Source organism: Platalea leucorodia (assembly GCF_965183815.1).
Source record: "Platalea leucorodia genome assembly, chromosome: 3".
NCBI lineage: Eukaryota > Metazoa > Chordata > Aves > Pelecaniformes > Threskiornithidae > Platalea > Platalea leucorodia.
The window spans coordinates 21,351,798-21,482,702 of NC_138825.1; the positions used below are offsets into that span (position 1 = coordinate 21,351,798).

Below are 130,905 nucleotides of genomic sequence, written 5' to 3' on the forward strand. Positions count from 1 at the left end.
CAAGCAAATGATTTAAGTTTCTAACCTCAACTGAGGCTGGAAAATTCCCCTGTGATAGAAATAATATAGTCAGAAACCTTTTTTTTGGATTTTTTTTTACAAGTTCTGGCAAAGGTGACCTGCTGGAGCAGAACAGGAATATCTGGAGCATGTCTACAGATCCTGGAATTTTAGGGTCCCCAAAAGCACAGCAGGCTTTGGGGAGGTTGATAATGAAATTATTAGGGGCCATAATTAAAATAAGCTCTCAAGTCTGACCAAGTAATACTGAGATCCAGCAAGAAAACAAAAAGAACCCTGACAGCCAAACTTAGCACTCTTTTCCTCAGAAAGCAGAAACATTTCTACATGCATTTTGTGGAAAGAAGCTGTTCAGATGTCTAGATACTTGCAATGTCTGCATCTATGCCTAGAAATGTACAACGTGACATGTATCTGAAGCATCTTTCTAAAGATGAAATACTGATTCCATTCTAATAAATAATAAAAATGCATTGATCTTAGGTGACACAATAGGTTAATTTATTAGATTAACTTTTTATTTGGAAAAGCAACTTCCAAAATTGTCTCATATCATAGTTGAAAATAGATTTAAATTGATCAAGCTAGTAAAATTTCTATAGCTAATCCGGTTTACAAGTCAACATTAAGTTACGCAGGACTCAAACATAATTCTTAGGAAAATAGCAGCTGATTTCTGTTTGTTTTATCTTAACTTCCACATCTTGCTCAAAATCACCAACAAATGTAGCAGGAGTGCCTTCTAGGACTGAAATAGCTCTCTTTTAAGGTTAAGGTGTGTGGACAAGAAGAACAATTTTGATGCCGTAGCTGAGTCTTCTGATGCTATAGCTGAGTGCATTATCAAGTGCATTAATATGCCAAGTCTTTGAGAACAAAACGTCCCTGGACATTTTAAAAATCAAGGACAAAAACCGATTGGTAATCTCAAAGCAACTGCAGTTCAAGATGTGTAATCTACAAGATTTTAGGAAATGTCTGTACTAACAATGACACGTAGAATCACATCCACCTCGAGCTCCAGGAGCAGTGCTGGAAAAACAGTCCCCGCAGAAGACCTCACTTAGGAAATTGTGCCCTTTCCTTTACCAGAGTATCTCATGCAGAATCTCTGCATGACAACACGTTATGCCATATATATATATATATATATATATATAAACACCCACCCCCCTTCTGATTCAGTTTTGGCAAGTGCTTCCAGATTCCCCACTAGATCATTATCACTTTCATCTTCCAGGATCTCCTAAAGATGTCACACGCTGCTCATTCTTTTTCCATTCAGTGTTGTATCTAACCTACCTTCCTAATCACAACCATCATAGAGAATGGAATGGATTTATATTTATATGCGCCAATGCTTGCATGGGAAACCTAACCATAAAGAGATGCCAATGTGCTATTTCTAGCATTATTTTTTAGTGAAATACTCAAATAAATACATGTTACTTTATTTACTTTTAAAAGTTTGTTTCATAATTCTGCTTAAAAACTATGCAATATTTTTTTCTGCAAAGTCATCCTCTTAAAACTAAACTATAAGCAGCAACTACCCCAAAAACCTTGTGTGCAAAGCAAGCTCAGCATCTGATTTTTTTTCAAAATCTCTAGTATGTAAAAGTACCAAAGATTTTCCTAAAATCTTTCAATTTGTAGTCTTCCCTCCACCTGTAGGGCCAAAGTAGTATTATACCAACACAAGTCTGAAAACAGATTGCCAATATTAATTAAAGTGGCATTGAAAGAACAGCCATCACGAGTTTTTTTTCCCTCTTTTATTGAAATCAGTGTCTTGAAACAATTCTGAAATGAATCAGGTAAGATCATCTAGCAGTCCCTTCCAATTCTGTTTTGGAAAAAACCACCAACCAACCAACCAACCAACCAACAGAAAATATTTCAAAAAAACTTCTGATGCGCTACATCTTACTAACTCAAATCATGGATATGACAAGCTCATACTTGCATTCAAAACACCAGGTAGACGTACCCAAGAAATATTGCTAATTAAAAACAGAAATTGCTTCATTTTAAAATGCAACGGATCAGGCAAAAGAATGATTTCAACACATGTCTCAAATAACACATAAATGCCCTAAGCTATCAGACCTACTGTCTAGTCTGAAGTCTTCTCTATACTTTGTTAGGAAAAAAATCCTGATATTTTGTCTGGATTAAAAAAAACAACCCAACCCCCCCAAAAACCACCCAAACTTTTATTTTAAGGAAAAAAGACTGAACAAAAAAGGCATCAGAGAAAAAATTTCAGTTTTCAATTATATCTTTTCTGATCTCACGCCTCTAATGCATGATATTTTATATGTTAATAAATGTTAATATACCTTAAATTATTGGCAGAAATTTAAATAGAAAATATTGATGCTGGCAGTAAGCTGTGTTTATGTAAATTAATAAAGCAATGTTAAACCCAATTTGGTTGTTAAGGTACACTGGATTCTACTGAAAAGATACCAAAATCTGAAATTTTTAACAGCTGTTCACTAACCCCACTATGTGTTTTCAAGGAAGCACAGCTAAGAATATAATGAGTTATTGATTTCATGTGGACACACTTACCAAAATTTGATTGCAAAACTCTATGAACTTCTCTACCTGAGTTGGCCAGTTACTGGCAACAATAATTGCTGTCCTTGCTGTCTGCATATGCCGATTTCTAAGATTAAAGAAAATGTATGCAGTTAATCCCATAGTGATATTTCAAAAATACCTAAAACTGCAAAGCAACAAATTATGTTTTACTCACATTTCATTAAAAAGTCTTTATAAAGAGGCAGCAATTTCAAACAGTAGATTATATTTGAAAAGGAGTGCTAATATTCTTGAAGAACTCAGTCTTTCTACAATGTAGTAAGCTGTTTTATTATCCTCTTGAATCATTTTTTTGTAAATTTGAAGTTTGCAATGAGGAGAAGAATAACAGCTAATTTACTATTCAGTTGTATGATTGCTTGTCACTAAACGTTTTATAAGTTTTAATGCATTTAAAATCAGAAATTTATATTATCTAGCTATACATACGTTTTCATTTACCTATCAATACTGAAAGCTATTGTGGAAACATTCCTTAATTTTTTTATACGAAAAGAAAATCCAAAAATCAATGACATGCAATAGAGGAAAACATACCTTCAGTTTCCAAGCTTCCAATTTCTCCTCTGCTTTTATATACATGTAATTTCTTTGCTCAAATTGAACTACTCTTTATTTATATTGTGTGAGATTTTAGGCTTACAGAGATTCGTATTTCAGTGTAACTGAGGTCAGTGGGATACCACACATGCTTCAAGCCTGTATCTGTGTAAGCACTGCTCAAGTCCTAAGCGCAGGAAAATATTTTCACAAGAGCTCTCAGTAAGATCACTTAATCTTAATTTAAAAGGGCTGGACAAATGTTTCTGTCTATACACACAACTCTCATCCCTCAGAATATTATCCAGGACAGAAAAAAAGATTCTATAGTGTTTAAATTTTTATGTATTTTTGCTATGAAATGAGCAAAAGAATGCAATATAAAACCCCAAAAGAACAAGATAACAAGAACAAGCTGGAAAACTCAACATTACCAGACAGTTTTTACTATTGTGTGTCTAAAGAGTGAAAGAGGTACGATACGTTGAAATAAAATGTCTTACATTCTATAAATATTGCACAAAAGAACACATATGTCAGCAAGAGGGTAAGATTACATGGAGGCACTGCTGAAAAAAGCAAACAAACAGAAATCCCCAGCAAAGACAGGCAATGTGAGGCATTCTGAAAGATAGATTTATGGAACACTAGGGGAATTTGGCATGACAAAGAAGGGGGAAAATGGAATGCAGTGTTTTTATTATGTGCAATTCCTGACTTTATTCCTGAGATTCCTCCTTGAAGTGTTGTAGAACAGACATCCATATGTCATCCTCTTTTGTGGAATGCAGAGGGATACAGGGTAGAGCACGTGCAACGCCATCTCGGCCTTAGCACATGCAGAACCGCAAATATATCAGAGATATGCTGAGATTACATGAGGAGGAGAAGAGCAGGAAATGTAGACTATGGAATTCAAACAATAAAGTTACTGGGCATAATTCCCTTGAGCAATGTGCATTTGCATGATGGATGATTGCAAAAGTAAGCCTCTAGACAATTGTGCTAGGCAGCTGGTTCTGAAATCCTTCACAGAAATAATTGTGGGACCACTCTGTTGAATACTGTATCTGGGCTGGATGGCTCAGAAATGGTTAAAGAAGGCACGGGAGGAATCACAGGCGGCTGAATCATTTGAAAAAGGTAGACATGAAATGGTCTGTCACTACTTGGTAACTGAAAGGAACCAGAATGACTCTATCATCTTATTTCTCATGTATTCAGGAGAAAGGGAAGTGAAGCATCGGTGCACCCCCCACAGACCTTCCTAAGAAGTCTTGACAGAGTAGATACATCCAGGCTATTGTACATGTTGCTTTGAGGCAGAACCATGACTTCTACAGAATACAGTTCAGAGTGCCAAGCAGACATTATAAATGTCCAGTGACATCATTGTCAAGAAGCAGCATTTGATTTCAAAATATCTCTGAATTTTAGATATGGAATACAATCACATAACATATTCTCATTTATCTCCATCAGTGTTTACGTCTCACCAGCTATAAATCCACTTAATTGAAAGAGATGTGAATGAATTTCTTCAGTGTTATTATTCATAGACAAATGTGTTATATCAACCAAATGGAAGGCTGTCAAAATATGGAAGGCAGTCTTTCTGATAGTTAAAGCTTTTGACTTTGATCATATGGATATGCTTTTCAGTAGTCATTCCTACAACTTATTTCATAGCATTTGTATACTTAACTAGAATGTTCTTGAAATCTTCTGAAGATACTTCCTTTTGTAGTGTTGATTTTGATGTTTGCAATGTTAGCATTATTCGCCATGCTAAGATAATAATATAAACTGTCTGCTGCGGGATTCTACTTGTGCCATTGAACTACTAAGAGGCAGAAGAGTTTCCATCTGCGGATTTAACATTGCAAGAGAAAAAACTGTAAGTTTTATTCTGCACATTAAAAATGTCTAACTCTTAACTGCAACCAATTGTCTACTAAGAACTGTTAGGATTTTGTTAGGGTAAGGACTACTTTAACACATTCTACTTGAAATTGCAATGTTCTTGAAGTGTGCGTAGTCATATGTAAGATGAGATAGAATAAGAAACTCAATTTCAAGCAATTACTTAAACACACTCTGAACTACTGCAACTCTGAGAAACAGCATTATCAAAAAGGCAAACTGTTGTAAAAAGCATAAAATTGTATTTTCTTACATTTATTCAACTTGTTATTCTGCACAATCATTTTAAACTATTTCAAAGCCTGCCTAAAATTCTTGCTTTATGATATCAACATTTTCAGTATTACTTCCCTCTCAGGTTCTCCCTCAATGTTTTGTTATTATAATGTTAACTTTTCAAGACCGATATTGCTTCGTTTTATATAGCAGTGCACACACTTGTGGGGCTTAAATATAGATTTTCTGAAACTACTCTTCTACAGTTCAAGTACCATTGCCACTTAAGCGGCATTTCTTAATCTTGTGACATGCATTGTTTTGGTAGCATAGGTCTATTCCTACAAGTAGTTCCCAATCAGGTCATGGCTTTAGACGCTGTTTTCACCCTTCTTTATTGCAGCCTTCATAGTAAAGAATCGCGACACAGGTTCCTGTAGAGTTACTCAAACCAGATGGAGAAGGTTGACACAGCAAAAACTTCAGCCTTGCCTGTTGGGGAATTTTCTCAAGGAATTAGTTACTGTACAGTAAGTATCTTTTCTCTTACATACTCTTCTATTCTATTTTTGTGCATCTTCTGTATATAAAATTAACATTTTGGTCTGAAGCATCCTTCAGGATAGTGGTTGTACTGTAAATGTCCCTGAACCTTCAGCAAACAATGTAAAAAGCAGGTCTTCTTCCTTCACTGATCATTTCCCTCACCATAAAATAAGGATGGTTGAAATGGGTTGCACACAGGTCCTTTGCTGAAGCTATATCACACGACCAGTGTGTTTACAGAAAGGATTCCAAGTAATTTAAATACTTTGCTGTAGGGGGAAATGAGTCAAAAAAAGCTCTCCAGAATATCATAGTAAGCAGTATACCAGGGGTAGCACATATCTAATTCACACATCTAAAAAAACCACCCTACAAAGCAAACTGAAATTTCAAAATTCAAAATAACCAAGACCCTTATGCTTGAGACAGAGAAAGTCCTAAATAAGAACAAAGAATGAAGAGGAAAGTGGAGGAGGCAGAGCAACTGAATGACTGTCTGTTTAATAACTCTGTTGATGTTCCTGAAATGTTATACCCAAAAAAGAAGTGACACAGAAAAATCCATAGCATTTGTCAATTGGAATGACCAAAATAACTGTCCTGAAGTTTTTAGGAGACTAGTGATACAATGCAGCAGCAAACAGAGAGAGAAAAAACCTTGTAAAAAACTTGTATTTCTTCCTTGATCTGCTTCTTGTTAGAGATATTGCCTCCAGTAAGACTACAGCTTGTGTTATTTTTATTGTAGACTAAGTAGAAATACTCAGAGGTCTTAACCTCTATTTAAAAGTATGCAATACTCTTCTGATTTCAAAATGGAGGAACTTCGGTTATTTTCATCTTTGCTGACATTCCAGAAAAATGGTGTCAGAAAGGTCTGAACAACTTCCTTGATTGAAATGCCGGAAGATTTTGTTTTTCGCATTCAGGGTTTCCTCCAGTACTATTTTTGCCTAAGGTTAACCTTCTCTGTGATAACAAACCTCAATTTCACCTTAAATTATTACGGAAATTTTTAAAGTGAAAACTTAGAGGAATCCCAATTGATAAAATCATATCTTGTCTGGAAGACAATAATATTTCCATTTGTACTGTTTTTTCTTATTAGCAGCTATTCTTACTAAAGAACTCCTTTTTTTTTTTTTTTATTTCAGTTTTTATTTTTACTTGTAGGACTTTGCTCTCTTTGGCAAGCACTTTCTGAAATCTGAAAGTAGCTGTCTTCTCTTTCTGAAGAAAGGGGTTTGTCATAGTAACATGGCTATGACTGGTTAAATTCCTATTAACAGATGATCTACCTAACCTTAATAAGAAGTGAGAGTAATATCCATTGGTTAAAGATTTTATCCACAACCTGTACCTCCAGAGCAGACGTTATAGTAGCCTTGCAAGTATGCAGACAGCTATCAAACACTGTGAAGAGAGCTTTCTTGTGTTTATTCATCTGATTTATATTCCTTCTAGAGCAGTTCCGCTCAGTTGGTAAGGAAGGAAAACATGGTCAGGATCTAGTTTTTGTTACTGGTATAGTTCTTGCAAGGCAGGGAGTTTCTCTCATGCCCTAAAAGGATTAACACCAACACGGGGTACCAGGCTACAAATAATTTTAGATACAAGCAAAGGAGAGCTTAGTACTGATACCATAAAGAAGAAAAAAATGCTGACACTCACTAGTAAGTCCTCAGATCAAGCAGAACATGGTTGCTTGTGGTACTACAGGGGAACAGTAACAAATTATGGACTGCCATAGGAAAGTACTGGAGCAGTTACTAGGAATAACAGCGCTCTAGTAATCAACAGTGGAATTAGCAAGACTTAGACCACTCTCACCACATTTGCAAGAACAGCAGTCAGTAGCAAGTGAGCACTGAGACATCAAATGATGTCCTGGTGGCTTTTATCATCAGCTGCTGAATGGGTCCTTGTTGAGCTACCTGCAGATCAGTCAGGCTATAGAAGATTTATGGACCTTGATTCTAAAAGGCATTAAGGGAGACGGCTAGGAGACCACTGTTGCTTTGCTTTTGACATTCCTGATTTCCTTTGTTGTCTGAAGACTTTATTTTTTTTTAAAAAGGTGAAGGACTGGTTTTTAATACTGGTGAAAATCCTTGAAAAGGAAAAATCCTTTTCCCATGAGGCATAATCTTAAGTTCTACCCTAGCAACTCCAGAGAGCTAGCTAAGTGCTAGTTCTTTTCAAGAATATTTGCTTTCTTTTTATTTTACATAAGATTCCTTTAAACTCTCTCTACTCTTCGAAAATAATTTATATAAATCTTAGACAGTTTTGTCTGGATTAACATAACCAATTGTTCAATGGCTTAAATAACTGAAACCATGAGTAATCCAAAATCTGAGGATTTAGGACAACTAAAATGATACTAGATATACCTTTATTTATCAGATAACTCCTTTATAATAACACCATTAAAATATGTCACACTACGTACTAGGAAGGACTTGTAAGGTGATGAGAAGCAGCACTGAGTTTTATGCCTTTGGCTAATAGCACTGGAATATTCAAAGGGAGGGTGTCTCTTCAGCAGAGGTTCCTGGTAACAAAATCTTAAGCTCAAGTTCTGTGGGGAAATACACACCAAAAAGAAGCGCTAGAATGGGCAGAATAAATATATAAGTGGGCCAAGATCACAACCTCTTATTTCTGATAACAAAGCCATTATATGGTCTCCAAATCAAAACCTAGCCACTCTGAGGTTTCTTTTGTTTTTGTGATTTGTGTGAAGCAATGTGTTCACCTTTGTGTAGAAGACAGAAAAGACAGCAATTTGTCAATATGCAGTTCAAATGCGTTCCACTATCCATGTTTGGAACATTCTTTTTAATTACTTTAAAATAAGGAATAGCATAACCAAACTTATTTATTGCATGAATAAATTTCAAAGAGCTTCACCTCAACATGACATTTAAGAAATATAAAGAATTTGAACAAATCCAATAAAATAACTTTTAAATTGCTTTTCTTAACACACAGGGATCTAAATAATTTTAGGAACAATCAGTTGCGTAAATAGGCTGTGTAGTCAACACAGCATTAGAAGTCCTCCTGTGATTTCCTTTTCAAAAAGTGTCCTCTACCAACCCACCTATATGAAGGTCCAATAACTTTATGTGAGCAGCAAGATACTGAGGAATAAAACCGAAACCTTAAGAAACCAAATTTATGGACTCTAGAGGGACTACACTCTCTTTCACCATCTTTGTTTACAGGAACAGCTCACCCACAAATTTATTCAAATGCTGAAGTGTGGAGAGCATCAGGACTACTTTCTAGTTTATAAATGGGTGACAGTTTAAGGTCGTATGATTTCAGGACATAAAAACATTTCAAAAGACAAATCTGATTTTGACAAAACATACTAAAAATATTCTATAGTCAGGTCATTTAACGTGCCCCAACTGAATTTTGATGAACTTGCCACCTACAAAAAATCTGCTTTTAGGGAAAGCGCTATGTATCAGTTAAGTTAATGTATGAATTAACGAATTCAGTCAGTGTCTCTGACTAAAGCCAAGCAAAGATAAAACATGATTTCTTTTTCAGAAGCTGAATCATCATATATTATTTTTAATGATACATTCTACAAACGACAGTTTTCAGATTTTATGCAGTTAAAAACTCCATTTACTCTAATATCTTTCCTATTTCAGTAACTTTAAAATTAGACAGACAAAGGATTACCTGACAGTTTATGCCTTTTCCACTTGACTGTTCAAATGGAAGAAAAAGGCCATCAAACTTTCCCAGTTCCTTACCCCCTAGGTACAAGTGAAAGATCTAATCCATATGCTTTCAGCACAAAGCTACTCATTTTGATATAAACCCCAGCAAGAAGTCCTTCCTAACACAAGGGCTAATTAAAAACCTGTAAGAATAATCTTAACTACAAGAAACGTTTCCATAAAAGGAGAAAAAAAAAAAAACCTCTATTAACAATGTCTGTCTCTGTTAACAATGTCTTTTTCATCATCAAACTTACATAATACAAATACTATTTACATACCAATAATGGACGCCCTTAAGGAGAATAGATGAAGTGTGATGGGATTTTGTTTACTCACCTCAACATACAGACTGAATTCCATCTTCTCATTCAGCCCATATTCAGCCTGGATTTGGTGCAACCACTCTCATTTTACAATATAACACTGTATTAATTATTATTTTCATCCTATTTATAGAGAAAATCCCTACTCATAAAGCAGAATCCCACTGTGTTTGGCACTAGACAAACATCAAATTAAAGCTCAGGTTTCTCCAGGTAAAAATTCCAGGCTCCTTCACAGCAAGATAAAAGTACCATAAAAATTTTATTAGAGTAAGTCTTCCATGCTGCTATCAACAGGTAACCTGGCGTTTGTATAGTGGTCTTTGTTGATTTATAAAGCATTTAAGGAAAATAAGATACAAATTGGTAAAGCGTACAGCAGGAGATGAAGTATTCTTTAATTCTTTTTGCATGAAAAACCTACATTCAAACTGACATGGTCTTGTTCATCTTGCTTCTTCTAACATTGATTTTCCAGACTAGAAAGTATTTCTTCATTCTAGAAGCAACAGAAATAATTATTTTTGCATGTAAATTTTACAGACTGACACACTTGCTGTCGCAACAGCTCATTAACAGCACTTATGCTGTTGGGAGACAGATGCAGATCTATTTAGCCAATTTCCACTTTCTAAATCTGCTCCCAAACATGGCCTCCACACTTCTTCATCTATCTTGACAAATGTATGAAAAGTATGGCTAAAGCAGAGGCCTGTTGTACCCACAAAAGACAAAGTACACTAAGCAAACATGAATATCAGCTTGTTTTAAACCTAAACATAAGCATACTTAATAGACCATAACTGCATAAGCATTTTTGTGCCAAGTAAAAATAGTACTGCCTCTGCCAGTAATAAACCAGAAGCTTTAAGCTAACTGTGCCTTATGTTAACTGCACTAAGCCCCAGTCCTGGCCAGTTAGGCTTGTTACCAACTTGTTCCAAGAACTTCCTGTGTAAACTGGACCTTGGTACCAGACGTTTCTTGCTGGGTTGTAGGTTAAGCGTGGGATAACAGTAAAGGCCTTGAAAATATGGCCACAGGTTGAAAGCAAAGGGTCCCAGAACCCACAAGTCACTGATGGTAAGTTACTGGGCAGCGATAAAAGACAACCCCCAAACCTGGGTAAACATTACTTTTGCTTTACGAAAAGAAAGAGCAGCTAACTAAGGAAAAAATCAGTAAAGAAACAAAACAAAACAAAAAACCCAGCCAAGCTACAGGATAACGCACCTGCTGCAGCCTGGGAAAGCACTCATTAAGCTTTTGCAAAATCTAGCTCAGAGGCAGAGGCCAATTGTCTAGAAACAATTTAAACACTGTACATTTATAAATGGGTAGGATCCCCAGTGTGGCTGGGCAGGGAGAAGAGATGCAACATGTTCATTATCATTTCAGCTTCCCTCGGTAGACAGGTTTTGTGTCTTATCTCCTCAACCCCTGTGACCAAGGCGATCAAGAACTGTGCTAATCACATCAGCTCAGTGGTACTTCATACTCACAGAGATTGTGCAGGATTAACTGACTATGGAGTGATGATGACTGATAATGGATATGAACTAAGCATTAACATAAAGTGCACAGTTAAAGAATGTCAGTTTAGTAAAATTTTGTTTAAAAGTTTAAAATTCACTTATCTGTCTTCTAAACATTCCCATCACAGCAATCTTTAATTCTCTAATTGACACATATACACACATATTCAGTAACAACAAATGTTATCAAAATTTTGTGGAGCAATGTCATGAAATAAAATCATGATTACTTTGGTTAATTTTTATATGTGCAATGTGGCACTGGCAAACGTAAAATGAAATTTCAAAAACGTGAAATTTGTGATGCCATCATTGTGATGACTGATGAACGCAGAAAAAACTTGCACGCATAAATCCAACATGAGACACGGGGTCAAGTATCAAAACTGAATCACTTCCAGCAATATTCTCTGGATGAAAGTAAAAAATAAACCAGAAACAACTACTTCCCACTAAAAAGTAACAGAAGTAAAATATTGAGACAAATGTGTAGGAGGTGGATGTTTAATATTAGCCTAAGCAACAGGTTAAAATTCAGCTATCATGTTTTTACTAATGTTTCCAAAACAGCCAGCCACTAAATATTTTCTTCTATTTTACACCACATAATTTGCTTGAATGCGTTCTGTATAAGGTGAACAGAATTAGCTATTTTGATACATTCTATGTAATGTGGAAGAGAACAAATGGAAGAATTAATTTGCCTCCTCAAATTTAGTGCACAGGAAGATATTACTAGAGATATTCTTACTTTTTCTAAGGTTAAATAAATAAACAAGAAGAACCAAAAAACAGCAAAAGAGAAAAGAGAATGTTTGGTTTTGTTAATGATTTAGACGTAAGAACTGCAAAGATTTTGAGTAGCCTTTAGACATTGTAATTCCTGAATATGCCTATGCAGAAATTAACACAATATTAAGCTGGCATTTTATCATACAAAGATATTGAAAAGTATTACTGTAATTGGTTAACTTAAATTAATTTTTTTTTTCATTTCCTTACCTGAAATTGGAAAATAAGTTCAAATTGAGTAACCTATAATACAGCTGTCTTTCATGCAGCCATTGTGGTACTGGTGTTATTTCCGTTTCTCCAAATTTATGGCCTGCAGAAAACTAGCGAAAAAAATAAGAAAAAAGATACAACTCCTTTTCAAAAAGAATTTGACAAGCGTTACTGAATCTTCATCATCAAAGATAAAAAGCATGAATACTGATGACCTCAGCAGTGGCAAAATTCACCACATTTTATTTTGTCTACCAATGTAGTTTTTGTTTAATTTTGAACAAGCTTACAGTTACTACATGTCTTTATAATTTAAATATTAAGATGTTTCTATCATTCAGATATGTCACTATGGCACATACATGCTATTCAGGAAAGTATTCAGGCAGATGTCCAAGTCTGTCCCTAGTTAGGAAAGCCCCTCAGTACATTTTAAAATTCATTTATTCAGACTTACTGAATACTTTTCTTATACAAAAATGCTTTATCTCACAGAAAATATGTAAGAAGGAGGAATCTGAATGTACTTATTTACTGTTAGCAAGTAAAACTATGGAATATCAATGTCTTCCCATCATTACATGATGCAACACTGAATAAGAGGAAAAGAGAATTAGACTTGTGGAAAGATTTCCAATACAATGTGGCAGATATATCCCCACAGAGGGTGGTCACCATAACACCTTCTGGCAGCAAACTCCAAAAACCCTTTTCTTGAACCTCTGCCATAGCTTTCAGGTAGGCAAAGAGCATCTTAGAACCATATCAACAACAAGGTAAGCAAATAGATTTTCATTCTCCAAAGAGAATGTTCACACCTGTGTGAAAGGATATAAAAATTAGGAACTGTAAATTAGCATAATTCCTTTTCAAATACGGACTGGAGACTGGCAAGGATACAGTCACAGTAAAGTGACAATGGGCAGATGTACTTTTGTAGAAATCTTCATTATCTTTCATAGACGTATAAGAGGTAGAAGACTGGCTACTAAGCACTAATTAATAGTTTTGAATGAATCATTCTCTGATTTAGCCAAAGCAAGTAGCAGATCTTTTATTACAGACGTTTTTGGAACAAATCACTTTGTATTTAAATCAAGATTGTACTTCAAATTTCTGTACTACAGCAAGCATTCTGAAGACAAAGGAACAAGGTTGCAGCCTTTTTTTCCCAAGCACATTCCCAACATTTATTCTTTTCTTCCAATCTGGTTTTATAAAAGCTTAGTACCTCCACTGGTAGCAAATATATCTTCCCCATTTTAACAACGGTAATTGCATCAGTTCCTAAGCCACGTCTGTAATTTTCTGACATTCAAATCATGTATCTCATACATACAACAAATAGCTTAACTTCAGCATCCAGCAACAATCCAATTATGTAAATTATGCAATTATCACTTCTTCCATGCAAAGTTAGTGTCATACTAGTTTTAAACTTCACTGATGCTAAAGAGAAAAAGGGCTTCAAAGTTGAGTTGTCTTCAAAGACATTTAAGAACTGATGAAACATCATGCAATGTGGTGCTCATATTCTTAAAAGGTATTATTTTTAGTGCTTCTTTTAGGCATATCAGTAGTCTGTGCTCTTGGTGAGACGGATTAGGTCTCTAATCTGACTGAAAACCTGGCAAGCAGATAAATACACATATAAAGTATTTTCATTCATTTTCAGCTAAATTAGTGAGATGATTCAACATCCTGACCATGAAATCACCAATGCCAACACAATGGAGAGGGTGGCTTAGAGCCAGTCTCTCAGCAGCCTTACATAGGCTTAAATCAGTCATGAGATCTCATTCTGAGATAGAGAATAAACTTTGGTCTTTTGTTTTTTTAAAAAGATCATGCTGTCAAGACTAAACAAAGACTAATCTATGAGTCATTAAGAAGTCAAGATAAGTCATGAACATTACCAGATTCCATGCACAACTATCAGCAGAGGGTATGCCCTTGTCTGAGATCAGAACACACAGGATGTGAGTGTATTCCCTGTTGTGCATTACTATGACCAGAAATGCAGATAGTTAGTGGATTACTGGGTGCTAAGTTTTAAGTTACCCATCTTCTGATATACCTAGTCTTGAACTATACCATAGTTCAAGATCTGAACACATGCCTGAGCAAAAGGATGAGCTATGTTCACCTCAGAGCTAACAGAGGACTTGGCTTTAGGAGGGCCCAATAAGCTCTTAGGCAAAGGCGGCAACATAATTGCAATGGGAATATAATGTGATAATAAATGAAAAGCAAAATGTACTTTCTGTGGAAATCTCTGGGTTCATGTTGTTCTGTGTGCTGTACAATATGTTCTGTGTGCTGTACCTTAGACACAAATGAAGCTGTAACGGTCCAATATTCTTTGTTTTGCATAGCCGTATTCGTAGAGACAGCCTGTAAATCATATGGGTTGTAGGGAGCTTTAAAGTTGTTCCTGTTTCGTTGAAGACAATATATATATTCCCCACTATCTTTTAGCAGTAAAGGTTTCTGTCAAAAGAGGAAATTATTTAGATGTAGATATATAATTCATTTTTCATAATTACAAGTTATATATCTATATATTTTACTATGAGAAAATAAAGTATCCAAACATTCTTACAAAAAGCTTAGTAATAACACTGAGTTGACTAGAAAGTTATTCTATTATCATCACATTTTTCTATTCTGTTATTTCTACTCTAAATAATTGTTTTTCAGTTCCACCAGCAGCTACTTCAATATTACTATTTCTTGTTGAGAAAAGTCTCATACAACCCTGTTAGTGTTCCAAATTTTTTATCCAAACTTGAAGAAACCTTTTAGTAATTAAGTTTCTCCATCTATAAAAAGTGGTAAGCATTGTTAAGCTTAAAAAACACATAAAGCTCTTAAGTAGCAAACACCTAACAGTTAAAGACAGTCGGTATTAGTGGTATCTAGTGGTTTTGAAAATGCATCATTATAGCTGGAAGAAATTTTAGTTTTGTGGACAACTGTAATGTTTCTTAAACATTTTGCAGCCATATCTGAAATCAAAAGTCCCAAGGGATAAAATATAACAGATATTTTATTTTTATTGTGTGTCCCAAATATTTCACAACATTGTGCACACTGAAAGAAACCTGATATCTTTTTTGCTGTATTGCCTGGTTTTTTTGTTCATGAAAAAGCGTGTATGCAAAATTATAATTAAACCAGATATGTGTCTGTCTTTGAATGCACCAAACTAGGAAGAGAACACAGGCGGCATCCCATTTGCCTACATCAAGAGCAGACTGCCCAGTACCACTCACAACAAATAGTGGCCTCATACTTGGCATGTCTGATCAGGACAGACATCATCACAATTCGACTTAGTGCTAGAATAGCTGAACTATGGGGAGCACTGGCTAAGTACTAAGTTTAAGCGATTGCTATGGCCCCAGAGATGGAATAAATAATTTTAGGTACCACTACTCTGACCATCTTCTCCCAGAACTCTGCTAAGGCTCTGACAATTGCAAAGTGTAATTTTGCTTCCACTTCTTATTTTTAAGAATTAGAATTCAATCTTGCTAATTAGAATTCTAATAGTTTATTATCTTCAAACATTTTGTTGATTCTAAGAACAGATCTATCTTTTTTCAGAGGCAAAAACTTTCAGGAAATAAGTATTTCTGGATTTATAACCAACACCATTTCTAGAACGTGTAATTGCACAGGATGTGGACAAGGGAAAGTAAAAATCACCGTAAGTGTAAACTTCTCAAGTCTGGCCACATCAGCTTCTCTAGCTAACCGTTCACATGGTGGTAACTTTGTCTGCCAGCCAAGTTTGCCTCGAAGCCTCAAAATATGCATTATAACATCATCATCAATTGGTTCTGGTACATAAAGAAAAGAAAAAAAAAGTTATTTTTTTTTCCCTTGAACATAAAATCTTTAGATTCATTGCACAAGCCAACCAGCCATTTGTTCTTTAGTTTCATTGCATAAGCCTTAACAAGCATGGAGGATTGGTCTAACGTTATTCAGACCGAGTTGGAAGGCACTGAAAACATGTGTTAGAAAGTTTTTCTCAAAAAAAAAAAAAAAAAAAAAAAAAAAAAAAAAAATCCATCAGATATTCCAAATGTATTTTCCTGCAATTGAAGAACAGTCGTTCAATTTACTTCAAAGTAATTTCAATTTCCAGTGATTCTACACTGATCTTTGGTGTAATTTACACAGCAAAATTCAAAGTGCTCAGTAGAAAAAATATGATTTACAGGCCAAAAACCTTCTCAAATGCTAAAAAGACTGAAAGAATGAGAAAAGGCTTCTGGAGGCAGAGCAAAATCTCAGCTAAACAAAAAGAATGTTGAAAACAAAAGAATTAGAATAATACTTTTCTTTCTAATAGTTAAAAGAAATTCCTTTTTACATGGAAACATACTACTTCATTAGAAATCAGACCAATCTCGTCCTGTACAGGAGAATACCCCAGTTGAACAAAAAATTCTATAACATTATGGAAAACAATTTGAGAAGTCCTGGAAAGCATTAAAAATATCTTTTCCCATGTTTTTTAATCCCCATTAAAATGTGCATAGAAAAAAAGTTTGGAAAAAAAAGAAAAAAAAACCAGAATCTAGTTGTGGTATCACTCCCTCACAATTTTCAGACTTAATGGAGAAAAAATGATCAAAATCTATTTTTCCCAACACTAATCCTGGAGGATAAGTAGGAAAACATGACTACTCTTTATGAATCCTCTAATTAAAAGAAAACTTACTGTAGCTAACTATAAAATATAAACAACATTAAGAATTCAAATGCGTCTGCAAGTAAATTCTACTCTGAGATCGGGTATAAAAAAATAAACCATCAGAACGTGAATAGAGAGGATAAAGTTGTTAGCCTCTGAAATAAAGTTTCAAATGACAGCACGCGCTCATTTGCAGCTGTATCAGCTCTCCCCTACACATGTACTCTTACTCTAAAGGCAGGAGAGGGATGAGGAAAGACAGTAGCAGTTGAGTATATTCTCCACTATATCAATGTAAATCTGATGTAAATATACAGGCATAACTAAGAGCAGTCTTCCCCCTCAATGCTACATACCTGTTCTATCATAAGAATAAACTTTTGCTCTCAAAGGCTTTTTAGAAGATCTTTCAACTTTTGGTTTCTCACAAGTCTTTTTATGGCAACTTGGTTCCAAAACAGCTGTTTGCATTTCAGTCCTTCTAATATTATCTGCAACCGACCCATTAAAAAGAAAAATGTTAGCCATTTAAAGCAGATCACTATGCACAATCATTTTCTAATTTAAGTTAATCTTCCTACAAGGTTACATTTCTGCAATGTCTACTTCCCAAAATGGGGGAAAAAAAGCATATTCAAGACCCATTATACAGCCTTCTCACTTAAAGTTTGAATAGGTAAATCAGCACAGAAAAGAAGTATGGATACCTGTAACTTTATAAAACCACAATAAACACATACTCTTATGCACTTTAGAGTTGTTATACTGAATTAAAGTCAGCGTTACACCTCCACTATTCCATGTCTTTTTTTTTTTAAAGATGTTTTTAAAGTTTTGCAGGAGTCTTTTTATGTATTCACCATCCACAAAGAAAGTGTCGTTCGCATCCCCTGTAATGCCCAAAGAAGAGCATTCCCTTCTAAAGGTTTCAGAGAGAAGGACAGAATGTATGTTCATGCTACAACTGCCCACTGCGATATTAAATCTCACCAAATATTAGAAGCCCAGTAAGTCTGCTATTTCCAGCAGAAAAACACAAAATGAACTATCAGTCCATGCTTGAAGTAAAAACTGGAATGCTTGTGACTTACGTAGTCTTTGTTAGAAATGCACTGGAGGACACTGTGTATTTACAACTGTTTCAAAAAGGATTGTTACAATGATGAGGAGAGAAAGTCATATCTTTTATTACCCCACTTTCTGTCATTTTAGGTACTCTACCATGTACAGAAAATGAAAGTGGTGTGCCAAAACCATGATGAACACCTTTGCAAGCAGAAGCTGTGGGAAGTGTCTTTTTCAAATTCTCATTCTTTGACATTAAGGACACCGTTTTTGTTATGCTCCTTTTTAACTCCATTGTCTCATGCTCTGACATGCTGGTGGGCTGACAAACAGATTCTTCTCTTCCCTCCTTATGTATTCTTGAGCATCTAAAATTGAACAACATACTCTTTTATGAAAAAGCCTCAAGATTCAGTCATACAGGCAAAATAGAACAATCAACAAAAATGCAACTTGTATAATGGTTTGCATTTATGATTAAGATACAGCTGTGCTGTGGCACAGAATATAGAGCTTTATTCATGACAAATAAAATATACAGTGAGGGTGGGGAAAGGAATCAAAATAAAATTACAGCCCTACCTCTTGTGCTCTGGCACTATAGGCATCAGAAGCAGTATTACATAAAACCTGATCATTGTTTTAATTAGACTCAAAGGTAAGAGAGCTTTAAGATTAAACTAAATTTAAGCTCTGGAAAACACAACTATCAATGCTATAATTTGTTCTCATTCTTAGTAATTCCAACAGCATGGTATCTACTATGAAAGCAGAAATAAAGTAATAAATTGTATTTTGTAAATTAAATTCTTTCCTAGAGAAAACATAAAAATAAGAATCCTGTAATACAGGATTTGTATTATATTGGGGTTTTTTTCAAGTTCATTCTTAGATTTGTAATCCAATCTGAAAATCTCTTAAATAAGTTCAATATGCATGAAGAAGTAATTCAAGGTTAAGCTAGAAAGCTCTGAAAAGTATATGCACTACATTAGCTTGCCTGTATGAAAACATGAGAAAAATAACTATCAGCAGTTAAAATGCAAAAAGAAAAGGACGCAGGAGAGTCAGCTACACCAGCTTCTTACACATCTCATGGGTGACAGCCTCTGCATTCACTAAAGCATACACAGTTTAGATATATTTTTAATCTGTGAAGTTCCAACTAAGTTCACTTGTCAGGACAAAATGAAAAATAAATAAAAACCATGAAGGAAGTAATGATTTCATGCACAGTTTCCTCTCATTTAATCAATTACATCCTCAGTAACAACCAAAAATAAACCACAGGAACAGTGGTGGGAAAATTAATTAAGATAACTGCTTCAACTAACCGTCGGTCCGACTCCGCTGTGGATATGCTGTAAAAAATTCAGGCTATAAAATTCAGACTGAAAAGGCTAATTCATAATCTAGATTATATTGAAGTGGCAATGGCATCAAAGAAGAATCACTTAGGGCAGTTGAAATTGTCTAAAACTCATGTGCCAGAACTTTTTGCTTTAGCAGCAGCCCCACACTATAGATGCACTTCCCACAAGAGCATGAAAGATCAATGCACAAGTCTTGAAGTTTCTCTTCCAGGACAGAATTCCATAACACAAACTACTAAAAGGAATGACAGGGCGAGCACTGTTCATACCAAAAATACATCTCAAAGAAGTTACTCTATTCCGTATCTTGTTTCTTCTCCTAGTACTTGTTCACCATAACTTCTTTCTTGTGGTACATGCACACTTAGCTGTGGGTAGCACTTCAGCAGCAGCCTGCTCTTTTGAAGACTGATTTCAGGTCTTCGACAAAAAGAGCAGCTTTGCCCGATATGCCAGCAGTCTTAGCTACCTTAGCATTCTCAGTATGGTTCTTCTAGACATCTTGAACCTCGAAGCTGTCCATGAATATACAATGATTATCTAGATATCAATAAATTTACTGATTATCTGGCAAAGACCACAGTCACTCCCTTGCACATATCTGAGACACATTTGTCACACAGCAGTACATAGATGCAGAAGACAATATGGTGCAGAATAAACAAGTAAATCCTCATCTCCCTCATGAGACTGTCATGTTGGGAGACATCAATGTCCACTCAGATCTGGAGTTCTTGGAAGAAGTGTAAATTGGCCAAACTCTGACATGGTCCTATAAATTGCATTGTTTGTACTAGAATAAAGTTTGATTTTTGCATGTTTACCATTCCCTGGGTCACGATTATGCAGCTGTCCTCTGCTAACTGTTAGGGAAAACCACTTCTTTTCTTTTTTTTAAACTAATCTCTTCTCCAGCTAGGACACAGTTCTGCACTGTGCTGGTCTGCTGTCATCTTACCTAGACTGGTAGATCAGTAGAATCTTCCTCAGTAATGGCCCTTGTTCACTATGAATTACATTTTCCATGTGATAACATGCGATCAAATATGAAAACTTATTCCAAAAGTTAAGAGGTGCAAACTGGTTCCCTGGCTGCAAAGAAGGATTATGGTGGTTAGCAATTATCTTGTACTTGAGTCTATGAATGGAGACTTGATTTTCCTTAATTCAAAGATGTAGGGACATCCTTTATTTTGGGGGCTAGGAGTTAACTGTTACAGATTCCTTTCTTCACAGTCTCACAGTTAGAGCAGAGATTTCTTAAAGAAGGACTAGTCTAAAAGAGGACTAGACAGTACTGAACTAGATGGTACTGCCAGTGCAGACAGTTCTGTGCTAAGAGGCGTTTTGCCTTCTGAAAAGAGAAGTGCAAGAGCAAAAAAGTGAAGCCTCAGGTAGAAAATGGCAACCCCGAATAAGATTCCTCTCTTGACTGAAGAATGATAAAGTGCTGGCAAAGTCAAATCCAGTATGTGAAAGATGAGAAATCTGTATTAGCAGCCCCTGATACACTAGTAGTAGCACTTATGTGCTTTTCAGAAGACAAGTGTACAAAGCCAAAAATTTTATCTGGGCAAAATATACAAATGCAAAATAAGTTGTACTGTGAGCACTGAAACTAATGAAGATGGGCAGTTTCCTAATCTGTGCTTTAATACTCCTTAATCACTCCTCAGAAATACTTCCATCTTCAATTTCCATGCTTGGATTGCTCCTCTCAGCTTTCTCTCACATCACCTACTAATTAAACTAGACAATTAGCAGCATGTATTGTGGCTGGTGTTATAAGCCAGAATGCAGATCCTTATTGGTCAGATACTTTCCTATATCTGGGATGGAGACCATTCTGCCTGGCTCAGGACTGATGAAAACTGAGGTTCCATCACACAAAAACTCATTTTTCACAAACTGAGAAGAAGTTCACATCCTCCAGATGTCTACATCTCTCATATAAGTTTAGATACAAGAGATCAATTAGTTTGAAATCCATGGAAGAAGAAATTGATAGACAAACTTCATTTTTTTAAAAAAGGAATTTAGCTCAAAATACCCCAAGCGTGATTTTAATCAAATCTACAAATTTCAGGAATGGAGGTTTGCCTGTAAGAAGGCATTCTTGTCTCTTCAGCCTCAGAAAAATATTTTCCTTCCTCATCACCTGTACAAAAGGGAAGGGAAACCAAAAGATGAACTGTGCCAGAAGACTGGGGATTACGAACTTCTAGAGCTTCCTGCCACAGGTATCTGTAAAGGATGACAGTATGAGGAGGTTCAAAACAGGAGAAGACAAGTTCATGGTCAACAGGTTCATAAACAGCTATATGGCAAAGCTGCAGTCCCAAACAATCATAATCCAATAATTATGGATGCTAGGGGAACACAAGGGAAATGGACTGCACAAGGCAGTCAGGCAGGCTTGCATGGTCTCCCTAAATAGCCTCTACTGCTAACATTAGAGACAGAATCCTGGACTTCACTGATCCCACTACAGCAATTTTTCTGAACCTTCAGTTCTTGGCAAATATACATCATCTCTTCACCTTGTCATCCTATTTCAAAGGTTTTTGATACAGTATTTGAGAGCAATATGAACACTCCTCTAGTTTCACTTCAAGACAATAAACATTTAAATCAACTCGGTCATCGTACTCCATCATTAAATCTGAAAAACACTAATACTTGGCTTCTTTTATACAGATGAAAGCAACAGTACATAGGAGTACATTTACGCAGGTTAATATAGCATATAATTCCCCATTGACTGACTGTATTCTGTTTGCAATGACTTCACTAGCACTTCTCTAGATTTTCAGTGACATAAATGAGATCAGACTCTATTGCAGTGGGTGAAAATTATGAAGTTTATGCTGGAGCATCAATCCAGGCTTCATAGAATTTGCAGGGAAGCAGTCAAATAATTCAGGAGAAGACATCCATTGCAGTTTCAAATTTTAAATAGCAGAGAACAAAAAGTTATCATAAAGAAATATAATTACACATACACGTTTCCAAAACACACGCCTTCCTCTTTTATTGCTGCTTTGTGTTTCCTTTCTGCGCTTGCTCTGTAAACTGCTGTGCGAAGAATAGGGTATTTCTTCTCTACTGAGGATGACTACAAACAAAGGGCAGAGAAACACATTAATTTCAATAACTATTGAGTGAGTGGTCATATATTATAATCTAAAAAAAATCAAAGAAGGCATTTATTTAACAGCTATGGAAAACATTTTCAAACCAACTGATGGCTTAACTCAGCTCTCATTACATAATTTTTATGAGTTAAGATATACAGCATTTTATGTGTATGAAAATTTACTTATAAAAAGAATCTTGATAAATGACTTAAAAATAACAGTGCTCAGAGCACTAAAAATAATGTCTAGTGTTTTCATATGGAATATAAAATTGCTTTCTCCTGTTTCCATCATCCTAAGCCTGAAACAGTTACAAACCTTCAGAAAAAAAAAATTCTAAATTTAGAACAAGTCATTGTTTTTCAGGACATTTAAGCCAAACACTAACTAAATGAAAATACTTCTATTCATCATGTAAATTAGATTAATTTACATGGTTTTATAGAGAGAATAAGGGATTCACATATATATAAAATGTAGAGGTCTGATTTTGGTTATTCAAATTAGCACCATAAAATAGAATTTTGGTACTTTATATGAATGACAAGATCCAACAGTTTACACTGGAAAAGAAAAAGCTAAGATAATGTAAAATAGAATAGAATGCCTCTGTTTCATTTTGAGAGCTACAGTTTACTGCTGTGAGATGATATTTTAAATGATGAAGGCTCACTCATAGTGTAGCATGTTTGGCAAGAGCAATTAAGTAATGTGAGGCCCTGCATTGTACTCTGCTTTGGAGAGACAGAGGGTAGAGGGCTAGGAATAAATTAAGAAGATTTCACCAACAATGTCAGGACTGTAGTGGGGTTTTAAGCAAAAACATTTTTCTTCCAAATTCCCATATTTTGTTACTCAGTATCAAATACTTCCTCCAGGAAAATGCTTCAAGATAAATGGCAGCCTCTGAAGCTTTCCTTGCAACGTTCCTAGGAGAAAGACTCACTCCCATGACTGCACAGGCATTAAACACATAATCAACACGTATTCTTACAACATTTTCCCAGACAAAAGCTAGATTTAAAAGAGGGAGGAAAAAAAGCTGTATGTAAAAATACTGTAAATATAGGATTATCCTATGTATATCAAGGTTATCCATACAAAGGATGCCTGCCTACTCATTAGGTTAACGTCACTTTTTTCAATCTTACAAAAGATCCCAATATCCCCAAAGCTGCACTGGCAAACAAAATCAGTTAAGCAAAAATTAATTCAATATTAACACTGTTGCAAACTCCCAGTGAGTCTCTACAAGCCCCTATATTCTATTACAAGTCTGTTCATATTTAGTTTTTGGACCCCTCTTAAGACACCTCTAACAGCTTAGCAACACTACGCTTGGAAGAGCCACAGCTGCCGAGGCCCAGAGTTCAGTCCAGAAGCACACGTGCAACAGTGCTAGCTTCAAGTTATGAGTGCACAAGCTAACCCTGACTCCAGGATTAGCAGCAACTGACCAGAATTTTTAAAGATCTAATCTTGGGCTTTTGGGCACCCAGATTTAGAAAGGACTCAGGAACATACATGCTTTTGTATTTAACTCTAGCTTAAGACTATGTAATTGTAATAGTTAACTCTAAGTCAGACTTTTAGTTTAATGGCACTATAGCTAGAAGGATATTAACTGCAATTAAAATATTAATGCATAGTCTAGTTTAAAAACATGTACATTCTCACCAGTTCACTGTTGTCTTTTTCACTGCTGTCAGCCGGTTCACACGCAGTATACCTGCCTTTTACCATAAGCAGTACCTCTGCCCTCTCTGGTTCAAACCGTAGACGAGATACTAATTTTTCTTTCAGCATTTTGTTTCGCTCATCCATCTGGGGTAGGTATTCTTCATCCTAACAGTAAAAAAACATTTATTGAATTAAATTTGCAGCAATGACTGTCTCCCCACTATGCCCTCAGCGTGAACTTTATACTCGACAAGATCTGCATGCCTTATTAGAAATCAAGTGGTGCTTGGATATTTGCTTCTGCAGCGTTGGAACTGAAAGTTCTCACAGTTGACAAATTAAAACCAGTTAATTGTACACTAAGTGGCAAATTAAACATTTATTTGCTTTGAAAAATGAATAATGTAGAACTATAAAGGCAAACACATTTACTGCATTAATGATAATTTGGATAAAAGAAGAATGTACATTTTTACAAGGACCTCTACAAGAAAAAAAAAGAATTCCTGAATTTTTTAAGAGTCACATACTATATACAGTATATATGGAAAGTCTAAAAGAGTCTGAAAAGATATTTTGAGGATTTTTTAAAATCCTGAATCCAGCCAAAAATAGTAATCTAAAAAATCCAGTTCAAAAAGACTGTTGCACTTTCTAACCAGGAAGCTATTAATGCAAAGTTGAAAAAGCATTCAAAACCAGGACAAAGCAGAAGTCTTCATTCCTGACCTGTAAGTCTCTCTCAGATATCGTATTAGCTTAGTTTCCCAGTTAGGTCCCCCTTCTCCATTCCCTCACATGCTTCAGAATCACAGCATCATTAAAGCCCAGACATGATAATACGTAACATGGTAAAACTATTAAGTATTATAAACTCTAACTGGTGGCTCTATATACAGAAGCTGATTTGCAACAGTTAATTATGAACTGCAAATATGTATGTATAAAATCTAATTTAGATCCAAATAGATTACTGCAGATCAACATCTGCAAAACTAGGGGTAAGATCTGGCTCAACATATGCTAGCTCACTGTACAAAACCAGCTTGTGCTGTATTCACCACTTGCAAAGCTGCTCTGTGCTGACGTTTGCTTAAAAGGGTCAAGGAAAAGCTGTTTCCTCCTTCCACTGATTTGGTCTTCATGGTGGACCAGAGACAGATACATAATAGGAGAAAGTAGTCTGACAGGACACGCAGTTCCTTCATTGCCTTTATTTCATATGTTATTAGCTTACAACCCATACGTCACAGAATTAAACACTCATTTCCCAACAAAAAGGTGACTGATGTCCCAATAGCTGATATCTAGAAACAGATGTTTTATTTGCATTTGCATTGATATAAATATTATGAAACATTTAGGCCAAATACTTAAATTCAAGAAACACCACTGAAATTATGTTCCATATTGCATTTTCAGTGATATAAACAGAGTACACAGAAGAATAAAAGCTGCTTGAGGTGTTAGTTGCTGTTGTACGTTGCAGAAGAGATACTGTATGATGTAGATAAAATAGAAAGAGGTAAAGATCTTGCCTTGCTTCACATTTGAATAGCAAGAGGCTTAATCATTGGCTCCAGTGTCTTTTGTCTGGGGTTTTGAAACTCAGTGTAACAAGTCAAGGCAGCAGGCTTGCTCATTCCAGTGGGAGTTCAGGCAACTCAACAGCAGAACACAGTTTTATGAAGCTGTGAGCTTAGCTGATCCCTCGAGCTCAGTTTTCTTCTGTTTCTCTGGGACCCACGATTAGCCCTGTGCATCAGGGCTCAGGTCACTCAGTAGATCTTAAAATTAGGAAATGGAAGGAAAGACTTGTCTTACCCCAGTGGCTGAGATCTCTTCTGAAACTGCACAATCTTCTTTAGATCTAGCTGTATCTAGCTGTATCCACAGTTGCAGCAGGTCACTGTGTTCATTAGATTAAAGATGAAGTGTGAGATGGTAAAGCAGACCTTAAATTTCATCATGTGCTGAAGAAGTTTGCTGAATCCTGATCTAATATTAATGTGCAAGTTTAGTCTATTTCTGAACATTTGGTAACATTACTTTTTTGACAACATAAAAGCCTTCTGTGGTGAGAAGTGGCACTTTCTTGTAGTATTACTTTATAAACTAAGTTTCTAACAGTCTAAAAAAGTTTCAGCAGGGAAGTGCTGTGAGAATTAGTTGTTGAGGCAGCTGCAAACAAATGGTGACAGTAATTCCTTCAAACCACTCCTACTAGATCTGGGACATCCCTTCATACCCCAAGAATACGAAATGATGCTGTTTCCTTACCATTTCTTACCAGTCAAGTAGTAGTGTTTTTTCCACAATTTCCACAATCAATACACTTTCAGACATCACTTGCATGTTCCTCAATCTATTTAGTGCAGAACCGATGGTTCAAACCAATGCAACAACTAACTGCACCAGAACAGATCAGGGCAGTTCACAGGCAAACTTACCTCAACTGTGGAAGAGGTAAGCTCCAACTGGGTAGTAATAAACTCTTTACCCATAACAGCTAGGTCCAAAAAGACTGCATTCATGCCTCGAGGTGGCATATATACTAATAATGCTATATAGGCAAAACATTTTTTGATACAGAAGCAGCTATACTAGCGATAGCCATGCAGAAGTAATTAATACCTATAACAGAAATATCTCACATCTTTTCTAAGAATCTACTGTTACAGGTCTGGACAGACCTCCTTCCAGCTACACTCCTAAGCTCCTCCTGTAAAAGCTTGAGGTGTAACATCATTGGGGAGGGGATGACTATGGCCCACTCATTTCATTAACTTCTAGAGCATAGCAAGATGGTAGACCTAAAAAGGAAGGAAAACTGAAGAAGACTGAAGACACCACTCTTTTTTCTTGAACAGAAACAAAATTTAAGACTGCCTTTTGTTTTGGCACAAGGATCAAAAATTATTAGTCAAAGTATAAAAATTAATCGATAATTTATTAAGGACTCAGCTGATCAGGTAATATAAGGACTTGAAACCCAGCTGATGGTCAGTCGAAATACTTGACTTTTCAATTGCCAGCAAAAAATGTTGAGAAACTAATAAAACACACAGCTGCTTGAAAAACGTATGATTTGTTAGAGTCTCTACCTGCATTGTAGATATCTTCGTATCTACGCATGTCAAAATTTAGGTACATCTAAATGAAAACCTGCAAATTTGGTGCTGTAATAAAGAGGGACAGGATATGCAAGACACGTCAGTGTTATCTTGCAGGACATTTTTTCCTCAGCAGTTGTAAGATGCTTGTTTAACCTGTATCTAATTGTAGCTGAAAACTATTTAATGGCTTCTTACAGCTGACTTATGATGTATTTTCAAGAAACAAAACACAAACCTGTCTTAACTGCTTGGCTTTTGCTAACAAGGCCCAGTGACACAAGCTCAAAGACAGCCCGCAAGTGTCAGGATATTCATACACAATGCTGCCAACAACCAGCCTTTAGACACTCCTTGAACCAAAAGTTATACAGGTTTAGTAACCCTCAGCTGGTAATTTATCTTATTGCCTCTAATACCACAAAATCTTACACCCTTCAGGGTCAGTTTTGTTTCCTTACTATCCTGAAGAGTTCAGTGGCTTCAACTGGTGTGGTCAACTTATTTCCACCCCCTCATCATACTGGAGACCCCTCTAAATGCAGGAAAGGTGAAGATTTAACCTAAGCTAAGCCACAGCTAAAGAGAAGCCCTACTTTTCTACTACAGATGATAGCTTTAATATTTCTGCATTTAGGGATTGTTCTTTCAAGCAAAAAAAAGCAGTCGGAGGCCCCCGGCTCCACTCACCATCTCCGCAGCTGCTGACCTGGCCGTTACCTCCAACAGGGAGCTGGTAGGTGGGGTGGGGCAAGGCCCCTGGCCACGAGCGGTGGCCCTTGGGGGCCGTTGTGGGGGACCGTTGGGGGGTGCTGAGGGCTAACAGCTCTCCCCGGCTGGGCTGTGCCGCCCGGCTTTTCTAGCACCACCCTTGGTTCGGCCGGCACTGACCTCTGACCGGAGGGTGGTCATTGCAGCAATACAACCCCACAACTGAGAGGTGAAGAAAGGTTAATTTTTGGTGAAAACCATTCAGTTTTTGGTGAAAACCGCTCCATGGTAAAGCCAATAGTAAATGAGTTCATTAACCTCTTTCAACAATTTCTGTAGTATGGCTCTGCATCATGGAGAGATGCTTCAAGCTACAGGAAGTTCAAGAAGATATTAATAAAGCAAATACTTAGGTGAAATAATCAGATGTTACTATACCCTCATAAAAGTGGATTTTTTAAAGGTAAAACTATGTAGTGCTTCAGCATCTTGAAATCAGTCTGCTTATAAGTCTTCTTGAGCCCCCAGTGTATACAGACTATATCCTTCAACTTCTTTTTCATTATCACAACATTATTTAATAATTAAAAGAAGGGAGTATGCTTTAAGAAATTTAAGGATATTTTATCTGAACTGCCAGACTCTGTTGGACATCTGAAAAGGACAAAAAAAGTCTGCTCAGAACTAACTTATCCATGCCTGATTTGACCATACATGGCTTTCCCTAAACATTTAAACGATGACTAATCCTTTATTTGTTAATCTGAAATGCTTATACTCAAATAAAATACATTTTTTTTCAAATACATTAATATGAATAAGTCTGGCTTGGTGAATCAGTAACAAGTGTCATACTAAGGAAATGGAATCTCAAGAAATATAAAAATAATTAAGTGCTTGCAGGAAACTCATCTGTTTTTCCACTTATGCACAGGAGATTTACATGCAAAGCTCCTATTGAAACTACTTGTAGTTAACATTGAGCAGTTATAAGAATACAGAAAATAGGAATGCTGAAAAAAAACCCAGTATTTTCCAGCCACTAAAACGTATGGTTTAATTTGTATCTGTAGATTTTTCTGTTTATAAATGTTTGGGGTTTATGAAAGATTTAGAAAGGGTCACTCCTGAGAACTGAGACTTTCAATATTATCCTATTATTCTAGGACAGGTTCAGCTAAAAAATGTTCACTTTTAATCCAAGAATAAAAAATTATTTTCTACTTGCTACTATCATTTTAGATGCAATTATTTTGAGAAGCAGTTCCAATTAAGTTTGCTGGTTTAAATAATTGCATGAATCTGGTTAATACTTGCAACCAGAAACATTCTATGTGGCTTTGAAATTAACTTCAAGTGTTTTACCTTTTTTGTTACATATGACTGTTTTGACACATTGTTTTGTAGATTTATGTAGGATGATTTCTCTTTGTGTGGGATTTTTGTGTCGCCTTTGTGGCGAGATAAATAACATTACTACAAAACTGATTGAAGGGTAACATGCTCCTAACCAAATAAAGCAAACAAAATTAAAATGAACATATGCTGACAAATTTAGTTTGCTAAAGCAAGCACTGTATTTCATTAGGGGATATGAAGTAATGTTTCTAAAAGAATTTTGACCCTAAAACATTACAAAACTAATCTGAGGGCATTCAGGAATGGTTGAGGAATGTTAAGAGGAACCATGTTTTTCCAGTCTGGTTCATAAGTTCAAATATATGTAAATAAAAAATCTTTAAATCTTTAAATAGTGCATTCACTGTGTATAATAAAAAATTATTAGAACACAACTAATCAGCAAAGCAGCTAGATCCACCTGCAACCTACAGATTTTCACTGAATTTTTTCTGTTGTAGTCACATGAAGGAATCTTTGTAACAGATGAAGGACCCACTGTGTTGGGAATCCCAGGAATGACATGGATAAACAGCTATGGACTCGTAAGAAACCTCTTTGCAGTTATAAGCCACCTAGTATAGGAACTGATATAGGAAAATTTTTACTCACTGGTATAAAATGAAGAAGACAGACAAATGTATTTTTCCAGCAAAACCAGTACCCCCTCCAAAGAAAAATGGTATCTCACCTTTTATGTAGTGGTGATGAAGTACCAAACTACGGCTCTAAATAGCAAAGACTATGCAAGTGTATCCCTAACTTCTGTGGCCAAAGCATTCTGACACTCATGCAGGATCCAGTGGAGAAGAGATGTTTTGAAGAAGCCTTTGTGAGTGTTTTTTGCAGAGATATGGGTAATAACAAGTGTCCACTGATTTTCAGGAAAAAATGGTGGAAGCCAGTGTCTCCCTGCAGCCTCTGAGGCTCTCCTAGCCAAGCCAGCTCAAATGTCCCTTGAGTATCCCTTTGCTGCATGGCTGCTCCCATTTACCTTCAAAGCATGCCTAATCGTCACATGCAAAACATAGTTCCAGCAGAGTGTCATGTTCTCTGGATTTGCTTTTCTTCAAGTAGTTCTTTTCCTATCATGAGTGCAGCCTGGTACTGCACGCTGAATTGCTTTCATATTATTTACAGTGACACTGATCAGACTGCATTAACTTGACTGCTCCATGGATGTGGCATACAGATTGTTCCCCAATGGATTCTCTGTAATACAGCAAAATAAAGTATTTTCTCTTCACAGAAAAGACTTAAGGCACATAGGTGATGGGCTGTTTGGATCTCTCAAGTTTACAGGACATAATACTCAGTAAATTAAACTTTGTTTTATGAGCTCACCAGAAAAGAAAACAAACACAACAAACAAGGGCTCAGTCCCCTTTGCACGTGAATTCACACTTAATTCATGAGCTTCTAACTCACAAGTTCTCTAATTCATAACTCACAACTTGTAACTCATAACTTGTAATTCATGCACCTATGAGCAAAATAGTTACCTACCGACGGCGAGAGTGCTCATCCTTCCTCCTCCATCAGAGTGTGGGCGTCCCCTGTATCACACTGGGATGCACAAAAGCCTCTGCAGTCCGGCTGCTGTTGGAGCCGCTTCCAAAACTTTTGGGGTACGTATTTAGCCCTGCTGTTGAGAAAACACATCAGTTTCGAGAGAAGAACAAAAAGGTTAAGGAACAGGATTATATACTTAAACGATATGATATAAAAAAAAAGTAATAACAATGTGTTGTAGAGATACAGAAACTTGTGAACAAAACCCTAAACATATTGCATCAGAACCAAGAAGACTGCAAATCAGATTGTTCCCTGATAAAAAGCCATTGTTGTCCTTATGAAACATTGGCAGTACTGTTTTGCACTCTTTTGCATATGAACTAAATAATTTTATTATTCCTTTATTAATGCTTTAGTCAAATTTCACTATGTCAGTGTGAAACGCATTTATGGTTTCTTAGTTTCAACAGAAAATGCCCTCAGAATTGGCCTTAACTCTCAACCTTATGGTCAGCTCAGCCGGCAGACAATTTTCTGCTGGGAACTGGAAAGCAGCCTAAACATTATACAGAGGTCAGCAGCAATTACCATTTAATACGGCAACTCTTATTATTAAAAAAAAAAAAAAGAGAGAAAAAAAAAGCCATGTAGACTGGACCCCTGTGATTTTCAAATAAACATCACTTACCGTTATATATTAAATTTTTCCACTTTATGAGAGCTAAGCTTTTGCCCTAAGTTCTACAGGCAGAAACTGATTTTTTTTAAAACAAACTGACAAGGCTGTTCATGACCTTGCCTTCTGCAGGATTTATTTTGTCTTCTCAGTTTCATTGAAGATGTAACAACAAATGCTGATGTGTGTCAGCTCTGCAGACTTAACTGAGACTGAATTTCTAGTGTTCTGCAGGGCTAGTCTAGAACCTAAAAAGGGAAGGCAAAGAAGATCCTTCAAATGGTATTAATACGAAAGATTAATTTTATCTTCTTTAAAAGCATGGCTTTCACAGCAATCTGCTTGTCAAGCTACTGATGTTAGACTCCACTAAAACGTTCTATGTTCCAATCTTTGAAAAAGCCAGAAGGGAGAAGCACGTACTGGCAACAAATATGCAGTCAGGTGTCTGGTTCAGCTCTTGTTATTTTTTTATTGTTTTTTTTTTAGAAAATGAATGTATTCCATGTAACACACTGAAATTCTTCACAGAAAAGTATTTTGCCCACATGTTGGCAAAATGTTGTTGATCCACAGTTTACAATGGCTTCCACTATTCCCTATTATTGAAAAATGTGAAAAGCAGCAAATTTTACTAACTAATCTTAAAGTAGACAGCTTTCATTCCATGAAACTCCAAGAGGTTCTGAAAGAACAAACCTAGAAAAAATATGATCAGAAAAAAAGGAAAATTTAATAAGTTGTTAGCAAAAGGTTTTATTTTGAGAGGTCAGCATTGTCATTTTCCTATGGATGGTTACGTAGCTATTTGCCTCTATCCTTCAGCAACTCCAGTCAGTCCTGTCAGGAAATGCCCTTTGCCATCTGTCATTACAGGTTATTCATAAACTTGATGGAATGCTGAGGAAGAGTCTGGGCAATCAGATGATTAAATGTCTGGAGCCCTAAATACAAATATTAAATAATAATTAAAACTGTCATCCATTAATGCATAAATACAAACACGCACACAGAATTTTTTCTCATTTCCATTACAAGATTGCTGAAAAAATATTGAGCTGACAAAGATATATACCACTGATTGATTATTCATGCCCATCAATGTTCTCATTTCTCTGGGCTGGAAGATTCAAGCTGAAAGCAGTATCATGAATAATTTTTATATTAGTAGAGCAAACTGTATATTCACAATACAGTAAAAACATTGCTGCTATTGGCATAGATCATCCTTAGGAAAAAGGAAGGATCTAAGGGAACATGAAATTGTTTGGTATTAATGATGATGATGATGATGCAGGATTATAGTAACTGTAATAAATTGTTTAAAGAGATATTTTTTCTATTGTGCATCCAGTAAAAATAAAACTGATGAAGCTGCACACACAGTTTCAGTAGAATGATTTTAACTCTATATCAAAAGAAACTTTTGAAACTTCCAGTTTTCTCTAGAAATGTCACATTAATTTCTACAAGCTAGTCATCGAAACTAATTCAGCATTCTTGAAACTAGTTCAGCAACTCCTCACTAAATCTTATATAAACCCACTTTGTAAGCAGGGTACCTGGTTCTTAAAAAAATAAAACAAAGCCTAAGCACTATGTTGTATTTCCATTAACTGTAATCATACCAGGGCATCATCTGTATTCAGTCAGCAGAAGACCATTAGATCACACATTCTTTTGAGTACCACTCCCACTTTGTCTGAAGGAGGGAAGCAGAGAGAGATCAACCACTGCATTGCAGCAGCGTAGCCACCACGACTTGTGCATTTTGCGTACCTTTCTGCTGAAGCTGGGGAGCTGCATCCTTCGTGTGTTCGAAACTGCAGCTGAGCTCATTTTAGATACAGAGTGCCCAGTAAGAAATCTCTCTCTCAACACTAGCTACAGTCCATCCTTAGAGAGGATCAAAACATCAAACATCAAAATGCTATTCAAATAACAGCTGAACATATACAACTATTTACAGATAAACAGGAGGAAAGATACAGGAAAAAGTAACATTTTTTACAGGCAGCCTGAGATGATCTAATTGTGGCCCAGAACAAACAAGGTATCTTGCTTTTATTTATCCACATATTTGCCTCAGCACTGGTCCCTCTCACCCCCAGTGAGAGGTACCCCTCAGTGTATCTGATGTATAGGAAAGCTCACTGTACGATAACCAGGAGATACAAGAAAATCCTCTTCTCTCTTGCTAGTAGATGATAAACACACACACACACCCCTTACCCCAGAAAGAGACACTCACGCACACACAGATGGCACCAATGGCCTCATCCTGTTCCCTCTCTGGCTGATCAGGATGAAGGTCCATTAGTGGAAAACATATACATAGACGTACAGCATGGCCCCAGTAGCTGGCCCTTGGATCCTCTCAGCTCCAGTAGCCTCATACACAGACGCAGACATGCAAACTGGTCTAAGTCAGCCCCAGACCACATGGTCTCACTAGCAGCCGACTTGGACCTCCTGGTCCCTCCAGCAGCCACCCTGTGACACGGATCTCGCCAGTATCTGACCCAGACTTACAGCCACCCCGATACTTGGCTCCCAAGCCTCTTATCCTGCTTGCTGCTGGTCCTGCTCGATAGTCACTAGTGATCGCACCCTGACGTATGCACCCAGACGATGGGCACGGAACCCCATCTCTCTCGCTGTGGACACAAAGACACATGGGCCCCTGCTGTCACTCATGGTCCCCGTCTCAGTTGCCGGCACTTAAATCTACACACACGCGCACACACACACACGCAGAACAGAGAGTCCCCTCACTCAGGACAAGAGTCAGAAATGGAATTTAATGAAAAGACGGGGCAGACTGCGCTGACGAGACGCAGGGAGCAGTCAGACGAGTGTACTGACCAGCCCTGCTTACACATGGCTGTCCACTTTTATCCCCTTATCCTTCTATTTTCTCATACTTGTTCCTCCTCAAACCACCTTGATCCTTCTCTTTCCCTATCTTTGGTTCCTCTTCTAAACATCCCATCACAGGTCTTGTACAATCCCCAAATCCTCTTCCCCTGCATCCCGTAACGTATCCCATGCCCCCAGGCAGTAACCCCCTGATGGAGTCACTGGGGCTTCCCCATCTGCCATGGTGCTCCTATGCTTCTTTGTGTCATGGAGATGAGCCCTTAATCACATAACCTAATATCACCTGCTTTAAAAAAAGTAATTATGATTAATGTATTGATTAACGTATTAGTTAATGTATTATAGGTGCTTCCTCTAGAAGGTTCAGCAGATGTATACCAGGGTCACTGCCTGAGATGGAGTTATTTCTATGTAGAAATCTGAGATATGTTCTCACTAATATTACAGGTATATTTTTAGAGGATTTCATCATTTGAAACCATGTGGAGGACAAGGAAAGGGAGGTTAAATAGCAAGAACTAATCCTTGAATTAGCATGACAGACCAGTTTTGCATAAAATCACACAGTGAGAGAGTGATCAGGGACTCACTTTTCTCATCTCACAGGAATACTGAGTGTTTATTTAATTTCTTTTGCTGAAAATTTTTTAGTTAAATCACGTCTAGGTCATCTCTTTTACATTCTTAATAATTACTATGGGCATTTCTGATATAAATTACATCCTGCATTGTTAAATGCAATTTCAAATTGTTAGTCTAATTAAGGAGTCTCAGACTCACAAAACATTAATTAATCATGAAGTATCTAGGCAGCACATGTGTATATGCTTGCTCAAAATAAAACAGCTAGAAAATTTTTCCTTGGTAGTTGTGCTTAGGCAATTCAGAATACCGAATACTAGATCATAAGTGCAGAAGGCATTGCTTTCCTGTCAAGTTTGCCCAGACAAAATATACATCCAAGCCCTCTGCAGCATCATGTTCCCAATAGTCAGCAGGAGAGCAGCTTCGTTATGTGGAATTTCTTTGGCCCTCACCCACTGCCTGTCTCCACTGCACGACTTCACACACACATGATGTCAAACACAGTGGGAAGTGCTGTACCTGCCCGGTACCTCTCATACAGCTTGCTCTGACATGCTGTAAGTTATCCTCATACTTTGCAAACCAACCACGATGTACTGCGCTCTGTGTCTCAGGATGCAGGGAAACCATTCCTGATGTGCTACAGAATTACCTGTTCCCATGCAGCGGTTGTTTGTCTGGAAGTGCCATACCCATGGTCTGGTCCCACACACTTCATTCAGACTGTGTATCTGGATAGTAAAAAAGAAATGCTCTGGGTAACTTAGAGCTACCTATGGGGCTAGTTTCATGCAAAGTTAGCCCTCATTTTGCCTGAATAGTGAAATTCCTTCCATTTTGATTTATTAGGAGCACCTGATTGGTGTAATTGCTATACAGTTATTTTTCAATTGTTGCTATCCTGAATTATTAACAACCAACAGTTCAGTAGAATAACAACATTCATTTCCCTACAGTCACGTGAATATGTGAATTCTTTGCTCTGGCTACATTATATGCACCCTGCAATAAAAACTTCTCCAGTGGTTGCCTCCAATAATATAGAACAGAAAGAGCAAAATGTACACGAAAGGTGATGATCTATAGTGCTGAAAAAAAAAAAGACTGGGTCTGAAAAAACTGTCTCTACATTAAGTTAAGCCAAAAAGGATGAGTGTCTTACTGGTGTTTGAGACAGAGGAGTAAGTTTTCTGGGCTTGACCAGGACAGATTTTAGCAAAGCCACAGTGCTAATGCCATAAGAATACTGAAGGCACGACCAAGTTGAAATTGAAGTTAGAGACGTAACTGAAGTTAAGCTGTGCCTGATTTTGTCAGTGTTATTACTTGCTGAAAATTGTACATCTCCCATCCAAAACCTCATCCTTTTTGAATACAGTTACTTAATAAATATATTTAAACCCCTCTATTTTATTGTTTTATCCACCTTTTTAAAGAAGGACCTTTTTGCTCTTGAAGGGGACAATATATTACTACAACTATGCAATGAATCTTTATCAAAGAAGGTTAAAGTGGTGCAATATCATACTTTTCTTTAAAACCAAATGCAAGGTATAAGAAAGGATTTGTTTTAGGAAGACTAGGTATGCAAATACCACATTAATTAAAATAATGCAGACTTTTGTACTAACATCTCATATATAAATTGGTTTTAGTCAACCGAAATTGATATCTCAGTGCAGTTCAGTGCCCATTAAAACATGATGAACATGCAGAGCAGTAGCAGAAATGTGTAATGCTCTTCAGAGCCACTGTGTTGTCGTGTATCAATGAATGTTAAGATGAAAGATCATTTTGCTTAAAGGAGCCTTTGTAGTGAAGAGCAGAATGTATCGTATGAAATCCATAAGCTATGCTGGACCACTGTGAACCCACTGTATTCCTCACAGACCATCATAAATTCTTATCAGCTCTCTTCTCATTAAACTGCCTTTGATAGCAAGCAGCACCAAATGCAGAGTAAGGAATTGCAGACCTGGACTTAATATTAGGAAATAGTTTTTACAACAGACGACCTATATGTGAAGCTGATTTTCAGTTGTAATGTTGATGTATCAGGATATATTTGTCTTGTAAAAGAAAAAAAGTGAGTTTTATTAAGTCATGTAAACATCATAACTTGATTGTTTGCAATTTGTGTTAGGGATAAAGACACCAAAACTATAAGAAGAATAAAACAATTCCAAGTCCGTCCAGGGAAAGAGAAGGTAATATGCAAAAAGTATTTTTTTGAAGAAAAAATGTTGGCTCAACACTACCACTAAGGACATAATTCAAAATTTTTAACAAAAGGGATGTTAAGGCTTCTACTCAACAAGCTAACAAATGGTAGCATCAAATAACCACAACTGCACAGAAGCACAAAACCGCCACAGAGGTGGCCACTTCCACTGCTCAGTCCCTTCAATTCTCTAAGTAAAATTCAGGCTATGTTGAAGTTAATGGCCAAAAAAATTGGGGATTAAAAAAAAAGCCCTGTGCAGATTAGCGGCAGAGCTGAGCCTCGTTCGGTTCTCTGAACTGTTCTTTTGCCCAAAGTTTCCACCTACAGATTTCTCTCTAGTAGGGAAAGAACTTGTGAGATGCTTGTACACACATGCTTTCTGTATAGCCTCTGAGCTGTTAAAGCTGAAATCAGAAATACAATCCCCAAAGGCTGGAAATCCTGTGTGATAATTTTTGTATTCAGATGTTACGCAACAGCGGCCGTATGATTCCCGCTGTGAATAGCTAATCGCACGTGTTGCGCTTAATAAAAACAAGTCAAAGTTTAAGTCACTGTGGAATACTCAGCCCTTTGCTTCAATGCATGAATGAGTTTGAAAGGAGCAGGCTGTTACAATAAAAATAACAGATTTAACTACTAGTTGCTTTTCAAGGAAGAAAGCATAATGGAGCAGTTTGGGCTTAGAAACTTTGATGGATTAAAAGGTGAAAAGAAACCAAATGAACAACTTTGCATCTTATCTTTAATGTCATGTAATGTGGAATTTATAAGCAAATTTAATTAAATAACAGATACAGAATGATCAGACTTCAGTCGTGACAGCAACAAGCTCCTACAGTGCTTATAATTATCATTTATTCTGTGCCACGAGACAGGTCTAATCAGAAATTGAAATCAGCAAGCTCGAGTTCAGGATTGTACTCACCACGATTATTTCACTCCTGTGCTCTGAGTAATTGCAAACTTCCCAGTCTCCACGCTCAGAATTGTATTTTCTTGGAACTCAGGTGACGAGTAAGAAACACGTATGAAAAGACAGAACAAATTTATTTCTCATTTTAAATTCCCCTTCCTACTCGTCTGTTCTTCTCCCTTGTTAAGTGGACTTTTGCTTCTATTCCATCAGTTAATTTAGCCTGATTACTTGCCTGCTTCTCTTGCCATCTTTAGTTATTCCTCCTAATTACAGAGCACAGACCCTGAATTTATACCTTTATCATCAGGTCTCCTTCTAATTCAGTGAGACACTATGCTCACATATTGTGGTAATACACAATATTGTATATTTTGGAACCAGTAACTGCTGACCCTTGCCAGGCAACTCTCAGCTCCACTCTACGCAATTTCACATGCCAAGAAATAAATCACAGTCTGTTGCACATGTGAGTTTGTGTACGGATTTTGCCGTTCATGCAACTGTTCTATCTAGCCCCTTTTTATGCAATGGTTAACTCACTCTCTGTATACATCACACTTACAGAAACTGCACAGTTGCATTTAGACATACAGTTAATATAGACCATAAACTAAAATTACATTTCCTATGTAGTATTTTCTAATTAATAAAAAAAACCCTAACGAACTCTTAAGTTTTGTTGAACGTATTTCCTTTGATTTGATTTACACTATAATAAAGCTGTCATGTTCCTGCAGCACTTAAAAGGTTTTCCGATCCTTTCTCCTCCTGGAAGTCTTGTCACTCAGTCTGGAATATGAAGTACAGCATCTGCATTAGTATTCACTGACTGCGTGGCAACATTGACCTAGTGTCTCAAGTGGTTTTAATATGTTAGAGACACGAGGATTAAACTCCATGGGAACATAGAACGTAATAATGGCAGGGCAATAAGTGATGAAATAAAAAAGATGAAAAAAAATCACATCCTATGTGACCATATATCTACATTAAAAATAATTTTACTGTAAAAACAAGCAGTTAACTATGCAAAAAGTACTTAGGCAAATAGTGCCATTATTCTTTAAGTCTCTCAGAGAATGTTTGCTGTGGCTAGTGGATAGCTGATAGCGATAGCTTAGGGGATAGCTGATGACTTTGTTTAGTTCCTCCATTACCTGCTGTTTAATCCACGGAATGTCAAATGTCACCACTTCATGGGATGAATGACCTGGATCACAAGTACCCACAGTCCTCGGGCAGACAGCAAATATCTAATCAGTAATATGGATTTTTTTAAAGTAGTTGTAGAGACCTATTTTGAAGTTCGTCCTGTTTGACCTTCACCTCTCCGTTTTCTTGAATCTCCAGCTGTGAATCAAGGATAAGAGATAATGTAATGCAGCTGCTGGAGTAAGCTACAGGGACACAGCCATTTGCTTGGCCAGTTCACCCAGTGTGGCAGAGGCCAACACTACTCCTGGGTGTCACATCTTTGTTATAACACTAACAGAAGCTGAAAGTCCCCTAGAATATTAGAAGTAATGTATAGTGTATGAGCAAAATTTTATTGGGAAAAGTCATCTATGTTACAGAAATAATAGTTCTATGCTATAAAAATAATGAAGAGGCTACGGCGTAGAGAAGTAGTATTACTCATGAAATATAGTCTTCCAGACGGATGCATGCTTCAGATGTTTCAGAGAAGGGACTGAGTTGTTCCTTCAGACTGAATTCTTGCATTTTTAGCTTTTTTTCATTTTTAGCATTTTTTCGTTTTTAGCAATTTTGCAGTTTTACCATTTTCTGCATTCCCCGCCCCCCCCAGTTTTAGTATTTGTGTTGTTCTTACGGTTTCTGGTAGTTTGGTGGGGTTTGTGTGATTTTCATGTTTTATGTGATTGAGCATGTTACACGGTTTTCTGCAGTTTTTGCCTTTTTCGTGTGTGTTTTTTTGTGGTTTTATTGTGGGTTTGTGGTTTTTGTGTGTTTTGCGTGCTTTAGCAGGCTTAGTGTGTTTTAGTGTTTCAAGCAATTTTTGTATGTTTTAGAATGTTTTATCAGGTTTAGCATTTTTTTTGCATCTACAGCTTTTTTGCATTTTTTTTTTTCACTTTTAGCGGTTTTAGTGGTTTTAGCAATAGAGCATATTTCTTTTGCCTTTTTTCCAAGCCACAGGGTACTTCTTAGCAGCAATAAAAACAGCAGGGAAGTGAGTCTGTCCCTGGGCTACACCAGCCTAATCATCAATTAACTCATTTCTGATGATGAACCAGCAGATTTTCCCCAAGATACTACCAAAACAACAGAGGAAAGTAGAGCAAATATTTTCAAGAACAGCATATTTTTTAAATTTATAAACAGAAATTAACATTTTTTTCTTATTTCTTACCTCTTGCCTCTAGCGAGTATTTATAAACTTTCCCTCTTCAAATAACGGAAAGGAATTTGGAAACCAGAAAGCCAAATTAGGGTTTACGCAGAATATTCTTAAATTACAAATAACCCAGCGAGGAGTTTGGCCTCATTGTGAAACCAAAATTGTTTTCTGAGAACATAAATATAAAACTGAGTTCTTTGATATCTATCACAGCTCGGGCTCAGACAGTAAATTTCATGTATAAAATTAACAGCAATTCTACTCTTACTATAGTGTCAGAGCACAACATTAAAAGTTTGTAGCTGGTATGGAGATAGGAAGGGACTTGCAATTCCTACAATAAATGAAGTGCTTTTACAACAACCAAATCCAAACCAAGCCAACTCTAAATCAGCTATGTTCTTTACCCCAGAATTTTAAAGAACCCTATAAATTCTGGCTTTTGCACACCACTGGTGTGAATGATCCAGTCCCACCTTGGGAGCCACAGTTCAGACCCTGGAGAACAGAACCATAACATCTCCTTAAGGACTCGCCAAGATTTCAGCCAAACTTTTGATAGCATAATAAATAGCTAGCATGTCATGGGTTTTGCTTTTAACTGCCATTTCTTGAGCTAGAAACATAATGGAATTGCTATACCACTGTGCAACCCCAACTTGCCTAATAAATTAAATACTCCAAATGAAAATGAATGCATTTTTGATCCACTATTACAAATTGTTTCTATAAGTCAGAACTCAACCTGCTGTGCTGCTGAGAGCAAAAATCGCTCTTTGGTAATTGAAATGAGTGATCACTTGTCAGGCACCAGCATTAGTTATGTGAGTTTTCATTCTCAAACAGATTCTCAAGTGAGTTAACTTCACTGACCTGAATCAGAGGATTACAGAAGCACGATTTTACAGACTGCCTTAATCACTTTCTCCCCTTGCTGAATGTGAATAAAACTAGGTAATTCTGATAACTGTCAATCAACTAGTATATTCCTGAGAGCTATCATGCAGTCAGAGCTGAAAGACTTCTATGCCATGCATCGCAACCCACAGGTCTATGAACAGAGTGCTAACAAAATGCATTAGATTTCTTACAAACCAGAGCTGAACTGACGAACTTGTTGGGCTACTATGCAAATAAGGACTTACAATTTCTTAAAAACAAAGTCATTCAACAATACCATTTTAAAGGCTTCTGCTGCCAAGGCAACTTTTGCAATAGGACATGCAATTTGTTAACCATTCAAAATCCCTTGATTTCAAGGTACACAGCATTTGTGAGCTGTGATATCAATAAAGTTCTTTCCTCTCTGATACTTTCCATCTGGAAATTCCCTTATTCATTACAAAACTGTATATTTCAACATTCACTCAATTTTAGAGAGAGGGGAAAATCAATGTTCTCGAAAATGAAGTGATGCCTCATTGACAATAAGTCTCTAGGATAATCAGAAATAAACCTAGGCTTCCCTGTCATGTATTTAAAATATTAAATTTTGTTAGTGAAATGTGTCACACTTGATGTATTCAAATTACTTTGCAAGCTATAGATAAACCTTACAATGCAGTGTCGAGACACAATAGCTTAATCTCCATTGTAAGGGTGAATTAACAGAAGTGTAGAAACGTTAGGCCATTTGACCATGATCACACAGTAAACCTGTGTCAGAATACAATAGTTCATCTGATTCTCGAGTTTGCAGCAACGACACAGAAAACCTGCTTCAAAAGGTCTGGTGGGACTGTTCAGATGACCACCTATTCAATTCCATTGCTTATTAAAATAAACCAGCCTCCTGCAGTTGGAGGAAGAGAATTGGCTGTTCGGGAAGAACAGATTTTTGCTTGTTTCTGAGTTTTCTCTTCCAGTTCCGGGAACAAGAGAATAAAGAGATGATCCAAACTCTCTGACTCTCCAAAAAGATTCAGTCCAGATTTTAAGGCCAGGGTAGTTTTGATTTTATCTGAATGCCTTTTCTCATTCCCACCTAGTACATAATGCCCTGACTGCCAGAAAAACTAGTCATTATTTTCCATGTAGGGTCTTTAATGACTCCAGTGGGAGCTCCAGCAGGTTTCAGATGTTTCTGTTTGTGACCACCCACCCTCCTCCATGCCAGAAGAAGCAGAGGCAGCAGATGTGTGAAGGCTCCCCACACAATACAGTCTTCAGTATTGTTATATGAGTTCAAAGGCTGGTAAATGTGAGCTGATACTTTTCACTGAAGTGGACTAGGGAACACTCATACAAAACCATTTTGTCAGCAGAGGTGCAGGGGCAGCAGCTTCAAGAAGAGAAACGGTGATAAGCAGCTAGGTAAGCTGCTTGCATAAGTACTGATAAACCGCTGCAATGAGACCTGGAAAAGCAACTCCAGTGGTGGGCAGACACCTTTGCTTGGGTAAATGGATGGGCCACTAAATACTCCAGCTTATCTGCTATGAGTGTCAGATGGGTTCAGAACTTACACACTTTCCATGCTGTCCTGCTTCCCTCCAAAATTAATTTTCTTCATCCACTCCTGTGCTCCCTCTCTCCTCTCCCTCTTACAATGCCATACCTCTCGGCTTGAGAAATCAGGATGAGCAATACTTCTGTTTGGGGGTGTACGTACCTTTCAGGTGGTTTGTCAAAAGTAATGCTTCTGCTGCAGAATCACTGGCCAGAGCAAAGAAGTTTGTTTGGTCAACAGATTGTATGTTGCAAGGGCTAGCACACAGCTTTATTTCAATTTTAAAAGTGGCTGGTTTGGATTCCAAATACAAATAAGGAATTGGTCCAACTGGATATTTCAGTCCAATCTCCTCAGATGGATATCTGCCCAACTGGCTATAACAGTTGGAGAGCTCAGGGAAGACTTCTGCTTCATGGTAGCTGCAGTTTAAACACAAAAAAATAAACATGCGCAGTTGCATGTGAAGCAGAAAAATGAGTAGCACAGAGAATACAAAAATGTTCAGATCACCCAAACTAAAAATATATGCAGTTATGCTATCACAAAAAGGGAGAAAGGTCGAGATGAGGCATAGAAAAGTAGGTGCAGAGAAACACTCAGAATTCTGGTATTGATCATTAAAAAAAGAAGACAAAGTAGTTCATGATAGAATTTGATAATGAATATTGTAAAGGTGATAGATCAGGAATTTCTGTCTTGCCAGACTATAGCCAAAGAGAATGGAGACTTTCAATGAAACTGAGAATACATTCCAAAGCAGCAAAATAATTTTTTTTTTCTCAAACAACATAAAATAAAATTCTAGAGCCCACGGCAACATAAACCCAAAAATTTAGTTGGAATAAAAAAGTTTGGATATTTGCATATATAAAAAAATGTAGCTACAATTAGTGCTTTAGGTACGTTCAGGCTTCAGGAGCTTGTACTAATCTCCAGCTATAAGAGGTCAGGATAAGATCTAACATGATGGACAGAGCGTACCACATCTATTAACGAAGTTAGATGTTCCTCTAAGACTCTGGCCACTGTAGGAAATAGGTTACTGAGCTAGACAGTTGATATGAACAGCCAGGTTTGAACATCCACTGATACAATCGTCCCAGGCACATCACAGGGCTTAGGGTTACCAAAGATTGCCATCTATCACAGGATGAGGTCAGCCTCCTTTGCCTGCAGTGAAATTCCTGGGATCCTGCTGTCTGAGCTGTAGAAGACAGGCAATGGAGGAAGCTTTCCAAGAAGAAACAGAGAGAGACAGCTAGAAGTTCAGCCACCATGACTAACTGTAGGTGAATCAAGAATCCAACCAGTGAGTCGGATCGGATTCTCTTGTGAAGACGGGTCACTGGTCACAGTCAAATGAATTACACCGGCCAATACTATGAGAGTTTTCTGAACGTACTGGAGAAACCACAAGCTCAAAAGTCAGGCTTTTGACTCCAAAATCACGTGGTAACCTCTTTCACCCAGTATTGATGAAGAAGATTTCCTGATGAATTCACCTCTGCACATATAGCCTGCAGGTTAAGTCATGAGTGACCGAAACTGAAATTTTCATAGTTGGGTAGAATTGATAAATGCCTGTCTACCGAGAGGATATAAGGAGTTGGTAGCCTCACTACCAATCAGCAGAAGACGGTTAAACAACTTGTATATTTTTACTCCACCTCTCCAGAGTTACTGTATCGCTTTAATGTACTGCTGAACTGAACACTGGAGAAACAAAGCTAGAACTGGCGGAGTAGCCCATCATTTATCATAATAAGAAAGCTGATCTCAGCATGGGCCAGCTAACAGCAGTTCCCACAGAGCCACTCCAGCAGTCAGAATCAGCACGGTAAGATGGAGTCCTACCAAGAGCCCGTCACTCCTGATCACTGGCAAGGACAGGGCACAGCAGCTCTGCTCCACTTGGGCTTTGCAAGGTGTCAAGAATCTTTTGATGACCAGTTGCTCTGTCTTTATGAAAGCCTTGAAACAAGGCAGCCATATAGAGATGCCTTAATACAGGTGAAAAACTACACCCAGAGTTTCTGCAAGTCAAAGTTCCAGGGCAAACTTTTAAAAGGGCAGGTTATTTTTGTAGCCAACAATATTGGTGACTGCAAATGTTGTGCTAAAAGTAAACAAATTTCCAGGTCTTTGAGTTCTCAGTGCTTGCGTGCAGTAGTTCAGCCTCTAGCCTCTAGCAGGGTGAGGCACAAAACCAAGAAATGACAAAAGTAATGTCCTCGTTTGAGGACACACTATTTGTTTCTGATAACATTTGTACCAAGCTCTGGGAACAAGATACCTGCTGGACACAGAAGGGTGTTTCATGGATGTTAAAACATGTTGCAGAGAGAAAACAGAGCCCTATGATTGCACGAAAAAAGCATCACAAATTCATAATTACTCCCAGTGCACCGGGATAAGAGATTGTCTCTACACATGGTCAATGGATTCATTACACTTAAAATAATATTAAAAAAAAAAAAATTTAAAAGGACCCTGTAAGTCTGGCAGCTGTTATTGGGATTCCTCTGGACAATATCCTCCCAATGTTTGCTACATAGGCTTTCATTTACACTAGAAACATAGGGACAAGACTTTCTAACTTGGTGATGTATCTGTGCTCAGCACTGGGCTGAGTGTTCAAAGAGAAAAAAAGTAGATACAGCCATAACAAATTGTTTCTGAACTTCTTTGAAGCTTATAAAATTGCTAATACAATCTGAAGGGAGCTTGACAAAGTTCATCAAAGATTCATCGCTTGTTCTTGTAGACTTCAAATGATGAATGAGAGAAGGTACACTAAAATTCTGCTGCTGCCACTACCGCTTCAGGAAGCTTTTGGAGAATAAATACTGCTTCTACTTAAAAGCAACAAGTTTTGAAAGAATGATTCATATTTTCCAATACAACTCAACAATCTTATTCAATAATTAACTTAAAGGGACATTGCCTGCTCTCGTAAGGCAAACCCATGAGAGAAAATCCAATAAATTCCATCAAAGATATTCAAAGCAGCTGGCTGCTGCTCTAAGAATGAGAGTGCTCTGGATGACAGGCAGGACTTACCAGCTCTAATTTTTCTCCCACAGACCTTGCTAACTGCATCTAGGTTTTCAAGGACGAGGAGTCAAAGAATGAGCACATTCGGTGAATGTCTTCAACATCCCTTGAAAACAGGCTCTCAAACGACCTGAGGTGGTGTGGCTTACAAGGACCGCATAGCAGTGCTTCTCAAAAATGGATTTCAAATAAACTTGTTAGAAAAGCCATTGCAGTCCAGAAATACAGCTTGCTCTTCTTGCTTGGTGCAATCCCATAAGTATTATTGCTGTTTGGACCTGCTATAAGTGGTAGATACACAGAGATAAAGAAGAGCACTTCCCTTTGTCCATTACATTAACAGACAAGAATTTATTTAGCTTCTAGATAGCCTGTGTGTGCATGTGTATATCAAGGAGCACGAAGTCAAATACTAAAGTATTTAAAGGCTTATAAATGGACAATAAAAGGGATATAGAAAAACCTTAGATTCCTTTATAGTTCATCTCATGCAATCTCTTAGAAAATATATACGTACCTATAAAAAAGAGCAGCCTACTTGAGTGCTGAACTCAAGGACCTAAAACTGCAATATTAAGTCACCAAATTCAAGGATGATGTAAACTGTGGTGGAAGAAACAAGCGTTAAACATGTATCCACTTTGCAAAAGTTTAGCACTGTTTAATGTTCTAACTTCCCAGGTAGTTTTACTTCCCAACTGATTATGAACACTGGTCCCCAAGTGCACTCACTCAAAGGCCCACCAGTAACCTGCATGAATCCACACCGTGAAAGGTTAGAGAGTGCTTGCACCAGTGCTCACAACTGGGGCATGTTCCTGCCTGTGAACACAGCTCTGCTGTTTTGCAGCTGGGTTATATCTATAAAAATCTATCACCCTTTGCCAAATGGAGGCAACTTCTATGCTTCTGATCTAGTGTGATAACAAATCTGTGCTAATGCAGACAAATACGTTTAAACATCATATTCCTGTACATGTGGCTTTATTCATATTCCAGAATAAAAAGGATTTCTATCAAATTATCTCGTTTCCATTTGTACCTCATTTAAACCAAAACAGGATAATTTAATTCTCAAACAAATGTCCACAAGCAGACAAATGATCGAGATTGGAATCAGTGACACCATTTTAGTCTAAGCTTGCACTGGGCTTGCTTTCAACACAACACCGAAAGATGAGTAAAACAGGATGTCATTGCGTGATAAAGGAAGGGGGTGAAGGGTTAGAGCAAAGAGCTATTAGAAGGGTGCAAAATACTGAAATGGGGAGCTTTTCAGATTTTTTTATTCTTTACATTTTAGTGCTTTTCAGCAGCATCAAATTACAGCATTACATGCATTCAGAGGCTAAAGCACACTTGTCAGTAGGCCCTAAGGCACAGCAACAAACCAGGTCAGGTACCGATCTTGGCGACAGTGGAACAAATACATTTTGACTACTTCCACTGAACTCAGTTTCTTCCTCCCATGAGAAAAAGTATTAATTATTTATGATTATAATACCATCTAGACATGTAATTCCCAGTTTCGCTACGCAGTGCCAGGCATTACTCAGAGAAAGAAATGGCTCTGTCTCACAAGAGTTCATAATCTAAAGTGACACGACAGACAAAAAGAGGGAGAAAGGAAGCGCTATCACCTCCAGGTAGGGGATGGTGAGCTGAGAGATTAAGTGCCTGCCCAAAGTGACAAAGGAAGGCTGCGCAACAGGCAAGAACTGAACTCTCATTTTCTCAGTTCTGATAACTCAACCGTGAGACCTTCATCTCTTAAAGAGGGATTATCTGGCTTTGCCTTATTTTTATATCCTTTCTGGTTAGCTGATTAGAGTACATACCCTGCAGTTAACAGAAGTTAGTAGACTGCACTCAAATAACGTTTTAAAGTGCCTAAAGTATTTAGGAGTCTGAGGGTTCACCTGTATGCAAAACGAATCAAAAGAGCAACAAAGGACTGAAGAACGCATCAGCTATTCTGCAGTGACTTCCTCTGTGGGCACCTCCAGTGCCAACCACCTGTGAAACTGCAGACTTCGCTGTACAAGGCTGTAGTGTATAGAGCGCAAATACAAGGTCCTGGTGAGGAACAGCTACCACGTGGCAATTTCTTACCGCTTTCTCCTGCGTACTGAAGTCTTGGTATGTGGACAAGTGTTTCATTTTATTTTCAAGAGGTTCTTAGGATTCTTAGCTCTAGTAAGTAAATATGCAAGTATTTTGTGAAAATTAGACTTACACTCAAAGTAATTTAGGAGCTTTTGAAAGTTTTATCCTCAGTGTAGAGAAGCTAATAATTTGAAACATAGTTTCTAATTCACTGGATGTTCTGGATTTATGGTCATTTGAGAACAGAATCTGAGTCCTTGAACGAACACAGCAGTGGTCCATCTGGCTTCGGCTGCTGCCTTTTATAGCAGCCACCTCCAGACATTTCAGAACAAAGTGGAAAATAATTTGTAACAGATAAGCTGGTCATTGGGTGAATAGTCTGCTGAACTCAAACCACTGGCAATTGGATGGCTCCTGAAAGCTGTAGGTTCCTAACTCTTCTACAGTTTTATTCTTTCAAATGTAACTATGGAAGGGTTTGTTATCTATATAAGGGTATAGGTTCACATGGAACAATACTGAATATTTGGTGTCCTGATACTTGTATCTTTGAGACAACGCATTCATTGATTAAAATAGGGCATATATTTCTTTTCATGTTTCACATCTTTGCCTCTCAATTTTTTTTCAGTGTTCCCATTGTTTTTCTGTTATAAGAAAGGATAGATGAGAGCCCTCCTCCACTGGATATTTTATAGAACTTTATAATTCATTTATATACCTTTCTATGGCTGGACGACTACTCAGCACTGAAAGAGCAGGAATGCTGAAAATCAGACCTGAGGAGAAACACATTTCAAAGACATGGATTTAGTACACTTTGATATGTACTAAAATGCACCCAACAAAAGGGTGGGTGGGAGGAAGGCTTCCAAAACCAATGTAGTGATGCTGGTCATTAGGCATAGGAAATAAATGTCTTTCAGACAAAAAACCCCCACTCCAAAACAGTAAAAGCTGAAGCTCAAGAACAGGTCAGTGAAAACTGTTCTTGCCTGATGGTATTTTTCAATCTAGAGACCAGTGTGTGCTTGTAAAGACAAGGTAGGTCAACATCACTGGCTGCAAATAGCTAAAAAGGGTTTGGGACTGGCATGTTCTTACCTTCTGAAAGGGCAAGTGATTCAAAGTGACAAAGTGGATGTCATCTGCTCTATACTAAATGTGGCTCCATGATGAGATATTTCTTAGCAGCTGGGAAGACATAACCAAGCTTGTATTTGCTCGTATTCCTGCTGAACTGTTGCTGTTGACAATGGCAGTATTCAAGTGGGCTTCAACAGTTCAGAGACCCACAATAAATGATATCAAACCTAAAAATTACCTTTGAATAACAAGGCTCTCTAGAAATTTGCTAAAGAATCTGTCATGTTTGCTATATTTTGTATTTGCATTTCATTTGGGTTTTTTTGGCAATGTATTTAAATTTGGTATATATTGAGAGTCAGGTAAGGTCTGAAAATGTGTTAAATATGTTTTAGAAAGAAACATGGATTCTTATTCCAAAAGAAGCGAATGTATGTACTGCTAAATCTCCTATTAACATCATAATTTGCACCTCCAGTAACTCCGAGCTGTCAATAACTCTGACAGAAACAGTAATTATTTGAAACGTTTAGAAGTAACTACGGTCAAACTTTGCATTCCTGTTAACTGCTGCAGCCTGATTATCTTCTGTCTTGTAATTTATATTGCTTTTTACAGCAAGCAAAGTACTGTATTACAAAAAATATATTACAGATGAAGCAGAAATTCTGGTTTATTTGTACTATAGGTCTTGTACTATATATTACTTGTACTATTATTTGCTTGGTACTGTATATTACTACGCACAGGTGAGAGCTATTCCATAAGACTGGATCTCTGCTGTGTTACTTAAAACAACATTTCCAAAAATCCTGGTGTGGTTTGTAGGATCTATGTTTTCCAGTCAGTGTTTCAGGCTAATGATCAGTGGCTGCAAATCTGCTTAACAAGACTGAAACTGTCAGAACAACAGGACAGTCAGATTTCTTCAGATCTGTCAGGAGACTGGTGATATTAGGGATACTTCACGTGAAAAAAGGAGCAACATCTATTCAAGCTTTGGAGAAAATAAGAGGTTTGGGCTCTTTTTAACTCTTCACTCCGTTTCCATAATATATGACCTAAACATGGGGTCCCATTACTAGAAAAAAAATTTTTAAAAGCACTTTACATCACTCAGTTTTACTGCGGGTTTAACTACCCAGAAAGTCATGGAATTGGGCCACAGAAGTACATTTTCTCTTGCATGAGAAGATGGCCAGCAATTTAACGGTAAGAAAATAACTACTTTAATTGTGTAAACATTTAAAATATTTCTAGGACTGTGATTTATTAAACTGCAGCAGAACACCATCCGCAGCAAACAGCTTCATTCTTAGGTTGAGATGTACCACTGAAATACATCATTAGAATTTTGTTACAGCATGTTCATTGGTTATTTGGGAGAAAAAAGAGGAATGCTGTATTTTAGAGCAGAATTTTCCCTCCTTCCCACCTACAACTGCATTACTGTGCAGAACAAAAATAAATCAGAACAATGTGTTCACGAGCCAAGCATGATCAAAAAACTCACCAGAGCAGGAATATGGATTGAGATCACCAATGCAAAGTTCAGTGCAGCACAGATGACAGTCTAATATTTGTTGCTTCCCAAATAAAAATATCTTGCTGTATTTCAACCTTTTGATCTCCTGCTCTAATCGTAACAATCAAAGCTTTAGCTAACATCCAATAACATTTTTGATTAACTAAAATTATTGATGGTTTTCTTTTTATTTTTAATTTCCATTGACCTCTTGGTGGAAATTGTACAATGCTAAGTGGGGCTGACATGAAGTAAGAAGCAAGATTTCTGTTAACTTCCATGAAGCTAGATTTTTACCAAGTTTGTATAACTTTCTGTGACAGTCTGGCATGAGCACTGAAATGTTACATTTATCCCTCCGAAATGCATGTTCCTCTTCCATTAATATAATTCAGTTATATTAATGGATGTGATATCGAGATCTAAAGGACAGAATCTCTACCAGCAGAACTCCAGGGACTTTCCAGCATGGACCTATTTCCCATGTAGCTCTAGAGTAATGGATTAACTGAAGTCTATTGGAAACAACGGAAGATCTCCAGTAAATTCAAGGATTTTGGATCATGCCCTGTACAATTTTTGTTTTACAAAAATATCTGTGTGGAGACAGAATGGAGAAAGGAAAAGCAATAGATTGCTAATACCGATACTAATGTATGAGTAATCATGACTCCAACAGCAGCACCAGATCACAAACCTCAGTGCAGTTTCTGTAAGAAGATGTACATTGAAGAACTTTCTTCCACTTTCAGTGGCTTAGTGCAAAAGGAAGAGTATGGCCCAAGGAAACAGATGGAAAAACATTTCTGACAGCTTAAGTGCACTTAATTATTTGTAGGCGAAGCATTCTGCTACCAGCATTGATTTGATGTATTTGAAACTGAAACAGTCATAGCAGCAACAAATTTTATTCAGCATTGCTGCAATTACCTGACTATAAATAGGACAGAGCAACACCTTGCCAACAGGGCTGCCTTTTCATCACTTCCAGGAACAGGCATCTACAGGCCAGCACACTGTGTAGGTACCCCTTTGGTAAGCAGCTCATTCAGGTCTCATCCTCTCAGTTTGTTTTTCCATCTCCTACCTTTTCCCTTTAAGCAGATTCAACAGTTATGAAAAAAAAAAAATGAGTATCATATGTATGGAAAGATTTCACAGGCTAGGTATCACCATTCTCACTTTACAGATGGTACAAATGAGGAAAATGAATACTCATTTAAACATGTGCTCATTGCACACCTGTTCAAAGGAGCAAAGGAAGATGACATGTTTTCTTATGACTTTTGTGGGGTTTATCTGTATCACCAGAAGATGGATATGAGAGAAGAAAACTGCTGCTCCTACGTAATAACATTCACCCTTCCAGGAAAAGAGGCAGGAAGGGAGCAGGCTTGGGGAGGAAATCTCCAGCCTCCACCAACCAACAAGGAGGAACTGGAGACAAAAGGGATAGCATAGATTATTTCTCCCTTACAAGTGTGACATGGGGATGAGACTGCCTTGTGACCAAAGATCACAGCATTTTTTCTGTTCTTCACCAACAGCTATGCAGTTCTTTACTTCCCTCGCTTTGGTCAAAGTATGCCTAGCTTGTGTTTAGCCAGATACATGGCCAGGGATTAAGAGGGCAACAGGTATCTTGTATCCCTCATTCTTCCTTCCTCTATTTGTGCCTCTTCTCTTATAATATGGCTGGCAAGTAACAGAGAAAATGACAAATCTGGACTTGAGAACACCCACTATACGTGGGCAGAACTGTTCGGAGGCCAGAGCACACAGCCACAACATAGAAGAATCCAGGGAAAATTTCTGGACCATTTACAGTAATCCTACACTTCCTGTTATGTAACACAGCTATTTGACTTTAGAAAAAAAACTTTGGTTTTTTTCTACCCTTTGGCAAATCCAGGGACACAACCTGTCATTGTAAGACAATTACTAATTTGAATACCAGTGTGAATATGGTACCTGCCACTACAGCAGGTAATGGTTTAGCACTGGACTGCAGCCAAGCAGTGGTAGTCTGTTGGAGTAACCCAGCAAGATACTGCAGCTCACCTGGCTAACAACACAGAGCAAGGAACATGCTGAGGGCTGTATCTTACTCTGTTGTCTGTGAGGTCCACAGCGTTAGTAGCTTCTTGATACTGCCAGACACCTTAGAAGGTCTCATTACTCCTGAATTCTGGGTTGGAGATACATGTCTTACATTAAACACTTCCTCCATTAATGCTTTGGCCAGTTTCATAAATTATTTCTGCTCAGAAGAAGCTTCACTGAATTCAATCAAAGGGAAAGTATCTCATATTAAACAAGTTTTTCCATTGACTTCATATTAAGATTCTTCTTGAAGAGAAACAAAATGCTATTGAGAGCAGTGGGATTATTTTTTTGAATAAGGATTACTGGTAAGAACTGAGAATGTTCACTTTCATTGTCCATTCATAGTAAGGACTAGTTACTCTCCAGAATACTCTGAACAGCTGTGATCATCCACTCTTAAGAAAGATTAATTTGAGTGGAAAGACAACAGAGAAATCCTTTAGAGAAGACATGGAGAATGGAGAGCTTTTCTATGGGAGGACAGAAAAAGAGACGGTTCACTTCTAACAGAATGGAGGCTGAAAAGGACTGCGCTCTCTACGTATTAAGGTCTTAAGCAGCATGAGATAAAGTGTATTTAGGCTAATGTTGGCTCAAAAGCAAGTGGATAAATTATCCAAGAACAAATTTACTCTGGAAATGCAGAAAAACTTTCTAGTATCAGAGCAGTGAGATACTGGAAACACTTGCTTATAGCAGTAGTGGGATCAAACAAACTGTTCTGCTTTCAGGTGGAGTTTGATAAATATATTCACAAAGTTGCCTGAAATAGAGAACCTGTTTTAACTGACCTAGCACGTCCACTCAAGCATTATGCCCTTGAAGTCACCTGAAGCTACATTCAGAAGACCTACGTATGTAAGCACCTCTTGTGTAAAGTCAAGAATTAGATGCCAATGCCAGATACAAAAACTCACAGAGCTTCTGCCCAGCTCTGTAGGCAAGCAATTGACCAGCTGGCAGTCTAGCTCATGGCTAAATCTCAGGATTTTAAAATTGTGTGTTTTCAGGCAAGATGTGATCATACTTTCACCCATCCAGCCTCACAAAAAACTTGCAGGCCTTTTGGTGAAACTAAGTTTAAAGTGCATATCTGGAATATAAGAAACCTGAATTAAATTTTTTCCACCTCCTATGCATCCTGGGAGATGCCTGGAAGATGCAGTCACCTGCTCAGAGTTGAGAGTTTTATGAGATGGCAAGATACCTGGAAGTTATTCACTGTGATTTGCTCTTGTGAATCTAGTTCCTATACTTCTGTAGAACTTCTGTAGATGCTAGCATGTAGAGAAGGAATTCAGTTACAGACAATTGTCAGCTTTTTATGGGTTGTGCATTAATTATACCATGGCAGCAGAGCTTTATCGGTGAGCTCTGTGATGACCCAGCAAATCTTCTTATCTCAAGCACGCTCCAAGCGAATACATCTATATTGATTGCAGGGTCAGTATGATTTCAAGAGCAGTTTAGCCACTTCTGTAGTGTGTGCAATCCAAACTAACGAACCATCAGAGCCCAAATTAGCTTCACAAGTAACCTGATTTGGCAGCCTTGTTGTGTACTTCCAGAACTGGGAATGCTATGTTGTAAGAAGTTAAACTACATCCAAGAAGACCTACTGGCTATGTCTGTACTTGTAAATTAAAGAACGTCAGCACTTGGGACAACTTGATCATCTAAATATTGTTAGAATGACCCCTAGTATAATTTTTCTGCAGGCCAGCTATCACTCTTCCAAGAAATGCCCAGGCATGACTTGGGAGTTGGCATGGTCCAGGAGCAGACAGTTTGCAGGCAGCAACTGTGTTTTGCAGGCTAACAGGATTTAATTTTGTTAACGCAGCCAGCTAAAACCAGAAAGAGTGTTGGCACTGTACACATGCAGTAACTCCAGCTCAATTTGGACCTTACAAGGCATGAGACGACTCCATTCAGCCATTGATTCTGCACCATGCTCTGAAACAGGGTATGTTAGCACTGGGCTGGTACTGAATGCGGGGCTGCATTTCTCCGGCTGAAGTCCCAGACTAAAAAGTCCTCAGAGTTTGGTACAGGAACAATCTACTAGCTCTCAATAGCCAGACCAAATCTGGCAGGGTCAACAATGAGCTAGTAGGGCTAACGAGACTAGCTGTAACCAAGCACTGCTTTCTGCAGCATCTCTAGTAGCAACATACCTTATTAGCTCGTTCACAATGCAACATCCACGTGGTCTCTGTGCATGCACTGGTGTTAGTCTCGATCTTACAGGCTTGCCTGCTACCCAGAGCACCAGTGGCTGCACTGAAATACCTTAGTGACTTTGAGGGAACCAGCCCTGGTCCACTAGGCTCAGCGCTGAATATATATTTAGCAGCTGTTCTGGACACTTGATGCCTTTCACCTGTCAATCAAACAGATTAAGCTAAAATATAAATAGATTGTGAGTATTTATGCAGATGTGTATTTGTATATACATATATATATAAAGTTATACAGCCCATATATATGAATTTAAATGAGAATTATATGATAAAATCTAAAAACTTTTAAATTATAAAAAACTTAACATCTTTCAATACGAACCCCATACAAGACAAAAACACTTTGTATATTTGTTTCAGCTTAAATTTGACAGCAGAAATAAAGCTGCAAAACAGTATTACAGACCACGATTAGCTGGTCCAGTATTTTGTTATCCAGCATTGTGATAAATATAATTGCTATGTTACAATCCTCCTTAATATATGTAGCTTTTACCTTTTTTTTGGCAGTCAGAGGAACGCTATTCTGATAAGTGCTTGGCATGATTAGGTCAAACTCAATGTATTTATACATATCACTGTATATTATTGGTGCATCACAAATGAAGTACAGAAATATAGTGGACGTTCACCTACAGAAATAGCATATCATTAGAAAACAGAACACTGCAACTGCAAATTCTTTTTTTACTGTTGTTATGGGTGGAAAAAAAAACACTGAAGCAATTCCACAAGATCCGACATCCCAGTTCGATTAGTGTCATGTGAACATCCCTGCAGAACAGTCATACATCTTATCTGAACTCCAGTCGGTGCTCATTTTCAGAATGTGTGGTATAGCTGTTCTTTCTGTGTAAGATGATTTTGCCCTCTGCTTCCTCAGTCCAAGATAGTCATTAAGAAAAGAAACTTTGCTCCCTGGAAGACAGTAGGGACTACAGTTTATAATGAATCCACGAAACCAAGCAGCATTATCCCTGGGGAGGTGAATAGTTGTGTAAGTTGGCCCACCTTGTTGCATTTTTTTGTTTGTTTTGTTTGGGTTTTGAAAGTCATTTACGGCAACACATTGAGAAACAGGACCTAAACACAGTTAACTCGTCCATTCTCCCATGGTATTCTGCTTCTTCTTGCTGGGTCTCTCTTTCACATACTCTATTTACTTCTTGGGTTCAAAGTTTTCCTCTCTTTGCTTTTTTTTTTTTTTTTTAATCATGCTTCACTTGGCTCACTCATTCTTGCACCTCCAGCCTTTGTTGTTTTCAGTCTTTAATGATGATCTTTCAGTTAAGAGCTCACCAAAGTGTAGATCATGCTGAATGTAAAAGAAAGACACAATACGAAAGTATCCTTTAGAAGCATACAGACCACTTTGATTTTTATAACCCTTTACTCTCTGTTCCTCAGGTCTGACTGTAATGGCCTGTGCTTTCCTTTGCATTCTTTCTATCTCTCTAAAGCATCTTAATTATGGTGTATTCAAGATGGGTATCAAAAAGCACTCAAGAAATAACAAATTCATTATCAACATCCTACTGCACCACAAGCTGTGTTTGAGCTTATTAAAGTGCAGTCTGATGTCTGAATTTGAACAGTGAAGAAACAAAACCATTTTGCTTTAGCGTGTTTGATCTTTAAAACTTCAATCGGCAACTCTCAGCAGGGCAGGCAAGGTTTCCCATGAAACTGCATTATTTTGTTTCCTTTGGAAAAAAAATCCATGCAGTAGAAGAAACATAAAATGCAGACACCAGCTGGAGTGAATCCGTACATATTAAATGCAACTCTGAAAAGTGAAGAAATCCCAGTATATTGCCACAGCTCCATTTTACAGCAATTCGAATTCTGACAATACCCAGGAAAGAACAGCAAAATTGAATGTAATTAATACTATTTTATTTAGCACTACGCAGCGTATTTTGGCTTATGGCCACATTTTAGAATGAAGGAAACAGAGCTCAGAGGAAGCTGCACAACAGCAGACTCCCAGCAGAAATGCTAGACCACACTACACAGCTGACTTTGACAGGGTCTTTTAGCCAACACAAAAATGTGGGGTTAAAAATGCTTCTCTCTCCAGCCATGCCTTGCCATCTCTCCTTGCACTACCAACAGGGCTTGTCTAGTGTAACTGCCATGCTTTCCACTCTTGCCCCCGTGAAAAGGACTGGCAGGCAAAGGCACTCAGCCCAAACACACAAAGCTACTGGATGCTAAACTCCTGCTCAGATTCTCATGCCCCATCCATCTCAGTGTGAGTTAGGCACCTACCAGCTTCTCTGAGTCTGGGCCCTTCTAGTTTCCTTCTCTCTCATGTAGGCAGACACAGGCACATACACATGCACATGTGGACAGAAAACTTTGTTGTCAATAATATTTAAAAGTAACATTGAGAAACAACAACCTGCAGCAATGACTCCTCAAGATATGGGGAACAACAGAACAGATAACGTACCAGTGATCAAAGGTGAAATAACATTTATCTTCTTCCACTAGTGTACAAACCTGCCTTACAGAGGGATTACTGCATGCAAGGCTGGCTTGAAGAGGCACTGTATGCAAATATATCACGGAAGAAGGAGTAGAAGAAAGGCATCATAAAACAACCCCTCCATTTAAAGTGTGTTAACCTTTGCTGTCAAGTAGTTTTATGGTGTGATTACAGGGGCAACTAAAAGCACAGGGATTCTGCCAAGGCCTTACCTTAAATATGATCCTCACATATTCTTGCACTGGGCATTTGTGACTGTGCACTAAGGACATCTGACAGCTGAAAGGGGCAGGGGGACAACACACAACTGGGCTACATATACACACAAATGGGGTACATATCTTCAAGAATGTACTTAAGTTAGGGATTTGGACCATGCGCAGGCTTACTCTGTAATGAAAGGGAGGCTGTAGGAATGACTACAGGGATGATGCACCCCATGTTCCTACCCACCATCTACCTACCCATTTACTTACCATCTTGAGCATCACTACACCAATAGATGTAGTATTTTTCTTATGATTCTCTTGAATCATAAGAACATTATAATTTTTATCTGATGTAATGTCAGTATCAAAACATTTGCTATTTCACCCATCCTAACAGACTATGCAGACAAGTAAAAATTTTTCCCTTGGGTTGGCCCTGGGGCCTGGCTCAGGCCTTAGATAAAACACTTAATATTCTGTACTGAGGTGTCAGCAGATATAAGCACATGCTGCTGTAAGTGGGCATGCTTCCCTGAATCAAGATCAGAAGCAAGTTTTATAAGACTAAGGAAATGAGCAATTGGTTCCAGTCATTCCTAAATACAATTTGACATGTTAAATGAAAAGCAGCTACTATTTCCTTAGTGAAATGACCACACTTACCAGTACAGATAGTAGAAGAAGGAAAGGAGATAGAAAGCTAGCTTACACCAGGCCTCTTTTTGACAGTAACTCAAGGTATCTGCATTCATGACTGCAGGTGGATCATATGCTAGCTCTGAACTATCTGCTGGGCAACGAAAATACCTGAAAGAGCAGGAGAAGACATGTAAAATGACTCTGTAACATTCTGCATTAAGTATGTGCAGATATACACTCTCCTGATCACCAGCTCAGAAGACAACCATCTTCCATGAATTTCCCTCTCTTTTTCAAGCCTCTGTTTCTGGATGTTGTTAAAATCAGGTCTAAGCAGACCGTTCGTATAGAACCAAGCAATTCATGAATGTGGACTTTCTGTGCTCTATTAATTCTTTAGATTGAAACATTGCCCCTTCCTATATAGTTACTTCTGGCTTACTCACTAATAAGTTAAATATTGTGAGTGACAATATGTGGTGGCTTGTGATCACAGCATGGAGGAAGGATTACTGGGCTTTAACTGCATCTACACAATTGATTTCAGACATGATGAAAAGTGACAGTCTCAATCAACTAATAGCTCAGTTCCTTCAACTCTAGAAACTAAAAAAGTCAATATGGAGTAACATAAGATCTGGCTGACTAATATTTTCTACATGTAGCATTGCTCAAAAAATTATCATCCAAATAGTTTTAATTGGAAAATGTTTTTCTTCTTACATAGGAGAAATTTCTAATTATTTTCAGCAATGACTGGATGCTTGAGAAAATCCCGACAAAGGAACTTTTTTGGCAAACGAGCTTTTGTCTCGGTTACTTTGCAGTAAAAAGTAAAAGCAAACCAAAAAAGAAGCCCTCAACAAAGTTAATGAACTGCTTTAAGATCAGCACGAATCAGATGAAATATTGTTATTTCTGTTGCTTTGAAATAGTAATGTAACCACTGAAGGTTGCTGGGATTGCTTATAGATAGATAGATAGGTAGATATAAAACCCCCATACAAGTTGCCAGCAGCAAACTTTGAAAGTAAATGTTCTCATAATAACCTCGCCTTCCTCCTTTCCAATATTAGTCATATCCACTTATAATCTCTAATAACACTGCAAATTATTTTACAGAGACCACAAGTGAAACCTTGCTTAATTATCTTCATTGGGATGAAGATATTACACAGTATCTTCCCATGGTTTTGTGCAGAACTTTCACAATGAACCCAAACCTGCCTGTGGTTAAAATAGCAGAAAATACAGAGTAATTATAGCAAAGCATATGGAGAACCATGGAAACAAAGAAAATCAGAAGTTCTCTCTAAAGGTTGATATCATTATTTAGAGTCTGATCATTTTCACCTTGGACATAAAATATAATTTATTTTTCTTTTTTTAACTTTTTTAAACCAGTATTGTCACACTTTGGTTATTAACCTTTAGTAAAACAGTACTATAAAACATTATTTTTATTGCACCCAACCAACAGGCAGAAAAGCACTCGTAGCTGCACTCCATTTAGCTTTCTGAGAACTATACTGTGACTCTAACTTCTGAATAATACACTTTATCATATGCCTCTGCATTACTTCCAGCCTTTTGCAGAAAATAGCGTAAAAAAGCTACTACTTTTTAGTTCCTGGTTGAGATAATGGTTTTGCCTTCTTTACAGAATTATTTTTCAAGCTACTTCACAACAGGAGCTATCTGCTGCCATATGTATCTTTGTAACACAAAGAGACCCTGACAGACAAAAATCATCTGTGCAATCTTTTACAAACATTGTGGAAATGCAAAACTAGCGAAGACTCCAGACTGACAATCACAAAAACTGACGTCTCCTGGTTATCTTCAGAGGCAACAGAAGGCTGATCCTCCCCTAGAATGCAGAGGAAGATGCAGCAGCAGCAGCTGCACTGCCTGTCCAGAAAACATTAAAGCTGCTCAACAGCAGGTCTTAGTGATCAACTCTGAAAGCCCCTCAGTGAATGCAAGCACATAGCAGAGACCCAGAGCGGAAACACTCCCCACTTTTTCACATGGGCAGGGTGAAGATAACAGCTTTTCATCTACTGCGATCCCTACTCCGAGGGTCTCTAAGAGAGACTTCTCTTGCAGAACAGAAATTCTCTACTGTATAGCAAGAAACAACTTATTTTATACTGAAAAAAAAAAGCATAAAGCTGCCAAAGAAGATAAGAAGCAAAATTCTGTCAACCTGCCCAGTCTCTTTCACAATTCCAATGGAAAGGTTTCCTTGCTGGGGCTGAATGAATAGGTCCAAGATCATTCAGATATGAACTGCCTTACAGCTCCCTATCTGTGAAGTATTTAGAGCCTCACCAAATTCCACTGTCAGATTCCAGCCTATCTCATTCCCAAGTTTTCATTCAATTGTGGTGAGCACATCCTGATACCCTTTGGAATGTTTGTTTAAGTTAGTAACTGAAAGCCACATTTATATTATTATTTGTTTTCTTTACCCATCCTAAATGTTCCTGAAAAATATTTACTTTTTCTCTGGAAACATAAGTTTCAGCTGCTTATAGGCAAAAACTTCTAGGCAAAAGATATTCAGCCACACTCCTATCACTGCACTTCATAGTTCACACAACCTGCACATGTGCCAAGTTGGCAAATAAGGCTAAACAAGCAGTGAGCATATAAAAGACGGGCTTACCTCCAGAAGTGATAAAAAAGCAAAGGAACGTTTAACCCCAGTGTGAGCCACTCTTGAGCGCACAAAAACATTATGCAGAAAAGACTATGGATAGAGTACTCCGGCAACACCAGCTAAAAAGAAAGGAACAGGAATAACAGATGTCAGTAAAACACCTCTCTGATTTTAGTCACCTAAGCAGTTTTTCAGAAAACAAACCATCTCTGCAAGTCTCCTGTGTGTCTGTCTGTCCCTAGACATACCTCAGTTGACAGACAGCTTGGCTAGGAGGAATGAGCACAAGATGCAGCGCCACGTTTGTCCAGGTTCTAACCATGGCTGTACTCCAGGGGCTTGTTGAGAGGCACAGGACAAATTATTTACTGTCTTAGCCAGTGCTCCAGATTTCTGTCTACAAAATGTAGATTATATTACTGTCTCCCTCACAGAAGCATTGTGAGACTAAATGAATGCCCGTAAAAGAGTTCATAAAGAAGTAAGTTTCATTACCAATGCATTCAGAAAGGAAATAATAAAGCTATTACCAAAGCTTCACTTCTATATTGGAGGAGCATCCTTGCAAAAAGGCTGCTTCTACCATTTTGATATGTTAAATACACCCTAAAGAGATCAAATCCATTACTCAGTGTTGCAAGCTAAAACCCACTAAGACAGGAAACTTACTTCCTTAGTAAATCTATGGCTCCCCACACTACTTGTTTCAGACCCAAGATGATTCTTTCTATTAAAAGAGAAAGTGAGTGGGCAGCTAGCAGAAACAGAAGTTTACGTGATGTTGATTCAGAGTAGTTATTTCTAAAGGCATTTTGCTTTTTTCACTGCTTTCCCATTTCTTAGCTGTCTTTCCTCTCTGGTTTTCTTCCAATGCCTTTTGTCAGAAATCTCTATTTCTCTTCTTCATTCATGTCACAGAAGAGATTAATTTCCAGCAGTACATATTTCTCGAAGCTAGACAATCCCTTACACAGTTCACCTGCATCTCTTGCTGCATCTTGGAGCTACATCAACCAAAGTTAAATCACAAAAAGCCTTTGAGGGGCTTCTTTTGATGCAAATTCATTTTCATCTGTCAAATAATTAGTGAGCCCTGTTTTTTAAAATGATGTAAAACCTACTATACAGTTATTCCCAATGCCTACCTATTCCCATACAGCTGTGCTGCAATGAATTCCATCTTCTTGGTTCTAGGAGTCTTTCCACCTCACAGGGAATATTTTTTTTTTTTACTGTCATTTAACTTCACTACTTAAAGTAGTTAACACGTTTGGATACCGCTGTGTCTATGCCTTCAACTTAAACATTCTCAAAAGCTTATCTTATGTGGATGACAAATCATAATACAATTATATAGTTCAGATTCCAGATGGTAGTTATTTATCACTGCTGGATTTTTTTTTTTTTTCATTTTTAGAATGTGATTTACAACATGACTATAACCTTTCCCCAAAGAATGATTCATCTTCATCACAAATTGCAGACAAGAAATGTCTTCATGATGTATGACTACCCACTAAACATTACAACACTTAAAAGCATATTACATTCATTACCACATCTTTGATTTCTGATTCCAACACAAGCCACAAACTTAGCAAGAACACAACCCTAGTGCCTCATCAGTGGGCTGGCTGGTAACAACAGGGAAGGAAACCCATGGTGAAAATTTATGCAGCGCACAAAAAACAAAACAAAACAAAAAATCTGCTGTGAAGCTAGAAAGGAAACAAAGGGAGCAATGGACTCTCAGGAACAGACTCACTTTCCAGTCACAGTTTCTGGTGTAAATTAGATCTACCTATGCTTTTGACAGAACAACAAATGGGTCATTTAGATCTCTTTACCCTTTCCTTGGAGTGATATATTCCTGTGGACATAAATAAATAAAGGATCAGTGCTGATCACAGTTTCTGAGGAGAATTCATGCAAGAAGCAAACAAAGCCCAGCCTGCAAAGCCAACTGCAGTTTATATTCAGGCGATTTACCTAAGAGACCAAATCTAAAAGGAGGCGAGAAAATTGAAAGCATGAAGTGTAGAAAGGTACTAACAGCAAGGCTTGTGAGGAAAAGCAAACTGAATAGCTGAATAACTAAATAACTAAAAAATAACATTGCCTCAGTTCTTGGCTGTAAGAATCATCCTGCAGTTTGACACAATGTCCTCTGAAACCAATGGAAACTGTCAATCAACTTTAGCAAACATGGGATTTGGCTCCTGGAGAGAGGAAAGCTGTTTGAGAAACAAGCAGCAGTCAATCCTTGTTGTTTCTGCTGACATAGTCAACTGCAATAGTAACTTCTGTGATACAGATAGCTGTGCAATAGGAATTAAACTAACGTCTGTAATTCATTTCTGGGAGAGCATATGAAGCTGTCAGATGGTAAACATGTTAGGATATAAACAGTATGATAAACATGTTAGGATATAAACTATAATATATATTATATATATTAATATATATATATTCTTATATATATATATACACACACATATATATACAGGGCAACACCCTGATTCAGATAACAACCTCTGCTTTCTGACACTGCTCAAGATGAAGTCTCAAGATGGTTACGGAATACTGAGTTGAAGGAGAAACTGGCAAAGCAACACAATTCTTAAGGGCTGCAACTTCGTCACTTTGAGTCCCAAGCTAATGAATGGCATTATAAATTTATCACCAGAAATTCTGCTGGCTGACATTTACTTGTGGAAAACTACAGGAAAGCTTGTAAAGGAAGTCAGCTTCCAGAGCAAAATTCTGCTGCTAATCAGAAATACCTTTTGCTATAACATAAGCAAGGGAAAGAAACTACTCTACCTTTTCTAAATTTTGCTCTGATGTGTATATTTAAGTAAATATCCGTATCAGTAAATATTCAAAATCTTTATTCCCAATCCATCATTTGCATTTAAAATGTAAAATCTTAGGTAGATATCATACTCATATCATTACCATCTCACCATAAATATTCAATATATCCTCATACAAAGTAGTACACGCATACCTGCACATGTAGGTAAATTCTTCCCCTCTAATTCCAAGAAAATAAGGCAGGCTTTGCTGTGTATAGACATCTAGGTTTGGCTGAACTAAAGCATGGGAAAACAAGCACTGAAGCAAAGCACCTGTCAGCAGCTTCTTTGTGTTTACAGGAATACAAAGACCTCCGTACACTGAAACTGCAGAAGGGCATCTCTCAGGAAGCTCAGTCCTAAGTAACATTATTGTTTCCTCTTTCCTAAATATATTCTGTTGTTCTTATACGAAAGATAAACCCATCTTTTTTTGTCAGTACTTTTCCTCCTTATTCCGTTTATTACATATGGATACCTCCTTCTCAAATGTAATTTGCTTTTACAGAACATTATATCATTTTTACATGGAATGACTCTCACAGTTTGTCTCGCCAGTGAACAGGGCATATAAAATACCTCACAGAAACCAAAACTGGGAAGATATTATAGCAGGAATAGTAATCTCCCTTCATCGGTGCTATTAAATTCTCATGCTTAGAAAATCAACTGTAACAAGTGAATCAAACTTTCCCAGTCACTGTTAATCCACTGAAATATCAAGACGTCATGCTTCTTTCCAGCGCTTTGCTTAGGACCAATACTCCTGAGCGCTACACAATAATAGTAATTCTCACAGAATTGCTGTTTCTTCCCCAAAAGACTCTGACTCTACATCAGTCTCCATCTGTGCACGCCAGCCTCCATACAGTAACCACAGATTTTACACCGTACCCAGAAATTACCGGCCATTAGACACTCTACCCTTCCCAGGGTTTCTGAGAGTCTTCATTACGCTGTTAGAGGCTGAGACAACTTCCCTTCTTAATGCCTGCCTTCTCCCACAGATGGCAGGAAAAAAACTGAAGATAAATGGAGGTTGAATCTCCTTCACGTAACGTAAGAGCTCTGGTTATTACCCAAGCGGAAACAAGCTGTTCACCTTACAAACACACAAACGCTTTTCCATCCACTTAAAAGCAACAAGAAACTGAAAACACCGCACATGCATGGAATCACTCCAGGGCCCCAAATTAGGCCTGATCTATGTGCATTCTGCTTTATCACAGTGGTTAATGCTGGTGCACCCACTTCCACTAAAGGGTAGCTGAAGCTTGTCACTATGGTGCTCACTTTGCTGCTTTTTTCCATACTCCCTGCTAAAGCTGACATGTAGAATTTGTCCTCATTGGTAGCAGGGAAAGAGGGGATGGAGATGTACCCAAGGTTTTCAGAACACAAGGGTTATTTTAATTACACTTTAAAGTCCTTAGAATAGCCCTAAAAATAGACTTGTGCATGTCGAAGTGGTGTAGCAGGTCGCTAACCATTTCCCCTTGGATTATGGGGGCTTCATTCTGCTCCCCCTCCCTGTCTTCCAGCTCAGGGAGTACCAGTTGTACCCCGAGAACAACTGGTCTGACTATTAAAGACTGGGGCAAAGAAGGCATTAAGTACCTCAGCCTTTTCCTGGTCCTCTGTCACTGTGTTTCCCCTCACATCCAATAAAGGATAAAAATTCTCCTTAGCCCTCCTTTTGTCGCTAATGTATTTGTAGAAACATTTTTGTTGTCTTTTACAGCAGTAGCTAGTTTAAGTGCCAGCTGGGCTTTGGCCCTTCTAATCCTCTCCCTGCATAACCTCACGACATCCTCGTACTCCTCCCGAGTTGCCTGCCCCTTCTTCCAAACTCTCCTTTTATTTCTGAGTTCCAGCTGAAGCTCTCTGTTCAGCCAGGCTGGTCTTCCCTGCCGGCTCATCTTTCAGCACATGGGGACGACCTGCTCCTGCGCCTGTAAGATTTCCTTCTTGAAGAACGTCCAGCCTTCCTGGACTCCTTTGCGCTTCAGCACTGCCTCCCAAGGGACTCTGACAACCAGGCTCCTGAACGGGTCAAAGTCTGCCCTCCGAAAGTCCAAGGTAGCAGTTCTGCTGACCCCCCTCCTTACTTCTCCAAGAATTGAAAACTCTACCATTTCATGATCGCTATGCCCAAGACAGCCTCCAACCGTCACATCACCCACCTGGCCTTCTCTGTTCACAAACAAGAGGTCCAGCGGGGCGCCTTCCCTAGTTGGCTCCCTCACCAGCTGTGTCAGGACATTGTGAGACCAAAGGGAGACAATTATTTAATGACTCTGAAATTCTCCTAATTGAACAACACAGACCACAAAAGCCAGAAGTGTAGCGCAAGCAAGTGACAAAAAGAAAGCAGAAACACACAGAAGAATAGCAGTAGTATGTGCATTAGCCCAGACTGTGCACGTATGTGGCATGTACTTACATTGAAACAAATCATATCTGTTTGCTCCTGCTGTTGCACAAACCAAAGAAGTAGGGTCAACTGTGCATAATTTAAATACATAGACCATACATCTTAACATTTGCAACAGTTTTAAACATACTGCTTGCATTGATCAAACACATGAAACACATTAAATTTACTGTTGAAATACAGGAAGGCTTCCCTCTTACATTTTCTAGTACGTCTTTCTAATCTACTTTAAATTATCTGAGTTACTTGACTTCCCAAACCTCTGAAAGGCTGCCCTAGAGCCCAATACTATGCTGTCACCGTAAATATACTAAGGTTTTCAGTCCAAATTTTCAGGCTGAAAAGAAAACATCTGGAAAACGGATTCCAAATTATCAAAAGAACAACCTGCAGCTGAACCTACTAAGTTCACATATATAGCTTTACACTTTTTCTGGGGAGAGCAATGGTGCACGCATGCAAGACGATGTTATAGACCAAATACAGAGTACAAATAAAAGAAAGGATGTAACATCTGTCTTTTCACCCCTCCGCCTTTCTGGATCACAATGAAGCAACGCAGTACAAAGCCAATGCTTCGTAAAGGAAATTTCATTATTCTAATGCACTATTGGAATTTAGTTGAACAGTATTAAGTGGATGTGAACATAAGTCACTCCACAGCACAAATACCAGACAATGAAATGAATAACACAAAGAACCTAATTATCATTCTCACAAAGCACTCCATATCCATCTGTAACACAGTACCAGATCTAATATTAAAATACAGGATTTCTGGATGCTCTTTCCATCTCAGCTACCAAACACATCTGTATTTAGGCCTATCATTTCACTTCTCATTGTCTCATTTTTGCCTTCTGCAACATGGGGATAATTATATTTAAAATCTATAGATTCCACTGGAGCTAGTTTATGACTAGAATATTTAAGTTTTGTCATAATACAAATAATAATTTCAACAAGAGTGACAGAGGAAGATCAGGTCTTTACGGGACATCCATCAAGAATACCTAAAAATATTTCTGTATTGCAGAGCCTATGGGAGGTCATAACAGCCAACAGGTACAGAGGTTATGAAATAGATTTAAAAAAAGACTTCTCCTCTATAAGGCCTGCAGGGCACCAGCACAGTTCAAGAAGTGCCCTGTTCCTTGGAAGGCACGTCATTAAGGCAGATGTGCTGTGATCTTACAAATGTATCTCCTCTGCTAACTGTTCTTTTCCACTCAGCAGGGATGAGGAGGTATCTTCACAACCTTTCTTTTTTTACTGTTAATTCAGAACCAGTAACAGAAGCTGGGTTAGCAGCCCTGGAGTGCAAACTTCTCTAATTTTCACAACACTGACACGAAACAGGGTATCAAACGCTTTCTTGCCCTACCTCACTATTGTATTTCAGACACAACCAGCCAGGACACCCCGCAGCTGGGTTATTCCAAGAGCTCATGCCATCTTTGTCTGCTCGCCCAAAACTGGTGAGAATGACAATTAGTACCACAGCTGTTCATTAGGATCTAGAAAACCAGCCCCTCATTTCACAGGCAGGTCTATGAATGCAGAACTCTCAGTGATCATTAAAATGAAGTTCAGCCATCTGCACGGCACAGGAAGGGCCCTCAGGCCTTCTCCCGGGGGTCTGCCTAAGATTGACAGTTTCATAAATGCTGAAAACTAAGTGTTCACTAAAGGGCTGTTTCCGTATCTGGCGTGTAAAGACTGTCAGTCTGAGGAAGCAGATTTGGTACAGTGCAGACGTGGTAAAGGCAATCCCTGCCCTGGTATTCTAACAGCTTTATTGAAAACATCAGCATCTAAAGGCAAGGTAGAACATTTAACTCCCAGCAGAAACAATTTTCATCCATATAACAGGTATGATGTAAAATCATTGCACTCTATTTTTAGGTATTATATTGCTTTTTGTAATTGCGTAGAGGCTTTATAAGGTCTGATCCTGACTTAAATAGACAACGAACATTCTGCTGAACGTAACGGTGACATTCGATTTAACCCCAATTTCTTTAGTTTTATTAAAATGCAAATATTTACTTTACTGCATACCAAATTAGACCAAATACAGTCCATTAGCAAGTCAAATTTTGCCGATATCTTCAACACAGCTCTGAGGAACAGATGCATAAATTACATTACCCCAAGCAGCTGAGAAGTACACTGCTCTCAGGAGTACATTACAGGCAACAGTTACTCATATAGATTTTTGCTGCATCTTCGGCCTTATTCTACTCTTACTTGTGATGTTCTAATACTGTAAGGACATATCCTCCAGAACACTACTGGAAGAAGCCAAATTGTAAGGCAAGAGGTTGTCTGTTACAGAGTGATACTTTGTTTGCCACTTTGATTATTGAATAAACATTTAAAAGATTAGACTAACAGCAAAATACAGTTGGTTAACCTGAAATAGTTTTATACGTAAATATTTTCGTAAGTAATAATATTATGAATAACCATATGTATCTCCCTTCAAAAGATATTCCAGTTTCCATCAGGCATCACACCAGTGAATCTTACTTCCTCCCCGGAGTAAAAGCGAGGTAAGGACCAAACTGTGACTGAGTCACAAGTTTGAACTCTTCACTCTCAGGCTTGCAATAGTTTTGTAACTTTTCCCCTTACGATCTACCCCTGCTTTGAACACCTGTGCAGACACAGCAGGATATATCTTTTCATTATTCTTAGGTAAGCACGCAGCCATCCTTAAGTAATGATTGCTAAAAATAACACTTGTTATGTTCTAACTTTTGAAAAGTGCTGAATTCAGGAACTTGTAAATTTGACTAAAACCAGTGCTGGCACAATGCACATAATAAATGAGCGTCAGTAGTGAACGAATTGCCTGCCAGAAATACTATACTTCCTCTAAGTTCTTAAGTCCTAGCTTAAGGACTTTCTTTCCAGATAAGGTACTGTATACAAGGAAAGGACGAAATGTATTATGTTCAGTGCTTTTATTGCAATAGTAATACCTTTCTAGTAAATATGAACCCAATATATTTACAATAAAATAAAAAGTGTGAAGAGATGCACTATCTCTAGGCAAGCAACATTTATGGGATTATTTGTGCACAAATACTGCCAGCTCTTTGGTCCCAACTCTACTGTCAGTTCTGCAAAATAGCTACTGTGCCAAGTTCCACTCTTTCTGATGAAATTAAAACTATGTGGGTGCCTAAGAGACTGATTGAATAGGGCACACCCCCATTTTATCCCATTCCACGCTTCATAGATAATAAATGTAATAAAAGAGTAGGCAGAAAAGACTTAAGAGATGGAAGGAGAGAAGTTTTTAGATGATCTGTAGTGAATTTCCTATCAGAGTGCAAAAGAGGAAAAGGTGTCTCAGCAACAAAGGTACTGAAGGCCTAAGTTTTGTCTATACTGCAAATTTATTGCAAGATTCAGGGAAAATCATTATGTCCCTCATGCTTCTGGATGCAAACAAAATCTCTATCAAGCGTGAATCACTATCAATATGTTAACTCCATCCTCTTTTAGGCAAGCTGCAGAAAACAATTAAACCAACATAGAGTGAAAGTGAATAATACTTCAGTTAAAAATATTTTACTTGCTTTTCCCATATCCCCACTTCCCCTGTCAAGCTACATTCTTCTTTCTTCCACTTGTACAACCTAAGGACAGCCCTGCTGTTTACATGAACAGCAGATTTAAAATTTATCTCATGCTTCTTTTGACTAACAAGAGATGCTGTACCAAAATTGTCTAAAAATAACTCATCCATAAGTCATGATTTCCATAAACTAAAAATTGTATACTAATACATTTTTACCTAACTTCAAATTTTATCCTTAAGAGTGTAAAAAGTTACTCATTCCTAATATAAAAACACCCTATCAGAGCCAGTCTGAAGACCAGAAGAAAGTTGGCTTTATCATCTAATAGGAGCTTAGCAGTATCTTTCAAATAAGTACTGAGTACTGAAATACACACTTACCAGTTTTATGTCTCTCACACGTGCTCAGAGTCTAATGTACTTAAAGTCCTAGGTCACTTCAAACAAGAGAACTTAAATGAACTTAGTTTTATGAAAGATATTGTATTGACAGTCCAAGTACTAACTCACAGAATCTGTACAGCATGGCGAGCTAACATCCTACAAAATCTGCAGATCTAATTAATGCTTTAGAAACAGCAATATCCTTTATTCCAGTGCCTGCATGCAAACTCTAGAATTTCTTCTGGGGCAGCTTAGGAGCTAATTATGTGTGTATATGTATAGCAGGGGCGTGTAGCTCATACTCACTATGATGTTGACGGAGATCTAGCTCATCATATTGTCTATGTTTATTAGTATTTCTGTAGAGCAAGCATCACAAGTCTCTAAGCAAGATAATTTTACTCCTAACCGTCATCAATTGGACGGCAGTAGTTTGAGTCTGATTCCAGATTTGTTCTGATTTGAACAGCTGCTGTAGAGATTAAAGACTACATGCAATTATTAACTCAATGAACCATCAGACCCCTCAAAACCAGCAAACATTTTTAGCTTCAATTAAAACTAAGAAATTCAAACTATGCCTGCTAACAAGAAAACTAAGCAGCTCTCTGAAAACGAGACTTCTATTATCAGATCAGCTGCGCAACCTTTCCTTTCCTATTGCGTACATGTCTCGTGAGTGTAAACAAATGCTCTTCATATTTATTCCCATGTGGTTTTTGTAGCACCTGGCACAATAAGGTTTTATTTTTCACTTGAGTCTGGAAGCAGTGCTGTAACACAAACACTAATGAAAACATAATAGAAAAGGAGAGCCAAGTCTTGCTGAAAGGACTTCTCTGGCTGAAGCACAATAATGCCTTTAAAAGATCAAAGTATCCAACTAAGGGAATAAAAAAAGAATGCAAAATTCAAACAGTGGCAAAACGTAAAACAGCAGATTATCCACCTAATCACAACAAAAGCAGATTTGCTCCTGTATTATATTTTTTTCCAGAAAGAAGACAAATAGAACTTCCTGAAACCACCCTTTTGAATTTAATGAAGACACCTTTAAAATGTGAAGATTTTTCATATCATAATGTTAATTCAGAATACCACTGCAGTCCCAATAACAGATCATATGTTTAAACCTCTAAAAAAAGGATTACTTAAAAACTGTTTCATATTCATATTGTTTATCAGGCCAGTTAATAGAAAGTTCAGTCCTTGATAAAACTAGAGATGAAACTGCAATCCGATCAAAAGGCACCCCGACATCTTGGAAATATGTACCAGCCACCCTCCTGTATGACACAGTCCTCTCCCACTAATGGCCAGACCCAAAGGGAAGAAAATGATGATTTTCTAAGGAATAAAGCATCACTAGCTCAAGTGAAGTGCTACGAAGTCATGTGCTGAATTGTCTAGTCAAAAACTTGTATTTCTTACCCTCATTCTACTCAGAGTTTGACCTTTGTGGTTTCTCCTGAGTTTCACTGGGAATTTCTACGCAAATTCAGATGTATTTGGTCATAACCACCAACAATGCACTACACAGTTTTTATCTAAATGGTGTCTGAATTATAAGGACTTCAAATCTAAGTCCAGGCCTATTCCACATGGGTTTATGCTTGAATATCAACACGTTTCTCATCTCAGAGCAATAAACAGAGATTGCTCCAAGCTGTCAATGCCAAGGAGGGACTGAGAGTGCCCACAGAGGGCTATTACAGCTGCTTTTATTGTAGTTCAATGTTAGAGATGAATGCTAAGCATGAACGTCAAACTTGAAGTCAAACCCTTCCTAAATCCAGGGATGTTCAGAAAGCTTTTTGATATAAACCAACTCTGTTTTGAACCACTGAATTGCAGTGCAAAGATTGAAGAAAAAAAAAAAAAAAAAAAAAAAAAAGAGATGGTAGAAATAATTTTAAAAATACATAGTATTTACTTAAATCATTTTATACACAGCAATGCCTGCTTGGGTACAAGCTTCTGTATTGCACTGAGTCATAGGGAGACAAAGTACTGAATAACTACCTAGGTACCTGCAGTATGTTTTCTATATACATAATTCTATATTCATTCTTCAGAAGTTATCCACATTGTCTCTTGATTAGGGTTTATGCTCCCAGTCACTCACTAGGATGGGTCTCCTGACAGTTTTCCTGCTGCCCAGATGATTTGTCAAAACTCAGCAGTTTCATCATATTGATGAGGTATGAAAAGAGAGAGCATTAGACACATCAAGAAATACAATATGTACTGAGAAACCAGTAACAATGATGAACTTTTTGGTCTCTAATGAGAATGGACAAAGTTCATGTGCTCCATCATCGTAACAATCACTGTTAACGGGAAAAATGTCACATGGTGCCATTTTTTGTTCCCTTTGTGATCTTTGTGACAGCAGCAGTTTATCAGAACTCTGGATACATCAGCTTCTTTGTCCTGCAAGGTGGAATATCACTGCTATTTCCACAGTCCAAAAATACCTTTTGACTAGACTAAAAATTCTGTTTTCCTCTCAGATAACGCAAGCACCTGAACTTCAAAGACAAAATGTTGACTACTGGTTAGGAGATCCTGAATATAATGCACAATGCATACCACAAACCCGGTATGTATTTACGCTGCAGACTTATCCTTCTACTGTGGCTATACTGCAACATTTTCTTTTTCTGTCAAGTCTAACTAAATGAGGAACTAAAACATCTTTACTGAGGTTGTAAAAAATGTATAGCACTAAAAAAGGTAAAACTATTGCTGCTATTCGCAGTTCTGCAACAAACTAATTGTCTTATTGCTGTAGTTTCTGCCTATGAGATTTTTCAAGCCCAGGAAGAAAGCATGATTCCTTCTTACATATGGATGGATACACACCACTTTAAAAATTCCTTGTGATTATACATCACATTTACTACATTTGCTTATATAACCTTACATTAAGCATTTTAATGAACCATGCTATATGCTTACAGAAGTACTCTGCTAATGACTATCAGCCTGCAGACTGGCTAAAATAATGTCACATATCTATAAATCCCTAAATCCCTGATGAAGCAACCAACTGACATATCCAGAAACACACACTCAAAATCCATCACATCATTATCTCAGGCTTGCCAGTGACTATGAGGCAGAACAACAGAAGGAGTGATCACCATAATAATCAGCAAATTTATCAATAAGAAAAGAATATGATCAGTCAATTGAAATCAGCTACTGTGACACCTGACACTCTCCAAAGGGTTATGTCCACTGTAGCTGCTGCAGGCAGAGAATGGTAGGAGCTACTGGTAGGTGAAGGTCTGGAACCTAGCAAGGTCCAAGTACAAAAATTATTTCATATGGCAATTATTCTACTGCACATTGGTCAGTCTCCTTTATCCAAAATATGCAGGAAAGAAGCTGTCAGCTGAAAAAGGATAAACAAGGAAAGACGGGGCTACTTTTTTAAAATGCTGACTTCCCATAATATTTACCTACGTGTAAAGCAGAAGAACCTCCACGCTCAGAAAATACTGTTTTCATCTGCTATTAAGGAAAAGCTAAAAAGCTAACTTGTTCCCTGTTAGCTGGTCCAGTGAGCTTAGTAATGCTCACTGAACATATAGTGGTTTTTTTTCAGGCTTTGAGTATGTGCATTCAATGCTAACAAACAGGCATGACACAGACACAGCATCAAGCCTTATCTTCTTCCTTGGACCGCTCCGTCTACAGTTGAACCTATGGTGTTAACCCACAACCCTTCAAGCTGCTGATTACTGATGCCTCTGAATTATTGTTATTTTCATAGATGTAAGTAATTTTTACTTTTTTAACAGAATATTTAAATATGGAAACATATCAAAACAAAACTGTATGCAGACACTCAGGTGTTTGGAATTATATATTATGCTCACTAGGTTTTACACTTTATTTACAGTACCTCAATCTGAATGGATAAGTCTTCTATAATTGCTCTTTAAGGTAACATTGGTTTTGGTTATTTACCAAAACCTGTAAATACAGTAAAACATAACTCTGATGTGTATTAGGGTATATACTATGGAATATAAAAGATAGATTTATTTTATTTTTGCAGAGTGGTAAAAACCAGAATTGAATCCGATAAACACCAGAACTACTGAGTACAGAATAAATTTCCACCACTACTGTCGCAGGTCCAGCTCCACTGGAAGCCACAGTGACAGAAGTACTAGAACAGACGAAGCATTGGCAACTTTCAACCTCCTAACTAAAACATCAAAACTTCCTTCAAAAAAGACTAGGTGAAGAGGGTTTGGGTTTGTTTTTTTTTTAAACACCCCAGCTCCTGATTTACAATCTACTATTGCTACTGCTACTACTGGAGTGTTGAACTGGCTAAGTTTGGTTATTCAAATTTGTCCCTGCAGGGTTTTTTGTCTGTGTATTTGTTCGTATTTTTCAAGACAGTTCAAGTTCATCTGGAACATCTTTGAGATTAATGTCACCTTGCCTGTGGTTAGATTTCTTGCTGAATTTGCTCTCTTCCAATCATCCCTTCAGGACTGAAAAAAAACAAAAAACCAAAAAAAAAAAAAAAACCAAACCACCACCCAAATAAAATCAAGAAAAAGGACTGAACTCCAGTACAATATTTTCTTGCACTTGCAGTTTTATGGATTTTATGCCTAACAACTAAAATGCTCCACTACAGTAGGAAAATGAGTAAAAATCTGTCTTTTATCTACCTCAATTCCTCCCAGGTAAGTTCCAATTCCAGTTTTGCTTTCATAAATCACTCTTACTTTAGCTTAATGGGGTTTAAAAACAAATATTTGCTGATAATTTGAGAAATGTCACTTATATGGTTCAGTAGTGTTTGGCATGAGCAAACTGAAGTCTGAAATACGTTCGCTGAGCAGGAAGCAAGTTCAATCAACTCTCCTTAGTAAGGATTTATCAGATTAATTCAAAAATTACGATGCATAACCTAATCACAACTTAATTTAAATTTCCTCAAAGGTAAAGTAATAATACTACAGTGGCTGATTAATGAAATAGACTGTGTTTTAATCTAGGAAATTCCTAACTGTCCTTAGTGCTAAAATAAGCATATCCAACGGGAATCAATCAGGCAGGCAGATTTCTTGAAATACAACTGCAATTACAATTATATAATATTGCTGTCATCATTAACTGAATATATTTTAATAACCCCACCAAAATATTTAATCACAAAAATCATGGTAGACCTTTATGGCACGCCTCACCTATCCCACTCCTCAGCAGGGCTAACGAGCCCAGGGAGCCTGTACTGCTGTATCCCGTACTGCTTCCACTAGCTCAAGACAGCTCATTCACAACTAGTTTGTGTTTCTCTGTACAGCACTGTAGTGTGTCACGTAATCATATCCTTAGAGAAACAAAGGTAATTGAGAAAGAAAAAAAAAAGAAAAAAAAAAAAAAAGAGCACAGATACAAACTCCACAGCATTCGCCAAAACTAGTGGATGTCCTATGTGAATCCTGTAACACTTGTATGACACACCAATGTCCACACAGTGGACAACTGGTGGACCTTCAACAGTTCAATGAGCACATACATGAACCCATATATACACTACAAAGCCCTCAAAACACACCGCTGAATGAAATGAGATACCTGTATCCTGAGAGAACCTCACTTTGTGCTGGCTTCTGAAAATAAGTCCTTCCTCTCATTTACTTCAGGATAGAAGAGATTTGACCATGGCTATACAAAGCTCATAGCTTCTTTATACATAATCAATCATTCTCCAGTAACCAGAAAACTTAGGCTGATCTAATTCTAATTCTATAGCACCATAAAAACGTGGACCTGTGTATACATGCATGTACACATGCCAGCACCATATACAGCTGCTTCGCATGATCCCTACTTATTATAATGATACAGAAACATTTTCCCCAAACCAAACGTCAAAAAATGCCTGGCTGCAGAATAGTTACATCCTCCATTCTATTTTGGAAAATGTAAATAAGTTATATAATATCTGGCGACATATCACATACCTGGCCACAGTTTGTTAATCTTCTCCAAGTATTTTGGAGATAAAACTGAAAATCCATCCTTAGGAAACTCTTTGCCCACTGGGATCAGATTTATATGACATATTGTATGCCCATGTAATAATTCCCAAGAACCCGTTCTAAAACCAGGATATAATGAAACCGAACATATTTTTATAGCCCATCTATAAACTCTTTAAAAAACAGATTTACAGCAGATCTTAAGCACTAAGTTCTAATGTCATAAATAGCAAGATATCACTGTTTTCAAAGCCCTTTAAAAGAATTAACTGACTTCAAGACATAGGAAAACAGATATGTTGTTGTTTCATAGAAAGAGAAACAGACCTAAAGCTACACCATGTTATAATGAGGGACATATTTAGTGCTTGCTGAAAGCATCCTAACTGCTATTTTCCTGTATCTATATAGCTGGCACTCAATTCTTCACTGTTTTGCCAGAATTTTCCTCAACAGTGAACCCTTTATACTACATAAATTAAAGCTATTTTTAGTGGTTGTCAAATTTGAAGACTACCAATCGCTGTAGTTATTGCACCTTCCTCTTCTTGCATATAATCTCTCAATTAAAACAAATGTGTCCCCAAAGAACTTTGAAGAAGAGGCTGAATTAACAAACTGTTTAAGTGAACCAGAAGCAAGCCAATCCCTTATGAATACAGAGTCTGTAATTAGCCAAAATGCTCCATTTTGCTGTTCACAGTGAGGCTGAGGCTCAATAAAAATTAAACACTGATGCAGGCAAGGCACTCCCATGGGGCTCACATATATTAATACACTACCACTCACCAGTTGCTTTATGTCAAAGAAACTGGGACACAGCTTGAAATTGGCTGGCTGCCTATTTGATAAAATGGAAAGCTATTGGTGATATTGGTGGTATTTTCTCTTATTTTCATTTCCCTAGTGTCATAAACAGGCTAAGTAAGTAGTTAAATGTGGCTCCTAACAGCCACATGCTCATAATGGTGCCAAACAGATACGACTCAGGTTCTGACTGATCAGAGAATGACACTTCACAGATTCTGCATGGAGTCACAGTTACGCCTTTGGATCACCCCAAACCAATAATCCCTAGCACTGGCTTTTCCAAAACTTCTAAGGATGAGGCCATCAGTTTCTTACAACCATATCTGAATTTAGTTCTTAGCTTGATTAGGATGCAGTCAGTAGTCCACACTTTAGTGATAACCTTTCTAAGCAAAAATGCAGAATAATTTAGGAGGCTCCATTACTACTCTGCTGAGGGCAATTTATAGAAACTTTGATATATAGAATAAAATAGTTTGGAACCATGATTATTTTGACTTCAATGGGCCAGAGTCAGGAGAACAACGAGTGTTTATGAAAACCCTCTTTCAAGCTATAGATGAATAACCCATGAATGTATCAATCTTACAATTTATCAGCTCCTTCAAATCCCTCAGAAACTGAGGCACTCAGCATCTCTCTTGCATCAAGTTAAAATAAATACTATATCAACTTCTCTTTTCAGCCAATTAAAAAACTTCAACATTAAATATGTAGCTAATAAAATGTTTAATTTATTAAATAGTAAGCTACTGTTCAAAAAAGGGTATTTCTAAAGCCTGTGCTACAATATCATCGATAGGGTTATAAAAGCACCTTAAGCTGCAACTGCAAAACGATTCACCACCTTCGAAAAGCATGTTCCAAAATGAACGGACTGATGTTCTGAAGTTTCAGTTCTTATCCAGAAATCCTCCATTATGTTAACCTTTTAAAATTGGTCTTACTCTGTCCTTACAAGGTCATCACGATTTCCACCTCTGCAGTAGAATCCAGCCTTTCATCAATGGAGTGTGAGCATCATTCACAGAGCAAATGAATGCACATCGCCACTTGATGGCTTTAGTTCTCATAAAGTTGACAAATTCTAGGCTAGTTTATGCTCACCTTTCGCAGGAGAAAGCAAATACGCTCGATATTTCTCAGCCGCTCTCTCTGTCAAGAAAAAGTGGGAAACAGGTAGGAGATTAGCTGGTGTTACAAATTAAAGACAATATATTACAATTACAATGGGTCAAGATCACAATTAATGGCTGCAGGGAAGCAACACACGTTATTAACCTGAAACAACAGTATTCACTTCTTACCTACTGTTTGCAAGCCAAATGATTTACCCATTTCAGAGTTCCAATAAGTCATTTTTTCATCTGTTACGGGGTGTAACAATATAAACTGGGGATTCCAGTCTGTGTTAGCCTTGAGCCAGAGGCTTCAACTTCTTTTAAGTCAGCCTTTGTGGTTCTATCCAATGGTGCCAATCTATACCACAGAGACTTGGTCGTGCATTTTCAGGTAGCCAGCCTCTGGCTTCAAGATAATTCTGAATGTGAAAAACAACTACAAAGTTGGTAAGGCAGCCATTCCTCTAACACTAAGAAGGTGCCTGAGCAACACGTGATATTAGAATTTAACCCATTAGTGAAGAATATCTGCAATGTCCTAGAAATGCCACTTTAAACAACAGATGCATTCATAGATACTGAAAGTCACTGTAATTAAGCACTGACTCAAAAGATGGCCTAAGCTCGATTCACAGACAGAAGACAAGACAAAGACAGGTTTTCTTTTAAATGGCTCATAATGAGAAATTCACTAGTAAAAACAGATTTCACTCTGCATAACCGCATCACTGGAGTTACTGTGAAAGATTCTACAGTTGGGTACATTGCAGAAGGCAGAGTGGTTTTGTTGTCCTCAGAAGACTATCTGGTAATATTTTCATTTAGACATGGGAAAATATATTCTGAACAATGACCTTTTTTAAACAGGTAATGTAATATACCAATGTGAGAAGCCAACTGTCCCTAAGCTTTTTGCTTTTCAAACATTTTAAATTTGCTCCAAGTTTGTGTTTTATTTCTGTTCTCCAAAGAAATGTCTCTTTTCCTTTCCTGTCCCCAAGTTTAAGCCATTTTTAATAAAAGGATCATTTTGGAGAGACAGTGAGACACTGGAAGCTTGACAGGCACCAGACAAATATTGTGACTCTCTCTGGTGTCTGTGATCTAAAAGAGATTCAGAAATTTTAGACTCACAGTTGCAAACATGAGAATGGATATGTGTGGATGTGCCTGTGAAGCTACAGAAAGCTTTTTTGCCTTTAGTAGGAGGTTAAGTGGAGGGGGAAAGATAATCCTCTCAATTCCGTTTAGAAGACAAATGCCTAACTGCAGCTAGCCTTGGAGAAGCAGGAAGTGTATCTTTGAACTGTAGGTAATAGAGTGTCAACCAGGAAATTTGAATTAAATCCTCAGTACTGCCATTGTTTTTGCCTCTGATTTCTCCCTAATTCAGCCTTCTCTTGTCAAAAAGGCTCTATGCTCTGTCTTGAAAACATTGTGGAAGACACATGAGTAAATATCAGACATTCTTATAGCGCAATAAAGAAAACTACCCCACCAAATAAATGGAATATGGGCACGGGCAACTATGCATAGGGAAAAATGAAAATACACTTGACCAAAGATATAAGAAATACCTGCTAAAAATCTTCCTTTTATGTCAATATAAAAGGCATCAACATGTATACTGTGCAGAAGAAAGCAATCTGAGATTATTGCTTGAGTTATCATAGCAAGTTTCATAGGAGAAAGTCAAATATGTCAACTGATCACAGAATACTTTGCTGTGTTACTGGAAACTCTATGATTAACTTTTTGATTACACCACTAATATAACTGAAACAAGGACTTATTAACTTTTTTTTCCTGGAGACCAATTCCATTACCATTTTAAAATAAAAGGAAATTATCTCCATGGAGCATCTTACAACTTTTAGGAAGAGAACAAATTACCGGAATTAGGTACATATACACATTTCTTGTGTGCGGTTCTCAAGACGGAAAGTAAAAACAGATAAAGTGAATTCAAAATCAGATTACTTCCAGTAAATTCAGAACCAGATTACTTCCATTGAAGTCCTCTATAGGATTTCTTCATATAATTTCTTTCTTCTGTTCTCTTTCTTTGCTTATGAGTTAGCGAACAGTAAACAAGTCTTCTTATTTGAAGAGTCATGTAAAGATTATGCTTAAAATCATCAGTGGTCTAAGCAGTACTGCAAATCCTCTGCTGAGTTATGAAACAACGTTAAATGGCAAAGTACTAGCTACTGAATCTGGTTATCATTTGTAGGCAATTCAATAACTTGATACTCTGTAGAGATCAAATTCAGCACCTGTCATAATCATTGTAATTCCCAGTGAGATGACAGGAAGCCAAGTTCTGCTCTCAGTTTTGGTGGTACAATCTGATGCATTTTTAACTGTAGTCAGCTAAATCACCCTAGATTACAGCTTTAATTAACAGAGGAATTTTCATATGCTTAAATCTGGGTTGCATTTTGGTTCATTAGGTAAAACTGTGTTTACGGTCCCAGGGTGATATTTAATCTTTTCCATAGCAGATGCAGCAGAATGTGTTATTTACTCTTAAAGCACAGGAGAATTTAGGGCCCTGCCATGGGACAGAGAAGTCTAGGAATGCACCTCTTATCAAATCCCTTCAAGCTTTTGACTCATTGATACAGACAGTATGGGAGAAGGTAGTCATCCCATGCTTGACCACAGAGAAAGCAAATTATTTCAAAAAGGAAAACTCGTGCCACAGAAAGAAAAGATAAAAAGAAAGCATTAGCATCACATTACATATCCTACAGTTTTTGAACTTCCAAATTATTTTCTTGCCTCCTTCAGCAAAAAGGAAAGCTATTAGCATAAAGAGTCGCCCTCTGGCTTCCGAAGGCTGGCCCAATAAATCAATTTTCCAAACTACAGTTGACTTCACAACAGACTCTACATTCATTTCCACACTCATACTTTCACTGACAGCTCAGTGCATCTCCCTTTCTTTAGTAGCTGTTGCTTAGCAAGCCACTGGTTGTACTCACTGCGTGGACTGGGTTGCACTGATCTATTGGGCTTTTGAAGTCTGTCCGAAGTTCATCAAAGGCAATTATCTGAAAAAAAAAAAAAAATTCAAATATTGTAATGAATGCTCATTCAAATCCTTATTTTTCCTTTAGGGACTAGTTAGATGCACTGCCTCCCTTCCTCCCTTTCCAGAGAAAATATGGGAAACTAGCTTCCCCGATACACTCCTTTAAGAACTAACTAGTTAAAACAAAACATGGGATACTCCTACATATGACACCTAGAACCCATTAATCTGTCACTCTGTAAAATTACATCTACAGCCTTTTCAGCATTGTTGCTTTCCAGATTTCCTCCTACAATTTTTTTATCAAACTTCCAAATGACATAAAACTATTTCAGAAACAAATGCATCTCCAGACTTGATGGAAAAAGTCATTTGCTCCCTAAAACACAGAGACGCATCGAATATGCTATTCCAGGTTTAATACATACACAACAGCCCTTTTTTATTAGTTGTTAAAACAACAGCCCTTTTTTATTAGTTGTTAAACCTACTTCAGGTATCAGAGATGCACCAGATATGCATTTCCAGGTTTAATACATACACAACAGCCCCTTTTTATTAGTTGTTAAACCTACTTCAGACATTAATTCTGAATTAGTATCAGCTGAATTATTATTAAGCCGCTATTCATTATCAAGCAAACCCCTCAAAAGGTAAACTACTCCAGAGCAAAACATGCCCTTCTTAAATTCTGGCAGGTTTTAGAACCTTTACCTCAGATCTCATTAATGGAGACATGCCTTTTGCTCGTGTCCTTTAGTTTCCTCCATTAACTGATGGATTCAGACACACTGGTAATTACTGCCTACTTTTAAAGTACAGCAGATAAAAGTGCCCATAAAAATAATAATGCTTGATAATGTTTTCTCTGAAAGAAAACAGCTGTAATAACGCTCAGCATATTTCACTCAAAGATCTCAAAGCATGTTCTTCACTTTATTTTATGTTTGTGTTCTAGTAATACCTTTTCTTCAGCTTGCTTCACCCAAGGAATGAACACTCGCTATGACAGGCACCACATAAATATATGTTAAAACAACGATTTCTCTTTAAACAATTTACAACCCACAAAGTATTTGTTCTCAATAAAAAGATGATGGAAATACAAGGCAATATAATGATGGAAAAAGATGATGGAAATACAGGCAAGGAAGGAAAGGTGGTGGGGAAGCCTTGTACACTAGAGAGTGTTTTGATTGTCTAGAGCTCAACGAAGGTAATGATAAGGTTGAATGCTTATGGGTAAAGATCAGAGGGAAGGCTAATAAGGCAGATATCCTGGTGGGAGTCTGTTATAGACCACCCAACCAGAACGAGGAAACAGACGAAGTTTTCTACAAGTGGTTGGCTGAAGTCTCACAATCTCTAGCCCTTGATCTCATGGGAGACTTCAACTTACCAGATATCTGCTGGAAATACAACACAGCAGAGAGAAAGCAGTCTCGGAGGTTCCTGGAGTGTGTGGGAGATGATAGCTTCCTGACGCAGCTGGTAAGCGAGGCAACCAGGGGGGTGCCCTGCTGGACCTGCTGTTTACAAACAGAGAGGGCCTGGTGGGCGACGTGGTGGTCAGAGCCTGTCTTGGGCTCAGCGACCATGAAATGATAGAGTTTTCGATTCTTGGAGAAGTAAGGGAGGGGGTCAGCAAGACCGCTACCCTGAACCTTAGAAGGGCAGGCTTTGGACTGTTCAGGAGTCTGGTTAACAGGGTCCCTTGGGAGGCAGTCCTGAAGGGCAAAGGAGTCCAGGAAGGCTGGATGTTATTCAAGAAGGAAGTCTCAAAGGCACAGGAGTAGACTGTCCCCATGTGCCGAAAGACGAGCAGACAGGGGAGAAGACCGGCCTGGCTGAACAGAGAGCTTTGGCTGGAACTCAGGAAAAAAAGAAGAGCCTACCACCTTTGGAAGAAGGGGCAGGTGACTCAGGAGGACTACACGGATGTCGTGAGGTTACACAGGGAGAAGATTAGAAAGGCGAAGGCCCAGCTAGAACTTAAACTGGCCACCGCCGTTAAAGATAACAAAAAATGTTTTTACAAATGTATCAGCGACAAAAGGAGGGCCAGGGAGAATCTCCCTCCTTTGTTGGATGCGGAAGGAAACTTTGCCATAAAGGATGAGGAGAAGGCTGAGGTACTTAATGCCTTCTTTGCCTCAGTCTTTAATAGTCAGACTGGTCATCCTTGGGGTTTTCAGGCCCCTGAGCTGGGAGATGGAGATAGGATGCAGAATGAAGCCCCGGCTGTCAAAGAGGTGGCAGTCACCGACCTGCTCCTCCACCTGAATGCCCACAAGTCCATGGGGCCAGACGGGATCCACCCGAGGATACTGAGGGAGCTGGCAGAGGAGCTTGCCAAGCCACTCTCCATCATTTATCAGCAGTCCTGCTCAACTGGTGAGGTCTCAGATACCTGGGAGTTAGAAAATGTGATGCCCCTCTACAAGAAGGGTCGGAAGGAGGATCCGGGGAACTACAGGCCTGTCAGCCTGACCTCGGTGCTGGGAAAGGTCATGGAGCAGATCATCCTGAGTGCCATTACGCGGCACATGCGGGACAACCAGGGGATCAGGCTCAGCTAGCATGGGTTTATGAAAGGGAGGTCCTGCTTCACTAACCTTGGTCTCCTTCTAGGACAAGGTGACCCGCTTAATGGATGAGGGGAAGGCTGTGGATGTTGTCTACTTGGACTTTAGTAAGGCCTTTGACACTGTCATCCAGAGCATTCTCCTGGAGAAGCTGGCTGCACACGGCTTGGATAAGTGCACTCTATGCTGGGTTAAAAACTGGCTGGACAGCCGAGCCCAGAGAGTGGTGGTTAACGCAGTCAAATCCAGTTGGCGGCCGGTCACGAGTGGTGTTCCCCAGGGCTCAGTGTTGGGGTCCTGTTCAGGCCCTGGCTCAGGGTCCTGTTCAATAGCTTCACTGATGATCTGGATGAAGGGATTGAATGCACCCTCGCTAAGTTTGCAGAAGACACCAAGTTGGGTGGAAGTGTCGATCTGCTGGAGGGTAGGAAGGCCCTAAAGAGGGACCTGGACAGGCTGGATCGTTGGGCCGGGGCCAGCTGTATGAGATTCAACAAGGGTCAGTGCCGGGTCCTGCACTTGGGTCACAACAACCCCATGCAACCCTACAGGCTGGGGGAGGAGTGGCTGGAGAGCTGCCTGGAAGAAAAGGACCTGGGGGTGTTGGTTGACAGCCGCCTGAACATGAGCCAGCAGTGTGCCCAGGTGGCCAAGAAGGCCAATAGCATCCTGGCTTGTATCAGGAATAGCATGGCCAGCAGGACCAGGGAGGTGATGGTACCCCTGTATTCGGCACTGGTGAGGCCGCACCTCGAGTACTGTGTTCAGCTTTGGGCCCCTCACTACAAGGAGGACATCGAGGTGCTGGAGCGTGGCCAGAGAAGGGCAACGAAGTTGGTGAAGGGTCTAGAGCACAAGTCTTAGGAGGAGCGGCTGAGGGAGCTGGGGTTGTTTAGCCTGGAGAAGAGGAGGCTGAGGGGAGACCTTATTGCTCTCTACAACTACCTGAAAGGAGGCTGTAGCGAGGTGGGGGTCGGATAGAACACCTCTCCTACAGAGAGTTGGGGTTGTTCAGCCTGGAGAAGGGAAGGCTCCGGGGAAACCTAATTGCAGCCTTTCAGTACTTAAAGGGGGCTTGTAAGAAAGATGGGGATGACCTTTTTAGGTCCTATCGCCTGTTGCGATAGGACAAGGGGTGATGGTTTTAAACTAAAAGAGGGTAGATTCAGACTGGATAGAAGGAAGAAGTTTTTTTACAATGAGGGGTGTGAAACACTGGAAGAGGTTGCCCAGAGAGGTGGTAGATGCCCCATCCTTGGAAACATTCAAGGTCAGATTGGACAGGGCTCTGAGTAACCTGATCTAGTTGAAGATGTCCCTGTTCATTGCAGGTGGGTTGGACTAGATGGCCTTTAAAGGTCCCCTCCAACCCAAACTATTCTATGATTCTCTGACATGTTGCAGCATTCCTGCTGCCTAGCTGTTCAAAAAATAACCAACTGGGTGTCAACACAGACATGCTGTATAGGTAAAACACATTCATTTTACAGATATGGAATGCAGGAGCAGAAATCCTGAAAATGACCTATGCATGACTCGTATAATAATCTGGTGAGAGGCTTGAGAATAAAACCTAGAGCTACAATCCACAAATCTAAGCATTACTCCACATCCCACCCTAATGCTGCATTCATCACACTGAAGCACATTTGAAATCAAAAGTGCGGCATTTTACAGGAGCACTCTACAGAATTCAATCTATTCAACTATGACAAGTCAAAGTGCCAGAATAAACCACAAAAGGAACTATAAAACGTGATTAGAAGTGAAGCATTTCTCCCCATGGATGCAGTATCTCTACAAGTTAGGAATTAGATCTGCAATGGATGTTTAGACTAAGGTAAAAGAGCAAATAACAGAAACCGTGAGAGGGTCAGAGTACAACTGGGAAGAATAAGGCTTACGACACCTCTATATTTAATACTTCTTGAACAAGTCTTCATATTCTCAAGCTGGGCCAAACGTTAAAGAGGGTAACAACCACTCAAGTCAAACGCACACGCTTCTGTTTGTAACTGGATATCAACATGAGCACTGGCAGCATTGACAGAAAGGGGGAAGGATGGCCCTGTAACAGGTAAGAGAGTTGCCTCTGTTCATAGCTGTGCCACTGATTTACTTTGGGATCCTGTGCATCTCCCTTAAATTCTCTTTGCCTCACTGCACTAGTACTTACAGATGTAGCTTTAAGATAGAAAACTGTTATGAGCTTTGACTGACAACTGTTTTTAATAATGTACAGTGGTAACAGCTTTTTTTCTGTTGTAAATGTAGAGATGAGCTGAAATTTCCTTAGCCGGGGGGGGGGGGGGGGGGGGGGGGGGGGGAAGTGAATGTGCTGTGCTCTTCCTTTTGGCAGTCAGTAACAGCAACCAGGAGTTTGAGAATCATGAAATGACAGCCAGTACAAGATCCAGCTCATGCTGTGAGGAAAGCCTGGTCTGAGACAATACCACAAGGAACCCAAATACTGGAATCATAAGATGGACCCCCTTCGAGAAGTCCAGGAAAGCCTCTAAAGATTCACTGAACACAGAGATAAGATGATAACCCTGAAGCCTGTTTACATGAAGAACTAGGTGGCTCTGAAAAACAGAACCATTAAGGCAGGGCTCTCTTGAGCTAGCCTTAACTAATGCAGCTAAGTCTTGAAGAAAACCTAAATCACAGTTTGGAAAAGAGCTAAGCCTCAAATATACTACACATTTAGATTCCCTCATTTTTTGCTTTCTCTTTTTTTAACCAGCATTCCCAACTCTGTAGTCAAAACCTACTCTTTATTTGCTGGCACGTAACTTATTTTATGTTATGCTTGCATTATATCTAAGTGCATCGAAACAAACCTGACAGTATTAAGTACATTGTTTTCATGGAACCAGTAAGTGTAAACACAATAGTCTCACCGACAAACCTTTTGGGATGCCTGCAAATTATGACAATGTTAAAAGACATTCCTGCTACACCTGCAAGAAACAGATTGAGGTCTGGTATCAAGCACACAGGATGGGAGGAAAGTTTCTTCAGTAAAAGTTTCAGTGTCTCTCTGTAAGGAGGCTGACAGAAATAAATCCTCCTCAGTTCTTAATATTTTATTTCATAAAAGTTCCATAATAGTTTATATTTTGTTAACTCCTCAGGAATAGAAATCCAGTGATGACATGAAGATACCTATTTTAATTTATGAAAAAGCACATTCCTATTTCTCAGTCACAGTGAAAAGCTTGAAAGTGTAACATGAGGCAGGCTCACAATTAGAAGGAATATAAAGAAACTCCCAAGGTTTTTTTGCGGCATGTTTTTTTGTGGGTTTTTTTTTTTTTTAATCTCACAATTCTGTGTGTCCTAATTCTAAAACTGCATACAAGAAACAATGGAAACAAAGCTGTAGCTTCTTAAGATCGGTGGTTGCTCACAATACACTACATAACTGTGCAAATTATATTGTATGACTGAAAAAAAGGCTGGGTTGTGCTGCAGCGTGGTTTATATAATTAATTAGGAAACATCTTCCTCTTTCAATTACAAATAGCCTTGTGTAGCAGTTTAATGCCCTAGGGCATGTGTGGCCAGTGTTGCCATTTTTCCCTACAAAAAACAGCCAACTAACTACTTGCCTCCATTAGGTATTTCACAATGCTTTCACAGGAGGTGCAGTGTTCTGGCCATACTCTATAGAGAAACAATCTCCTGCCCATTTACATTTCAGCTGGATGCAGTACAGCTGCCTGCTTCCCATACACCAGCCAGAGTTGCCGAATGCTTTGGAACAGCATCTGGGTATGCTCGAGGTCTGTTTCACCTGTGAAATTGCCACGCTTATCAGCAACTTGACAGTGTAGTTCATTTGGAGGCAAACAATGTAATAGATCCCAGTCAGGGCTCTTCACCATATAAACTGCCATCATTTCACCTTGGTAAATGAATGTATTTTATAAACCGTTCAATATCTTTTAGTTATCCCATCTAATTTGATCCAGAGTGGCAATTAAGACTACAGAACATACATACGCCTAGACATCAGCGACCCCATCTCTCCAAAGGCCACACAATAAACAGACCATTCCAAAGAAAAATGAATAGCCTCTAGTCACAAAGCTAAACAGATAGCTAAGCAGATAATATTTTGGAAATGTGTGCCAGGGACTGATCTTAAACAGAGGAGAAATTTATTTCTATTACTAAATATTAATGTTCTACACAGCTTCACAGAAAGAGAATAATGACCATCTGATATTTATTTAGGAACTTATTTTTTCTTGGAGTTATCTCTTTATTTGCAAAGCCATATCAGGAAAAAAAAAAAAAAAAAAGGCATCATGTTTAGCAATAACTTTTATCATTGCTGCAGAAAGGGGCCAGGGATTGAATGGGGAAGGGATATTGAACTATCTTCTGCCTTGGGGAATTTTCCCTGTGATTCCACATTGCAAAACATTGCAGGAAGTTTGTTCTACCACTGCCCTAGCCATGCTTTTTTCTGTTGATAGAAGGTACTTGTGGGTGTTACCCACCTAATAAAACTAAAGGTTTATAAAAATACTGGTTGCATTCTCTCGTGATTCACACCATCTGCAAATCTCATAACTCCAAGTGTAAGTCAGCAAGGAGTTTGCCCCAGTTTAAACACATACTGAACAGATGAGATTGTGATGACAACGTATGTTTCAGTACAGCTACAATTGCAATGATATTTATAAAATTTGTTTTCACTACCCGCACTCTCTGTGCTCATCTCTCCAGACAATAACAGCTTTGAATAATGAAGTATTCACATAAGATTGAACCTGAATTTTGTTTTCTTCCTATGCTTATGCACCCATCAAACTGAAAATTTCACCTATTCATGGTAGGCATGAATTATAATCTCTCATTTTTAGGGAAGATACTTTTTTTTTTTTAAAAAAATCACTGAGCTCTTACAGAAATATATTTTAATTGAGAATGTGATGTTTTAGGGTGGCAGTGGAGTTGGTGTGGGCGTGAATTCAGTGACAGCAAAGAAGTTGGATATTATTGCTTATTGGCATCTCAGAAAAGTTAGGATAAAACAGAACTTGATGACAACCACGCTAAGCACAGAACAGTAACACTTAACATATGTTTCCTTGCCACCACGCTGTCAATGCACCACAATCCCATCTTGAAGAAACTGTCTTTAATGGTTCATTTAAACAATTTGTCTGCCCCTCCACTCTCATACACAGCTTTCACAGCACCCATACTGGCAGTTCTTAGGCTTTCTGCAAGTCAGCACATGGACAGAAGGTGGACAGGTTTAGCAGCATGCTGTGCTCCTAAACTGCATGCCTGCCCATCAACTGCTGTATAGACATATTCACTGTGTTTGGGAAATAGCGTTGAACATTTATGGTGTTTGGATCATGTTGATGCAAACTGGGTGAGTGAGTTTGTTGGATTTCGTTGAGCAGAAGCAGAAACAGACAAAACACGTGCGAGAGAGTCAGACGGATAAGAATGTAAATGACCTGAAATGGAATACAAGTCACTGTCTTGACACAATGATGGAGTGTGGCAAGCCCATAGAGAGATGCAGAGAACGGTGACATCAACAAAGGAGCTGAACTATGGCACCCACCTGGCAGAAAGCTATGTCCTCTGCACTCACCAGAATGGATGTGGCAACCCAGAGAGAGCTCCCACGAAAACATGCAGCCATCCAGGTCTCAGGCTGCAGGGAGTGCCAGAGCCTTTCACTGGTAACAGATGGCAGCAGTGAGAACAGCTGGGTGAGGTGTGACCAGGTGGACGATCTGCTCAGCCTGGTGGCAGAGCTACAGGAGGACGTAGAAAAGTTAAGCAGCATCAGGGAGTCTGAGAAAGAGATAGACTGGTGGAACCATGCTCTGCCCTCTCTGAGACAGAAAGAGGAACAGCCACCAGAAAAAAACCAAGATCAAGGGGATCCTGTATCCTCTCCCCACCAGGCTGAAGGCAGTAGCTTAAAGGAGAGGAGTGAATGGAGGCAAATCCATGCTCGGGGCGGCAGGCGAACCCCCTCCTTGCCCACCTCACCTTCCTAGGTGCCTCTGTACAACAGGTATGAGGCTCTGGATGTGGAAGGCCAGTCAGCGAATGATGTGGATGATGGTCCATCTACACCAGAGGTGCCACCGAGGTCAGAGAGGCCTACCCCCCTGTATCACAACCACCTCAACGAGGAGAAAAAGATGAGTTACAGTTGTAGGTGACTCCCTTCTGAGGGGAACAGAGGGTGCAATATGCCGGACAGACCCTCCTCTTAGGGAAGTCTGCTGCCTCCCTGGGGCCCGGGTTAAGGACATCACTAGGAAACTTCCTAGCCTGGAACAGTCCTCAGACTATCACCCATTACTGCTCTTCTATGTGGGTGGCGATGAAGCCGCAACGTGTAGTCCAAGGGCAATCAAAAGAGACTTCAGGGCCTTGGGACAGTTGGTAAGGGAATCTGGAGCACAAGTTATTTTTTCCTCTCACCTTCCAGTTGCAGACAGTGACATTGGAAGAAACAGATGCACGCAGTCTATCAATACATGGCTCCGTGGCTGGCGTCACCACCACAATTTTGCTTTTTTTTGATAATGGGATGGCCTACATGGCACCAGGCTTGCTGGCATTGGATGGGATTCACATTTCTCAAAGGGGGAAGAGGATCTTTGCTCATGAGCTAGCGGGGCTCATTGACAGAGCTTTAAACTAGGCTTGAATGGGGAGGGGGATAACATCAGGCTTGCCTGTGACAAGCTGTGGGATGACATGCCAAGGTTAGAGGGACAGGGTGCTAGCAAGGGCCCTCAGCCTGTTGCTCTGAGATGTGCTGGCTACACTGCAGCTCACGAAGTCTTACAGAGATGAGCTGGGGCTCTTGAGGTAATAGGAGCCAACAGGGAAACACCAGTGAAATACCTCAAAGGAATTAAGGAGTGTTCCTCTAAGAAGGTGACATGGCCAACAGCCCAGCTGAAGTGCCTCTACACCAATGCACATAGCATGGGCAACAAACAGGAAGAGCTGGAAGCCACCATGCTGCTAAAAATCTACGACCTAGTTGCCATTACTGAAGCTTGGTGGGACGAATCCCATGACTGGAGTGCGGCTATCGATGGCTACAAGCTGTTCAGAAGCGTCAGGAGACGAAGGAGGGGTGGAGGGGTTGCCCTCTACATCAAGAAATGGATAGAGTGTGAAGAGCTGTCTCTGAAGAACAGCCACGAGCAGGCTGAAAGCTTATGGGTAAGAATTAGAGACGGAGACAACAAAGGGAACCTTGTGGTTGGGGTCTACTACAAGGCACCCAAGCAAGGGGAGCCTACTGACAAAGCCTCTTACTCCAGCTACAGGAGGCGTCACGCTTGCAGGCTCTCGTCCTGCTGGGGGACTTCAACCACCCCGACATCTGCTGGAAAAGTAGCACAGCGAGCTGTAGGCAATCCAGGAGACTCCTGGAACACATTGAGGATAACTTCTTAAGCCAGGCAATAGACAGTCCTATCAGATGCGATGCGATACTGGACCTGATGGTCACCAACGCAAGTGAGCTAATTGGTGATGTCAAGATTGGAGGCAGCCTGGGCTGCAGTGATCACACACTGGTAGAGTTCGCGGTCTTCAGAGATATGGGTCAGGCAAAGAGCAAAGTCAGAACCCTGAATTTTAGGAAAGCAAACTTCCAGCTCTTCAAGGAGTTAGTGAATAGGACCCCCTGGGAACCTGCCCTCAGGGACAAAGGAGCAGATCAGAGCTGGCTGATCTTTAAGGACGCTTTCCACAGAGCTCAAGAGCTCTCAGTCCTCAGGTGCAAGAAATCAGGAAAGGAAGGCAAGAGACAGCATGGATGAGTTGAGACCTGCTGGTCAAACTAAAGGGCAAGAAGGAGATGCACAGGCAGTGGAAGTACGGACAGGCATCCTGGGAAAAGTACAGGGATGCTGCACAGTTGTCTATGGATGGGGTCAGGAAGGCCAAGGTGCAGATGGAGCTGAACTTGGCAAGGGATGCAAAGAATAATAAGAAGGGCTTCTACAGGTATGTCAGCCAGAAAAGGAAGGTCAAAGAAAGCGTACCCGCTGTGATGAGCAAGACTGGCAAACTGGTAACAATAGGCAAGGAGAAGGCTTAGGTACTCAACAATTTCTTTGCCTCAGTCTTCACCGGCAACCTCTCTTCCCACAGCTCTCAAGTGGATGGACCACAAGGCAGGGACTGCAGGAGCAAAGTCCCTCCCACTGTACGAAAAGATCAGGTTCGTGACCATCTGAGGAACCTTAACATACATAAGTCTATGGGACCTGACGAGATGCATCCCAGAGTCCTGAGGGAATTGGCTGATGTAGTTGCCAAGCCACTCTCCACGATATTTGAAAAGTCCTGGCAGTCAGGTAAAGTCCTTGGTGACTGGAAAAAAGGAAACATTTCACCCATTTTTAAAAAGGGAGGACCCGGGAGGACCCTGGGAACTACCGACCTGTCAGCCTCACCTCTGTGCCTGGGAAGATTATGGAAAAGATCCTCCTAGAAGCTATGCTAAGGCACATGGAGGACAGGGAGGTGATTCAAGACAGCCAGCATGGCTTCACCAAGGGCACGTCCTGCCTGACCAACCTAGTGGCCTTCTATGATGGAGTGACTACATCAGTGGACAAGGGAAGAGCTACAGATGTCATCTATCTGGACTTCTATAAGGCCTTTGACACAGTCCCCAGCAACATCCTTCTCTCTATATCAGAGACATAGATTTGATGGGTGGACTGTTACGTGGATGAGGACTTGGTTGGATGGTCACATCCAGAGGGTAGCGGTCAACAGCTCAATGTTCAGATGGAGACCAGTGACAAGTGGTGTCCCTCAGGGGTCCATACTGGGACAAGTACTATTTAGTATCTTCATTACAGGCTGTGGGATCAAGTGCACCCTCAGCAAGTTTGCAGACAACACCAAGCTGAGTGGTGTGGCTGACACACCTGAGGGACAGGATGCCATCCACCGGGACCTGGACAAGCTCGAGAAGTGGGCCCTGTGAATCTCAGGAGGTTCAACAAGGCCAAGTGCAGGGACCTGCACCTGGGTTGGGGCAACCCCCCAGTATCAATACAGCCTGGGGGATGAAGGGATTGAGAGCAGCCCTGCAGACAAGGACTTGGCAGTACTGGTCGATGAAAAGCTGGACATGAGCCAGCAATGCGTGCTCGCAGCCCAGAAGGCCAACCGTATCTGGGCTGCATCGAAAGCAGCGGGGCCAGCAGGTCAAGGGAAGTGATTCTGCCCCTCTGCTCCACTCTGGTGAGACCCGCACCCCCGCAGTGCTGCGTCCAGCTCTGGGGTCCTCAGCACAGGAAAGACATGGACCTGTTGGAGCAGGTCCAGAGGAGGGCCACAAAAATGACCAGAGGGATGGAACACCTCTCCTACGAAGAAAGGCTGAGAGAGTTGGGGTTGTTCAGCCTGGAGAAGGGAAGGCTCCGGGGAAACCTAACTGCAGCCTTTCAGTACTTAAAGGGGGCTTATAAGAAAGATGGGGATGACCTTTTTAGCAGGGCCTGTTGCGATAGGACAAGGGATAATGGTTTTAAACTAAAAGAGGGTAGATTCAGGCTAGATAGAAGGAAGAAGTTTTTTACAATGAGGGGGGTGAAACACTGGAACAGGTTGCCCAGAGAGGTGGCAGATGCCCCATCCTTGGAAACATTCAAGGTCAGGTGGGACGGGGCTCTGAGCAACCTGATCTAGTTGAAGATGTCCCTGTTCATTGCAGGGGGGTTGGACTAGATGGCCTTTAAAGGTCCCTTCCAACCCAAACTATTCTATGATTCTATGAAAGTGACAGACTGAGAACAGTTTTTGCTACTCAATTCTTATCATGGTATGAAAAGAATCTGAACAAGAAATTTAGCTATGTGGTTGGTGAATATTTGTTCAAGATGCTTGTTCCTCTTCTCTCTTTCTATTCTGGTTGAACTGATCTGGTTCATGCTACCAAGCAACATAAACACAGCAAGGAAAACCCTTCCCCCTCCATAAGGGTTCCTCTGAGTCAACACCTCCACCGTGATCTCCAATGAGAATGCTCATTTGAGCCTAACTGGCTGTCAGTCACAATACTTTCAATATTCTTGTAATACCCTACAAATCATAAGAGGTGTTAACTGTAGAATAATTTTATTAGTATTATAGCCTCTGATATGGCCCACAGACCATACACGACACATCAAGTAATGTAGATGTGAGATTTAAACTGCTTTTTAAGTACTGTCTTCCTCTCCCTCACTAGGACCACTTTTTGTTAAATCCAGCACTCACAGCATCACAGATGACTGAAACCAGGTCTGAATCAACCTGACAATCTTCTTTTAAGAACACCATAAAGTGCTGACATTAGGCTAGGAGAAAAAAAACAAAATCAAATCACTGGGAAAAAATTCTGCCTGTGATACTAACAAATCCTGTTAATACGATACTAAACTATACATGAGTACACCAGAGAGCAATTTGGCCTACTTTGGTTCATTAGTGCAGGAAAAGGATGAAATGCAGGTTGTGCTATGACAGGAACTATCTTCTATTTTACTTGCCAGTGCTTAAGTATATTGTTCATTATTTGTTTTCACTAAACATTACTAAACTTCTGATAGGCTGGGGTTTTTAAGGCCCTGAAACCAAGAGCTGGCTGCTCAGAGGAAATGGTGTTCAGCTCTCATTTCATATTGTATTGTAATAAATCAATGTCTTCCTACCACATCTTGATCGCCACTTAGCTGCACAGCACAGCTTTCACAGCCTCTGAAGGCAGGCAAGACAGAACTTCCACTGCAAAAAACACAGCCTCCATCATCTACCTGCAGCCCCTCAAAAAAGGGCATCAAATAAAAACATGAAGGTACAGTGATGGGAAAACATCCAGAATGTGTGCATATGCACTGTATAAACATTCTATAATTATTACTTAAATAGAAGATTAACTTCATGGAAAGAATGCAGGCTCAGTTAAGAATATGCACAATGCTTTAGACCATATCTACATTTCTTTATAACAGAGGGGTTATCTGCTGATTCACTTTTTAAAACACCTGGAGCTGGGTAGACATGCAGCAAAAGAGTAGTTCCCAGATTCCCTTCACAAGTCACTTTCTGTCTTCAGAAGAGGGGACAAAGTAGGCTGTTACCGCTCAAGTTAACTCAGGAGAAATGAAATGGGCTAAATACAGAGGCCAATGCTGCACAGCATTGTCATATATGCTGACGGGAAGCTGGGGAAAAAAAAGAAAAAAAAAAAAAATCTTTGTTCTAGGTCTCGGGGTTAACTTTCAGACCCTTCAGAAAATCTCCAGATCAGTATAACTCTCTGCTTTTCCCTTCTTGAAGAGGGAATTTTTATATTCTTATTTCATAGTTACTAAGATGAGCATTTATGGTGCTACTCATTCATGTTCTTAACACTAGTGGCCTGTACCCAGTACTGGATCTGGTACTTAAGAAAGTTCTTGAAGGTTTTCTGGCAAACCTCAGAGCTGCTTCATGTTCAGGTTCACAAGTTCAATCTATGACCCACCAAAAGAGCACAAAATTTTTCATCACTGTTACAATCATAACTATAGTAAACTCAGCATTTCAGCAAGCCAGATACTGAAGCATATTGGCTTTAAAACACTGGAGCTGTGCAATATTACAAGTTTGCAAAGCTGTTCTCACTCATGCCCCCATGACTATCTTTTTGGGTGTAAAAAGACCTCCAATAAAGCAACGCTTCTTCCTAAAACAAACTACTTCAATTTACTGGGGATCCAAAAGTAGAGATTCACTAATATTTACTCACTCAGGGGCTGGGGGGTACACAGCTGCTCTGGAACCATTATTATCAGTACTACATAAACAGTTCAGAGAAGGAAATGAAGAAATATGTATTGAAGCTGCAGGACTGGAAGATTTAAGGCAGCTGAAAGTAAAACTTAAGCTACAGTTTGACCAAGACATGGAAGTCAAAAAACATACAAACTTCCAAGGAAATGTTTTAGGTCTATTTTAGCCTCCTATTTAATCCAGAACGAATAGCTACCGATGATCCTGCATACTAGCATTTTGTTAAATAGCACAAGCAATCAGATCCTCATTTTTAGTAAGAAGAGGACTAAGTGTACATATGAGAGTTTCCAAAAATATGTATCTTCTCTAAGTCAAAAGAACAAATATTTCCAACATTTCCAATAAACTAATTCTGAAAGAATTTCCAGATTTAAGACAAAAAGCAAAATTTTGTTCCAACACTATATTTTTGCTTTGGAATTTATTTTGGTTTTAGGAAAATCAGATTATATGACATGGTTCAATATTCCATTGTATTTATTTTAAAGAAAACGCACTACTTAGTAGAGACTGAAACATTGTATCTTCCTTTCTGGATTGAAGTCTTGTTTGTCCTATAATGAAACAGTAATGCCAGTAAATGTTATTAATTTATTGTCACTTAATTGTCAAAACAGAATCCAGGAAAGGGAACTGGAGAGGACTGCTGGGCTGTCAGCTTCAGCCCCCAATTTCTGCAGACACCACATCAGAAGATCCAGGTGGTAAATACACGTAGCTTATTTTAAAAACAGGGAGGAGGCATGTAGCTTCCCTTTTCACTGCTCCATGATTTGGAACACAGCACAAACCTGCTGTGAAAGTTGGGAGCCTTCTCCTAACTTTTAAATTTGTGGCACAGACAGCACAAACCATGTATATCATTGCCAAGACTGCTTCATTACAACAGCTACTTAGTAAAATGAGAAAGTTTTATTTTGCAGGAACGTGCATCAAAATTGGCACGATTCCAAAACAGTTTGTCTTCAATTCAGCAGAAACTCAATCCCAGCTCATGTTAATTGACATTCATACAAACCCACACATACACACGCAAATCTTACGCATTACAGCCCTTGTATGTGAATTAATAACAGAGCTAAATGATGCTGGCACAATATCTCTACTTCTTTTTTTTCCTAAAGTGAGTGGATTAACTCTTGGGTGTCTGGAGCTTTTATCCTGATACCTGCCAAAAGAAACCAGATCTAACCAATCCCTTTTCTGAAAAAGTCAAAACCTTTTTCTTGCCAAATGTCTTTAAAAGCCTTTATACCTAAGTTACATGTATCAAATTACCCCTGCATTATCAACCCCTCGCTTCTAACAGTAGGGAGAAGACAGAAGACCCTTACAAACATGAGAAAAGGGCCATAAATAACGTATTAGCACAATAATGAGTGGCAGAGAAACAAAAAATGGTGAAATGAGGTTCCTATTTCAGCTGGGTTTCAGCTGGCTATCCAGCAGGCTGAGCTCTCTGTGGCTGAGGGGACACCACACTCTCTCCTTGCCGATCTAAGCAGGGACCGAGTCCAAAAAGAACTCTGTGCCTGCCACCGCATCCCGAGGGAAGAGGTCTCCCTGACAAGGAAGTGCAGCAGGAATTTCCTCTGAAGACGATTCAGAAAGCAGGGAAATCTACCCAATGAGTCAAGCTGCAGCCAAAGAGATAAGAAAAGCTGCTTGCATGCTACCCATATGACTGCACCTTGACAGCTTCAGTTTGATTAGGAACTGTTTGAGCAGAGAGCCCTGACACAGCTCTGCTCTCCACCCCTGCATCAAAGCCACACTGCAGGAATTTATATATGGCAGGTGTAAGAACTGCCTCAATAGTCAGGAGCTTCCAAATTAGTAATGGAATTCAGTACATCATCTAGAAACTGGAAAGAGTTTTATACTGGCAGATATCACCACTGCTATTTATGAACTTCAATATCCCTTATTTGAAAAGATAACCCAAAGATGCACTAAAATCTGATTCTTTAGATAGCAGTTCAGATTCAGGAGAATGGTGTTAGAAAGACCCGTAAGGCCAGATGCCTACAGCATTTGTGTGGGTTTGTACTTCAGATAAGGAACCTATTAACAGAGTTCATAAATATTGCCTGCCTGGTTCACATCACAAGCTGTCAGAGTAGTCTTAGCTCCCAATGACATGCACAAACGATGCATTACCTCTGTCTCTTTGTAGCAGGCAGACTACTGCAAAACATGTGCAAGTTTAAACATACATGCCCTGAAAAAGTACTAGATAAAGTCAGAAAGACAAAAACGATCATTCAGCTTAAACATTACTAATGTTGTAATTTTACATGGATATATTAACCTAATAGGTGAAATATGCAACTCCGTGTTGCATGTTAGTATCAAAGAATAAACCTTTAATCCTTGTCTGTCCTTGACAATGTTCTTTCCCTCATCCTGTTGTTTGACTGTTTTTAACTGCTTATCTCTGAAACGCAGCAAGCGCTCTGATATTTGTAACAGCACTTCCCCATTAGCCAGATGGGTGTATCAGTCAATGTCTCGATGTTATCTCATATGACTTAGTTCCCTGCCTTTCTCCATATGATCACAGCTACAAACCTGCCTGGTATTTCGAGTTGCCATATTGGGGCACATCTGCATCCTAATTATATTTAAAGCGAGGCTTAAATCCCACTGGAAGTTGCAGTTACATGATCAATGAAGCAAGGACAGGACATAAAGCAAAATAATTTGGAGTGATCTTTGCACTGTCAAGTATAATTCTAGTGGAAATCACCCCTCCTGACTTTGTTAGTACAAAGAGCTCTTCCTTCCTCTATTAAAGAGTGACAGACAGCAGTTGCTTAGAAAGACTGTTCAAAATTGCATGAATCAATGGGCAACCTGCCTCAAAAGTCAGAGAATTTTATCCTTTTTGTCATATTTTAGTCCTTGTCTATATCCTTTTGTTAAACATCTCGTATTAAGAAAGAAAAAAAAGGCTCACATCTTAGTTTTCATCATACCCGCCCATGTAACTTGGTAGCTTCCCAGACCAGTGTGTCTGAAATGCTGGTTTTGGTGAGAACCTTAACACTACAGCCAAATAAAGCAGAGAGGAAAGTGAGATTAAAGGTATTCCTTTCTTCTCTTACCTCTCCCCAATGTATTTACTTTTCTGAATACTACACTTATTAATTCACCACATATTAATAAAAGTAAACAATAATAACTAACAATGCCTTGCAGTTATAAATCTCCCTTCAAGGCAGTGAAGGCCTTAACAAATGCAAGGAAAATATTATTTCCATTTTGTATGCAAGAGGAAAAATGAAGCTCAGAGAAATTAAATGATTTACAGACTCAGCAGCAGAAGAACCAAAGCCTCCGGACTACTGCACCATATAAAATGTTAGGGGAAACAAAGAATACTGTCAGTAGACTAATAACATATGAGAAGTGAAACTATGCATTTCTGTCTGATTATCGTACTGTCATTCATCTCTAGAGTAGAGCATTGCTTTAAGCAGTGCCTTTTTGGATTAAGATTGCAAATGGTTTTAAATCACTCAAGGGTAGAAAATTGTTCTATTTGTCAGATTTCACACTAACAATTGTATGGCATTTCCTTGCTCTACTTAACTTGAATTTCATATGTTGCCACTATTAAACAACTCTCGACACAGAAATCCGAACACGTTGCTCATGCAAACAAAGCTCTTGTGGCTCCATCCAGGGCTGCACAAACATACACCTGAGCACCTAGTCTTCATCTTTTTATTGATGTTCTTTTGTCTGTAAAAGGATATTACATTTACACCAATACAATTTGAACTTTTTAGGCTCTAACTGAAAGCTTAAGCTAACTTAACAGTCATGAAAATCTTATTGTAATTTCTCAAGTATTTAAGCCAGATCCTAAGTCTTTTCCAATAGAAACTCCAATATGCAAAATTAAAACAGCATAATCTCCATTCTGCAAACATGATTCAAAAGGCTTTCCTATCTACCTATGGAAACGTAGAGGTGTAAGTATACTACTCTAATTAAACATTGATGAAAATCCAGAGAGGCAGGCTCCCTTGCTGAGAGCACACGTGCACAAACATACCAGCCTGTATAGTTACACCACTGTATTCCCCTGCATAAATAAAAACTACACAAATGAACAAAAAACCAAAAACTATACAGATGGACAAAAGCAGTATTATTGCTTCAGCTACACCAAATCAGATTTCCAAGTCTGCAGAGAGGTGCAGGAGAAATCACTAAGAATAATTATTTGGCAGTCACCTGAAACAGTCCACCTATTAGTACAAGAATGAAAAACTCCATCCATGTTGTGAAAAAAGACAGGAATTTATCTTCAGAAATACAACCATACTGTGTACAGAGCTTTGAGTGCTTTGAATGGAAAGTTACTCTCTCCGTGAGTTACTGGTTGTTATTGCAACATTGCAGACAACAACTTGAAAAAGCAACCTAATTTCTGAATGTAAAGAATTCACTTGTTGTTATTAGTTTTGACAAACTCACTAAAAAAACCTCAGCAGCTGCAAAATTCTGTTGTGAACACAATGTTCCCAGAAGGATGATTTGACAAGCATCTATTGACAGATTTCTACAAATACTATGAAAGTGGCTTTTTACAATCTTTTCACCCAAGTGCAAGGAGAAACAGTTCTACTGGCTAACAGGATTCTGGACACAGATTTCACTTGCTCACCACAGACACTGAAATATGTTCCCCAGTTATCCTGAAACTGAGAGATGTCAACTGTCTCCTTCAGGAGAGAGACAAAAGTCCCACCTATTCCCCAAATACTGATTTCAGAGATTACCTGAGCTTGTACGACAACTTTATGCCCACTCACTGTCTTCCAGTCTAGACCAGCTGAAATCCAGCCAGGCAAAAATCCGCTGTGCACGTATAAACTGCAGTTCATTAAGAGAAGGAAGACAAGTAAGCAAGCTGTGCAGGAGGGATGATGCTAATATAGCTGTACAGAGCCTGTTTCTAAATAGGCTAATAGTTTTGCTCCCTGCAGCTACAACACATTTCAAAACAGACCTCAAGTGGAGGAGGAATTTTTAAGGTAAGTCCAGACTGCCATGCTTCCCTCCTGCCCGAAAGGATTTCATCATTTTGTTGTCACGATTCTTTTTTTTTTTTTTTTTTTTAAATTTACATTACTGCATTCAGTACAGGGAAACAGTTCAGAAAGAGGCAGTGTTCTGTGAATCAAATACACCCCTTAACTTTTTTTTCAAATGGACACAAACAGTTGTTACTAATATTAAGAAAAAAACACATTTTCAATTAGCAACAAAACTGGTGAATACACCATTTTGTTCTGAACAGAAAAAACTCTTGCATGTACATGGAGATGCACTACTTAAGTTTAATTACATTCAGTGTGAATGAAACAATTCTTCTGCCTCAGCTGACTTAAAAATCATGTCTTTTATCTCTCACAAGAGAACCTGAACCATCAGGCTACTCATTGTTTTGAAACATGGATAACTGTCATTTCCACTGCTGGTATCATGCTACAGTGCATAAATATACATTTCACTGAAGGGATTAGAGAGGCAAGAGACCTACTCTTATTTTACTATATAAGAATTTTGTACAATGCGAGACCATTCCCTCTAGCAGGATACCTGCCTCTGAAGACTCTACGGGTCAATGGTGAAGCCAACGTCAGGGTCTGAATCAAAGGCAGCAGATCCAAGGTTGGCACTCCCGAGTGGTTGTATGTGTGCTCTTCTCCTTCTACCAGTGAAAACTTATAAAGGATTTGACAATGTTTCCCACCAGCCCAAAATCTCTGCACCTTTGTAGGCTATGGGAAATACAGTTTGAACTCCTGCAGCAAAGGGAACTGAGTATAAATGTCCCACACTCCTTGTACTTTCGACACAAGCATGCCTCCAATATTCTGTCCTGCATATGGTCTCCTCCTCCTACATGCAATGGAGTATTTTATGTGGATTCTTTCTAAAAGAAACAGGTTTTTCCATTTAGATAACAAGATCAAAACCTTTTAAACATTTCAGTATCTAACCTCTTCTGATTTCTTCAGTTCAGCACCAAAACCCCAAGATCAGTTACTCACAGAGCACCAGGGACAATAAAGTGACATGTCGTATCAGGAATGCTGTCACTTGTTAGTTAGGTACTAACTTGATCTGATAGTCAGGGCTGTATTGAAAAGCAAACAATCTGTTACAGCGTGGATTCCCACTCACGGCCACAGTTTCAGCAAGCTAAGTAAGGGCATCCTAGCAAAGGTCATACAGACACTTCCACCAGCTTTTTCCTCTGCGCTGGAAAGGATGCAAACAAAGACCATATCTGCAGATAAATTGAACAAGCAGATGTATAAAGTTCGACCAAAGCTTCACCCCTGTTCTTAATCTCCTCAGTGGGCCAAGAGCAAATTACAGGAGTTTGGATCCAAGCTCTACAGCTGAGGTATTGACCTCAGATTTGTGGCTCTGATTCAGGTAATGGCTAGTGCAGATGAACTGGTTTGCAGGCCTCTCAACCAACCAGGGTGAGACAAAAACAGTGTTATTTTCTATCCACCCCCAGGAGAGGCTGGGGAACTCTGCTTTCAGCACAAGACAGAGCATTGCTTTGCCCTTGCTTCTCTTTATACTAAGCTCCATACCAACTAAGAAAGCACAATAAGAAATGAAACAACTAAGATGTATTTCTCACTACCTCTATATCACAGATTCATTGCTACAGATTTGTACATCTTCCACTTGTATAGGCCAAATTCTTCACTACCCAGCTTCTTCCACACCAAACCAGGGACAGGGTAGACTTCAGTTGGAGAAAGACCTAACACAAAAGGCTGGCCGGATCCAGAAGGCAGGAGGAAGAGTGGTAGCCTCGTCACATTGGACCAGGATAATCCTGGCTGGAGGCAATATAACTGGTTACCAGTAGATGTGAGAGGGTGTATTCTTCTGTCCCTGTTTCTCCTCAAAATTACAAATAATTTCTAATTTACCTCACCTTAAATGTAATGTGCTCCCATGCAATGTTTCTACTTGCCTTTTTCTTCTCATCAAACCTACAGTATGGGGGATATGCGAGGAGAAAGACACAGATACATTAGAGCCATAAAGCTCCAACTTCATAAATTATTCTCAAAAGGAACTGAAGCACTTTTTCTATTAGTTAACAGCACAAAGCTGTAATCCCAGAGCTAGGAATAAACAGGATGCTTCTGCAAAATAATTTCAGGGAAAGGGTAGTACACAGATGGGAAAATATACCGGAATAGATACAACTAGAAAAAATATTTGCTCCAAAGGAGGAGGTAAGAGAATGAGATCAAAAGAGATTTTTTTTCCAATATCGGTAAGATAAAACTCATTGATGAGAGACTGGCCAGTTGGCTAGTGCTGTCTCTAAGCAAGTTTCCAATCATATCACCACACCACAATTTATTCTATTCCGGAGCTTTCAAAGATTCCTACATATTGTTACAAGTTATTATTTTGACATTTTTAATTTCTGTTTCACTGATACATGCTTGGGCGAAGTATTAACTTCCTTTCCCCCACACGCTCCTTACGTTCTCTTCCATTTCCTCACAGGTTTCACACTGCTGCTGCTACTTCTTTTCCCCTCTCTCATGTCCTCCTTTCCTACCAGCCGTCATTTATGCACATTCACCAAAATCCAGGAAATACATAAGGGCACCCGAGTTCTGCGGCTAAAAAATCTGTTCAAGCATGTCACGTTTTACACCATACCCACACAGAAGACTCATTACACAGGCTGTCCAAAAATGTCCACCACCTGAATTCAACCATACCTTCTGGATTCAGGCAGCCTTCTCTTCTCAAATAATTGTCTCCCAAACAAGAATTCCGTGTTCTCAGTCTTCCCTTGTTAGTCCCTTACTCATACATTTATTTTCTTCCTCTCATTTGCTCTTTCCTTCACATCTTTCTCCCTGGACTCCTCCTTCCTACTGTCCCATTTCCCTCCTTCCCACACCATTTTTATTCCCCATTACCGACTCAACAGTCGGGTCCTACCAATGCTGTCTCAGAAAGGAGCCCGCTGTGGGGCGGCAGACAGAAATGCTGCCAGACCTGTGCTTCCTGCCTCCCAGTGGCACAGCAGGAGCCCAGTTGGACCAGCAAGAGGCAGGACAAGGGAACAGGGGCTCTTTTAATGCAGGCGGCATAAGGCAGGGATGACCAGATTCAAGATCTTCCCAAGTTTTCTTTCTTTCCCAAAAAGAGGCCAGGCAGAACTTGGAGGCAATAACTCCAAGGCCAAGACACACACATACACAAAATGGTCATCAGCCACACAGCTGTGTTTGCAGATAAGGCAAGGTGAAGCAATGCAGCAGCAATGCAGCTGTGGTTGTAGAAACAGGGCAAGGGGAAGGGATACAGTGGCCAGTAAAATGATCAAACCTTGTGAGTAAAATAACAGCAGCCCCAAAAGCATCCTCATCTCTTCACCTATGTTCTTATGAAACTTGTTAGTTTAATTACAGGAGCATGATTAAGGCTAAGGACACATTTCACCATAGCTCCAAACAGGCCTGCCACTTAAATGATCAGCAAATCAATTTTCTAAAGGATGTGCTAATAGTATTTATATAATACTGAGCAAAGAACAACTCTGAAGCACACACAGTCAAACTGATCTCAGTGGAGCCTTCATTATGCTTGCTTACAAATGCCCATTCTGTGAATGTACAAGGCAGTTTATACTTAGATGGTGATACAACGTGAACTATTTAGCCAGAACTCATCATGCAATAAAGAAATAATGCAACAGAAGATTGACTAAACAATCAAGCACTTGAAACAGTGACTCACACCATGAAGATGGTTGGCATTTAAATGCATTCAAAAATCAAATGTCATTCTATTAAAAAAATGGTGCTTGTATCAACAATGCCTGGCACTTGCACAGTAGCTGTTATCAGAGAATTGCAAGGACTATAACTTATTAATTCTCACCATTTTACTGTAGATCTTAATTTTTTAAACTTCAGTTCCTCCAGTGATGTGCTTAGCTTAGACTTCTAGCTGTATTTTACAAAAAAAAAAAAATCTACCTCTGATAGCTAGAATATGGCATGACCCACAAAAGCGTAGAAATACAAAAGGACCCCAAACCAACCCAAAGGCAAGGTTTTTCATGACCTGTTCCGTCGGTGAGGAGTTGCAAGCAGTGTGCTATGGGACAACTCGATGAAGGCACTATTTCTTCACGTCTCTTACGTTCTGCTTCATGTGCTCACATTATCAAAACTGGAGCTGCAAGTTCGGCACTCCTGCAGTATCTTGCTGAGAAAACCTACTTCCATTGCAAATGTTTTGTGATTTTTTCAGTGCCTTCTAATGTAACTTTTCACATTGACATTCCTAAAATAAATCCTTGCTTTATATAGTAATACTTTTTTCAATGGGAAGTGGAGAAAAATATAAAGACTCTTGTCCTGCCTTCACAAGGTGCATTGATGTTCCTCTGAATTTTCCTGGGCACACTATGAAACACCAAGCAAGAGGAAGATGCTGTGTCCCAGCAGAGAAGTTTTGTACTCAAACTGGGGGGATAGAATGGGCAGACTACAAGGTGAGAAACTGGCTGGACCATCAGACTGAAAGGGTAGCGGTCACTGGTTTGAAGTCTGACTAATGACCAGTTAGGAGTGGAGTTCCTCAGGTATCAATACTGCAGCAAGTCTTGTTTGACATCTTCATCCATCACTTGGAATATGAGACATATGGGGCTAGTTTGCAGACGATACTAGGCTGGGGAGATCAGCTGACACACTGGAGGGCACAGATGCCATTAAGAGCAGCCTTGACTAACTGGAGGAATCGGCCAGTGAGAGCCTCATGATGGTCAACCAAAAAGGGCAAAGTCCTGCACCCGGGATAGACTAACCACATAAAACACTACAGCTTGGGAGCAACCCAGCAGAAAAGGACCTGGCCATTCTGGTGCACAAAAGAAGTTTGGAGCACGACTTGCAAGAAAAGACTGAGGGAAGTATGTTTAGCTATGGCAGGATCTGATTACTGTGTTCAGTTTCCTGGGGTGGATTAGACAGGAGTCAGCACAAAGCTTTTCTCTGGGGCGTGCACCAAGAGACAAAAGTCAGAAGTTGCACCCAGAGAAACTACAGCTGTGTGAAAGAAATGTTCACAGTCAAGTACTGGAACAGGTTCATGAAGAGGCTGTCAACTATCCACCCATGGAGGAATTCACAAGTCAACCGGACAAGGCACTGAGCAGCCTGGCCTAATTCTGAAATTAGGCCCTCCTTGAAGAAGAGATTTGGCTAGATGATTTTCTAGCTCCCTTCCAATCTAAATTATTCTATGAACCTTTTGTTACTTCTTTTAACAGGAACTGGATATTTCTCAAGGTGTAATTACTACCATGGAATACAGGAACCATTCTCTCAATAAAATTGCATCTTGCACAGCATCATGGTCACAAATTGAAATCTTTTGATGGGAATTTCCAGCTGTGAAACACTGGAACAAGTTGATCTAGTAAATCAAGCAGTTTTGACATTCTTCTGCCTTAACCTCATCAGATGACTCTGTCCTGTGACTTTAAGTGACTATTCCTTTGCAGAGTGGAAATAATAACAATTCTTACCTGTTTCATATGGGAAAGATACTTCCACTTTCTGTGGAAAAAAGTGTTTTCCAAACCATCAACCTCCAGAAGAGTAAGTCTCTCAGTATCCACAGCTTATGACTTAAGTGAGACCTAGTTTCATTGCCTGGTAGAGTCACCTCCAGCTGTCAGCAACACTAGTTATAAATGAACTGCACTGAGGAAGAGGAACAGGTGAAAGAGAAGTCTAGTATCTGTAAGGAAAAGATTCTTATTCTCTGCTGAGCTTCTTCTTTCTGAAAAATATTTTGATAAAAGGATATTTATGTTGGGGTGGGGGGAATCAACTAAGCCAGAGGTCTGAGGGTTGAACACTTTAAGTGTGATTTAATGTAGTATGTGGTGGCTGAATAAACAAATATATATAACAAGAGCTATAACCTCATGCCTCAGACTCAATCTAAGAGTTGTACTCATGGTCTAATGAAGTATGACAGCTATATTGCTTTCCTTATTAACAAGCACAGCAGTTTTTAAAAAGCACTGGAAATACATTATTTACCAATCTGGATACAAAATCCCTTTAGTAAGTAGATTTTCCAGCTAATCTTAAGACCAAAAAAATATTGGATATGTGACAACCAAATAACATTTAAATAGTTCTCTGCACATTTTTGTGGGAGGCACAAAACTCCACAGAATAATTTATTTTACACAGATAATGGAGTCACTGTGACTTGTGAAGCATCTGGAATTACAGCCAGTGGCAACCACTCACAATTTAAAACCTTTCTCCAAATAATTCTCATCATGACAGTTCAAGCATACACAGAGATCCAATTTAATCTTTCCACAGCATTTAAGTCTGTGGTAGAGCCCAAAGACTTCTATGATTTTTTAATTATTATTTAAGCATGACAAGGTAACTAAACTGAAATATACTTATTTTCTAATATATAAAATATAGTTTGCTGCACAGCCTGTGCTGCCTGGCCTAATATCTGTCTGTCAGCATTAATGTGACAAACTTCTGAAAGAAAAGTTGTAAGGGAACTGTCAAGCTATGTTATAGCCAGACCAATCTGGTTGTGCTCTGTCTTTAAAAAGAGTGGAAATATCAGGCTCATTCCTTAAAACCGTCATGACTATGAAACCTTCAGGGACAATGTGCTTAGCCGCTTAGAGAAGAAAAAATATCTTCAAGAAATATGGATAACATACAGCAACAGCATTTGTGTTCCTGTTCATCAAACCTTAATCTGATTTTATTTTTAATCACATAATTATCCAATATTTTCAGAGAACTGAATTAATGACTCATTAAAGGACAGCACTGAACTGCAATATCTGAAAGAAAATTCAAGCTTGATCAGAAATCTGTAAGGAAATTACTGTCTTTTCAAGACAGGCTCTAAAGCATTGTAAAGAGGTTAAATTGAGATGACTGGCAGCCTTTACTGAAGAGAAGCACGGGTTCAAGTGAGCTCATGGATGTCTTTCCTGGTTTCAACTGAGACAGATAGCTATCCTCCAAATCAAAGTTACAGAAAAAATAAGACACTGATATACAGAGAACATTGATAGACTAGCACCTAGTTTGTGACTGAAGTGCTTTGCTCAACTGAATTTGCTATCAACCAAAGCTTTAAATGATTCTCTTGTGTACTTTTTATGTATCTTTAAAATTAAGGTTGTACAATTTATCAAAAATTAGACTAGGAATTTTATGAGGAAGCCTAAGGGAGTCAGATACCGAATACTCACCAAATTCCACATCTATAACTCCTGAAGAGCTTTCAAATTTTTTACCTAAGCTACTGCAACTTGAGTACTAATAAAATACGGTCCACATCACCATGACAATACAGTGACAAGTTACAGAAGTGGCAACATCTTACATGTACATAGCATCTTCTGTCAGAAAGCAAAGGCATTTTAGGGATATATGTTCAATAAAATGACATGCAGTACTTGGAGTTCAGTTCTATTGCCCGCACTTAGTAAATGAGAAGACAAGGCACAGATAATTCAAGCTGTCTGCTAAACAAAATCCACAAAGGCAACAGCAGAAACAGCACTGAATACAGATTCCAAGGGCTTCTTTCCCTGGTGTTTGCAAAAAAGGATGCTTTAATTCAAAACTAAAAGTCAATCTTAGCCTATATTACTCTGTTCAGTCACTGCCTCCCACTGTTTTTAAGTATACCTGTGAACTTCTGTTAAGTCAAGCCAAAGTCATATTAAGGTAGTTTATCAGGATTAATACTATCCTCACACTTCAACAGAAAAAGGGGGGGGGGCATAAACCAAAAAAATTTCCATGCTCTGCTGTTTTATTCTTCTTATGCTCGGTTCAAGTAACCATCACCAATTTCAGTGCACACAACTCTTGTCACGTCAGAGAGCTGTTCCCAGATTCATTTGAATTCACAATTATATTTGAATACTCCAAAAGCCCACCAAATTTGGTACTTCTCAGGCAGGCACCATTAATTTTTCCACTGGCATGATACTCCCTAATACTTTCTGCCAGTCCTTAAGTACTACTGGTAAGAAAGCAGTCGCACACATTCAAAGATATGCTGGTGTGAGTTCAAAAAGAGATGGCCCACCACAGAATTTTTTTTTTTTTTTTAACAGCAATGTTCTTGGTATGTATGAATTGTTTTACTGTGGTGTTATAAAATGGAACACTTTGAAAAGCTCTTTTCTTAAAGCTTTCCTTAAAATAACATATCTCAAAGCAGATAATTTAATCTTAAAATATTACAAAAGGGAAGGACTCAGATTATCCAAAACTAATGTACTTGAAGAGATTAATAGTGTTGCAGGACTTCACACAAGCATGTCACATTTTAAGTGATGACAAATAAACCACAAATTGGTTAACTTCAGTCAAGTTCACTGAAGACACAACTCAGTGGAGCTACACTAGAAACAAATGTGGTATGCCAAATCTTGGTGGGAGTTCAGCAAAAACATGGTATGTCTCTCCTGTCGGGAGACTTGACATAGCTCAGTTAAATGTTAACAGGAAGCTAAATCTTAGTTCAAAATAGTTTAGGAATGGAACAAAACTGATTAGTAAAAAGCTGTTTATAAAGAAGAACAAGAGCTGAGGACAACAAAACAAAGCATCTGTGATCATTAGTAAGGAGACCATATACTCTGTTCTTGAGTTTACGACATGATCAGATGAGGATATAAAATTATGTAGTTAGTAGAGCAAATTCTGCTGTTAGTTGTATCATGCAATCCCCCCAAAATATGCTCAGCTGCATTATTCCAGGTGAGAGGGCACCTTGGCCAAAACACATTTAAATGATACCTCAGCTGATAAAGCAAACAGAGCACTATTGTAACTGCATTTCTGCAACAAGTCACGTGCAATGTATATTCAAATCAGCTGTACTGAGGTATTTCTATGTATTACTTTTCCCCCCCACAACATATTCACTCACCGAAGTTCACTAAACATTCTGACGCTCACTAACTTCATTTGAAGACAGTCTCATTTAGCTGATATACATGCGGCTAATATGGCTTCAAATATCATCAGCTTTACCAAGCTGTATACTTACGAGAATTCAAACTCAGGGAAAGGTTTTAGGCCTCAGATGGAAAAGTTTTCCTCAATTTTGAATGGACTAATTCATACTGTTACATAAAGTTTACTCGGAACACCAAAAGTGGTGTTTGAAACAGCTTATATAATTCTATAACGGGAATGTAAGGTTTTATTAAATTCCAGAGGCTGGTTAGAAGAAACCAAGCAGAAAGGTCACCATCCTCTGCTAAATTCTCTAGTGCTTTTCCACAAAGTGGCATGAAAACATCCACTTCTACATGATGTTTCTAATATCGTGTCATTACAGATAGAGGTAATATGGTCACTGAACAACCTAAATGCTTAAAACATTCCCATACCACAGAGAGTGATATTGGTACTATGTAGTACACAGAGAATTCAATTTTTGAGCCCTTTTCTTTCATTTTCTATGTATGAGTGAAATTCCAGCAATAATACATTAAGATAAATCTTGTGCATAGTTTAAACAAATGTTTCTGATAGTATCTAATTTGATTTTGGTTTTTTTTTTTTTTATCATGACAGACACCACTGGGAACCTATATGAGAAGATCACTCAGAGGTAGGAAAAGAATTATTACATGCTCTAGATGTCTGAAGCAGTTTCTGTATTTTATTTACAATTCCTTTAAAATATTCTGACCAGCTTCATCCTGTCTGCCCCCAAAAAGTACAGAGCACAGGAATGTAGAGAGAGCCTTTAAGTTCTTAAAGGAAAGGCATCAGAAAAGCACAGTTTCCAAAAATAAAAATCCTCATTTTACCCTCTTCTTTTGTTTTGGTTTCACAGTTTTTATTGAACCTATTACATCAATATTAATGAAAATTATACCTCATCTGACTTCCCAGCAGAAAGAAAATGAGATTTTATTTGATCCACTGTTAATTCATTCCAGATAACTGCCCAAACCTCTGCCAGCTTCAGGTTAGAACCATATGAAGTCCAAATGCTACAGCTTTTTCTTGTCCTTTAAAATAATTTACAAAATATAAATTCTCTTTCAGTCTTAGAACCTCAGAAATCTTTCAAAGTGATGGGATGCTCAGATTAATCAACAATTTATTCTTAGTAACCAAATGTGTTTGGTTTTAAAAAAAAACAAAACAAAACAAAAAAACACTTAAAAAGCATTTTAACAGGAAAATATAATTATTAAAATCCTCCATTGCCCTTATGAGAACCTATTTAAAATATATCTACTGTCCCTTACAAGTATATTACAGTGAGAAAAATCAGGTCACAGGGAAGAAGTTTTCCTTCTTGGGAAGATTTTCACAATGAGATGTTTAAGGTAAAAGAAACTCCTATGACTCAATACATAAGCCACATGTTAGACTACATTTTAGAAGAAATAAGAAACCAGATTATAACAGTTCATATAAAAAGGATAATAAAAACCCTTGTGTTTTGTATATGTGGGTAACAGGTATGCTTAAAAGCTTATTCTGGCAGGGTGTTAAATCTGTTATTCTATGACCTTCACAAACCATGTATTTAATAGAATTATTATCTATTTATAAGAAAAGACGGGACCAATTCTTGCTCTGTTACAATAGAACAGCATTTCCACCCATTTTCGATTTCAATCCCTCAACAACTTTTCAACAGATGTAAGAAACATGCACCAAAAACATAAACCTATTGACAAAAGGTTTCCTTTCTTAGTTGCCTTTTATGGACCTCTACAAACAATGGATTGCTCTCCATGAGTTTACAGACTGAAAGTTGAAGAATGGTTCACTAAGAGTAACTACACTAATTTATGGAAGAATAATTTGCCCCGTTTGCTAGAAGTACTATATATCTTCAGACAACAACTGCTTCAGTCCAGGAAAAAGACGACTGGTGAAACACACTAACAGACTTCAAATATATTAAAAAAAAAAAAATCATTAAAATTGTGATAGTAATGAAGGAAACAACTGTTTCATTGTAGCAAGAGATTCAGAGTAGAACACACTTTTAACTCTAAACCCTTTGAAGAAGCTGTAGAATTCTCACTTTTGGGGACTGAAAGGTTTTGGGGAAGAGGAGGGAAGAAAACGAGTAATCATCTAAATTTTACTACTCCTTTTTTCAGAGAACAACAGTGCAGTAGTTGACTGCTAGAAACCCTTTTCAGCCTTGCAGTACTTGACATGACTACAATACTTGGCATTACCATCTTTTGTGGTTTCGTTAATAAGAAAAAACTTGCAACTGCACCATTAAAAGTTCAAAATAATTTGATCTCAAAGAATTCTCACAACAGTGTTCTGTTTCATACTTCCAATATGCTTACATACAACTAAGCTAGCAGTTTTACTCTTGTTTCAATAAAAATAAATTCTGTATCTACCTTGCTTGCTAGTTGAAGGAGGGGATTTTTTATCTTGCTCTGTCAGGTATCTGTAGCAGCATTCAGGAGACTTACTCTATTTTTCAACTTATCCTGTTCCACCCCGAATGTTTACGGCATGGAGTTATTTGTGCAGCACACACGCACACAGAGCATAAATAATTCCAAAATATGTAACCTTTTCAAAGAATTGCAAATCATGCATAACTTCACCACTGCAGAAATAAACACCTTCCAAGCCACAGGCTTATCCCTGCCACAGCCACCCAGTGTACAGCGAGGAATGAGCACCGCCACCTCCCAGCGAAGCTAACGACGGTGGGCTCCAACATCCAGTTCATGCCTTAGGAGGGTGAGGAAGTTTCACATTCAAATCCAACGGTTAAAAAAGTTATTAAGGTAGTAATTACCGAAGGAAGAACAACCCAACCGCTTCCTCAGGTATGGGGCGGCTTCTCCCTCGCAGCGCTCTCTCCTCCTCGGGCAAGGCAGGCAGCTGTTCTTACCTGGAAGGTGCCCTGCGCCAGCACGGTCGGTGCCAGAGCCACGACCACCTTTCAGCCCCGCCAGAGCCACCAGCGCAGGGCGGTCTCCACAGGCACACGGCTGGGGCACCGTTCAGGCTGCAAGCGCTTCCCAGAGCCGCGGACGGGCAGGTACAGGATTACAAGCTACCACGGAAGCACTGCCATTGGTCTTTTACGCTTGTAAAAACTTAATCAATACAACAACCCACGCAGAGGTTTCACGGCGCGGTCTGTCTGTCAGCCGAGGGGCGGACAGGCGGGGGAAGCGCGGGAAGCGCCCGCGCCCGCCGCGGGACGCCGGCGGCGCAAGCCGGCAGCGAGTGCTTCCGAGCCCCAGCCCCAGCCCCAGCCCCAGCCCCAGCCCGTCCTGCCGCCCCTCGCCCCTCACGGCACGACCCCCCCGGGCTGGAGCCGTGGTTAACCGCCTCCGCGGGCGGCGGAGGGGCCGGGGGTGTCGGGGTACTCACATGCCAGATGGCGAAGAAGATGAGGGCGGCGCAGAGGACCAGCGACAGCATATAGCAGAAGGCGGCGAAGGTGAAGGCCATGGCGGGGAGAGCCCCCCGCGCCCCCCGCCGCCGCCCGGGGGGTCCTGGCGGGTGACCGGGAGAGCAGCGACCCCCGAAATCCCAGCGGGGAGAGCGGCGAAGGGACCGGGCGCCCTCACGGCGGAGGGCAGTGTCACACACACGCAGAGAGCCGGGACGGGCAGGCAGCGCGGCCGGGCGGCCGCCGCGCCCCTCACAGCCGCGCCCTTCCCTCCGCCGAGCCCGTCCCGACCCCCGCAGCGCCGTCAGCGTCTGGGATGCCCGGCCCGGCCCCTCCACCGCCGCCGCCGCCGCCGCTCTCCCCTCCCCGCCGAGGCGCGGCGGTGGGCGGCCCCGCCGGCAGGGCGCCCCCGAGGGGCGGGTCCCCTCAGCGGGGGCGGCGGCGGGGGCTCCGCGGCGGGGCTGGCGGGGCGGCGGGCTCCAGCCGCCGCTCGCCGTCAGGGCCGCGCGTTTCTGACTGAAATCCTGTGTCACGACAGCGTGAGAGGAACGAGCGTAGGCTGGGATCAGTTTAGGCCAAATCCTGAAACGATAATTCTGTGCCCAAACTTGAAGTGCTTTTTTTAATTATTTTTTTTTTTTCTTTTAGGGTCAGGTAAATCTGGTAGGAGGAGGGCAGGAGCTCTGTTAGAGAGGAGGGGTGAGAGGTGCCCCAAGGTCCAGGTGCCTCGGCCTCGCCAAGGAGTTGAGCAAGCCCAGAGGAAGGCCGAGCCTGGGGAGGCCAGCGCTGGAGTGTCCGGAGAGAGAGGGGACAGAAACCGAGCCTAGGAGCTAATGAGTAGCTCCACAAAGTAGGATCAGTCCGTCCTTTCCCACTAGATGAAAAGGATAGTCGCTGTTAGAGTGAATAAAGACAAACCGTTCCTAAATGCCACAAATTGGGTGAGGGCCGTTGATGACTTTCAGGTATATGCAATATCCAAATTGCTGAAGTACATCTTTAAAATAAGGAAGGAAGGGTAAGCCCCTGCCTTCTTACCCTGCCTTTAACAGCATCCATAGCGTCTCCAGACAGGACTTCGCTATTTCTGCAGGAGATCTGTTTTAGATTTACCATCAAAAGTTCTTCCAGCTCTTTGGAGTACATCAGCTGATACAACGCAGCAGATTTGTAAGCAAGAAGTTTTCAGGAGAAAATATCACAGAACCAGCAGAAGTCCCATTTAAAAATATTCTGAAAACCATGGACGAAAGCTAATTATTTGAAATATCCTTACGAAACTTAAAAAGAATTTCAGTTCACAGCATTTTTTCTATCCTTTTATGGATGGAAGGGGGTTCAGTAACAAAACTATTTAGAAATTTGCCAGTGGTCACCTGTGAAAAGTCAGACTTTGTGGTACAAGAGATCATCAAAGTCAAGTTTAGTACAAGCTTTCTTTTTAAATGTTTACAACATATTTTTGTTTAAAAATATGGTATATTATTTTTAACATAATATGCACTTTTATCCTGAGGAAAGATTTGAGTCAAGAGTCGAGGCCAGTAATTAATAAACCAATCAGGAATAAACTGATGGGTGTAACCTTTTATAATCGAGCTGCTCCAGACTGTACGTGTGATTTGATGCTTTAATTAAGAAGGACAGAACACGGCAAATATGCTGTCATACAGGGATGCAGTAAATGCATTGTAATTCTCTGACCTTTTAATTCTTTTATATCTGAAATCCTGCAGAGCATATGCTTGTGAAAGTAAATGGTTTATTCATAACCACGCATTTTGAAAAAAGCTGTAAATGAGGTACAGAAGAAGTCTTTGGATTTGTTTATTTTTATTTTGCCATGGTTACTTTACTATCTGGATATATATTACCTATGTTAATACCTATGTAATTACCTATGTTTCAACACAGAAAAACTGATGCTTCCAAGAAAACCAAAATAAAACATTTCTTTCTGGAGCACTTAAATGTATACATACTTACATGTATACCTACACACACACATATATACGCCTATCTATAAAAATATACTGTAGGTATTACAAAAGACAGAAGTGGAATCAACCATTAAATCTCAGTTTAGGACTACACTCCAAGGTAAATATTCTGGTTTTCACTGTCTCTCATCTTCATTTACATTCCAGCTATGCATTTGGAGCTCTTCAATGAATACACGGGCAAAATATTTGTTTCTCATGTTGCAAGGAGACAGTTCCACAGCCCAACGCTTCCAAGATCACACAGCTTTTCCTGATACTGATTTTGAAACACGCATTGCCCATTAGCCATATTTCTAGTCATTAATCATTGCTAGTGGCTGACTAATTACAAAAGTTTCTGATACACAGTGAAAGGAAAATCTATGCAGATGCATTTGGGACGTTTTTGTCTTACTGTCGTCTTCTTACATTCTACCATGAGGATACCTTAAGTATCTTGAGGTGTTTAAGTGATGGAAAGCGGTGGAAAGATTTACGCTTCACTCAGTACATCTCTAAGATTTGTCTCAGTAATCACTAAAAAGTCTTCCTTGCCTCCATCTCGTTACAAACTCATTACAGCTCTCTGTGGCATGAGGACCTCACAGCAGGGAGCCGTTCCTTTGTCATTTCCGAAGGAGACTACTGCAAACCGCGGCATCTGAAGCAAAAGGTGAAAATAACATGGATGTGCCTGACCCTTTTCTCACTGGTTTAAGCCTCTGTGAACACAGCAGGACATCAGCCTGTCTATTAGCTCCCCATCCACTTCCAAGGTCTTGGTCCTAACCTTCAAATGAACTGATGGATCTGATCGTAGCTGCGTGAGGAATTACAGTCCAGCACTCAGCTGTGCTCCTTTGAAATAACACGTATCACAGAGGCCAGAACGGAGGGTATGGGAGCTGAGGATGCAGCATTGTCAGCTGAAGGGATCTGGAATAGGCAAACCAGACAAATATGGAGTATAACCACGTTTAGAAGAAAAACTGTTGCTTTCAAAACTTATTTTAACGCTTCTTTTCCCAAAATAAACAAAATGACATCCACACGTTGAGACACACCTGGGTTTCTTTTCCATTACTAGAAATAAAAGGCCTAGAGGTTCTGTAGCAGTCCATTAGCAAATGCAGCAGTCCTTGCTCTCTGGTGTTCAGCAGCTCGTTTCAGCAGCTGCAGTCTCAGATTTAGCACCTCATCTCTTTCGTTCGGCTGTCTTCAAAATTTTGCAAATGCTCGTGCTTCCTCCAGGCCGTGTATTCCCAAGCCATTCCCAGAAGGAGCTGCTGTTCTCACCCTGCGGCACACGCCTGGAAGCCGGGAATGCAGCAGCAAAAATTATTCAGAACACTGAAGTATGGAGATAAATTTCAGACCAAGTAGAAAGTCAGTAAGAAACGGAAAGTGAATTCATGTTCAGATTGATTAAAATAATGGTTTGTGTTCTCTCCTCTCATCTTTAACCAGGGGCTGTTTCTTTTAAATGTATTTGCTGATGGGTCACACAAGGTACTTCAAGCTTAACAATACTTCCTAGCACAAGTTTTCACGTGAACTGGTTTTGTAGGCTGAATCCCACAATACACACAAACAGATCATGACAGTGCGTTTGTAAAACCTTCGGAGAAATGGTTTTTACAAAAGACTGTAAAGGTCCTTACTTTACTTGAGCTTAAATTGAGCTTGAGATTAAATTTAGGAAGGCTACAGTTACCACTGAAGCTTATTTTGTGTTTTGAATTTGTTGTTTGTAAGCAGAAAGTATTTGTCTTTACCATGCATATTTATTGGAAAATATGACTGCAGGTTCCGGAAGGAATTAGAGAAACAAGCAAACTTTTTTTGCAATACAGTCCGATCCCAATTTCATACAGAGTCATCACAAGAGGACAGATGGTGGTGCTGCTTTTGTACAACAGTGAGGATTTGGCATTTTTTACTTAAGGATGGCTTTTTACTTTGTGAGGACCTCTATGAAGGGACCAAAAAAATTGAGTCACTAGATAAACAGTAACAAAGGAGTACATCTGGTGAGCAACAGGCGGCCCTCAAAACCAAATGACATCCAGTGTTCCTACAGACACTGTGAAAACAGATGCAGTAGCTTAAGGAGTTCAGGACGTCCTTACCTTAGCAGCTCTCGGAGCACTTGATTTTATATGAAATTACCTTTTGTGCTAGATAATGAAAGAATCTGGAAGTACTGAAAGAAATTTCCAGTGGCTAATTTATACAATGACATTAGAGATGAGAAGGGACTGCTAACGAGTCCTTTCAACTCCCAAATAAGTACCACAACTGTCTGAACCTAAAGGACAAGTCTTTATAAGACCAGTAGTCCCTGAAGTGAGAAGCTAAAATCACCATAAATCCACCAATGAGGTCTTATAGCCTCAGCCAAGGTGGTTCATAGTTTTAAGATTCATGTATTATTGTTACAATATATAGTTTTAAGTGTAATATATTATTAAGTGCCTGTTAGAGTAAAAGCCATTACATTAATTATATTAGAGAACTGTCACTCATTATACTGAGTATATTTTAATAATACAACTGACTCTTTTGTGAACTTTAAGTAATACTAAATAATTAACAATGCTTATATACAAATTGCCATCATTGGGCTTTACTGCTAATATCCCATAGAGATTAATAGAAGCATCTCATACTCTTATGCATTACTATTTCAGATTATCTGCAGATCCTAGATGAAACAACTGTATTACTTCATGGTCAGTTCATTTTCAAAAGGTTACCTTTGCAATAATAAAGGCAAGTGACATTTTGTTAATGAAGTCGTCTTTTCAGACACCAGGAATATGATAGTTCACAAACCCACTGACAATAATCTCATTTTACTGCCGGGTGAATAAATACGCTATTTCACCAGCTGTTAGCAAGAATACTGTTCCCACCTTCTTTTGTAGGAACCGGCTGAATAAATTTTAATTACGTTATCATAGGATCGTAGGAAAGTTTATGTTGGAAGGGACCTCAGGAGGTCTCTGATCCAACCTCCTGCTCAAAGCAGAGCCAAATGCGAGGTCAGGCCAGGTCGCTCAGGGCTTCATCTGGTCAAGTCTTGAAAGCCTCTAAGGACAGAGATGGCCCAGCCTCTCTGGGCACCCTGTTCCACTGCCTGTCTCAGGTCGTCTTCAGCAGGATTGTCAGTTCCCAGCCTGTATCATTGCCAGGGCTTATTCCTTCTCTAGCACAGGACTTTACATTTGTCCTTGTTGAATTTCATAAGGTTCCCGTCAGGCTATGATCTCCATGTTTAATTATTGAAATCCACTTTAAAAAGCATAGATTAATATGCAATACAGAAATGTTCCTAAATAGCAAAATAGGACTGTTCAGAGCATGACACTATACTGCTTTGCTTCTACTATTCACTTGCCAGGCAATACCAGAATTATACAATATCACACTCCTGCCTGTAATGGCCACTGGCAAAATTGGGGCTTCAGATTTGCAACTTAGATCACCCACCTGAACTAATTGGTCTCAGTAACTGTTTGATAACCAGCAGTACAGAGGCATGATATACATTTTGACTGTTTGTGTCACTGCTAATTTGCTAGCAAATAGAAGAGTGTTTGAGAACAGGGAATCTGGGAATTTTTCTGTTACCTGGAGGGTTAGTGGAGCGATACTGTCAGCATAGATCTCACTGCACCTCTTAATTCCTAAGCTATGCTTCTCTGCCCCATTTCTCCAGCCTGCTCTCCGCTCTACCACACAGTTCTTGCCCACTGGCCTGTCTTTCCCTTATCTTCTTGGCTAGTTCATAGTCTCAGCCTGGTCCATCCATTGCCTCCCACTTCCTCACCTCCTCCAAATTCAGCTTTTGTCTCCTGGAAGTTCATCAAGCCTGCTTCCTCACCAGTGGTGCACTATCTGACAGGATACTAAGCACTCCAGGAAGACAGGACCTCTGCTCTTGGTTCCAGGACAGAGTACCAAAAGCAAGTGGAAATAGCAATTGCAGGGGAGGTCTTGCTTTAAAGCGTCACCAGTGAAATGGAACGGAGAAAGAATTTGCTTAATTCCAACAGATTTCTAGTAACTATGTGTGAAATATTCAGAAGGATTAAAATTAGCCAAAGACAATAATTACTTTTGGCCACAGCAGAAGTCATGTTCATCTTACAAAAGTTACCTCCTTCCAGATGTGGAGTCCTTCCAATACATAGACAGGCCAGGAGCCTCCCATAAATGACTAATAAGATTTTCAGCACTGGCAAAATAACATGTCTACTTTTTTTTCTATGAACATTTTTCTGATTTGTTCAATAACTTTAGCCTGGAGAGGAAGCCCAACATAAAAATGGGAGCCCATGCAGGGAATAGAAAGTAAGATCTTAACATGGAATGTCTGAAACAGTCTTAATTGCCTCTGACATTACCTGATTTGCTTCTAATCAATACACGGAAACTACACAAGTAATTCTTGCTAACATTCGTTAATCCTGCTAAGAAGAAAGTGAATTTGGGTCTGTGCTGGGGAGAGAGTGGGCTCCAACTTTCTCAGTTCTGAATAACAGAATTCCATCAAAGGAATGAAAATGGAGTAACAAATTTTCTGAATAAGTAACCTATGAAAAATCCTTCATCAGTCACTGAAGATCCTGCAGAGCTAGCTATGCTAATAAGACAATTTGCATAAGATATGCATTTGTCCAAACACTGAAATAACATTCTGGGCTAAATTCCTCTGATTTTAATGGTGTTTCATTTTTTCCCACCCCTGAGCCTGAAATATTCTGTTACTGTACAAGCCCTGCTGCTTGCTCCCACCCATTGCAGACTGTATCAGATCACACCTCATGGCTCCATCATTCTGAACAGAGAAGCCAGAACAAAGTCAAATAAGTGATGCCTTCAACAGTTCTTCTCAGAGGAAGATTAGATTCTCTCCTATTAAACCAAATGCTCTTCTCCTTTATCTCTTTATACTGAGACTGCTACTGAATGCTCATCCCTACTGTCCAGAAAAAAACAATCTGGTCCAGTAAACCAAGGTCTGGTGTCTTTGCTATAGTTTAGAAAAAATTCAGTATTTCACCAAACCAACGTATGTTTTCTAATGGAATTAATGGTTTTAGTCATCTTTAACTTGCAAGCATAAATGAATAGTTACAATATGGTCTGCATAAATAACAGTGTTGACTAATGAATACATAAACATTAAATTATGGCTGTATCTATTCAGAAAAAGTGTTTTCGCTTTTGATGCAGTTTTATGAGAGGTGGGTACATCTGTGATGGGAAAGGAAGGGGAGGCTATGCAGACGTACGGCAGCAGGCACTGCAGTGACAGTACAAATGGCCTGGTTGCCGTCGGCTCAGGACCCTTATAGCCCTGCCTCCTTGTCCTCTGCCTCTGCTAAATCAGAATCAGGTTTTACTGATCTCTGTTCAAAGGCAAAAAAAAATCAATTGCCCCAAAAACACGAGTTGTGTTATTAGCATATCAATAACAGAAGTCCTTATCAAACACTGAATTTAATTAAAGATTGTCCAAACTGATCCCCTAAGCTTTTGTAACTTTGAAACCTATTTCTCATGTTATACCAGAGAGAAAATTAAAGCCCCATAAATAGGGATATTTTTAACTGTAGGAGTTATACTAATGATTGTAGCACTCTGTATCACTTAGAATTTCTAGTCAGTTCAGCTAAAGCCTCTTATAAAAACTATTTTAGCATTTGACAACAAGAACTGAAGAATTCATATTATAAATTGGAAAAATACCAGAAGAAAAGGTTGGAGGTGACAATGGAGGAGTGGGAACATGTTTAGCAAGAAGTCTCATGAGAATGCTGTACTGAAAGATCATTCCTGTTCTAAATATAAACCTTTAATACATTAGCCATCCTGTTTTTAACATCATATAAAATATTTCTAGTCTGAAGCAGAACCAGCAAGACAAGGTGACTCTCTGCAATTTACCCATCTCTCATGAAGAAGAGAACAGGAAAGGTTTGACATCCTGGTTGGAGGCTCTAGAGCATTTTATACCACAAATATATCATCTTCTTTTGGGTTCTGTCTTCTTTTTCTTTCTGTTTTCTTGAAAAGTCTAAACTTGCCTAGACCACAAGAGTCAGATAATGAAAGTTTAGGTCTAGATCTTAAGTAAATATTCAGGTCGCCATCTGAAATACTCAATTTAACTCTAGGAATAGCTAGGAGAAACACTGATTGTGATGTAGTAAATAAAAATTCTGCCCTTGTTGGGCTTATTTTTGGAAGTTAATATAAAATCTACGCCATTCAGAGTTGCCTTTTTCCAAGTCCGATATGTTTTGTCCCTACTTGATGACTGGTGACATTAATCAGTAAGGACAAACTATGCTTTCCTTTGTTAAACCAATTGTCACTTTTATTTCTGAGACAGAAGTGGCTGAGCAGTAACAGGAGCCAGCTCTGGTCATCCATGATCACCAAACGGAGCTCTCTTGTGTTATTCTTCAAGACCTGACTTGTCACTCGGAACTCTGCAGCAGTTGTTCCCTAGAAGATCAATGAAATGCAGCTCTTAGAGATTACTAGAGAAATGGAGGAGCTAAATGTGATCTTAACTAGTCATTACCTGGGAAGAGAACAATGACTCATGTCAACTTCAGCACGTTAAACAGCCTTTAAGAAACTGTCATGACTCACAAGTACTGCACACACACACACAAAATCTGTTTCTCAGTTCAAGGCATTTAGTTCTTCCATAGAGAAACTAAGCTCTGTTCTCCTTGAACCTGCAACAGCCTTACATTAATGTAATTGCCTTGACATCAACCAGCTAATTGATTCAGAGGGGTATATGATATATATATGTGTTTCTTGCTGACTGGGTTACATAAATTGTTGATCTATAAACTGATGTGAAACAGCACTTAATAGGAATGAACTTTTTTTCTTCCTAACAAACAGATATTGTAAGAGTTTGCTTTGGATTGCAATTTAAGCAACTCTCAAAATCAAACCCACTCCAGGCAGATTTTCTTTGAGGACATGGTTACCTAAGAGAAAAATATTTTGCAGCAAGTATTTAGGGGTGTGTGGGGGGGGGTATTTTGGCTTCTGAAGCATCCATTTTAGTGACAATAATTCTGTACCCATTGAAACAATTAACATCAGCAGAACTATTCAGTTAAGCAAAGCTGATCAAGTTGGCAGACTCAGGCTTGAAATGGAAGCAAAGATGACATCTTAGCAGTACTGACATTTACAACTCATATTAATGATCTATCAGTTACTGTTGTCACTAATATGTATATATGTATGCTGCCTTCTGAGAGGTACTTTGAACATGCAGAGAACTGAAAATCAGAAAGCATTTTTGCTGATTTGAACTGCGGAAGAGTTTTCCGCTGTGATGATCTGAATATGACCAGACAAATCTCAGTGGAGATCAGACTGCAGGCAAAGGTAACACACTGGACAGCCCCCTGAGTATTCCTCATATATTTGTTCTGGCCCAGATGGAGAAGCTAATTTGTGATAATTAGGGTGTAAATTTCCAAGCACTGCAGCTTAGCTGTCCTAATTCCCACTAAGGCCACTTTGCCTTACTAGGAGAAAGTAATCTTTCTTTGAAAGTACAGTAAGCTATTTTGCCTTTAGCACTGAAGTGTCTCCAGCAAGAATAGTGTGAATTAGTGAACTGTAAATTCACACCCAATGTGGATTCCTATTCATTTCAAAATGCCCGTAAATAGGGGAGGTGGCTTGGAGCTGACTAGCAGGCTAATAGATGCCCAGAAAGAAAAAAAGTCTATCACAAAAGTGACAAAAGTCACTGCGAAAATGAATTAAGATGATCTATGTCCACAAACGGCATTACTGATTTCATTTTCACCTTAAAGAGGAGGGACCGTTTCTAGTGCATCCCAAGGAAGCAGGTAAAATTATTGCAAACGAGCTTAAGTAGCTGAGTAAACAGCTTGATATGCCTAACAACTAACTACTCATCTGAGCAACTAGGGTCGCTGAGTGTGGCAAGCTGTGCAGACGCTGCATTGAGCCGGACACAGCGGCCGAGAGAAATAGTCCTCTGATGGTTGTTCACCGGACCGTCTGAAATAAGCAAATCCAATTCTTATCAGAAAAGTGTCTGCCTTGCAAAACTCAGAAGTGCACCAAGCACAATGAGATTCCCCTGCTAACCATCTCGGCAGTGCAAGTGAAGAGGAACAAAGACGTAATTACTCTTCTGCTCCAACAAATGGTACCTCCACGCTAACATCCAGAAACCGCACCGGGGAGCCTCTATGCCTTTACCCATTCCAAAATCATCCTGTGTGGATTAGTTCATCCTGCAGGGCTGCCAGGTCTGAATTAAACCCAAACACATTACATAGCTTCCAATCCTCTGATTGTATTTACCAATATTCTTTGTTAACAGGTGCAGGACTTTCTTTGAACTTAATAAAAATATGCTCATAAAACACTGACCATCTGTCTGAAGGGTCCTACTCTGTTTTCTTAAGATGTAATTTAACGGTGTTCTGCAAAAGGCACAGAGGGCTGAGAGTTGCGTTGTCGAGTATATTTACTTACATGTTTAGCAACATATTCTTACTTTCATTTCTTAGAAACCAGAGGGAGCGAGTTAAAATGAATGAAATCGACTTCTTGACTTTTAAGAAGCAAAAATAAAGATGTTGCCTCTGTTAGCTAAAAAGTGCATGAATACTGCATGACATGGGCCATTTTTTCCACTACACAGACAGGGTCTTCTTTAAGACAAATTTCAGCTTAGACATTCGAGTCATAAAAACATTAATTTAACTATTCTGCAAAGCAAAGATGTATTCAGCTCATTTGAATTCCTAGGCAAGGTGGGAAATCAAACTGGAGGGAGTCTCCAGATAAACTAAGAGCAATTGTCTGACTGCATTTTGGTCCAAAATCTCACCAACCATAGTCGTATAAACTCATTTTATGCACAGTCTCTTTTGTTAACTTATTTAGTGTCTTCTGTCCCTGAACATCAGATGTGAATTCCAAACCCCACAATTTTGGGCCCCAAATCTAGGGCATCTGAATTTACTGCCATTTTATATTGTGAAAGTAGATCACCACATGACTTCATATCTGAATACCTGTCAAATTCATAGGGGCCAACAGCAGATATTTACCCTTCTGTCTATGCACCTTCTTAAATGAGATTCTGCTTCAATATGCAAGTGTTATGGTATCTTTATGTATTGTGAAAATGTGCTTTTTCACACTAATAACTAACATTTTACTATCTTTGGCAGCAAGAAAAGTGTTCATTAAATGCTACAGAACATTGTGAGCCAGTCTGAGATATGCAGGAAATGTCCCTACAGGAAAGCCAGTTTACCTAAGGAGACTGGCACATATTTCCAGTGGGGTTTATATTTTAAAAGTTGCCATTATCTCAGACCAACTACGTAGCTGAGATATCCTGAAAGACAGATGAGGTTCCAGAAGACTAGTAAAGATAAACACCACCTTCAGAAAAGGCAAAGGGAATGGCCAGGGACTGATAAACATTTTGGTATGTTTAATTATTTATTCCATAAGTTTTCTGTTAATTTAAACTAAACAAGAACCTAGAAGAGAGCAAGAAAAAAATAGCAAGGACCAATGATTAATCAAGGTAAAATTGTATCAAATGGAACAAAATTCATTCTATAACAAAGTAACAGGCCTTGGGATAAGGAAAGTAGCAATTAAAGCCATATATCCTACCTCTCAGATTTTGACACTGTTTCACATGACACTTTCAAATGTAAGTTAAGGAAGCATGGTTTGGTTGACATTTTTACGTGACTGTTAACATCGTGTTGGGGAAATGCAGCTGGTTTTGCTATTCGTGATTCACTGTCAAAGTGGAAGGATTTTGCACATGGGATTGTGTAGGATTCTACCTCGGGTCTAGCACTAGTCAAAACTCCCATTAATATTTTGGATAACACATTAGAGAGGATTATTAAATACCATTCAGCCATCAGCTGCAGAGGATCCTTTAACTGCCTGTGAAAGGGTAGGATGCAAATTGAGAATCATCACGACAAGTTAAGGAATCAATGTGAAAAGTATACGCAACTCATCAAAGAAAAATGAGAAGTACTGCATTCAGGTAAGAATAATTAAATACACAATATTAAGAGTGGGAACAATCAGACAGCAGTCTTTAGAAAAACAGCTGCATGTTTTATCACAAACCAAACGTGAGTCAATAGTATCAATCTGGCATGAAAACATAAAACATTGTACTGGAATATATAAGCAAAAATGTAGCACTGAAGATGTGAAGTAATGACGTTTTGGGACATTACACTTGTGAAAACTATGTGCATCAGTTGGAGATAATTCAGGAGATATTAGAGATGTAAAACACATGGCCTCTGAGATAAGGCAGAAAGAATTGAGCACATTTCACCTAAAGAAAACTCTGAAGACCTGCATGAAATCAGTCTTCAAATACGTAAAGGGGTAGTGAGTATGGAAATAGAATATAATATTCTCTGCCCACTACAGGTAGAATAAAATATAATGGTCTTAAATTACAAAAAGTTGTTTAAATTAGAAAGACTTTTCTATTGGTAAAGACAACAAAGTAATGGAACGGATTTGCCCACAGAGACCAGTTCTATGAATTGGAATGTTTTAAGAGCAGTTTACACAAACCTATGTCAAGAAATATTTGATCTGGCTTTTTGTCAGGTAGTTAACTCACTGCCATTTTGGTGTGACTTCCAACCCTATTATCTATGATTTTAAAACATTTTAAATCAGAGAGAGAATGCTCTATTGTGTTTTAATTAAGTTAAATGAGTTAGGGAAAAACCTATTGTCTTATCCTAGAGAGGTGGTCAATGCCCCGTGCTTGTCAGTGTTTAAGACGCATTTGGACAAGGCCCTTAAAAGAGATGGGCATATGAACATAATATTATAATAGATTCAGATTATTGTGTAGGTTTCAAACCAGAATGTGCTTAGAAAAATCAAAACTCTTTGTCTGCATCTGCAAAATAAAAGCAGGAATAGGAGGAGAACACATTATATCACTTCTGTTTAAGAACTCTGCAACCCCCAAAATTACATTCAGTATTATCTCTTTAATGCCCAATTGTGACAGCAAATGTAACAAAGAGAGATATTCAGGGTCTATATATAACGTAGTCTAATCCAGAAAACTCCAAGTAATGCAATTTCTTTGTCCTATTCCCTCCATTTACTTTTGATTTGAAAAATAACAGTTTACACAGAAGATATATTCCCATAGGCTTTGACGCACACTGCCTCTAAGGTGTAAGACTGGATGGTTAACTAGACTTTGGTTATAAATAACAAATCAGAGACTCATTACCCTACCTAACACATATTCTAAATCATAGAATCACAGAATGGTTTGGGTTGGAAGGCACCTTTAAAGATCATTTAATTCCAACCCCCCTGCCGTGGGCAGGGACATCTTTCACTAGGTCAGGTTGCTCAGAGTCCTGTCCAACCTGACCTTGAATGTTTCCAGGGATGGGGCATCTGCCACCTCTCTGGGCAACCTCTTCCAGTGTTTCACCACCCTCATCACAAAAAAATGTCTTCCTTATGGCCAGTCTAAACTTACCCTCTTTCAGTGTAAAACCATTGCCCCTTGTCCTGTCACTATAGGCCTTGGTAAAAAGTCTTTCTTCATCTTTCATATAAGCCCCCTTTACATCTTGAAAAGCTGCAATTAGGTCTCCTCACAGCCTTCTCTTCTCCAGGCTAAACCACGCCAGCTCTCTCAGCCTTTCCTCATAGGAGAGGTATTTCAGCCCTCTGATCATCTGATCATTTTCATGGCCAAATGATCTCTTACCTTTTATTCAAGACTCTTCAAAAGGTTTCTTGAGATTTAGGGAAGCACAATATCTGAAATCCATTTTTAAAATGTCTACCTACTGCCTCAAAAAAGAGAAAACCTGGATTTTTTTAAGCCCCAATATTCAGACTGCTTCTTCTGGTACTATATCTGATGGATAGGGTAGCTATATTTCAGAGAGAATGTTAAACCCCACTACTAGCCAGAACCTTTCAGGTGAGTTTGTATGGAGGATCATAGTTTATTGGCACAAGCAGAAGGAGAAATGCTAGTTTCTCTGCAATTGGTAAGTGCTGTGCAGGAGCAGGGAAAGGCAGGGGAGTAAACAAACAGCAGGGGAAAGTACAGCCTTAAAATTTAACATTACAGCACACAGCTGAACTGCACAAGCACATTTAGAAATAATTAAGCTGCTCTGTTTGGTACTTCAGAGCTCACAAACTGTGTTGGTTCTTTGCTTACTGAGAATATCAGCTCAACTGAGTCACTTCTCTTATCTATAGGTTTCATTCTAGGTATAGGAGACTTTCATGGCAAAGAATAATTGAGAATGGATAGAACTGTAAGTCTTTGAAGACTTACTCAATGTACGTGAAGTCTGAAACAAAAGCCTGGATATGGCCATCCTGTTCAGAGCAGTCTGGCTCCAACTTTGCTCTGTTTACAGTCATTTTTTATTCTGCTATTTTATGACTGCTAGGTATTATATTATGAATGGACTAGAGAGGGAGAAGTGGGAGAGGTGTGGGAAAGACAGAAGAAGGTGAAATATGACTGGGATAGGAGGGGATTAGGACAGGGATTGACCTTTTAGCACTATAAGCAGTGCAAGGTACTGACCTGTCTGGTGGAGAAGTGCCTAAGGAAAACCTCAGATTTCTTGTCCATGTCTGCTTGAAGTTTTGACACCTCTACACCCACCAACCACCAGCTTTTGTACCAGGGGAAAACCCCAGCAAAGAATGACCTGGTTGTGAAAATTAGGCTTGTTATGGCCATGTAGGACAAGTGACCTAGCCCCCATAAGCCAGGCTGCAATGGAAATGTGCGGAGGAAAGAAATGTCTCAAATTATTAAAAAAAGAAAGGTCCGGTTATCCTATGAGTTGCAGTTTGTGTCCAGTTCTGGGCTCCTCAATACAAGAGAGACATGGGCATACTGGAGAGACTCCAGCAAAGGGCCATGAAGATCATTAAGGGACTGGAGCATCTCTCGTATGAGGAAAGGCTGAGAGAGCTGGGACTATTGAGCTTAGGGAAGAGCAGGCTCAGGGGGATCATATCAATGTATATAAATACCTGAAGGGAGGATGAAAAGAAGATGGAGCCAGGCTCTTTTCAGGGGTGTCTGAACACAGGACAAGAAGCAATGGGCACAAAGTGAAACAGGGGAGGTTCCCTCTGAACATCAGAAAACACTTTTCTACTGTGAGGGTGACTGAGCACTGACACAAGTTACCCAGAGAGGTTGTGGAGTCTCCATCCTTGGAGATATTCAAGGACATGGTCCTGGGCAACCTGCTTGAGCAGAGGGTTGGACCAGATGACCTCCAGATGTCCCTTCCAACCTCAGCCATTCTGTGACTCTCTGATTCTGTGATGCACCGCTAATGAGCATGGGGAGCAGGTTTGTTTTGCAGGTTTCCTAACTTTATTTAGGAGTCATGCCACAGAAGTAAATGAAGTAGATCACACAGGTGAGAAAGGCCCCAGTTTCTTGAACTTAAAGCTGACAGGGTTGAAGCTCCCAGGCTAAGAGCTATGGAGACAGAAGAAACATAGCCTCCAGCTGATTAAGGAACAACCCAGATCTGTTATCAAGAGTCTCACGCAGTTCTTATAGTCACGCAGGTGACTGTAAAATATGGTTTTGAAATCATTATTTTAGCCTGCTATTGTGAGTGGGACAAATGAAGCTAAAAGTTCCAGGCTCTAAACTTTCTCTAAAGAAACTGATGGGAATATAGAGTCTATTTACATTGGGTATTTATGCAATCCTCATTACAGCAGTGTCAGTTTCCCAATATTTAATGTACTTCTCTTCAAAATAATGCTGTAAAGTCAATGATTCTGTGAAACTGCAGTCAAAAATATAAGATTCATGAACCCCGAGAGAAAATGCTGTGATAAGGCTCAGTAAACCAATCAATCACGAAGAATAATCCAGTGATGAGATATCTCCTTGGAGAAAAACATACACGATTCCTAGGTCCTGCTTTTCACATTTCAGATCTGCCAGTATCACTGAATCCAAATACATTGTACTGACTGTACATGCACAGATGCGCTGGGCGTGTGCCATCAGTTCAATTCAGAGCACGACAGGCGTTGTTAGACAGTCACTGAGCTGTTAATATGCACGTGTGCAGCTGCTATCATCCGAGTTTTGGTCATCTGACAACAGGCCATCATTTTCCTGCTGTCTGAAACAATAGCAATTACCTGTAAAAACATGCTGTTCTGGAAGGCTTAGCAGGTATGTTTACCTATTTTATCTAATGAGTGATTACATTTAAAGTGGAAGCCTGAAAGCACTACTTACTTAGATGTACACCTAACCAGCTGAAATTACAGTTCAAATAACTAAATGATTTTATGAATCTGACCCTAAAATGACTTACCAAAATCCACAGAATGAGCAGTCATGTCTCAGTCCTAGGCTCTCATCTTAGTCGCATGACTATCTTTTCTGCCTCATCATCCCTCTCTATGGCCTGATTTTTCAAAGAAAGTGACTGTAAGTTTAGAAGAATATAAATCCAAGACTGAGCATGCAGGGCAGAAAAAAAATCATGTGGTGAACATCTCAGCAAGGTTTGAATGTGTTTTTTCATCTTCCCAGTCCTTGGCTGTAATAGAAATACACTACCAGTAGTTTCCAATTAATAGATCTCTCAAAGTGTCTGCCAAACTGCAATGTTACTTGTCTTTGTATGTTATCAAATGAGGATCCAATCCTGAAGCACTTCCAAAATACAAACAATACATATGTATTATATATACAAAGAATAGGTTTTACTTTTCTGAGTGTACCCACAGATGTTCCATGAGTGTGAACCACTCATATGAAGAAGGATTTCCAATCAGATCCATAGCTCACAGATTACATTTAAACCAATACTCAAAGAACCATGAGAGAATATATTTTGTATTTCTTTTTTTCCCCCCCCCAGAGGATTTTTTTACTAAAAAGTAAGTTGTAAGAAAGCTGAGTTCCAGCTTCTGCAAAAGAACAGAGGCAGAGTTAAGCTACATCACTTATTCTGGGCTTGAAAACATTTTGCATGGCCATTGAGAGGTTAAGTTCTTTAGATAGTCCAACACCGATTTCAGCACGAAATCTTCTCACAATGCTGATACCAGCAGACCTTGGGACTGAAAGGCAAAGCCTTCAGTTAATCCAACTCTGCCAAGACAAACGCCTTCCCGAATTTTGTGTTAGAGAGAGCATCTTCCTGGGCATGAGCTCTGAAGCCTA

At 39.1% G+C, this 130,905-nt stretch overlaps 1 protein-coding gene across 2 annotated transcripts; it reads right to left on the reverse strand.

Moving 5' to 3' along the window:
* Nucleotides 1–56,670: 56,670 nt before the first annotated feature.
* On the reverse strand, nucleotides 56,671–113,663 carry CNIH3 (cornichon family AMPA receptor auxiliary protein 3; the record flags this gene model as incomplete). Of its 2 annotated transcripts, XM_082308029.1 has the most annotated exons (6): nucleotides 56,671–56,698; nucleotides 58,747–58,890; nucleotides 61,394–61,506; nucleotides 78,593–78,640; nucleotides 81,594–81,662; nucleotides 113,583–113,663. In XM_082308029.1, 6 exons carry the CDS (start codon nucleotides 113,661–113,663, stop codon nucleotides 56,671–56,673), a joined length of 483 nt encoding a protein of 160 aa, XP_082164155.1. The 2 variants fall into 2 exon arrangements, with proteins under 2 accessions (XP_082164155.1, XP_082164156.1); XM_082308030.1 differs by lacking the exon at nucleotides 78,593–78,640.
* Nucleotides 113,664–130,905: the final 17,242 nt, after the last annotated feature.